Source organism: Sciurus carolinensis, chromosome 16, assembly GCF_902686445.1.
Source record: "Sciurus carolinensis chromosome 16, mSciCar1.2, whole genome shotgun sequence".
Lineage (NCBI taxonomy): Eukaryota > Metazoa > Chordata > Mammalia > Rodentia > Sciuridae > Sciurus > Sciurus carolinensis.
The window spans coordinates 65,119,891-65,252,602 of NC_062228.1; the positions used below are offsets into that span (position 1 = coordinate 65,119,891).

The 132,712-nt window shown below is 55.6% G+C and overlaps 9 protein-coding genes, 1 long non-coding RNA gene and 1 pseudogene across 22 annotated transcripts; 4 read left to right on the forward strand and 7 right to left on the reverse strand.

Moving 5' to 3' along the window:
- Positions 1-5,234: 5,234 nt before the first annotated feature.
- Ube2s (ubiquitin conjugating enzyme E2 S) lies at positions 5,235-10,359 on the reverse strand. The gene is made up of 4 exons (XM_047528846.1): positions 9,869-10,359; positions 9,111-9,258; positions 7,662-7,852; positions 5,235-5,696 (listed from the first exon to the last, which is right to left on the reverse strand). The coding sequence occupies exons 1-4, from the start codon at positions 9,869-9,871 to the stop codon at positions 5,376-5,378; spliced, it is 663 nt and encodes a 220-aa protein (XP_047384802.1). The 5' UTR covers positions 9,872-10,359; the 3' UTR covers positions 5,235-5,375.
- A 404-nt stretch (positions 10,360-10,763) lies between these two features.
- On the forward strand, positions 10,764-28,892 carry LOC124966948 (uncharacterized). The gene is made up of 3 exons (XR_007105439.1): positions 10,764-11,478; positions 11,608-11,766; positions 25,444-28,892. It is a non-coding gene; the product is annotated as an uncharacterized LOC124966948 (long non-coding RNA).
- On the reverse strand, positions 23,740-40,125 carry Shisa7 (shisa family member 7). Its single transcript, XM_047528779.1, has 5 exons — positions 40,011-40,125; positions 33,213-33,940; positions 31,448-31,602; positions 29,484-29,633; positions 23,740-28,257 (listed from the first exon to the last, which is right to left on the reverse strand). Exons 2-5 carry the CDS (start codon positions 33,890-33,892, stop codon positions 27,614-27,616), a joined length of 1,629 nt encoding a protein of 542 aa, XP_047384735.1. The 5' UTR covers positions 33,893-33,940; positions 40,011-40,125; the 3' UTR covers positions 23,740-27,613.
- Positions 40,126-40,447: 322 nt separating this feature from the next.
- On the reverse strand, positions 40,448-47,820 carry Isoc2 (isochorismatase domain containing 2). 5 transcript variants are annotated; one of them, XM_047528836.1, is made up of 6 exons: positions 47,682-47,820; positions 43,709-43,848; positions 42,784-42,993; positions 42,527-42,597; positions 42,288-42,405; positions 40,448-40,747 (listed from the first exon to the last, which is right to left on the reverse strand). In XM_047528836.1, the coding sequence occupies exons 2-6, from the start codon at positions 43,844-43,846 to the stop codon at positions 40,667-40,669; spliced, it is 618 nt and encodes a 205-aa protein (XP_047384792.1). In that variant the 5' UTR covers positions 43,847-43,848; positions 47,682-47,820; the 3' UTR covers positions 40,448-40,666. The 5 variants fall into 5 exon arrangements, with proteins under 5 accessions (XP_047384792.1, XP_047384794.1, XP_047384793.1 ...); XM_047528838.1 differs by lacking the exon at positions 47,682-47,820 and adding an exon at positions 46,943-47,098 and having other exon boundaries at positions 42,796-42,993; XM_047528837.1 differs by lacking the exon at positions 47,682-47,820 and adding an exon at positions 46,803-46,936.
- Positions 47,821-47,941: 121 nt separating this feature from the next.
- On the reverse strand, positions 47,942-53,962 carry C16H19orf85 (chromosome 16 C19orf85 homolog). Its single transcript, XM_047528829.1, has 2 exons — positions 53,790-53,962; positions 47,942-48,541 (listed from the first exon to the last, which is right to left on the reverse strand). Exons 1-2 carry the CDS (start codon positions 53,960-53,962, stop codon positions 48,031-48,033), a joined length of 684 nt encoding a protein of 227 aa, XP_047384785.1. The 3' UTR covers positions 47,942-48,030.
- Positions 53,963-58,527: 4,565 nt separating this feature from the next.
- LOC124966041 (40S ribosomal protein S25-like) lies at positions 58,528-59,008 on the reverse strand (annotated as a pseudogene).
- Positions 59,009-62,029: 3,021 nt separating this feature from the next.
- Znf628 (zinc finger protein 628) lies at positions 62,030-69,225 on the forward strand. The gene is made up of 2 exons (XM_047529655.1): positions 62,030-62,161; positions 65,955-69,225. Exon 2 carries the CDS (start codon positions 65,960-65,962, stop codon positions 69,101-69,103), a length of 3,144 nt encoding a protein of 1,047 aa, XP_047385611.1. The 5' UTR covers positions 62,030-62,161; positions 65,955-65,959; the 3' UTR covers positions 69,104-69,225.
- Positions 62,038-72,133, forward strand: Nat14 (N-acetyltransferase 14 (putative)). 6 transcript variants are annotated; one of them, XM_047529660.1, is made up of 3 exons: positions 62,038-62,161; positions 70,474-70,595; positions 71,145-72,133. In XM_047529660.1, the coding sequence occupies exons 2-3, from the start codon at positions 70,524-70,526 to the stop codon at positions 71,691-71,693; spliced, it is 621 nt and encodes a 206-aa protein (XP_047385616.1). In that variant the 5' UTR covers positions 62,038-62,161; positions 70,474-70,523; the 3' UTR covers positions 71,694-72,133. The 6 variants fall into 6 exon arrangements, with proteins under 6 accessions (XP_047385616.1, XP_047385613.1, XP_047385615.1 ...); XM_047529657.1 differs by lacking the exon at positions 62,038-62,161 and adding an exon at positions 69,640-69,755; XM_047529659.1 differs by lacking the exon at positions 62,038-62,161 and adding an exon at positions 69,651-69,755 and having other exon boundaries at positions 70,477-70,595.
- Positions 72,134-72,315: 182 nt separating this feature from the next.
- On the forward strand, positions 72,316-94,952 carry Ssc5d (scavenger receptor cysteine rich family member with 5 domains). 3 transcript variants are annotated; one of them, XM_047529885.1, is made up of 14 exons: positions 72,317-73,037; positions 73,501-73,527; positions 73,805-74,113; positions 74,385-74,498; positions 74,699-74,809; positions 75,188-75,496; positions 76,077-76,394; positions 76,965-77,141; positions 80,413-80,730; positions 82,271-82,867; positions 82,945-83,259; positions 83,462-83,629; positions 90,428-90,592; positions 93,413-94,949. In XM_047529885.1, exons 1-14 carry the CDS (start codon positions 72,761-72,763, stop codon positions 94,801-94,803), a joined length of 4,596 nt encoding a protein of 1,531 aa, XP_047385841.1. In that variant the 5' UTR covers positions 72,317-72,760; the 3' UTR covers positions 94,804-94,949. The 3 variants fall into 3 exon arrangements, with proteins under 3 accessions (XP_047385844.1, XP_047385841.1, XP_047385842.1); XM_047529888.1 differs by lacking the exon at positions 82,945-83,259 and having other exon boundaries at positions 72,316-73,037; positions 93,413-94,952; XM_047529886.1 differs by lacking the exon at positions 73,805-74,113 and having other exon boundaries at positions 72,318-73,037; positions 93,413-94,947.
- Positions 94,953-102,440: 7,488 nt separating this feature from the next.
- Sbk2 (SH3 domain binding kinase family member 2) lies at positions 102,441-110,751 on the reverse strand. Of its 2 annotated transcripts, none has more exons than XM_047529487.1 (4): positions 110,641-110,751; positions 108,884-109,138; positions 106,490-106,692; positions 102,441-103,601 (listed from the first exon to the last, which is right to left on the reverse strand). In XM_047529487.1, the coding sequence occupies exons 2-4, from the start codon at positions 109,134-109,136 to the stop codon at positions 103,014-103,016; spliced, it is 1,044 nt and encodes a 347-aa protein (XP_047385443.1). In that variant the 5' UTR covers positions 109,137-109,138; positions 110,641-110,751; the 3' UTR covers positions 102,441-103,013. The 2 variants fall into 2 exon arrangements, with proteins under 2 accessions (XP_047385443.1, XP_047385444.1); XM_047529488.1 differs by having other exon boundaries at positions 110,636-110,694.
- Positions 110,752-112,355: 1,604 nt separating this feature from the next.
- Positions 112,356-117,054, reverse strand: Sbk3 (SH3 domain binding kinase family member 3). Its single transcript, XM_047529795.1, has 4 exons — positions 116,807-117,054; positions 116,185-116,335; positions 115,531-115,733; positions 112,356-114,159 (listed from the first exon to the last, which is right to left on the reverse strand). The coding sequence occupies exons 1-4, from the start codon at positions 116,849-116,851 to the stop codon at positions 113,470-113,472; spliced, it is 1,089 nt and encodes a 362-aa protein (XP_047385751.1). The 5' UTR covers positions 116,852-117,054; the 3' UTR covers positions 112,356-113,469.
- Positions 117,055-132,712: the final 15,658 nt, after the last annotated feature.

The following is a 132,712-nucleotide window of genomic DNA, read 5'->3' on the forward strand; positions in this document are numbered from 1 at the left end:
TCTTAGTGACTATATTTAGCCTAGCAGTTAGAGATTCAGCTACAGATCCCAGCCACTCAGGAGGCTGAGGCAGGAGGATAGCAAGTTCAAGGCCAGCCTTGGCAACTTAGTGAGATTGTGTCTCAAAACGAAAAATAAAAAGGACTGGTAGAACGCCCCTGGGTTCAATCTCCAGTACTGGGGGCGGGGAGGAATGTGCAGTGTAAGCTATGCATGCCTTCAGCTGCATATCGGTTTCCAACAAGGCTTTACCATCTCACTGTTCCAGTTGGAGCACAGGGGATTTTCTTTTGCTCCACCACTTTGTCAACATCAGGTATTGTCAGACTTTATAATTGTTGCTAATTTCATGGGGGTATAATGTTATCAATTTTGGTTAACATTTGCATTTTTCCAAGTACTAATGATGTTGAATACCTTTTTTTGTGTTTAGTAGCCATCTGCATTTCCTCTCTGTGAAGTGTTTGCTCAAGTCTTTTTGCCAACTTTTGCATTGTATTGTCCTTTCCTTATTGATTTGTAGAAACTATTTTGGATGAGTCTTGAGCTTTATGTTTCCAGATGTCTTTTATCACTCTGACTTGTTTTTCTGGTTTTTCTCTTGTTTTTAAGTACTGGGAATTGAATCCAATGGCTCTTTAACACTGAGCTACATTCTCAGCCCTTTTTATTTTTTGAGACAGGGTCTCCCTAAGTTGCTGAGGCTGATTGCAAACTTGCAATCCTCCTGCTTTAGCATCCCCGAGTCTACAGGAGTGCACCATCATGCCTGGGCTAGAAGTTTTTAATTTCTAAAAGAAAATTTCTCTAAGAGAAAACTCATTGAGGACTACTTTACACAAAGTAAAATATGCTATTTTAAAAATATAGAGAGCTGGGCATTGTGGTACACACCTATAATTCTGGCTATTCAGGAGGCTAAGACAGGAGGATCCCAAGTTGGAGGTCAGAATCTGCAACTTGTGAGACCTTGTCTCAAAATAAAAAATAAAAAGACTGGGGATATAGCTCAGTGGTAAAGTACCCCTGGGTTCAATCCCTAGTACCAAAATAAATAAATAAATAGGGCAGAGGACATAACTCCATGTAAGAGCATCCCTGGGTTCAATCCCCAGTAATGCAAAAAACAAAAAAACCCCTTAAATATGTAGTTTGATGAGGTCTGACACATTTATGCACTCACATGATCACCACAGTCAACTAAATTATGCCTGTCACCCCATTCTCATGTACCTGTACATTTGATCCATCTGATTCTAAAAAACTAATGTCCTGCTTTCAGTCATTAATTTCCCCTCTTATAGAATCTCATTTAAATGGAATCAAGTATTCTCACACTGTTGTATATGCCTTAGCTCAGCTTATATATTTTTTTGACATTCATGTTTTTTTTTTTTGGTATCAATATTTTACTCGAAGTCCATGAATTCACCAGTCTTTTTGTTCATTCATGTGTTGATGAAACATTTGGGTTGTTTCCAGTTTTGCTGTTACAAATAAGGCTTCTAGAAAATTCATGTTTAAGTCATTATGTAAACATGGCATGTTTTTCTATGTCTTGTGCAAATATCCAGGAACAGAACTGCTGGGGCACGAGAAGTGAATCTTTTTCTTTTTAGTGGTGCTGGGGATTGAAACCAGAGCCTCTTTTACCACTGAAGCTGAATCCCCAGCCCCCAAACTTTTTTTTTCTTTTCTGTAATGTCAGTTTTTATAACTTTATTTTATTCATTTTTATGTGGTGTTGAGGATCAAACTCAGCACCTCACATGTGCTAGGCAAGCGCTGTACTACGGAGCCACAGCAGCCTGCACAAACTGCTTTTCAAAGTGACTGTGCCATTTAGGGTTCCATGGATGATATATGAGTATACCAGTTGTTGTGCATCCTTGTCAAGACTTTGTAATATCACTTTTTAATTTTAGCAAATTTCATGGATGTGAAGCCATGTGGGCCTAAAGTTTCATTATGAGAAGCTTTTAAATAAATCACGAATCCAATTTTTTATCATCATAGGACCACTCAGCTCTTCTAATTCTGTATTTAGATAATTCTTGTTTTTTGAGGGATTTGTCCCTTTCATATAAATTGACATTTTACTGCCATCATGCTATTGACTCTTTAATGTCTGTAGGATTTGATCTGGTAGTTACGCTTACTTGTTTCTTTTTTTGTCTGTTACTGTGGTATTGAACTCAGGGGCACTGAGCCACATCCTGAGCCCTATTTTGTATTTTCCTGAGACAGGGTCTCATTGAATTGCTTAGCATTTCGCTTTTGCTGAGGTTGGCTTTGAACCTGCAATCCTCCTGCCTCAGCCTTCCAGATTGCTGGGATTACATTTGAGCATCACCCTGCTGAGCTTATACTTCTTGTTCTTTGTGTACTGCTATGGCTCACTTCTGCTGACCCATTGCTAATTCTCTCCTCCTCTAACTGCTGCCAGTACTGTCCAGGTTTTTTGTTGTTATTGTTTAAATCTTGATTAGAATTTTTTTGAAAAAGTTTTTTTTTTCCTACAGGTTTTGTTCCTTTTCACGGTGTACTGCTGGGGATCTGTCCCAGGCCTTGCACTGCTAGGCAAGCACTCTACCAGTGAGCTACACCTTCAACCCCTTCATATCCATTATCATATTACTCTTTGTTTCCTATTCCCTGAAGATATTTTCAAGTTTACCTTTCTGTTTTTAAACAGGAAAAACGGCACTTGTGTGGTTGCCTTGTGACTACCCTAGATCTGTTGTCTTTAGGGGTCAGTTTCCAGTTCATACTCACCTGTGACGCCCTTTCACCACACGCAGCTCAAGTTTTCCTCACAGTACTGACAGCCAGTATGTAGAGTTCCCCTCCACTCAAAACCCAACTGATTCTCCAACCACCACCTGTGTCCTACAGTTCAGTTCACTTCTGACACCAACTACTTGGGGTCAACACAGACCTCAAGAGGGGAGAGTCCCACAGGACTGCCCCACTGATACCAGTCTTGATTCCAGGTTTAGCGCCTCACAGATCTTGGGAAGGCAATGAACAGGATGCAGTTGAGACGCAAGAGATGAACAAAGCATGCCACCCTCCTGGCACCCCTGAAAGCACCAAACCAGAGCTCTCAACCCCCATCTTTCAGGGATTTCCTAAGGTCTTATCACCCGAGCATGATTAAATCATTCATCACTGGTGGTTGGACTCACCTCCCGTCCCTCTCCTCCCAGGCTGGTGGGCTGAACTTCCATCCCCCTAGTCATGCCTTCATCTTTCAATGTCCAGTCTCCACCCTAAGGCCATCTAGGTGACTTCATTAGAATAAAGCATGCTCCTACCACCCAGGAAACCCCAAGTGATCTAGGAACTCTGTCAACCAGGCACTAAGACCAAACATATATTTACCATGTAATAGCAGGTTTGTCCCTGTAGCCACTCTCCCCTCCCCAGGGCTGGAGACTGAACCCAGGACCTCATGCATGCTAGCTGCACCAGCTACACTCCCAGTCCTTACATGTATTTTGATACAGGGTTGATCTGGCTAAATTGCCCAGGGTGGATTGGAGTTTGTAATCCTCCTGCCTTGGAGTCCAGAGGATCTGAAGATTACAAGGGACTAGAAGGGTATAATCCCACACCTAGCTGCCCCCGTAAATTACTGTAGGTTCTCCAAGGCCTAGAATGAAGATTGCTTCTCAAACTAAACACTATTATGGGGCTTGAGATTTCTTGGACCACCAGCCAATTTGGCTTGAAAATAGAGTGGGTTTTCTTTTTGCTTCTTATTCATTCCCTGCCTTAATGTTTTGCTCAGTGCAAGGCACATTCTCCCTGTACCCCCAGAGGCAGGGAGGAGGGATATGGCCTTCTCTCTGGCTCAGTCTGTCCCTGAGGGTTATGGCTAAGGTGGGGTCGAGTTTGACTGCTCCTTTCCACCATTAATCCCCAGATTTGACTGCTTTCCTCCTCATACATCACAGCCAAGGGCTCAGCAGCTACTCAGAGGCTGAGGCAGGATGGCAAGTTCAAGGGCAGCCTGGGCAACTTAAGGAGACCCTTTCAAAATAAAATATATAAAGGGCTGGGGATGTAGCTCAGTGATAGAACACCCTTGGGTTCCATCACCAGCACCAAAAACCACACACACACACACACACACACAAACCCAAATTAACCAGATCCACCAGGCAAAAGTAACTGAGTTAGCCACCCACCTATGGTGGGTTTGTCCTGGTAATCTTTTGCTATCTTGTCCATGATTTAGTGCTTTCAACTTTTTTTTTTTTTTTGCTGTGCTGGGGATTGAACACAGGGTTCCTGTGCCAAACTGAGCTATATCCCCAGCCTGCTTTCAATTCTTTTTAATTTCAAATAACACAAGATTATGCACAGAACAGCAACACATATACTACCTCCTGGTGTACACAGCTGGGATAATTCCCATCCTTCAAGTCAGATCAGACCCTGACACTAGAATGGGATATAACCCAGTGATTGGGTCTTTAGCCCTTGATTTGGAATTATTAACCCAAGTATTTGGGAAGTCTTAACCTAACTGGAATATTCTGAGAGGGATGGACCTTTAAGTGATTCCTGATGGGACTTGTGGAGGGGCAGCATATGGGAAACAAGAGTCCTCGGCACCACCCCCACCTAGGGCACTGAAATAAACCAACATAAGAGCTTTGTAGAGGACTAAGAAAGGAATGTGGCTGAATAGCGTCAATGTTGACCTGTAAAATCCTGAGCAAGCAGCTCAGCAGTGCTGACTTCTAGCAGAAACCCTGAGATGGGTTTTGCTTGAAGTCTCAGGTTCTGCAATGTTATGAAAGATATGTGCAAGATAGATTTTGTTACCCACAAAGGAGGACAAAGTTAAGGCTAGGGCTGGAATTAGACAGTGCAGAGGATAGCCCCTTGCCCAGCCCAGGACCAGAGAGACAAGGCTTATCGGACCTGTCACCTGGCCTGTGAGGGAAGGTCACTGCAATACCGCTGCCCATCCTGAGGCAAAACAAGGGTAGGGTCACCTGGACTGCTGGAAGCAGGCTCCAGAGCCCCACCCATTTTAGACCGGAAATCCCATTCCCCTAATAGAGATGGTCCCAAACCCACAAGGGAAGTCCAGTGAACTAGCTGGCTCTAGTACGCAGCCTAGAGCCTCTATGAGGACTAGCGGCAGAGCAGGGACACCTGGTGCTCTAAGCACAGGTCGCAGGGCACACACTAAACACAGAAACTGCTTTTCCAACTTTATTTAGAAAAACAAATCCAGGTCCCAGTGTCCCCCACACCCTCCCCCACCCCAGCCATAATTTAAATAATTTAGAGACAGAGTGGGAGGGAAGGGTCAGGAGGGGAGTTGAGCCAGGGGTGGGAAGAGGAAGAAAAGCCCACTACAGCCGCCGAAGCGCCCGCTTCTTGTCTGTCTTTTTCTTGGCTGCCAACTTCTTATCGCGCTCACCAGCATGCTTCTTGGCCATGGGACCATCAGCCCCTCCAGGGACCACAGGGTCAGTGGAGGAGGCTGCAGTGCCACTGGCCAGGGCCCGGCTGGCCTCAGCCCGCCCACTGCTGGGCCCACCTGCACCACCGTGGATCTCCGTGAGCAGGCGGGCCCGGGCAGCATACTCCTCGTAGTTCTCCAAGAGCAGGCGGCCTGCCTCTTCGTTGAGTGCAGACTCGGGGTTAGGGTGGATCAGCAGGCACTTGATGGTCTGTGGGGACAGGGCCAGCAGCCTTCAGGGATCAGCAACTGTCTAGCCTCTTGGCCTTCACACTGGCTCTTCCCTCTCCCCTCAACTCAGTTCCTGAAGGCCAGATCTGCCAGTTCCAGCTGCATCCTCATCTTTCCTTCGTGGCAGGCTGCTTTCCTGATACCCACAGTAAATGCTCCCAAAAAACCAATACCACAAGGTCAGTCTGGACTGGTAGCTTCCTCCTAGTCCCTTGAGGCCTTTCTCTCAGAGCCCACTGGATCAACAACAGAGGCCTAAATAGGAGGAGGAAGGGACTCAAGGGCACCAAGGACTGGAGGAACCCATGTCCAGTCTGCTGGGATCTAAAGCTCCCTGTCTTTCCACAGCATGGAATGCAGAAATCCAGAGCTATAACAGGTACCCCAATATCAGAGCTATAGGATTATGGTAGGGCTCAACAACAACCAAGAGGGAAAGGCATGAGGATGTAAACATTAGGGGACTAGGGGACAGACCAGGAAGGGGGTGAGTCCTTTCAATACCCTTCGTCAGCCCAGGTCCCAGGTGTGATCAGCAACCAGGCCTCCAGCAGCCCCTGGTGGATCCTCTGAAGTGAGTCGGGGCAGACTAGCTACAGCTGCTAAGTATTGAGGGCATTTCCCCAGTCACCCACTTCCTTCTAAAAGTGAGCCCAGAGGGCCCCAAGAACAAAACCATCAGTTTGGCCTTAAGTTAATAGTAACAGATGCTCCCAGGGGCTGCTGTGACACACACAGAGCACACAGCTCAGCAGACACTATTGATGATGACCAGAGAGGCAGGGAACCTACAATTCTTAACATGGCACCCCAAACTGGGGGCCCGGATGCCTTGCTTCAGGGGCAGAATGAAGCTCAGCCTATACCCCAGGGCAAGGAAGGTGAAAAAAGAGGGAGGAAAAGGTATGCAGCATTTTTACCCTTAAGCTTAATGCTTTCTCAGTGACCGAAAGAAATCCCAATTCCCCATCTTCCCGACCATCTGCCCCAGGGGCTTATTAGAAATTGAACTGGGGTGTGTGTGTGTGTGTGTGTGGATTAAAGCTTGGGGGAGGGGCGGGGAAAGCATCAGATGACCCAAATGGTTTAAGTGGTCTTTGAAGACCGTGGCCCAGTGGGCCAGAGCAAGGTGTCACTATTTCAGTCAATACTGGGATCCTATGGGCAGTCCTGAGCTGTATCCCTGGCCTCCACCCTCAAAGTGGTAGCAGCACCCTTCTCTAGCAGTGACAACCAAAAAAGTCTCTTGACAATGCAAAATGTCCCCAAGGGGCAAAATTACCCTGGCTGAGAGAAACAGTGTAGGAAAACAATCTAGGATAGGGACAGTGGTGACAGTTGCATAAACATTGTCACTGTAAAAAAATCACTGAACAGATTAAAAGAAAAAAGAAGCCAGGCTTTTCTCAGGAGGCTGAGGCAGGAGGATTGCAGCAACTTAGCAAGACCCTGTTCCAAAATTTAAAAATTTAAAATAAAATTTCAAAGTTTTCTAAAGAGAGAGGGTTGGGAAAAAAAAGAGCCTTTAACCAGACACTAATGTCCACCTGCCAGGAAACTGTCCTAATCAACAAGCCCACCACTTGCTGCACTACATAACAACAGTCTTTGGTGCCCTGGACCCAATCATACAATTTTCCAGAAACCTGAAAAGTTTTTTTTTTTTTTTTTATTAGGGATTGAATTCAGGCACAAGACCACTGAGCCACATCCCCAGTCCTAATATGTATTTAATTTAGAGACAGGGTCTCATTGAGAGTTGCTTAGCACCTCACTTTTGCTAAGGCTGGCTTTGAACTCTCGATACTCCTGCCTCAGCCTCCCAAGCTGCTGGGGGGAACCTGAATTTTTATATGGAAATCCCCCATACTTCAGAGTTGATTTTTAAAAAGAAAACTAAGCACTGTGGATGACACATTATTGGGAAGCCCAGGCCAGAACTCACCAGCAGCACATGTCGGATGCCCAGCTCAGCTGTCCAGTCCCTCTTGAGCACGTTGACACAGATCTCACCATTGGCACCCACATTCGGGTGGAATATCTTGGTCAGGAAGTAGCCCTTGGGTGGGGAGGCAGGGAAATCCTTCCCCAGCAGGAGTTTCATGCGGAAGAGACCTCCAGCATAAGGGGTACCCTCTGGAGTAGGAGGAGGGAGATTGGGTCAGGAGGTTGAGGACTCCCAGCATCCTAAGCCCAGTTTCCAGGGTCTGTCTGTGAGGCAAGTGCCTGCCATCTCTTCTAGGTTGGAAGACTTTTTGAGGGCAGCAATGGGCCAGTGTACAAGGGGCCACAAGCAACATTCCCCACTTGCCACCACCCACTGGATGCCCATTCTCTCTCCCAGGGAGCAGGGTTCTGAATGCCCACTTGTCTTCCTGGTTAATGACATGACAGTTTTCAACTCCCAGCCCAGTAAACAATTTCTTCATTTACCTACTTGCTGGAGTAGAAAAATGTGAGAACCATGACTGTCTCACATACTACACAGCTCCCAAATTCAGCACATCAACAATCTGGGCAGCTGCCTTACAGACTCTCCTATCTTGACCCCACCTTCAAGTATGGCTTCTCAACTAGCCTCCAACTTCTTCCTTGCAGGTCAAAAAACAAGCCTTAGTGTCTCTAAAAGATCTGTTCTCTAACCACTTCTTCCTATTCCCACTTAACACCCATATCTGGACCTTTCTGGAAGCCTTGCATTCCCATCTTCTGGACCCTCCACCTTTCAATCACCCCACATAGCAAGGTATGAATTCCTGCAGTTTTCAATACTTCAGGAAAGTCTCCCTTGATCATGTCACCGCTCCAGATTAGACCTTTCCTTTATAAGCTCTTATAACATCTTGGCTGACATTTTAAATATTCAGGTGATAACAATTTGCAAAAAGTTCTAAATCACTCTGCAAAATAAAACAATCGTGTACAATCACTTATCTCCCCCCAGTGCTGCATCTTGCTTATGCCCAGTTAAGCAAGTGTTCCTGACACTGAAAGATGGACTTTCAGATGTCTGGACCACCCTCCTGACTTTTGCAGATTCTTGTCCCACCACTGGGAACTCTTCCCACTCCTACTTAATCCTACTCATTCTCAGGTCCAAGGGAAGCCACGCCTGAGAGCTTCACCCCGACAAATCTAGGTTAAGATCCCCATTATATACTCTCAGCAAACAAACTTCTCAATGCTTATGGGAAAAGGATGCATAATTATTCATTTGTGGTATCCTGGTAAGCAGGACGAGGGGAACAAGAGTGATGCCTCTCCTGCCCCCGACTATGCCCTCCGCACCTAACAGGGCCAGGCCTGTGAGGGTTGCTTTCAAGCCTTGTTCGTTCTACAGAGATGACAGAAGAATCTATTAAGCGGCACCTCCCTCTTTCATATCCACACTCACCAGGGCCCTCGATGGTAACCTGCAGGTCAGTGAGGTCCTCCTCATTGGGGAAGACCTTGATGCCATCAGGTGGGTCCGTGGTCAATGTCGTCACTTCCTTGTACACCAGGCGGATGATGTGGGGGGGCAAGTTCTCTACATTGGAGTTCTGGGCACAGCGGTAGAGTGGTCAGCAAAGCTGGGCCTAAGGACGCTGTGGCCTCCCTAGTCTTGACCCTACAGGTCCCAGGCTGTCAATCGCACCTGGGCCCCCAGACCCTCACCCAGAATGCTTTAGGTTGCGGTCCCGGGCAGATGTCCCAACAAAAATAGGGAGGCGCATCTCCGAGGAGGCCCTCTAACGGCTCCACCCAACTCCGAAGTCATCGAGGCCCGTTCCTAACACTACATGGGACCCCAACGGTAGGCCCGAGGCCTAGCCTGTTCCCATGTCCCACATCTAGGCTTGGAAAACCCACCCTTGAAATCTCGGCTCAGGCCTGGAAATGGCGGCGGGCGTCTCGCTCCGCGTAACACCCGCAGGCGGGTCGCAAAGCACCCAGACCCGTCCCCGAGCATCCGCGGGTCTTCCTACCAGGGCACCGGCGGGCTGCCCAGGCCCCTGCCCGCCTGCAGAAGGGCCCTTGGGTCGCTCCCCACCCCAGAAATCCCAGTGGGTCCTCGCACTCCTTAGGCCGCCCTGAGAAGCTCCTGGGACTCCGCCTCCTCCTCTAAAGAGCCTCCTACCACCCCTCTCGGGCCCGGTCGCCGGCGCTCACCATGACTGCGGCCGGCCGGGGGCGGGTCCCCCCGGCCCCCTTCCCGCACTCTTCGGGCCGCCAGCCGGGGCGGGGGGGCCCAACTGCGGCCACTACGGCCCTGGCGGCCCCGCTCCGCGGCCCGCTGCCTCCGACGCCCGCCGCACACCGCGCCTGCCGCGCCGCCCACCCCACTGCCCGGCCGCACTGAGCCGGCCGCGCGCGCACCTCGGCGCTTTTATAACCGCCCGCAGGCCCCGCCCCGAGGTGCGACTCGACCTGAGACGTCAGCGCGCACGTTCCTCTGGGCTCGACGCACTCGACCCCTTCCCAGCAGACCGCAGGCAAAGGCAAGAGGAGTTCGGGAGGGGACTGCGCGGCGGGCTGGCCAATGAGGGCGCGCGGGGTTCGGGAAGGGAATCCGGAAAACGGAGGGCCTGAGAACCGGGGTGGAAGAGGAAGGAGACCAGGGAGGTGGTGCGGCCGCTGATTGGGCCGTTTGAATGAGACGCCGCCACGGCCCGCTTACGCGCGCGCGTCCTGACGCCGAGGAACTTGCGCACGCGACTAACGGTCGTTCTGTGCCTGGGTCCAGACGAGGAGGAAGCGGGACTTGGGGTTTTTAAAAGAGTGATTGAAGGCGTTCGGGCCAATAGGAACGGATGACCGTGATCTGGAGGTCACAAGACTCGCACAGGCCAATCCCTGATGAGGAAGGCGGGGTCGGGGGGCGGGCAGGAACGGAGGCCAACCAGTGGGGGTCCAGTTTACCGCAGAGGAACCTCTCCTGGCCAATGAAGTTCCTTGGTTTTTTGTGTATGCAAATAAATATGCGTTGCCTGCCGGCGCTCCCGCCCCTCCGCCACGGCCGGGCTGGGCCCTCGAGATCGCCTACATTTTTCTGTGAGGCGCCATTTTGTGCTGGTAGTGACCTGACTCTTCTGTGATGAGGAGGCCCAAAGACTAGGCTCGGGCCGCTTGGCCCCCCCAGTGTGTGACCTGCTAAGCCTGAGTTTCCTTATGCGGCCAGTGGGATCTGGGGTCCCCAGGGATGGCAGGGGAAGGGCCGGAGAGCATCGCTGTGTCTGCCGCTGACCTAGCCTCCAGCCAGCGGGCCTTCGCTGGAACTCCGTTTGCCTGCCGGAACAGTTGCAGGGAAGGGGCCCGGCGGCAGCTTCCGGGTCGGACGTCCGCGCGCCCGTCCCGCGTTGCCTGGCGGCCCGCGCTCCAGGGCTGGCCTCTAGGTTGTCGAGTGAGAGGGAGGACCAGAAGCCGCCCTGGCCTCCTCTGCCTCGGTGTGGGGCTGCTGCCCACCTCGGGCACCTCCCAGCACCTGGGGCGCCCACAGCAGTCTAGTGTGCTGGCCTTCCCGGGCATGCACGGGAGCGGCAATACCTGGGCCCGACCTGGCCACCAGCTTTCCCTCACGGGGCAGGCTTCCTGGGAAAGGAAGAAGGGACGTTGAAAAGAGACCTGCAGCGATCATATTAACCAGTTGTGGAGAACTGGCCACACGTGGGCATTTTACACGCCTGATCTCCAGTTTTAGCCAGCTGGGTGCAGATGATTCCAGCCCATTTAACAGGCAAGGAGACTGAGGGAGCTGGCGGTCACCCCCCACCTGGGACCAGGTAGAGCAGTAGTTATCCTGAACACTATGGAGACATAACGATGGTGACCCTGATAGTTGTTATGTGGGCCCTGTGTGCTAGGCACTGTTCTGATTTCTTTACGTTCTTGTTCTCACTCACTCCTTGCAGGTGAATTTCATAATTATCTCGACACCTGCATTCATTCACCTGCCATGTGACTACAAGATGCTCAGGGGATCCAGCAGAGAATAAAAGGGACAAGACCTGGGCTTTCATGGAGATTACATCCTGGTGGGGAGGACAGACAGTAAGACAGTAGGTCTACAGGTATCATGTCAGTGAATGATAAAGACAGTAGGTCAGGGTCCAGGGCTGGGGTATTAGGGGAGGGGGCAGCTGCTATCTTTCCTTGGCTGTGAGGGGAAGGGCTTTCTGAGGAATGACCCTTAGGGCTGTGGGGAGGTTTATGGGAAAGGCATTTTGAACAAAGGGACCTACCTGCAGGTGCAAAGGCCCGGTGAGGGGGATCTTGCTTAGTGCTTATGGAACCAGGAGGAGGCCATCAAGGCTGGGCAGGAGTGAGCATGGGCTCATGTCATGAGGTAAGGGGAAGGTGGTGGTTTGTCCTGCAGGGCTGTCCTGGGCCATGGTGAGGAATGCCTTCTATTCTTGGAGTGTTGGGGGCCACTGGGGAGCACTGTGTGACTCCATCTCATCTGTGGACAGAAACAGGGAGGTCAGTAAGGCATGTGTGATGGTCCAGGTGGAGATGGCGGCTGCAGTAGGACTGGTGGCAGTGGATGGGAAAACGAATGGGACTCAACAGGTGACACCAGCAGGAACTGGTGTCACATAACTGTAGGATGAGGGAGAGGGAAGGGGGCACCTGCACCCTGAATCAGCATCATAAATATGGACTGCTGACCCTTTCCTATAAAGGTTCTTGGACCTTGTGATGCTTTGGGCTTTGTGCCAGTCTACTCACCCCTACCACTGTGGCTCTAAAGACGGTGGGTGTGACTGTGTGCCTATAAAACTGTTCCCGAAAACAAATCATATGCATAGGTGGCCCTCAGGTTGTAGTTTCCCGACTCCAGCTTTAAACCACAAAGCTGAGGTGCCTGACTCCTGCTAAAAACCCTTCAGGGGCCCTCCTCTCTACTACATGTTGTTGGATGGCCCCCAAACTCCTGCAAAGCCTGTGAGTCCTTTTGCCATTTCTCTGAGTTCCCCTCAGCACATAAGCCAAGCTCGTTCCCAGCCGCATATTCTGGGAGGCACAGTTCCCTGTGCCTAGTGTGCTTTTCACTGTCCTTCATCCTTTGCACACCCTAGGCTCTTTGTAAACCATCACTTGTCACCTCTGCGCCCATGCTTTGTTCCCTTCACAGTCATTGAGCTTCATGGTCTATCTGAATTGCAGTTATTTGCTTGCTTATGTTTGTTTCCCCCAAATAGAAGATGTGTGCCAGGAAAGCAGGGATCTTGGCCTCAGCCACTAGCAGAATGCTGGACAGATTGAAGGTGTTTACCCATTCAGTAAATATTTATTTATTTAATTTTTGCGGTGCTGGGAATCGAACCCAGGGCCTTGTGCTTGCAAGGCAAACTGAACTACCAACTGAACTATCTCCCCAGCCCCTTCAGTAAATATTTATTGAGCATCTGCTGTGTGTCAGGCAGCGATTGGGGTGCTTGGGACAGAGAGATCTCATGAGGATGCTCGTAGGGTTCATTGGAGTGAGGGAAGACATGCAAAAGCAAAAGAAGCAAGTGAAAGCATAGTCACTTGCCACGTAGTGCCATTTTGGTCAGTAATGGACTATGTACATGATGATGGTGGTTCCTCAAGATTTGATTGGAACTGAAGAAACCTATTGCCTAGTGTTTTCACTGTAAGTTTCATATGTTTAGATATGTTTAAACACACAGACACCATGGTTACAGTTGCCTGCAGTGTTCAGTGTAGTCACGTGCTGTGTGGTTTGCAGCCTCGGAACTATAGGATCCACCACATAACCCTGGTGTGCAGTGGGCCTGGCCATCCTACATCCTACGTCATTGTACAAGTAAATGCAGAGTTTTTGCTTAACATTGCCCAATGACAGATCTCAGAACGTTTCCCTCTTGTCAAGTAACATGCAACTGAATGTGGCATGAGAAGGTAGTAAGTGCCATGGAAAAGACAAGTAGAGTAGGGGAAGAGGGCTGGGGTGCCAGTCTGTGTGGTGTTGAATTGAAAGTGGGATGGTCAGGGCAGCCGTCCATGAACAGGTGTCAACAGGGACCCGAGCGTGAAGGAGGTAAGCTATACCAGTATCAGAGGAAGGACATTCCCACCAGTGGAAGCAAAGGTCTTTCAGGAGCTTTACAGAGGCAGGCGTGGCTGGGAAAGAGTGAGCGAGGTGGGTGGGGAAAAGGAGGTCAGAGGAGTGTGGTAGTGGTGGTGGGTATCAAGTAGCATTTCCCAGGCATTAGGTAAGGACTCTAACCTCTTTTCTGAGGGAATAGGGAGCCACTGCAGGATCTTGAGCAGAGTAGTACAGTGATCTGGCTCAGGTCGTCTCAGCTCACTCCCACAGCAAGGTGGAGGTAGAAGGGCCAGGGAGGAGGCTGTTGGAATAACCCTGAGGAGGGATGGCATAGGAGGAAGTGGAGAGCAGGAGTTGAGAGAGAAGCAGATAGAAAAAGAGGGTCCAGGACAGCCGGGAGATGCAGTGGCATGAACAGGCCTGGCAGGTGGTGGTCTGGTGCTTCCCAGATAGCAAGGGCTGAGTGCAGGGAGCGAGGGGGATTAGAACGTGGCTCTGTCTCTCTGTGAGCACCACAGGACTCTGTAGGAATCAGGTACCCAAGGGACAAGGGACAGGTGGTAGGGGGATAACAGCTGTTATGGAGGTGTTGTTATGGAACTGTGGCCTCGGGGAAACTGAGGCAGTGTGATGACCCCCTCCAAACCCTGATTCTTGGGATCAAATCATAGAGATTTCAGGCATGTTGCTCAGAGTAATAGGCATTAATTAACTGAAGGAATAGGAAAGGAGATATTCTCAAGGGAGAGAGTAGATCCTCTCAGAAAGGGGAGGAACAGTGTACCCCTCCTGCCTTCCAGTTTTATGGGTGATCCTAGAGAAGTTACTAGAGAGTCCCACCCAGGTCCACCTCTTGACTTGACTGCCTTCACAACTCTAGGTCACTTTGGCCCATGTTGACCAGTTCTAGTTGGGTTTTTAACCATAAATTCTTACAGATTTTATGGTTAGGAGGAATTGTCCTTATTTCCTTGAGCTTCAGGATCCGGTCTATGAAAGGGTACACAAGATCTCCCCTTCGGGGTAACTTGGGTTCCTCTTACCAACATTATTTCAAGCCTGCATTCCTCCTCTAGATAACAGGTAGTTTGCTGGGAATGTCTTGTATCCTGTCCATTTAAGCCAGGCAGGGCTGCAGTGAATTGCTTCTCAGTAAATAAAGCATGTGGGGGTCTGCACTGTGGGTCCAGTTTATAGAATTATTCCCACATGTTCCCACCACTCGAACTTGTCTGTCCCATCAGTGTGGCTTGTATCAGGGGCCATGTAGAAAGAGCCTTACCTTCAGGGGACTCAGTTTATTGCAGTAGCAGGAGGCTTCTAATGACCACGTGAAAACATGCTTTCCCTGGTGACAAGTGCCAGCTGGTTTGTTTTGTTTGAAACTGTTTCATTGTGTTACCCAGGCTGACCTTGAACTCCTGGACTTAAGCCATTGCCCTGCCTCAGCCTGCTGAGTAGCTGGGACTGCAGGCACACATCATCATGCCAGCCTTGAGACCATCTCAGCACTTACAACAGGGAGCATGACCTGGACCTGGTAGCCTCCAGGAAGAGATGATGCCTGGGCTGAGGGCCGGAGGGAGAGGGAACCTCAACAGGATGGTGGAGTGGGGTGAGGAAAGGATGTGCCAGGCAGGGCAATAGCCTGTGCCAAGGCCTGGTACATGAGGGAAAGCAGTTTCTGTCCTTTAAAAAGCAAAGAAGAGCTATGAGCAGTGAAGCACACCTGTGATCCCTGCGACTTGAGAAGCTGAGGCAGGAGGATTGCAAGTGCAAGGCCAACCCCAGCAATAGTGAGATCCTAAACAACTTAGTGAGACCCTGTCTCAAAATAAAAAATAAAGAGGACTGGTGATGTGGCTCAGTGGTAGAGCACCTATAAGTTCAATCCACAGTACCAAAAAGAGAGGAACTGTAAAAGAGGAAATATTAGTGACTCACTCATAGGAGTGTAGTTGCTCTGAGATGTCATTTTGGGTCATTGTGTATTGGATTGGCAGCTCTTAGGAAAAACTGAAGGGGGCTGAAGGTGTAGCTCAGTGGTGGGGCACTTGAGTAGCAGGTATAAGGCCATGGGTTCCATCCCAGCACCACCAAAACCAAAGCCAAAACCCCCCTCCCCACAAAATAAACCATGGATGTAACTTTTCATGACCTTGCCTGCATTAGGCAATGGTTTCTTAGACACAGACTTCAAAAGCACAAACAACAAAAGAAAAATAGGAAAATTTGACTTTAACATCAAAATTAAAAGCATTCATGCTTCAAGTGAAAAGATGGACTGGGAGTGTAACTAGGTCAGTGGTAGTGTGCTTGAATAGTGAAAAATAAAAAAGACAGGGCGGAGGGGATAGCTCAGTGTGCACCGGGCCTGGACTTTATCCCAGCACCACACGTCCACATGTGTGCATGTGTACACCCAAAGCGAAAAGACATCCTGCAGGATGGAAAAAGACTTCTGCAGATCCCGAGTCTGCTGAGGAGCTCACATCTGGAGCCTATGAAGAACACTTATAACTCAAGAACACATAACCCTGTTTAAAATGGGCAAAGGACCTGGGCAGGCATCCTCCAAAGGAGATATACAGATGACCAGTAGTCACAGGCAAAGATGTTTCACAGCACCAACCATTGGGCACAGAAATCAAAACCACAGGAGAGGCACCTCATTCCAGCAAGATGACTGTCATCAAGAAGACGGCAACAGGGCTGGAGTTGTGGCTCTGGTAGATCACTTGCCTAGCATGTGTGAGGCACTGGGTTCAATTCTCAGCACCACATATAAGTAAAAGGTCCATCAACAACTGAAAAAAAATTAAAAACAACAACAACAACAAAAAAAAACCAAGCCAGGTACCACAACACGTGCCTTTCAATCCCAGCAGCTCAGGAGACTGAGTCGGGAGGATTGCAGGTTCAAAGTCAGTCTCAGCAACTTAGCAATACCCTGTCTTGAAAAATAAAAAAGGACTGGGATGTGACTCATTACCAACACAGAAGATGGTAGCAAGCCGAGCAGGGTCTGTGCATCTGTGACCAGTGACTCGCCGAGCAGGAGGATGCAAGTTCAAGGGCAGCCTGAGGAACTGAAGAAGACCCTGTCTCGAGATGAAGAGGGCTGATGGGCAATTCAGTGGTATAGCACGGGCCTAGCATGTGCAAGGCCCTGGATTCTATCCCAGCACCAAACACACACACACAATAACAAGTTTAAGCACAGAATGCAGTGCAGTTGCAACCTTCACACACTGCTGGTGGGGGTGTAATGTGATGCAGCTGCCATGGGAAATAGATTGGTAGTTGCTCCAATGGCTCAGGAGTTCAGCCTGACCCAGCAACTTCACTCCTAGGTACTCACCCAGGGGAAATGAAACTATCCACACAGAACGTCATAGAGATGTTCACAGAAGCATGTTCACAACAGCCAAAAGATGGACAGAACCCAGATGTCCCTCAGCTGTGTGTGGGTGGATATGCAATAGAATGCTTATTCAGCCATGGAAAGGGCTAGCACAGTGATGCTAAGTGGAAGATGCCAGTCACAGAGACCACAGTACGTGATTCCATTTATACAAAATGTCTAGAACAGTCAAATCCACACAGAGAGCAAGTGGGTTAGTGGTTGCCAGGGGCCAGGAGCACGAGCATGGGAAGTGATGGCTGATGGGCATGGGCTCTCACTGGGGCATGGTGAGTGTTCTGCAGTCATGATATATGAAGAAAACCACCGACATGGGCACTACAAGTGGGTAGATTTGAAGGAACATGAATCATGTCTCAATAAAGCTATTATTTTGGTGGTGATGGAGGCCAAACCTGGGTCCTCATGCGTTCTAGGCAAACACTCCACCACTGAGCTACACCCACAGCCAAGTCATTGATATTTAAAGAGAACTTTAAAAGAAATTATTGTGATGGGAGGAACTGAAAGAAGATAGAGGGGTGGGGTGAAGAGATAGACAAATCTGAGGTTAGGTGTTCAAGATAGGTGAGGGTCCACAGGCCACCAAGGGCCTTGGGAAGGCATGGTGGCACCAAAGGGAGCCTCTGAGGAGTCTCCCTGGATCTGTGACAGACTTGGTTCTCATTTGGAGAGGACTCTGGGCTTCATCTCGAGACGGGGTGGAGGGGCCCAGGGCGGAGGTAAAACCCAGCACCCTGTTGTGACCTGGGCCAGGGTGGTGGCCATGGGGTGAGAAGGGCAGACTTGAGAAGTAATTGGGAAGTGGCCTAGCAATGGGCAGGAATTGTCAGAGAATGGGTGGGAACAGATACCCTGCCTTCATAAATTTTGGTTATTCAGAAATTTACTTTTGCTCAATGAAACCTAAATTGCTCCTTGGCTTGAATTTTTGCTCCGGAATCAACCTTTTCCTGTTCATCTACGTTAAATTACAAAAGAAATCCATGCTTGGAGGGAATTCCAAGGTCACCCGAGTCCAGGGAGGGTGATGGGAGGTGAGCCCTAGCCCCTCTTCCCTCCACACTCTCACCCACAGGCAGCCATGTTTTCTTCCCATGTGTCCTGGACATTTGTACAGAGGCCCGTCCATCCTCCTGGCCAGTGGCTGCCTTCAACTCACCAACTGCACCTGGGAGTGTCCTGTATCTCATGGCACCCGGGGAAGGGTCCGCTTGTGTCCAGGTGCCACATCCCATTCCTTAGTCTGTGGCATAGCTGTGAGCCTCTCTGTCAGAGAAACTTGGAGGAACTCCTGGAAACCCACAGGCTCAGTGTTGTGTGCTTGCCATTCTGCTACGTGGTCCTTGGCAAGGTTCTCCTTTTTTGGGTTCTTACCATGAGGACGTGACTTGCTTCGGCAACACATTTAGTACCAGCAGCATGCCAAGCACTGATCTGGGTGCCTGGACACATCAAAGAACAAGAAAGGAAACAAAATCCCTGTCCTCCTGGGGCTTCCATGCCAGTGGGAGACAGATAATCAACAGGAGAGTGGGTGGTGACCATTCGGGCTTGCCCGAGGCCAGGGGCAGCGCAGGGTATTCAGTGCTCACATTGTGAAGGTCTTGGGCTCCGTCTGTAACCTTAAGAGGTATTAGTAACTATGAAAATCAGCAGGCTGAAAAGGTTCGGGAATGCTGGGGTGGTCTAAACGGGCAGTTGCAGTGAGAAGGTGACAATTGAATGAAGACTTAACCCAGGGAAACTTCCTGGCAGAGAAACAGCCAGCGTCAAGACCTGATGCAGGAGTGAGCCTGAGTACTAGCAGTCTTCAGAACATGTGGCAGTCCTGGATTGTAAAGCGTTTCTTTCTTCCCAGTGGGCTTCTCAGTCTGCCATCTGTGGTTCTCTGCCCCTTCCTGACCTGAGTCCTTATAAGCAGTCCCCTTCAGCCCAAAGTGTCTGCACACACTGGTGTGGGGACCTGGTGGGAACCACTTTCCTTTGTGCCTCCAGAGCAGAAGTCTGATTTCTTGGGGAGAACATCCCTGCTAATTTGTAAATATACTTTTAAGTGGACCACGTGCTCCCTCTAGTGACAGACACAAACCCTAGACCACCAGGCTAAGCTTTGCCTTCAGGGCTTCCTTAACTGCCTGAGAAAGCAAGGCCAAGAATAAGCAGGGAGTGCCAGTGTGGGTGAGGGTGGCGGCAGACAGACGTTCTCACACACATGGACTCAGCTCAGGCTTTCTGTGCTGCAGTTGGTATTGTCTGGCAAAAGTCCTCAGAAGCAGCCAGCCCTTGACCCAACCGTCTGCCTCCAGGAGCGCCTCCTGAGGGCCTGACCTATGCACAGAGTGGTATGCAGGAAGATGCTCCTCAGTGTTGTTTACAGGAGAGGAGACTGGGGATCCCCAGCCCGGTGGGGCAGGGCTGCATCATTCAACAACAGGCAAGAGCCAACCGAAATCATGGTGGATTTGCTGTTTGAATAATAAGTGCCTGCAGGAATCTGATGGAAAGGCTAGACCCTTTTCCCTGAAAAACAAGCCGTGAGCCTGTGGCAGAGTGCGTGACTAATTCCAGCAACTCAGAGACTGAGGCAGGAGGATCGAAAGTTGAAAGCCTCAAGTGGCCATCTGAAAATGAAAAATACAAAGCACTGGAGCTGTGACTGTGGTAGAGCACCCCTGGGTTCCACCTCTAGTACTACAACAAACAACAAAACATAATAAAATGGGGAAAAAAATCAGCAAATACTAACATAAATGTTGAAGGAATAATGAAGTTAGTATAGTATCATCTGAACATTGCTATTCAATCTTTTGAAGAATGATATTCAAATTGTGTGTGTGTGTGCGCGCGTGCGTGTAGTACTGGCGATTGAACCCACTGAGATATAGCCTAGCCCATTTACTTTTATTTTGAGACAGGGTCTTGCTGTTGCTGAGGCTGGCTTCAAACTTACCATCCTCCTGCTTCAGCCTGCCAACCTGTTGGGATTACAGGTGTGTACCACAGTGCCTGGCTGATATTCAGATATTTTGAAGATGGCTATATTCAAACATCATGGTAATAATTGATTCAGGCAAGAGAGTCACCTGTGGAGGTGGAACAGGATGCCTAGAGCTTCAGAGTGTGTTCCAGGCAAAGACGCTTCCTAACTGCAGAGGGAAAAATAGTACTTTTCCGTGCCCTGGCCAAGGGGTTTATTGGTCAGCCTGTGCTGCTCTCACAAAATACCACAGATTGGCTTAAATAACAGAAATGTATTTTCACACAGTTCTGGAGACTGGAAGTTCAAGATCAAAGTGTGGCAGTTTCGGTTTCCAATGAGGACTTCTTTGTGGCTGCAGACAACCCAGTTTTACTGTGCTCCCCTATGGGAGCATAGAGCCCTCTGGTATCTCCTCCTATAAGGACATTAATCCTATCAGATCAGACCCCTCTATGACCTCTTTTAACATTAATTACCTGCTTACTGGCTCCTCCTCATGTTGGGGGTTTGGTTTTGAGTCCACAACAAGGAGTCTGTGTGCATATCACCAGCAGTGGCACCTGGTGGCACAACATGGGCTTCTGGGACTGAGGGGCTGAGATTCACATTGCTTCCGAGCTGGAGCTCATCCCCAGGAAAGCTCAGGGCCCAAACACAGGGCCTATCTACAAAATAGCCCCCTGCACTCCTCAGAGTACCCATCACGAAGGCATAGACTAGGGAACTGTTGGAGGTGAAGGTCCTTAAAAGACAATGCTGGCCAGAGGTAGCCCTAGTCCTGGAGCATCAGGGACTGGAAAGAAAACTGTTCTCTAGGACAGTCTCGGGGCAGCTGGGTCACTGGAACGTGGACTGTCAATGTTGAACTCCTGATGTTGGCCATTATACTGTGGAACCATAGGAAAATGTCCTTGCTCTTCAGAAATGTCCTCCAGCCACAGAGCATGATGTTGCAAGCCACGCTCGACTGCCTCCTAGAAGCACCATGGATATTTGTGTGGGAAGAAAACCACAAAGCCCCACCATGAAATGTCAACACAGGTGAACTGGTGAAGCGATGCAGGAGTCTTATTTATTCTTGTAACTGTTCTGTAAGTTACAAAATATAAAGTTTGAAATATAAAGCTAAAAAGAAGCAAAATAGGAAGCAGACACACACACCTGGTGTAGACTTTAGAAGTTTGCAGCCCACCCATCAAGCATGGGCGAAGACCAGCAGCCCAGAGGCTGTGCTTACTGACACTATTGTTGGAAACAGAGCATGTGTTAGGTCACAGGGCCAAAAATGTGAGGCAGAATGCTAATGTCAAGCCTCGTCCTTGTCTTGCCCATCCAGAGCTCAGTGTTCACAGAGTGCTTTTCTTGTGAACATAAGTGAGGTTGTTAGCTGTGTGTAAAAGCCATGTCCTGTGTCTCCTGCCACATGTGCATTGTGGGGTGGTTGAGGCCCCTCTGTGGCATCATCCTGGGATCCAGTTTGATGGAGCTGCCAATTTCTCAGATATCACCAGTGATGACAGCAGAGGGACAAAAACACAAGGACCCTCAGAAACTCCGTCTGGAATGTACTTCCACTCATGTTCCACTGGCCAGTGCAAGTCACATCGACAGGGAAGTGGAATCCTACCATGGGCACTGGAGGAGAATGGGAGTCCTTGGTGCAGCAAATTTATATTTGGAATTTATTCTTTTCTTTCACACCAATGAGCTTACACACTTCTGTATCCTGCTTTCTTACTTAAAAAATTGTGATTTTTCCATAGCAAGCAACATGGGGAGACAAAAAGGGCACCCACATTCTCTCATGCAGTTCCTCACTCTGTTGAACTCCTGTTTCTCTCCCTGCAGCAAGTACATATAGTGGGTGCGTGTATTATGTGCACATGTGACTTGACACCTTGTGTTAATAGGTGAAGAAGGCAGGTTACAGAGTGGCCGATGTATAGGAATATTGTTTTGTGAAAAAATTATTTGCATAAGGGGAATTCTGGAAGAAAACATAAAAATGGAGCATTGACTCTGAGCTGTTCATTTGGCCTTTTCCTTGCTTCTTTGGATCCTCTGACAATCACTGTCATTGTCTGGGTGCATTTGACTGCCAGGAACAGGAGCCCTGTCGAGAGGGGCTCAGGGGGGAGCTCAGCCACTTCTGTGGGTTCTTTACTCCTCAAGAACAGGAACTTGTTTGTTCTGTTCACTCTATTCTGTTGGGTAAATTAGTGAACTGGCATAACAAAGAGTAGAACCAGGCTTCTTGGAATCCCCAACTAAGGCTTGGTAGCTACTGTCTCTCTGCTATGCAGTTCCCTTCTCCCCCAGCATTTTTTTTTTAACCTTCCTCTTTTATCTGTGCAAATGATTTTGATGCAGAGGCAAACACTTAGTTGCCCTGGGGGAAATTGTTCCTACAGTTTGTAAAACCAGTACATGGAGACACATCCTCTCCCTGCTGTGGTCTGGTCAAACTCTAAGACCAGAAGGCAACTCCGGCCATCACTCTGCAAATGTTATAAACCCTGGATGGGAGGGGGCAGTGGGCAGGGGGAGTGTGTTCTAGTTATCATAAAACTGACACTTCAATGAGCTGCACCATGCAGTACCTCCTCTTAAGGATATCCCTCAAAAGAAATGCTGGGCCAGGCCTAGTGGCACACACCTGTAATCCCAGTGGCTCGGGAGGAGGATGGCAAGTTCAAAGCCAGCTTCAGCAACTTAGTGAGGCCCTAAGCAACTTAGTGAGACCCTGTCTCAAAATAAAATATAAAAAGGGTTGGGGTTGTGGCATTAAGTGCCCCTGGGTACTGGAAAAAAAAAAAAAAAGGAATACTGAAAGCCAGGCCCAGTGATGTCCACCTTTAGTCCCAGCCACTCAGAGGGCTGAGGCAGGAGGAAGATGTTGGAGCCTGACCTCTCTAGAGGTCATGAGGGAGGCCCTAACCCAACGTGACAGTAACAGTCTTAAAAAACAAAAAGGTGGGGGAGAATTGCGAGCACTGAAACAGGTGCAGAGGGAAGATGACAGTAGACACAGGGAGAAGAGCGCAATCTGCAAGGCAAGGGTGCCAAGGATCAGCAGCCAACACCAGGAACTGGGGACAGGGTCTTGCACTGGGCCCCAGAAGGAACCAGCCCTGCTCACATCTTAGCCTCAGACTTCCAGCCTCCAGAACCATGCGACACTAGGTTTTTGTTACGAAAGCCACCCAGTTTGCAGTTCTGGAAAACTAACATCTCCTGCCCTCCCTTTTCATGATATTTAGTCAAAGACTTCAAATATAAGGAGGCGACTTCTAGAATTTGCAAACACATGCTTACATGCTCAGAGTGGAGAAGTTTCTTAGGAAAAGATCCAGAACTTAAAAGCAAATTACAACCTTCCCCCACCCTGACCCCACTGGCACCTCTAGCTTGGTGGTCAAGGCAGGGGGTGTCCTTGAGCCACCTAGAAACAGAAATCTAGAAGAGTGCCCCTGGGCAAATACCAGCCTGCCATTAGCTGTGCTGCACTCAGCCACACATGCGGGTATCCCCAGGGATCCATCCTTTCCCCCAGAAAACCTTGAGACCACACATCAGGAAATGTCAGTTTATTCCAAAAAATACCAAGTCTCAACTCCTCCAGCTGTCCTTACCAGGAAATTGAGGGCAGGGTCCAGTGCTGGAGGGAGGCATGAGGAGTGCAAGGATGGGCAGAAATGTGGAGGGTCTCCTGGTCTGGAACTGTTTATCACTTTCAGTGACGCCCCTTGGCAGCCCCCAACCAGAGGGAGGTGCTTGTGCGTGGGTGTGCACGTGTGCACACATTTGTGTGCATTTATTGGCAGGGGGGAAGACAGATGGTGAGGTCCCAGCTCCATAAGCATCAAGGGGGACAGGCAGAACATGCCTGCTGGCCCACCCTCTAGACCTCTCCCCACTATGGCTTATTTGAGTTAAGAGGTCAGGGCCCCAGGGTTAGGCAGCCTGTGCCAAGTGAATGGAGGGTAGAGGATGGGGGCCAGATTCCTAGAATCCAGGCTGGGGCAGAGCAAGTGGAGGGGGGCATACAACAGCTGAAAGACCCCCAGCCTCCCAACTCTGGGACTAGAGAAAGCTGAGTGTTCAAGGGGGTGTCAAGCAGGGGCCAGCACAGCTATGGGCAGCGCTCCCACTGGCTCCTCTGGGGAGGCCTTAGAAGGGGTGGGGAGTCGTGGGAGCAGTCATAGCAATGAGATTGAAAAGCCGGCACCAGGGCCTAGGGGGACTTGGGGTAACTCCCAGCTTCCTCAGTATGGTCAGAGCATAGGACCAATTATGTGCCCCAGGCTCCTGACAAGAAGGGAGGAGCTGAGGGCCAGTATTTGGGGGGATACGTAAAAGGGAGGGGGCGGCCCAGAGGAGGAGAAGAGGCGCCCCCCCTCGCCCTGGGGGCTGGGAGGGGGCGTGTAGCCCTTTATAAATGGGGAATGGCCGCCCCCTGCAACATGGCTATGTACAAAGAGAATTGGGGCAGATTGTGCATTGGGTGCTGGGGACTCCCTGAAGTCCCTGGACACTCCTGATAGTTGGGGAGGGGGTAAAGGAGCACCCTTGGCCCCTGCAGATGGTTCCAGCAGGGACTGCCGCTCCCAGGATCAGGCCAGCAGAGGCAGTGCTGACAGCCACAGGTGGGTCAGCTCCTGTTGGCCCTACCACAGGGCCAGGGGCCTCTGAGGAGAGTGTGGCCCAAGCCAGTAAGTTCTGATCCTGTCAGGGTCCAGGTAACAGGATTCAGGCAAGGACCAGTGACACCATCCAAGGGCTGGGATGCCCCACCTCTGGTGCTGATGGGAGGTTGCTGGGTTGACCCTGTCACCAATCAGATGGCTGGGCAAGGGGCAGTGATGCTATCTGGAGAGGCCTGGGTGCCCTTTCCAGGGAGTAAAGGGATGCTGGCCAAGGCCAAGTCTGTGATGAGACTGATCTGAGCATCCACCCTGGTCAGGAGTGAGGCAGTGACATAATCAAGAAGGGGCACAGTGGGGGTGATGTCATCAGAGGGGTCAGCTGGCTCCACCCTAGTTCATTTGAGGGAATGGGGAAATGGCATGTTGTGCTGGTTCCTTGTGACCTTGGAGGGCAATTGAAATGCAGCCTGTCATGGTGCTTGACCCCTAAGTTGGGGGCTTCTGGGAGGCAATGGCACAAGGTTGCTGTGGATCCTGGTACATGGTGATACATTGGGTGTCATGGATCACGGGAGGGGATGACACCATGGTTATGATGGATATCAGTAGATGATAAATCTTCGTTCTTATGGATTACAGGAGATGATGACAACATTGTTGAAGTGGATTCTGGGAGGTGATGATAGTGCTGACTCTCAGAGATCCTGGGACATGGTGACACCATGGTTGAATTGAATCCTGGGAGGTGATGGCACATGGTTGAAGTGGATCTTTGGAGGTGGTGACACCATAACTCTCACAGATCTTTGAAGGTGATGATGACATTATCAGGTACCATGGGTCCTGGGAGGTAATGAAATCATTGGCTCTCATGGATCATGGGACATGAAGACACTGTGGTTGATGAGACACCATTGGCTCTTATGGCTCCTGGGAGATGAGCATACCATAGTTTTAGGATGGATCCTAGAATATGAAGAACATTGTGACTGTGGTGGATCTTGGGAAGTGAAAACACCAAAGCTATGGTGGATCCTGGAACGTGAAGACATGGTTAAAGCAGATCCTGGGAGGTAATAATACCACAAGTATGGAGAATTCTGAGAAACAGTGGCATCATCAGTCCTAATGGGTCCTGATAGAAAATGTCACCATTAGGCATAATGGATTCAGAAGGTAATGACATCATTGGTTATGGTGGATTCTAGGATATGATGACACCATGCTTATGGTAGAATACTGAGAGATGGTGACACCATTGGTTGTAGCGAATCTTGGGAGATGATGACAGTGTCAATCACAGCAAACCCTGGAAGAAGATGATAGTTGAGGTGGGTCATAGGGAATCCTGGGAAATGACATGGTTAACATTTGACCCCCAGTGCTTTGTCATCATGAGTGGTGGACATTGTATGGCACTGAGGATGTCATTGCCAAGATCAACAGCAGGCACACCCCAACCCTCCCCCTCCAGTAGGAGGCTAGGACTTTGCTGACAGAATTGGTGACGTCTCTAGACAGAAAGAAGTGACACAAGCCCTCAGGCTACTGACAGACTCCAGAAGCCTGGTGAGTCAGAGCGGCCTCACTGGAGTAGAAGCCCATTCAGGGGCGCCATCACCTAGGAGTCACTGCACAGGGGCCCAGCCTCCCTTCAGAGGGTCTGGCAGACATCGCGGTGGTCAAATCCCTGGGGTGAGGGAAGGAGCCACCAAGCCAAGTCATGGTGGGATGAGGCAGAAGCTTGGTGACACCGTCACTGGTGACAGGCGTTCAGAGCAGATACTGCCTCTGAGGAGGAAGCTCTTGGTGATTACATCGAAGCCTGGAGCTCACTGCCAACGGCTCGTGGATAGATGATTGTCTAGTGGAGCCTGGTCCCAGAGGGTGGCCTTCTGAGTGAGGACACCTTAGGCAACAGAACAGGCGCTTTCTCTAGCATTCTCACCAGGGGGCTCCTGGACTCAGCATGGCTGGCCTTCTCACCACATGGCAGCAGCTCTCGGAGGTGTCCCCTGGCGTCATGACCATCCAAGTGGGTGGTGTCTGGTGGTAACAACCCAGAAGGGCCTTGCTCTGGAGAGGTCACAGGAGCCGGCTGTCATCTCTGGTGATGGCATCCCAGGAGGAGCCACGCCCCTCTGATGGCATCATAGGGAAGGCAGCTTCTCTGGTGATGCCATCACGGGAAGGAGGCCGTTTTGTGACAGTGTTGTGGAGAGAAGGCCTCACCTTTAGTGAGTACACCACAGGCAGGGTTTCTCTGCAGTGTGTCCCGAGAGATGGCTTTGTCTGTAGCGACGACATCATAGGACACAGGCGTCTCGTCCACAGCAAAGACAAGAAAGAAAATATCTTCCCCACACAATACGCCAAAAGAGACCTTGGAGCTAAAGATGGCATCGGAAGGGCGAGACTTGCCTCCGATAGCACAGAAAGTCTGTGGTGATGTCACAGAAGATAGTTGCAGCCTATATAGTGAATGACCTCACAGGCAGGCCTCTTCCTCTGTGAGGACCTCATGGGAAGGGGTTCTGTCCCTGTAGTGACATCACAGGACACAGACATTTCTGCTAGTGACTTCATGTGCAGGCCTCTTCCTCTGTGATGACATCATGGGAAGGAGGCTTTGACTCAAACAGTGACATAATAGGAGGAGGATCTCGTCTCTGTTTGACATCCTGGTAGGAGGCTTTGTCTCAGTTCCAAGGGCCCCTCTGGGTCTCTGGATCCTGGGGTGTGTGAGCCTGTGTCGGGGGATCCCGACCCGGAGCAGGGGGCCTGCAAGGCGGGGCCCCCAGCCCCGGCCTCAGACAGTCACCTCGTTCTTGCTGGCGGTGCGCAAGTGCTGAGGCAGGTGGTGGCCAGGGATGAACTGCAGCTGCTCCAGGGTGCCCTGGCGTTGGAAGGGCGGCCTTCGGGCCAGCGTGCCCCCGCCCCCACCGGCATCCGACACCCAGGCGGGCTGAGGCGAGCCGTGTAGGGCGTGGTGGTGGTGGGCGTGCAGGCCGGAGGGGGGCAGCCCGTGCAGCGGCGTCGGGGGGCCCCCCGGCCCCAGCAGCAGGTTGGAGTGTGAGGCTGCCAGGCTGGCCCGGGTGGCCGGCTCCGGGGGCAGCGCAGGGCTGCGCGGAGGCGACAGGAGGTGCTCGCGGCTCTGCCGCAAGGCCTCGGGCGAGGAGAGGAGCAAGTGCTCCTGGGACACCAGGCGCGCCCGCGGCAGCGTGAACTCGTAGCGCGAGGCCCGGCCTCCATCGCCCAGCAGGTGTTCCTGGGACATGACCCGCCGCGGGTTGGGCGCCGGCGCCAGGCCCAGCTCCTCCGGGCCACCCCAGCCATCCATCCGGTAGCCGCCACCCGTGCCGGGTCGCCGCAGCGTGTGCAGGGGCAGCGTCCCGCGGGGCATCTCCGCCAGGTGCCGGCGCTTCAGGTAGGCCTCGTCCAGATCCTTCTCGGCTGGGCAAGAGGGGAAGGCACAGAGCCCTTTCTTAGCCCAGAGCCGCCTCCTCCCGTCTTCTGGAACTCCCGCAGGCCTCCCCGGAAGGGCCAGGTGCACATTCCCGGGCCCACTCTAATGCTGGGGCCAGGACAGCAACCCCTGGCCCTGAGCACCCCGTCTTTCCAGAGATGAGCCCACGCTAGCTTGCGGGAACTGCCTTCACCTCCCTTTCGTTGTCACACTGGTGGTCTGAGTCAGTGGTGGGTTGTGAAGTCAGTGTTGTGGGGAGGGACCAGCAGTTTGAAAAATGAAATAGAATAGGAAAGAAGACTACCAGAGCTCCACAGGATAAGGGGATAAAGGTCTCAGATACACGTGAGGTTGAAATGGTAAGGGATCAAATGACATAAGGCCCGGGATTAGTTTAAAAGAATTCACCAAAAGACAGGCACAGAGAGGACGTGGCAACAAAATGCTGCTTGTTGCTAGAACTCATGATGGGAACATGGGGATTCACTTAAAAATGTTCTTTACTTTTACACTTAAACGTAAAATGTCCATAATAACTAGTTTCAAAGCTTTTCTGCAATTAAAAATATGCATATGTCTGTGCCTCACAGACCATGATATAAAAAGCATTTCTTAGTGTGGTTTTCAGTTCAAAATGTTTGAAGGCTACTCCACTGCCAGGGAAAAACCATGGGCTGGAAATGCCCAACCAGAGTGACAACAATTGGTTCAGAGAGGTGCATGTGTCCCCGTGGTTTCCAGGCCTGGGTCTTTGCTGGGATCACTGAAAAGGGATTCTTTTCTGCTGGGGATACTTAAACTGACATGGTAGTATGACAGTGGGAAAATTTGCGGGGCAATCTTTGCGTTTATGGGGAGAGAACCTGTCTGGAAATGAGGCCAGCCCCTTGTTTAGAAAAACTGAGAATACAGAATCCTGAAGAGAGCTTTTGAGCAGCTGGACCCAGCCACATCTGAAGGTGGTGACACGTGCACTTTCCATGATCAAGCCAACAGTAACTTGTTTCCTTTGCTTAGGTTATATTACTGAGAAATGCAACAGGTCTTCAGAGGGTCAACCATGAATTTTCATTTAAAAAAGATACCCAAAGTAATTCTAATATAAAATTACCTTGGGCAATTCTGGAACAAATTTGGATCTAAATCTTTAGAGGACTACAGGCTCACTGTCCATGGTCCTGAACCCAACCCCGGTCCCCTTCCCCAGACTCACCCAGCCTCTTGAGGGAGGAGTAGCGGCTCAGCTCCGACTTCACAGCGGCCTCGTAGGACGGGGGCAGATGCGAGAGGTTGTGGAAGGAGCGAGAGCAGGACAGCGTGGAGTAGTGCAGGGAGGGGCTGGGTGGTGGCAGAGCCCTCCAGTCTGGGTGAGGAGGCAGGGCGGGGTCGTCCCCTGGAGTCCAGGCCCAGCCCTCCGCTCAGACCCCCTTAGTCCATCAGGCCCCTTCCCTGGGGGAGGGAGCCATCTGGGATCCCAGCCCCTCAGAGCAACTCAGTCACCTCTGCCCACCCGCACCGCACACAGGTCTGTTGCCGGGGAGGGAGACACACCCCAAGCTGGCGTTCGTCAGCACTTCTGTGTCCTGGCCCTGGGGTTGGGGTGTACTCTGTGTGTGTCCCCTCCGACAGGGGCAGAGGGAGACAGGTTCCCCCCTGGTGTCTGGCTCAGGCACCTCTCGGCAGGGCAGGAAAGGGCCCTCTGTGTACCCAGGGTGGCGGCACGGTGCGTGGGGCTGTGGACGCTGAGGTGCAGATTCTCTGAGGGGACGGAGAAGGGAGCGATGTCGCTGTCCCCGCTGCCCCCAGCTGGCAGTGCTACCCTGATCAAAAGACCCTGGCCCTGAACTCAGCCTCACATCTGGGGCCTTGACAGGGCTCACAGGTCAGACCAGCCATTGGCCACATAGGGGAACAGCCAGGAGGACTTGCCGGGAGCAGTGTGTGGGCACGGGCTCGTGGCCAGTGAGCGGGCATTTCGTCTCCACACCTACCCCAAAGCCTAGGCCAGAGCGCGGGCCTTCCCGCTGCCTCCCTCCATCTCCCCACTCACGTCTGCTTGGTCCTTCCCTGCCTCCAGGTCTCCACCCTGACCACTCAGCCAGTGCATCTCAGACACACTGCTGCTGATGCCCTGCCGTCCTCTGGCTCTGGGACCCCTTCCCATGTCTTGCCCTCATGTGGAACAATGTGGAACTTGGGAATGGTGTCTGAGGTCGTGGTAACTTGGCTCTACTGGCAGCCACAACCTCATCTTCCCTCTAGCTGCTCCTCTTTCTGAGGCCTGCATGAGCCCAGCTCAGTTCTGCCCAGGGCCTTTGCACATGTTGTTATTCTGTTTTGGCTGCCTTGAAGCACCCCCCCTACCCCGCTCACTCCTGGTTCTGGGGGATTGAACCCAGAGCCCCACACATGCAAGTTAAGTGCTCTACCACTGAGCTACATCCCCAGTCCTTTTATTTTGAGACAGGGTCTAAGTTGCCCAGGTTGGCCTCAAACATGCCATCCTCCTGCCTCAGCCTCCAGAGTAGCTGGGATCACAGGCATGAACCACCATACCCTCCTCCTCTTTTTGCCTGGAGAACTATTCATCACTCAGCATCCATCTTGAATGTTCCTTCCTTATAACTATTCAAACCCCTCTTCCCTCCACCCCTGACTCCAGTTCAGTCTTCCTCACACCTCCTCGCACCCCCTGGACCAACATCCCAGCCTCCTCCAAGTCCCTTTCCCTTCCTCTCTCCCTTTTACATGGCTCCAGAGACAGTTCTTCCACTCACTTCTGACTGTTTTCTCCTGTGGCTCCCATTACACCCAGAACCAAGGCAGTTTCTCCTTCCACCTGTGCTGGAGGCCCTGCTTCTGTCCCCCCCTCCCCCGGCCTCAGGTCTGGCCCAGCCGCTCAGGGCTTCCTGGGCTGCAGTAACTCCCCTTGTCCTGCAGCTCTTCTGCTCAAACATGAGTCCTCCCCTCAAGCCGGAGGAGACCCTTTTCTCCTACCTTACAGCTACTGGGACTTCTCCTCGGGTGCACTCAGAATAAGTCCGGCCTAGTCCAACAGGTGTGGGGAGGAGGACTAGTTCAGGGCCTGCAGAGGCGGGGCAGGGTCTGGGCACGGGAGGTGGGGCTTGGGGCGAGGGGCGTGTCAGAGACCCAGCGCCCGCGGCGACGCCCACTCACCGATGTTGGAGGGCTTCACTGTGTTGTAGAGGTTCTTGGGCGTCCTGGGGGGCATGCTGTCGGGACCCCCAATCCCTGGGGTTAGGGAGCTGCTTCGGGCCCGGTCCGGACGGGTTCCAGGCCCCGCCTGGTGCCTCAGAATGTCCACCAGAGCCCTAAAGGTGGCAGAGGAATGATCAGTGGCCTCAGAGCTGTTTTGCTCCTTTGGAGAATTCCCTGGCACCCTCTCTAGGCCACATTTCCTGCTTGCAGGGGTCCTTTCCAGTTCGTTAGACCCACCCCTTACATGGTCCCTGCACTTCCTCTTCAGCGGCCCTGCCCCATCCTGAACTGGAACCCCCTTCCTGTTCCTGGAAGCCCTCCTCATGGCGGTCCAGTTATGCAGACCTCAATCACCATGACTCCTCATTTTAATTTTTCCATTGCGCCCCTCAGCAGCCCTGCAAATTCAACCTCCAGGTGTCCCCGGTGGGCACTGCTCAACACCTCTGAGCTGTCAGCTCCCATCCCCCCTGATATTGCAGTGACCTCCTGCCTAGTCTCCCGCTTCAGTTTAGTCTCACCCACAGCCTGGGATCACCTCACCCAAGGTCAAGACCCTCCAGGGTCTCCCACCACATTTAGAGAAACTCAGCCCCTGACTGCTCTTCCTTGCCTCTTTGCCCACACTACTTCAGCTGCGCCAGTCCCTTTCCTGTCCTGCCATCAGGGCACCTCAGGACCTTTGTACATGCTGATTCTCTGCCTGGAATGCCGTTCCCAAGATATCTGCTTTGTTCATTCCTCACTCTCTTCATGTTTCTGCTCAGACAGGGCTTTCCTAACCATTTCATCTAAACCAGTACTTCCCCACACTCTTAACCCTTTACAGCAGTTGCTGGTATCTAAAATCATATTACATATATACTTGCTTGCATACATACAGCACGTATGTATGGCTGTGGAGGTGCTGGGATTGAACCCAGGTGCTCCCTACCACTGACTTTCCTCTCCACCCCATATTTATTTTACACTTTTGGTCAGAGTCTGAGTTGATGAGGCTGCCCTGGGACTTGTGATCCTCCCAGCTCAGCATCCCAGTCACTGGTATTACAGGCACGCACCACAGTGCCTGGCAAGCCCTCCTGTCTAATGAGCACTTACCATGTGCCAGGACTCTACCTGACTCAATTCAGTTAATCTTCATTACAGTCTGATAGGTCAGCCCAATCTGATAGGTTAATCCCATCGTACTGGCGAGGAAACTGAGACAAAGAGGTTAAGCAACTTGCCCAGGGTCACACAGCCCAAAGGCAGCAGGATGGGTTTATCCAGAAGACTGGGACCTTGTTTTGTTCACTGCAATATCCTTAGTTCCTGACCCACAGAAGGTAATCAAGACATTTGTTGAGGCCCAGCACGGTGGCTTATTTCTGTAATCTTAGCCACCTGGGAGGCTGAGGCAGGATAGCAAGGTTGAGGCCAACCTTAGCAACCCAATGAGGCCCTAACTACTTTTTTTTTTTTTAACCAAAAAAGAAAAGAAAGAAAAAAATGGTTGTTGAATGAATGAAGGTCAAAGCTCCGCATTCAGTCACTCAATAGCCAAGTGGGTGCTGTCTTTTCCAGTCTCAGGCCCTGCCCATCTCCCTGGGCTTTCGCTCCCGCTCTGGGCGTCTTTGGCGCAACTCATCCCTGTGGCCCCGCCCTCACCAAAAGGCTCCACTCCCCAGTGCTCCGGTCCCGCCCCCAGGTTCCTCACGCTGACGCCCATATGCACACGAACCTGGGCACGTTGATCTCTCGGTGCGCCCTGGGCGCGCGGGACGCCTTGCTGAAGGCCACTTTGGCTCCGACGCCCACTGCCAGGGCGAAGCTGATAACCCCGCACACCACATACGCGGTGCTACCTCCAGGGCCCTCGCCCCCTCGTCCCCCGGAAGCCCCAGGCCGGCCCCCTTCCAGCCACCCGGCCTGGCCTGGCCCCGGTCCCCCGCCTGCGCCCCCGGCGCCTCCCGCGCCCCCGGCCAGCGGTGGCGGCGTCGTGGCCCATCGAGGCGTGTCGTAGTTGGAGCAGGAGGCCTGCGCCAGGCGCATGTGGCGGTGCTCGCAGCAGAAGCGATAGTGGCAGGTTCCGCAGCAGAAGCGGTAGGAGCCCGTGCTGCAGTTGAAGGTGGCGTCGTACTGGCCCATGACATCGTAGTAGCCATGGCAGAGCTCGGCAGGGGGCGGCGCCCGAGCCGCTGCGCCGGTGCCACCCGCGGGGCTGGTCCTGGTGCTGTTCGTGCCCGGGCCCGCAGCGCCCCCGCCGCCCGTCAGCGCCCCAGTTAGGCGCCGCAGGTGCGCTAACAGGGCGGGCAGTGGGCCCGGGGGTTCGGCGCCTGTTGCGTTGGACGGGCGGGCCCCGGCGTGGTCGGCGGTGGAGGCCAGGAGCACAAGGGTCCCGAGAAGGAGGAGGGCCGGCATGAGAGCAGGAGGTCGGCCGCCAGGCTTCTGGGGAACCGAAAGCGGAGACTGGGGTGGTGGGCAGGGGAGAGATGGCCAGAGGTGGAGAAATGTGCAGACAGGTAGCGGGGCAGGATGGGGAAGAAGGACCAGAAAGGCAGAGGGAAGTAGGCAAGGGGCCCAAAGTTGAGCACCGCACACGGAGTCGGGTGGGCACCGCAGTGCGGCGGATGAGAATGGAAAGGGCAGGGTCACGCAGAGAAACGACCAAAGTGAGTTGTGCACAAGGGAGAAAGATTGGGAGTCCACGGGGATGTCAGAGGGGTGCGTAGAAATTAGAGAGGCAAAAAGAGAAGAAAGGTGGGATGGAAGAAGCAGCCGAGGAGGGTAGAGAGCAAAGGAGCAAGAGAGAGGAAGGGGCGGGAGGGACGCAGGCCAGGCGGTGGGTGGGAGGCAGGACGCGGGAAGGAGGGAGAGAGAAGAGGGAGGGGGAGAGAGAGGTTGAGACGAAGCTGGGAGCTGAAGCTGACAGCCCAGGCAGGCCCCAGAGGCAGTGCCAGGTTCTCACTCTGGGCCCACTGGCATCTGGGAGGAGTCCTGCTTTGCTGTGAATGCAGGGTGTTTAGCAGCATCCACTAGAGGCCAGGAGCATCCACAGTCCCCCAACTTGTGACAGTCTAAGATCCCTCCAGGCATTGCCCAGGTTCCTGTCGTGGAGATGAGGGCACAGGTTGAGAACCACTGTTCACACCTCCATGCTCCTCCGTCCCCAGATGCCCATTTTCTCGTCCCAGTGTCTGTCACACACACCACACACCACACTCTCACAGTGTCACGTCTCTGTCCAGTTGGAGAGGCAGGGTAGCAGGGTGGGTCATCTGCCACTCCATGGCGTGCCAGCTACCTGACACCTGCCGGCTCTTACCTGACCTGTGGCCCCATGCCTCATTTCCTCATGGTAAAACGAGGGTAAGGAGTAAGGCTGGCCATCATGGGGTCATCAGGAGGGCCAGCCCACGCATGTAGAGCTTGGGAAGGTGCCTGGCACACTGCAGGTGACACGCAGGATTTCATGTCTGTGAAAGGCCCCTGCTGCTCATTTCAGAAGGGAGACGGGATGGGGAGGGGATGAGAAGTGGGACGTCTGAGCCTGGGGCCAGAGAACACAGGTTTTCCAGCTGTTTCTATGGCAACAGTCCAGCCGGGTCCAGGACAAGCCACCCAGTGGACACAGCACAGGGGATGGGGAGGATGCTGGGCTTCCTTTAGGGAGTAGAGGACGGCTGCAGTCCAACGCCAAGCAGAACAACAGAGTGGCTCAGAGCCCTTCTTCAAGAGATGACAGCCACTCTGGGGGGGCCCAGAGGCTCCCCAGTGTAGTGCAGGGGCCCCGGCACCGTGCGCGGGATGCTGACTGGTTCTGCACACGTCCATGCAGGCAGTGCCTCTGAGTATCCTGGGGGCTTGGGGATGCAGTGGCCAGCCAGCCTGTAGGGTTCCTTCAGCCTCTGACCTCCCAGTGAGCGGGGAGCGTTATGGCCACAGATAAATGTGGTACATGTTGAAAACATAGCACTAGGAAGAAATGGAAACTCAGATGGAAATCTTAAAGAAAAGTGGCATTAAGGGGAAGGAGAAGTGGGTGGGATTAAGTTAATAGTACCATTAATATCTGTCCCCTTCCAGTGCACGCGTGTGTGTGTCTAGGGACACAGTGTTGACAAAGTGACTGGCGGTGGGATAGAGAGAAGGTAATGGAGGTGCTGGTGCTTCCCCACCCCCACATGGGGCCTCAGCTTTCACTTTGAACTCCAGCCTGGAATGCCCACTGCCTGTGACACTTCTGCTTGGGTGTTCGGTTGTGTCTAGAGTGACTTGACCTGCACTGTGGAACAGTTTGACAGCTTCTCAAAAAGTTAGACACAGAGTTACCCCAGGACTCAGCGTTATACTCCCATGCTCCTCCTCCACAGACCTGAAAACACAAGTTTACACAAAAACATACGCATGACCCTTCACAGCAGCACCAAGCGTGAAACAGAATGGACCACTCAAGGTCCATCAGGACGAACAGACACAAACAAAACGTGGCACTCTGTATAGAGGAGTACCAGTCAGCCCTGAAAAGGGGCCAAGTGCTAACATGCCCGGAGGAGGCTTGAGGCATTATGCTCCGGAAGCAGCCAGACACACACAGTCACACAGTGCCTGATTCTGTTAGTGTGCATTCCAGTGTTGAATCATTGATAGTTGCCTGGAGCTGAGGGGAGGGGCAGAAGTGGCTGTTTAATGGGTATGGGGCCTCCTTTTGTGGTGATGAAAATGTTCTAGAGCTGAACAGCATGATGGGCACACATACTGAATGTGCTAAACACCCCCGAACTGTACATTCTAAAATGGTAAACACTATGCACATGTACCATGATTAAGAAAAAAACAACAGGCGCTTAGTTCTGACATCACCAGCCATTCCCCTGCTGAGACCTTCCCACTTCCTGTCTCACTTAGGTAATCCCCAGCTCTTCCAGAGCCTCTGCTGCTTTCCTTCCTTCTCTCCTTCGTCCTTCCTGCTTGTTCAGGATCATACCCAAGAAGTCCCCACTTTTCTGCCTTTTCTGTTTCATTTTGTCTTGGTACAGGCGATTGAACCCAGGGGTGCTTAACCACTGAGCCATCTCCCAGCCCTTTTTATTTTTTATTTTGAGACAGGGTCTTGCTCAGTTGCAGAGGACCTTGAACTTGCAGTCCTCCTGCCTCAGCCTCCTGAGCTGCTGGGATGACAGGTGTTTGCCACTGCACCTGGTACTTTTCTGCCTTTTGCACTTGCTGTCCCTTCTAAGACCCCCTTCCTTCCTTTGGTGTTGCTCATTTCAGCAGGCCTCCTGTCCAGCCTCCAGCAGCAGCTTGGGCTCGCTCCAGTGTCCTCCCCACATGATATCCATTAACTCCTGTCTCCATCCGCCATGCTGTGTGTGTTACCCCATTGCCCGTCTTCCCCTGCTGCACTAGAAATCCACGAAGACAGGGATTTCTGTCAGCGTTTTCACTGCGTCTGTGGCATCCAGAACCAGTGCCTGATACATTGCAGGTGTTCAACTAATGTTCATTGAACAGATAAAACAAGTATGAGAGGTGGTTTCTCTGTCTTGCACACGTTTCAGATGAAGACATCCAGGTTTCAAGAGGTCTCATCATTTGCTGGAGCTGTGACTGGCCTTGAACTTGGGTCTTCAGGCTCTGAGACCTGCTCTACCCCACACCCTGTGACAGGGGCTGACATGCACAGACACACCGCTCCTGGCAGTGGCACATGCACATAGCTGTGTGGAGTCCGTCACCACTGGGGCTGCCATTGAAAACCAGGCAGGTAGGACACTCACAGAGGGGTCCAGCTGAAGGGCTCAAATCTAGCAGGACTCTGCTCCCTGCAGTGGGGCTGCGTCCATCTGGGAGAAGGAATGCTCTTTTGAGACCCTCACAAGGGTGCCATCTGCCTGGTAGAGACTCAGGAGCTGATGGGGCAGGAGGGGTAGGCCTTGGGCTCATCTGCACACGGCTGTTCTGTGGGGGGCAGTTCTGCTCATTCCCCACCCTGACCCTCACCCTGAGGGTGAGCTCTGGTGTCCACTCCACCTGCATCCATGTGAACACAGCCAGGGAGACACTGCCAGTCATGGCAACCGGGAGGCGGGCAGCAGAGCAGCATACCCCCATCAAGCCCAGTCTCCCTGCCAACTCACACTGCCTTTCTGTGTCTCCCCACTTGGGGCAGTACCTACAGGTGGGCAGAGGGCACACCGGCAGGCCCAGCCCGTCCAGAAGCAAGAAACAGCAGGGGGTGAGTTCTTCCCTTACCTCATGAGAGACTCTGCTCAGACTCACAGCAGAACTTATCTGCACACAGTGACAGAGCACAGGACACCTAGACAGCCCCGAATGCAACACGCAAGGACACCCAGTGTCCTCCTGGAGGCACACCTGTAGCTTTCTCCCTGTACATGCGCAGCTCCACACATACACGGACACGGACTTGGACTTCTGCACACTTGACTCAGACAGCATGACGTGCTGGGGACACAGTCAGCTCCAGAACCAGCCAGGGACCTGCCAACCTCACTGCAGACGGGCATACATCTATGCAGACCTGTCACCGCTCAGTCATGGAGCCTCGTGGGTGCACACACCCTCGCCAAGGTGGAGAGTCGGGGAGCAAGCATGTGACACCCCGCCCTGCCCCAGAAGGCCCTCAACTCTTGCTCTCCCAAGCACACTGCAGCACACCCCCACTGTCCTCCTCCACAGCTCCTCAGTTCCTCCTGCACCGCACCTTGCCTGCCCTCTCCAGCCCCAACCAGGACCTGAGAGAGACGAGGGACCGATCAGGGGAGCCAGGCTGGGAGGGGGGCCTGCTTTGGGTCCATGATCCTTTGGAGCTCCTGCCACCCAGTACCACTCTCTTGCTGTCCCCTCCCACCCTTGTCAGCTGGGGGATGGGTGGGTCAGGGTGAGTTGCTTCCTGAGAAGTCCCACAGAGAACAGCCGGAGGTGGGAGGTGAGGGTGCCCAGAGGCCCAGAGAAAGGGGCAGAACACTGAAGAGGGAAGTAGAGATCCCGGGAGAGGGGGATGTGGATCCAGAGATCCAGAGAGCCAGGACCAGGGAGGAGTGCCAGAGAGAGGAAAGGGAGGAGATGGAATCCCACAGGAAAGGCGGGTAGTGGTGGGAGGTAAAGGTGGAGAGGGATAGAGACCCAGAAAGAGGGGAACAGAGCGGGGGCGGAGGAAGACCTACACCCAGAGGAGGGGCACTGACCTAGGGCGAGGGAGAGAGAGAGGGGGGCATGAGACCAGAAGGGATCAGAGCCTCTAGAATGGTGGCAGTGGGGTCAATAGGGCAGTGGAGGTGGAGTGGGGTGCGATGGAGAGGGCAGGAGGGGTCTCTAGGAACATCGGGTTCATGGAGTGGTTTGGGGTGGGAATGCCAGAAGCAGGTAAGAAGCAGGACCCACAGGAGGAGGAAGCGGAGGGAGAAGGGAAGGATGGGTCTGAGTGCCGGGCAGAGGTTGAGCAGAGATCGCAGGACTGGAAAGCAAGGCGCACTCTGTGACCCTCCCGGTCTACGCAGCTGCGGAGGACCAGACACCGTCCCTGTGTGGTTCTGCCTCCGGGGTCCCCAGCCCCAGGCGTCCCCGTTAGTCCATCTTCCCCGACCCCTGCCTTCACCGCCCCCTCCTCAGCCCACCCACTGCCGGTCTCTGTGGATGCCGGGATCTGCCCTTGGGCTATGGCCTCTCTATAGGTCTGTAGCATCTGTCCCAGCATCTCGGTCTCACTCCGCCCCTTCTTTTAGTCTCCATCCCCTGCCTCCCCCGCTCGGCTCTGCGTCTTCCCAGTTTCCTCCAAATTCCGTCCCCTTGCTTCTGGTTCCCAGTCTCTGTGTGCCTCTGTCCCTCTGAATGCCAGTGTCCCCTCCCCGCAGGACCCCCGCCCCTCCGGCCCCACTCTCAGGAGGGGTGGGTGGGGGGCGCTGCGGCGGGAGCTGTGTGTTCCCAGCACAAAATAGACTCCTGTTGCCATGGCGACGAGAGCGCGGCTCCAGACGCAGGCTTCAGGCTGGGGGTGCGGAGGGGACACCTGGATCCGGAAGGCGGGGGCCGGGGGTGCCGACTCCCATCCCGGGGGCTCCAGAGGAGGGGTGGCTAGGACTCCTAGCTCCTTGGGAACAGGGTGCTGGGCTCTGTGATGCCGGGCCTTCTGGGAGGGGTCTGGGCTGTCAGCGTCGGTAGTAAGGGGCTGGCTAGCTGAGTGCTCTGACCTCTGCATCCCTGGGGGACGCGGAGGATGCCCTCTTAGGTCCCCAAGTCTGGGGAGGGGGCAAGGACTGTCAGTCTCGGGGGGTTGGTGTGTCTGTAGAGTTCTAATTCCCAGATTTTCAAGGGGGCTGCAGAATCTTGGAGCTCTCATGTGGGCCCCTGGACTCCGGAGGCTTCGGGGCACAGGGACCACTCAAAGCAGCGGTCTCTTCTTCCATCCACTCATCCACTCATCCACCCATCCACCCATCCACCCATCCACATGCCTGCTCCTTCCTCCCTGTCCCGTGCCTCAGTCTCCCCCTCCGCACCGGGTGCGGTCGCTCACCTCACTTTCCGGATGCGGGACCCTCGGGGAGTCGGGGGTGGTGGCGTGGGGGCCGGCTGGGGGAAGCACTGCGAGCGCGTGTCTGCGAGCCAGCCGGGCTGGGCGTGCGCGCGCCGCACCGATGGGGGCGCAGCGTGGCAGCGACCCCGGCCAGCGGTGCTTTTTCCTGTGCAGATGCGCCGGCTTCCGTGCAGATGTGGCAGCGGCCAGTCCTCGCCAGTGTCTCGCACAGGCTGAGAAAAGGCACCTCCCCCTCCCCACTTGCCAAGGACCCCTCTTTTTCCCACCCGCGGACCCCAGTCGCCCCCAGGAAAACCCCCAAACCCAATAATGGTTCGGTCTACAGCCACATCAATGTTTATTCTGTGAGTCCGGGTCCCAGTCTGTGATACTCTTTCCCCCTCCCCGTTCAGGCCTGTGAAGTGGCCCGGGGCCCAGCCCCCCCCCACCTCGCTCTCAGCCAATTCCCGCCCAGCTCCCAGGCGTTTAATTTGCATTTCCGGGAGGGATTGCCCAATGGGAAGGCATAACCACGCCTCCCCTCCCAAGGGGGCGGTACTCCTGATGGACTGAACCACTCTTGGGATACAGGGATGGGGGAAACACTTCCATGGGGTAACAGGAGGGTGGTATCCCCTCAAGTCAGGGCTGGAGATTCAGCAGAAAAGGGGGTTCTGGCCTTGGAAGAGGCCCAACAGCCCGCTGTCCGGGGCGGGCTCCTTAATGATCTTCTGGATCTGTAGAGGATGGGAGGGGTCAGGAAGACTTCAAGGGTCCCCATCTCCATGACAAAATCAGAGGGACACATCTCCATCTTTATCTTCCCTGACACTCTGGGCAGCACCTAACCAAGTCAACAACTCTCTCTTCTCAGAAGCTTTCCTGAGGCCTCCCTTTCATCACATCTGCCTAGTTTAAGTTGTAAACTGTGGACCATCTCAGTCAGATTTGCTGGCTTGGACCACTAAACATGGATGGCTTTGCCCAGGGCTTCTTGTCTACCCTTCCTCTTCTTCAGTTGATTTCCTTTTTCCTGTCACTCTTCTGGCCTTTAACTTCCAAAATCCAGCCCAGGCTGTGCCCCCTGAACTCCAACCTCTTTATCCCAATCATCTCTTAGTTGAATATGAACAATCAACCACATTTCATCCATCAAAAAGTTCCACCAAGTTTATCTCCAGAAAACTGAACAACAAAAACCAAAGGCTGCATCCCCACTGCTTCCACTCTAGTGAACCCCCTATCACCACTTCCCTGGATGCCTGAAATTGCCTCCTTGCTGGGTCTCCCTCTCCCACTTACCCCACCCATCCTTTTAGCACCACAGAGACCTTTATAATTTGCTGATCTGACCATGGCCAGCTCCACTGTGTAAAACCCTATTGCTAAAATCCCAAATCGTGGCCAAGATGTGACTCTAGCTCCTGGCTTCCTCCCTCTTCCCATAACTGCCCAGCACTGACTATGTCCTCCAACATACAGTTCCTTGAATAAGGCAAGCTCAGTCCCACCCTCCGGACTTTGTTCCAGCTGTTCCCTCCACCAGGAGAGGAACTGACTGCTCCTCCCGCTCCAGGTTTTGGATTCAAAACCTATGATCACCCTCTGCACATTCCCTTCCCAGCTCCAGATCACAACCTGTAACTGAACATGGATTGACTTTTTATCTCTACACTGTGATCCTGCCACTGTCCTGGCCAGACAACAGTGGCTGGCACAGAGTAGGTGCTCAATAGACGCTCAATAGCACTTAAGGAAGAGGAGGGGCAAGAACTAGGACTTTCTAGTTCTAGTCTTTTCCCATCATATTGAGGACTAAGGGTTTGAAGTGGGTGGTGGAGGGCACCCTAGTACTTGGTCAGACACCAGTACTAGAAAGGCCACAGCAGAGGTGAGTGAAGAGGGGCAGCAGCACCCAATGGGGCAAAAGCCAAGGGCATGAAGAGTGGGCAGTGGTTGTCGGGGGTGTCAAGGGGTTTCTGCCCAAAGGGTCTCTGCTGGACTGTCCATCCCATGTCTGCCTGGCTCCTCATTTCACTCTAGGAGTGAAGCCTCCTGCGCCACCTCTGCAACCAACCCCCTTCTCTGCACTCCAGGTCATCCCTGTTGTCCTCTGTAATCTTTGTGACCATCTGATGTTTCCTTTCACTTATTTATGATGGTGGCAAGCAGTCCCCCAACGCATTTAGTTCCTTCTGCAAGTTTCAGCCTGCTCCATGCCCACATGCTTTCTCCTGTGCAGGGTGGCCCAGTGTGGGGAGCACAGGGGTCCTTTACCTCCTTGAACTGGGGGTGGGCAGCGTCCCTCACAAGCTGCATAATGAGCCCTTCACTGGTGGAGAGGAAGGCACCACTCTGCCTCATGCGGGCCAGTGCCATCAGCCGGTCCACCTGGCTGTAAGTTTGAGGAAGGAAAGGCAGGTGTCCACGCTGTGACAAAGATACCTGCCCTCTGGCACGTGTGGCCGATGGCCCCAGTTGATCCCCACATCCACTCCTGGGAGGGTCCCCCTCACCTGCGAGAGGAGCAGGCGTCCACCACAACGTGGACTTGCAGCCCCCGCTCCAGGAGGTCCAGAGTTGTGTGCTGGGGGTAGAGAAAGGTCAGGACCAAAACCAGACCTGAACAAGGGGCCCGGGTGAGGGGCTGGGTCAGAACCGGGGACCCAGAATGGGGATGAGGGAGGCTCACATCAGAGCAGGAGCCCCCAGGTCAGGAGGGGAGCCCTGTAGGAAGGATGTGGGACCCTAGGAGATCAGAGGGGAATCTCACCAAGATGCAAACCTGTGCCTCAATGCCACAGAGCAGCACTGACTGAAGCTGGGGCCGGCTGGCCAGCTCCTGCTGCAGGGCGGGCACCATGCTGAAGCAGGTCTTGCTCAGTGGCTGGAGGCCCTCAGCCCCCAGCTCCGGAACTGTGGGGCCTAGGCCTTGCGGGTACTGCTCTGTCAGCAAGGCTGGGACTTGAAGGAGTCGGGCCACCTGTGCCAGAGAAAGGAAACAAAGGCCTTATTCTGAGGGGAAGGCTGGGCCTGGACCCCTAGGTCTGAGGAGGAGGTTGGGCCTGGACCCCTGGGCCTGAGGAGGAGGGCTGGGCCTGGACCCCTGGGCCTGAGGAGGAGGCTGGGCCTGGACCCCTAGGTCTGAGGAGGAGGGCTGGGCCTGGACCCCTAGGTCTGAGGAGGAGGTTGGGCCTGGATCCCTGGGCCTGAGGAGGAGGCTGGGCCTGGACCCCTAGGTCTGAGGAGGAGGTTGGGCCTGGACCCCTAGGCCTGAGGAGGAGGGCTGGGCCTGGACCCCTGGGCCTGAGGAGGAGGCTGGACCTGGACCTCTGGGCCTGGACCTCTGGGCCTGAGGAGGAGGCTGGGGCCTGGACCCCTGGGCCTGAGGAGGAGGCTGGGCCTGGACCTCTGGGCCTGAGGAGGAGGCTGGGGCCTGGACCCCTAGGTCTGAGGAGGAGGGCTGGGCCTGGACCCCTAGGTCTGAGGAGGAGGTTGGGCCTGGACCCCTGGGCCTGAGGAGGAGGCTGGGCCTGGACCCCTAGGCCTGAGGAGGAGGGCTGGGCCTGGACCCCTGGGCCTGAGGAGGAGGCTGGGGCCTGGGCCCCTATGTCTGAGGAGGAGGCTGGGCCTGGACCCCTGGGCCTGAGGAGGAGGCTGGGCCTGGACTTCTGGTCCAAGTGAGGGCTGGTGCATACCCTGAGCATTCGAGCAGCCACAGAGACAATCTGCGGGAAGTGGACAATACTGTGACGGAACCGCTCCTGCATGTCACAGAGGAACAGGATGGAGGATCCTGGGAGGACTCGGCCCAGGCTGGTCCTGCTGGCTGCCATTCCTTCAGGGTAGGAAGACAGTGGTGGGGCAGGGTCAGCAGGAAGGAAGTCTGGCATATTCTGCAGCTTCCATCCAGGTTCGCACATTTGCAGCCTCTGGTCCTTGCCCCCTGCGCACACTCCTGCCTCCAGGCCTCTGCATCTGCTGACCTCCTGCCTCTTCCCATTTTCTTCTGCTGGAAGGATGCTTCTCTGGGAAGCTTTTGTGGCCCGGACCATCATGGTCCCCAGCATCACCCTCCCAGCACTCTGGTCTTCTCCATCCTGGAGACTGTACAACACCAGCAAGTATTTCTGTGATCTCAGTTTCCACCTGCCCCTAACAGGGGCTCTGGCTTCCTGCTCTGCCATGTGCCTAGCACCCTCCCATAAGGCTCCTAAGTGAAGGGTGTGATTCTCTCCCATACCACAGCCCCAGGGAAAACCAAGGCCCAAGCAGTGAAGTGGTGAAGTGACCAGGATGCAGTAAAAGTCAAGCCTCCATCACACTGTTGCCCAGAGATCCAGTGTCTGGGTCCTTGTGTCTGCCAGAGCCAGTAGATAACAGATTTTGACCTAAATGAAAGTATTCCATATACTCTATTTTCCTTTTTTAACTTTTTTTGATTGTTTGTTTTTTATAGTACTGCAGATTGAACCCAGAGGGGCTCTACCACAGGTACATCTCAGCCCTTTTTATTTGGGACAGATTCTCACTAAGTTGCTGAGGCTAGCCTAGCACTTGTGATCCTTCTGCCTCAGCCTCTTGAGAGCTGGGAGTCCAGGCAGGCACCACTGCACTGGACTTTTCTTTTCAATTCTCTTGAACAGTTTTCCTTATTGTTAAATAGCTTCCTTATAATTGTTCCGGGCTGCACAGAATCCTGTAGTATGCATGTACCATGATGCAGCAACCAGTGCCCCGATTGTGAACATTTAGATTTATTTCTGCTCCTTTGCCCTGCCAGAGTCCTGTGATGAGTAATCTTGTGTCATTTCACAGGGCTGTCTGCCAGATAAATACTGAGGAGCAGATTTCTGGGTCACAGGGTTTGTGTATCTGTCATTTTGAGAAATGTGAACTAGTGCTTCTCACTCGGAGTTACTGTCCACACTCCCGCGAGCCTCAGTGGGAGCTCCTTGGTGCACTGACAGTGGGCGAGCTTTCCAACATTCTGCACCCCACCCCATCCCGACAGACTCCCACTCCCCTCAGCAGAGACTCCGGGGCCTGTGTGACCCACCAGGCAGCTCTCCAGCAGAGGCCCTGAGATGGTACTTGGCTGGGTGGGGGCTGGAGGGGTCCCCAGAGCCTTGTTAGAAGGGGTTGTGTGTCAGTCCTGAAGATAGGGAGAAGTCATGGGGTCCAGGTTGCAGGGATTGCCACAGGGAGTAAAAGCTTTGTGTCTTCCAAAAGATCATTTTTCTCTCTTCACTTCCTTGGGAAGAGGTTTGCAGACCGCCAGGATAAATCAGGTCCTAAGCAATCACAGCACTTATCACAGTTGTAATGATGTGATTAAATAGTTCACTGTGGTTTCATTTTAGGGGGAGCTTCCATTACATTTTACTGCATCCTGTTTTTTTTGAATTTTGGACAAAGTATAACAGGTTGTCCAGTAGAGGAAAAATATAGAAGCCAGGCGTGGCAGCCCACACCTGTAATCCCAGAGACATGGGAGACTGAGGCAAGGGGATCACCAGTTCAAGGTCAGACTGGGCAACTTAACAAGATCCTGTCTCAAAATAAAAGACCTGGGATGTAGCTCAGTGGTAGAGTACTTGCCTAGCATGTGAGGCCCTGGGTTCCAGTCCCAGTCCCACAAAAAAAAAAAAAAAAAAAAGAAAAAGAAAAAAAAAAAAGCACAAAGAAAGAAACAGTTCTTTGCTGGGCATACTGGGAACGCTGGTGATTCTGGTAAGCCCAGCAACTTGGGAGGCTGAGACAGGAGGATCCCAAGTTCAAGGCCAGCCTCAGCAACTTGGAGAGACCCTATCTCAAAAAAGAAAAAAAAAATCCTCAGTGTTAAAAATAATAAAACACCCCTGGGTTCAATCTCAAAAAAAAAAAAAAAAAAAAAAAAAAGGCGGGTGTTGTTTGTTTTTACATAAAGTCAAAACCTGAAACCAATTTGTGGTGAAAAATGTCAAGATGGTCAAGCACCCCTAGGGTTTCTGGGGGATGTTCCACCATTGTTTACACCAGGGTGTTCACTTTGTGAAGATTTATTTGAGCAGTGTATTTTTGATTTGTACTATTTTCTGTATATGTGGTATACTGCCCATTAAAAGTTTTCAAGATAAATACAACGAAAAGGCCTCGATGGTCTTGGTGGAGCTGGATTGGAGGAGGAGCCTAGCCAGGAGAGTGGGGCTGGGGTCTACTAGGGTTGGGGCAGATGGAGAAGAGGGGGCAGGACGTGGTGACGCAAACTGTAATCCCGGTGGCTCAGAAGGCTGAGGAAGAAGGATGCTAAGTTCGAAGGCAGTCTCAGAAATTTAGAGGCCCTAAGCAATTTAGCAAGACCTTGTCTCAAAATAAAAAAATAAAATGGGCTGGGGATGGGGCGGTTAAGCGCCCCGGGGTTCAATCCCTGGTACCAAAAAAAGGGAGGACAGGATACAGAAACTCAGCGGGCCGGTGGGCTGGGGGTAGCCAGAAACCCCAGGTTTCTGGTCCAGCGTGGTTCGGGACCTGAACACTAACTAGGGTCCTGAGGGGAGCGGGGCTGGTTTGGGGAAGAAAACATCTAGGCCAGTGTAGGGCACAGTGTGAGGAGGGGTCTGTGCTGGAGGCCACCAGGGGGTGTCTGGGGAGAGGTGCGGAGTACTCTGGGACAAAGTGGGCGGTCCACCTCCTCGCGTGGCCTCGGGGACCCGCCCTGAGATGGACGTCCTGCCTGTGGGACCACAGTGCGTTCCACTCTGTCGGAACTTCGGTTTCCTTCTCGAAGAGGTTGGGGTCAAACTCACCCACCCTCCGGGAGGACGCAGAACGCGGCCCGGGACGCGGGGGCAGTGGGAGCGCCCAGGAGGGCTCAGGTCTGCCCGGCTGAAGTTCGCGGGCCTCGCCGGGCTCCGCCGCCTCCTCCCTTCCTGCGCGGCGGGCAGACTTACCCGAGGCGCCGGGGTTGGGCCCGGAGGGACCTTCACCCGAGGGGCCGGACGCGCGCCTCTGCCCTGCGCTCGTTGGGTCACCCGGCGCTCGGAATGCACAGCCCGCCGCGGCCAATGGCCACCCGCCCCGCGCGGGCCAATCGGCAGGCGCCTCGGCAGCGCCCTCGGAGGCGCCGAGCGGGTGGGGCTGTCTTCCTGAGAACCTGATTGGCCCGGGGAGGGGAGGGGCGGGGAGGGGAGGCCGCGCGTCCGGCCAATGGGGAGCCGCGGGGGGCGTGAAGGGCGAGCAGGGCGGGGCGTCGCGCGGGCCCGGGCTGGCACCCAGCTCGCGGCTGGGAAACTGCCTTACAGACTCCCAAGGACCTTGAAGCGGAAACTAAGCGTGAGACCGAGGAGCAGGACCCTGTTGGCCACCTGGTGGTTCCCCTCTGCACGGCACCCGCCCCCTCGAGTGGACTCGGCGCTTGGCAACCAGGGCGGTGAGAGAGACGGAATTTCCAGATGTCTCGGAACAAGCCTGCACTCCTCCCGGCCAATGGTGGGCCCTTCCCACCTTCCGGCCCGCCGCACCGCGGGTGTCCGTCTCCTTGCAACCACGCACGGCTCTAATGCCAATCAGAAATTGGGAGTTCACCTTGCTTTTTGAAAACCTGTCTGTGTACTCGTTTATTGTTGCCCCCCCCCCCCACAAACACACAAACACACAAATGGAAGCGCCGAGGGGGAGGGTATCCTCTACCTGGCTTTCTGCGGCCCTTCAACACCTACGTCTGGACCTGGTCCACCGCAGGCGCCCGGTAGATCTTGGGAATAATTTCGAGGAGACTAGACGATAGGCAGAGATGAGCCAGGGTAAGAGGGAGCAACAGATGTCGAGATGGGTTCGGGAAGAAAGAAGGGAGAAGGCGGGGGAGCTGGCTCCCCTGCCAAGGGGAAGAGGTGGGGCCTGAGACGGTGGCCTGAGGTGGGAGTCTGGGCTTGGTTTGTTTTCTAAGGGTCTGTCAGCAAAGGAGCAGATGGTAGGTCAGAGGGCTTTCCGGTGAGGCCTCTGCTTTGTCCTGGACCCTGGACTGCATTGCATTTGGGCATCATGGGGTCCCCCAGTCCTGGCAGATCCCCTGAGAATGCCAGGTACAAGGCACTTCCCACCTGTCCACCCAACCCCAGTCCAGATGTCCAGGCTCAGACCCTCCCCATTGGGCATTCTGGGTAAGAGGCAGAGGATCTGAGGAATGTGGCAGCATCAAATCCTGCTGCCTCAGCTCTCCCTGGCCCAGAGCCTGACAGGACAAATCCCATGCAAGCTGGGGAATATCAGCAATCAGGGGCTGTGAGGAGAGCTCACATGGCACTGAGGGAGAGTCTGGGGTGAGTGCAATGTCATCGAACAAGTCAAGAGTGGAGGCTTCTAGGGCAGCAAGGCTCAAGTTGGGGCTGGTGTGGGGTGCCTCCATGGGGGCCACAGCACAGGCCACTCCCAGGAAGGGGGACGGAGGCGGCAAGGGTGGCCTTCTGGCTGGCTGTCTCTGGGGAGTTGCCTCCTGGGACAGAATGGATAGGGCCAGGCGCTGGGTGGCAGCCTCAATCTTGGCGAACTGCCTGCAAGAGACATGAGTATTAGCTGTGTGTCTGCAAAGGACACCTCTGCTGTTGTCCCCTCTTTCCGTCCCCATTTTTCTTCTCCATGCTAATCTCTGTACCCTGGCTTTGTTTTCTTGAGTATGGTAAGGGAAACTCTAAACAGCTGTGAGGGTCCAATCCAACTCTAGGCACATTTTTGACATTACAGATTTATTATGACCCTATTTCCATATATAAAAGTGTAAACATGTCTCAAGGGAGTGCTTTCAAAGAAAGGTGCAGGGCAAGGCACCTGCAAGCCGAGGAGAGAGGTCAGCGCAGTCCCTGAATGGGACGTCCAGTCTCCTAAGCCAGAAGAGAATGAATGTCGGGTAAGCTGCTGGGTCTGTAAGCTGCTGTGACTGTTTGTTGCACACAGCGCGTGAGTGAAAGCAGTGAGACACACCAGTTGTGCTGTGTGACCCTTTCCTATACAGTCCCCAGACGGGTCGAACTGATTGACACCTGGGAGAGAAGGCAGGATGGTGGCCTAGGGGAAGGAGAAGCTACAAGATCCCTGGGGCGAGAAACCCCTTGGTTCCTGGATCTGAGTGTCACTCACACTAGTGGGTTCCCTTTGGGGAAATTCATGGCGCTCTTTACTAATGGTGTCTGTGTGGTATGGCGTGTACGTTAAACTTCCATAAAAGGTTTATTTTAAATATATATATCTGATGTCTGCAATGCCATGTTTATGAAATATCCAGAATAGGCAAATCCCAAGAAAGGAAAAACAGATTAGGCCTGGGGGAGGGGGCCTGGGGGTAGCTGGTTAATAGGAGTGATGAAAACCTACTGGAACTGGACAGTGATGGTTGAAACATGGTGAATGTATCAAACGCCACTCAACTGTACACTTTAAAATGGTGGATTGCAGGTTATGTGTATTTTGCAATGATTAGACATATTTCTGGGACTAGGGATGTGGCTCAGTGGTAGAGCACTTGCCTAGCATGTGTGAGGCCCTGGGTTCCATCCCCAACAGTGCAATATATATCTCCATCCAGGTATGGTGGCACATGCCTATAATCCCAGTGACTCAGGAGGCTGAGGCAGGAGGATCACAAGTCTGAGGATAGCCTCAGCAACCTCGTGAGTCCCTGTCTTTAAAAAATACATATATATTTTTTGGGTACCAGGGATTGAATTCAGGGGCACTCAACCACCAAGCCACATCCCCAGCCCTGTTTTGTATTTTATTTAGAGACAGGGTTTCACTGAGTTGCTTAGCTCCTCCCATAGCTGAGACTGGCTTTGAACTCAAGTCCTCCTGCCTCAGCCTCCCGAGCTGCTGGGATTACAGGTGTGTGCCGCCATGCTGGCCTGTCTTAAAAATAAATAAATGAATAAATAAGTAGGGCTGGGGATGTAGCTTAGTAATAAGGTGCCCCTGGTTCAGTCCCAAATATCAAATGTGTGTGTGTGTGTGTGTGTGTGTGTGCGCGCGTGTATCTTAAATAAGTGATACCTACCACTCTGAAACTGTCTTTGAGGCTGAGGAAGGTATTTCTGCTCTTAGCCCCAGGAAAACTTTCAGAAAGAAGAGGGCACGTTAAATGACAGGGAGAGAAGGACTGGAAGAGACAGAGACAGGCAGGAAGGCTTAAGTTTCACAACAACCAAATGCAATTTACGAGCTGGGCACCGTGGTGCACACCTGTGATCCCAGTGGCTTGGGAGGCTGAGGCAGGAGGATTAAAAGTTCAAAGCCAGTCTCAGAAATTTAGCAAGGCCCTCAGCAACTTAGCAAGATCCTGTCTCAAAATAAAACATAAAAAGGACTGAAGATGTGGCTCGGTGATACAGCACCCCTGGGTTCAATCCCCAGTATCAAAAACAAAACCAACAATAAAAAAAAGTGCAGTGTATAAGCCTTGATTGAGGCCGATGCAGAAGGATCACAAGTTCAAGGCCAGCCTCAGCAACTGAGACCCTGTCTCAAAATTAAAAATAAAAAGGTATGGCGTGGTGGCACGTGCCTGTAATCCTGGCTACTTGGGAGGCTGAGGCAGGGGGATCACAAGTTAGAGGCCAGCCTTAGCAACTTAACGAGACCCTCAGCAACTCAGTGAAACCCTGTCTCAAAATAGAAAGCGAAAAGGGCTGGTGGGTGCGACTCAGTGGTAGAGCATTTGCCTAGCACGAGTGAGGTGCCCTGGGTTCATCTGCAGTGCTGAAAAAAAAGGAGGAGGAGGAGGAGGAGAGGAGGACGAGGAGGAGGAAGGAAAAATATATAGGAAGGAAATATGCTCAATGCTGTGAGCAGTGAAACCCAAGTGTGATGGTCAGATCAGAGGTCCTCAGACCTGAGCACATCAGAATCACCCACAGGCGGTTGGAGAAGGAAGGTCCTGGCTGGAACCCTGTTCTGGTTCCGCCATTTGTGGGTGGGGTCTGGGAACCTGCCTTTCTGACGGTTCCAGGTGATGCTGGCATGCTCTGCTGGAGGTCTGGGGGTGACTCTTGAGAGCCACCACACCAGACAACTGCTTGGACTTTTCTGTAGGTTTGAAAATGTTCAGGAAGGGAAAAGCCCACGTGCAGAGGTGGGAGGCTTGCCAAGGGAGCAGGGCCTGAGGGTCCTGGGGGAAGCAGGGAGCAGGAGGTGCTGAGGACAGCCCTCCGCCAACTAGACTTTCTCAGGTTGAGCCCAGGTTCCCAGGGGAATGTGCTTCAGGCCGCCCAGCCCTCAAGGCATGGTGGGCAGCCTGGTCTCTGGAGAGCGTGGGGCAGAGCCTGGCATGGGGGCAGGGGTCATGCCTGGGATCTAACTGGTCAGGGGAAGTGTGGGGAATCTGGCAGTGACGGTAAGCACCAGCCCAGAAGCCAGACGGGGCGCTGGGGGTGGGCAGGGAACCTTGGGGTGGGGGCCCTGAAGCAACCGCACCTCTCTCAGCCTCCTCTTCCGTGACACAGGGACAGAGAGAACCTCCCATGGAGATTTTCAGGAGCATTCAGTGACATACTGTATGCCAATGTCCCAGCAGGTGACCTGACCCATAGCACGGTACTTGTTACTGTCCCATTTTGAGGGGCGAGCACAGGTAGGAGGGTCTGGGAGGGAGGTGGACTGGAAGAGAAGCTGCAGCATGTCGAGCTCCCCAGGCTGGCAGAGACAGGGGAGGGCAGTGCCAGGCAAAGGGAACACGGCTGCGAAGACTGGCAGCTGAATGGTGGGGGCTGGGTGGGGAGGAGGCTGGCCAGGGAGCCCAGGCTGAGGGGAGTGCACTTTGGACCCGAGGGCGATGGGAGTCTTTGGAAATGCCTGAGCAGGGGGAGACGGGGTGTGGGGTGTGGTCAGGAAGTTCTGCCTGGGAGCAGCAGTGCCAGCCCTGACTCCCACGGTGAACGCCTCTAGGCGCAGTTTCTGCAGTGGCTGCAGCAGGAGGATCACAAGTTCAAGGCCCATCTCAGCAACTTAGCGAGGCCCTAAGCAACTCGGTGAGACCCTGTCTCAAAATGTAAAAACAAGAAAGGCTGGGGATGTGGCTCTAGGTAAAGCACCCGGGGTTCAGTCCCCAGTGCCACAAAAAATAACATAAAATAAAAAATAAAAATGAAAACTAACTAAATGAAACGCGCCAGAGTGGAGCCCCACTCCCACCCATCACCCCACCTGCTGGCATCTACTGTCCTTCCCCAGGACCACTGCCTGTCTCACTGCCCACCGCACCCTAGGATCTGTTCAGAGCGCAGGGAGCCACCCCCGCCACGGTGTGCTCAGAGCTGGGCCTCTCCAGGAGCCGGTTTCTTCTGGTCCCTCCGTCCCTTTTTGTTCTTCTTGGTTCCCGGCTCCGGAGGACCCTGAGGGGGCCGCTTGTTCCCGCCTCAGGGCCTTTACATCGCAGCACCTGCCTGGGTGCTCTTCCCTCTGCAGTCCAGGGCTCCTCCCCGCACCCCCGGCACCCTCGTCAGGTCTTTGCTCAAAGCTCACCTTCCCAGTAAGGCTTTCCTAGGACACCTCCCTCGACACACCAGCTCCACAGCCTGCAGCCCCTTCTAACATGATCCATCATTTTTAAACACGGAGGCAAAATGTACACAGACCCACCATTTGAAAGTGTGCAGGTAATTCAGCGGCAGTTAGTTCACTCACAGTGTGTGCAGCTACCACCTCTGATTAGGTCCCAGCTTTCCATCACCCCCAAAGCAAAGCCCTAACCTATTAGCACCCCCAGTGGCCCTGAAGCCTGCATTTGGCTCTGTCTCTATGGATTTGCCTGGTCTGGACATTTTCACAAACGTGGAATCCTGTGCAATGCTGCCCTTTGTGGCCCACGACCTTCCCTTAGCACCATGTTTCAAGGTCATCCATGCCCTATACCACTGGGATATTTACTTGAGTCCTTCCTTCCCGTCTGCCACCCTCACAAGGACACATACTCTATGAAGGTAGGGGACTTCAGCTACTTTGCTCAGAGATGGGTCTCCAGGACATGCATGCCACAGGCCTAGCATACAGGTGTGATGGGCTGACAGATGTGGTTCCATGAGAATGTCATAGGCCAGACTCTAAGGGAAATGACTAAACAGACTCCATGTTGCTCTGAGACTCCATGTTATGTAGGAAATAAGCTTCTACCATGGGAACACTCCACCTCTGTCCCCATCATCAGTTACTTAGTGTGACATGTTTAGCAATACAAAATGACATTTCTTATGTAATGAAAAATTGCTCTCTTTTGATTCCTATTGCTCCTAAACAATGTGCCATGTGAACGGTGATTGTGTGGATGATAGTAACCATTCTTTAGTTTGTACCTAGGTAAGGGTCGTTTTGACCCACTTCCCCCTCTGTCCATGATCTCATGATGTTAGTTTGTAATTTCGAATCATAGCAACAGACACTTATGATTAATGTAATTTTTGGTATAAGAACCCCTACAACCCTGTGGTCGGGGCTGTTCTCCCAATAGCCATTTTTTGGGGCATCATGTGAGACAGTCAGCCGGCCAGCTTAATAAAGACTCTCAAATTTGAACTTCTCAGTGGTGATCAGTCTGTGCTTAGGTTGTGCCCCATAACACAGGGGGGCACTCAATAAATGCATAGTGAATGGCTCTGGAATCTAGCTCTTAGGTCTACTCCTGTCCTGTTGAGGTCTCTGGTCCCCACCCCCGCCCCTCCTCCCATTGCCCCCCACCCCACCCCTCCTCCCACCGCCCCCCACCTGGCCCCTCCTCCCACTGTCCTCCCCACCTGGCCTGTCCTCCCACCGCCCCCTCACCTGCAGATCTGGTTATGCAGGAACCTCCTGTGGTTGGGCCTCCTCTTGGGTGGCCGGGTGCGCCTGGGCTGCAGGGTCCGGAGCATGTGGGCTGCTGCCCCACTCACAAAAGCACACAGCTCTCGGGGGCTGGGCTCGGAGACCCGCAGTGCTGCAGGGACCCCAGGGTGCATGGCCAGGATACCCTGAAGTAACGTCCCAGGATGCTGCTGACAGAAAGCACTCCCCAAAATCTGTGAAGGGGGTGGTGGACGCAAGGGCACTGCCTGGGTTGGGGGTCAACCCTGGGAGGTAGGGTAAGGTCCCACTCGGATCCCTAACATGGTCCCTCAGAGCTGGACTCCGAGGCTTGAGGGACGTAGGTAAAGGGCTGATGCAGGGAGGCAAATGGCGGGGGGCGGGGGCAGGGGGGAGCTTTCTGTGTGCCTCCCAGGGGGCCAATTAGCACATAGTTGGACCTGGGATGTAGGACAGGGACACATAGGTGGGGGGACAGAGAAAAGCGCTTGGAGATAACCAATTAAGGGACAAAGGCCTTGTTAAGGAGGCCAGGCCAGGAGCAAGTCAATCTCCACGATTAGTGTTGAGGACCCTTAATTGGAGTCGGGGCGGGGGCAGGTGGAGAGCTGGCAGAGGAGGGGAGCCGGCCCTCGGGTGTGCGGCGAACGTCACAGCAGCCACATCGGCCACCCACCACCAGGTCCCAGCCAGCAGGAAGGCGGCTTCTGGGTGCTGACCACCAAATCCTGAGGTCACATGAGGTGTGAACAGGGAAGGGGAGAAGGTAAGGCAGGGAGCTCGGGGAGCGAGGAGAAAACACAGGTCGGGTCCCCACAGGCACTGCACTGGGACCTGTGCGGGAGAAGGGTCCTCTGTGACAGGTCTCCGGTTGGGGGCCTCCAGGGCCTTCCCTGTCTCAGGTTCTCCAGAGGCTCTGCCCTCTGGGTGCCCTGGCAGTGCTGCCCTGCTGGGCCCCTCCCTCCCTGCCTCTCGACACTGCTCCCCTCTCTGTCTCTGGAGTCTCAGTCTCTTTCAGTGTCTGTCTCTGATCTTTGTTCCTCTCAGGCCGAGAGGGGAGGCCCCAGGGCTGAGGGGAGTGGACTCCCATGTCTCTGGAGGATTGGAGGGCAGGAAGGGGCTGCTCCTGCTCTGGCTGAGGCATGGCCTTTGCTAGCCCAGTTCCAGGAGTTGACTTGCATTCCCCAGCCCCAGGAGACAAGAGCAACAGCTACAGGTAGCTCTGTCCCCACAGCCTAGGAACACGCAGGGCTGCCATCCCAGGCTCTGCCTTGGGGATCCTCCACCAGGCGGCGCCAACGTCTTGGCGGTGCTGGGAGATGAGGCTCAAGGTTCTGGGCTCAGAATTTGGCCCCTTCTGTGCCCTGCCACTGGTGAGGCTCACACCACCGACAGCCGACTTCATCCATGTTTGTCCAGGACCTGTGCTTCCATGTGCCGGTCAAGGATTTGCCAGGTTCTTTTCCCTATGCCAGCCGTCGTAATGGTGTCTGTGGTGACGGATTTCATCATTCAACAAGTCTGCCTCTCCTACGTTCAGAGATTGAGGATGCAACTGTCTGCCGCTGCAGGACGTAGGATGGAAGGACCCACAAACAAGCAATGAGAAAACGTCAGCTGGTGTGCGCTGTGGGTGTGCCAAGGCTAGAGCGCGAGATGGAGCACTGGCTGGGGGCACTCGGTCGGGGCAGCCCGCACTGAAGAGGTGACGCTTGTCCTGTAGCCTGCATGCGGAATGTGTCGGTTGGGGTTAGAATCTCACCTGAGGTCAGGGTCTTCTTCCAAGCTCACATGGCAGAGTTGATTTCCACGCATCTGTGGATTCCATGGAGGCTCACGTCCTTGAGGTCAGCAGGACAATCTCTGATGCCTCCCATCTCTGGCTTGTGGACACAGTCTTCAACAGCCCTGATTCCATCTGGTCCACCCAGGGCAGTCCAGAGCTAGGATCAATTGAAGTTCTTAGAGAAGTAGAATCTACTGTTTATCAACCTATCGATCAGTTCATCTAAATAGAAATGGATATATGCCAATGTAGACATATATCCAGAAAGAGATTTATTGTAAGATATTGGTTCATGTAGTTGTGGAGGCTGAGAAGTCTCCTGATATGCTTTCTTTTTTTTATTTTTAGTTGTGGATGGACACAATATTTTTACTTATTTATTTTCATGTGGTGCTGAGAATTGAACCCAGTGCCTCACATGTGCTAGGCAAGTGCTCTACCACAGAGCTACAATCCCAGTCCCTCTTTCTTTTCTTTTAATGAAAAGTAGGAAAGATTTATTTTGAGCTCATAGTTTCAGAGGTTCAGTTCATGATTAGCCATCTCCATAGTTCTGGGCCCAAGATGAAGCAGAACATCATGGTGGAAGGTCATGGCAGGGGAAAGCAGCTTGGGACATACTAGCCAGGAAGCGGGTGAAGAGAAGCCCTCCTGATCTGTCTTCTGCAAGCTGGAGACCCAGGAAAGTTGGTGGTATTCAGTATGTTTCATTTTCCACAATCTCAGTTATATGCAAACTTTGGTCTGAAAATCTTACATGGAAAATTCCAGAAACAAACCATTTGTGTGTCATTCTGAGTAGTGTGATGAAATCTCATACCTTCTCCCTCCTGTCAGTGTACCCATCCACTGTATGTGCTACCATTGGTTAATTGCTCAGTAGCCATCTCTGTTCTCAGATGAACTACTGAAGTGTCATCAAAGTGCTTGAATTTCAGCAGCCCTTGTTTCACCTAGTAATGGATCCAAAGCACAGGAGTAGTGATGCTGGTCATTCAGATACACCAAGGAGAAGCTGTAGTGCCTCCTTAAAGTGAAAAGGTGAACATTCTCAACTTAATAAAGGAAAAAAATTATGTAGTTTTGTTGTGTTTTAGTCAGTTTTTTTATAATTGTAACCAAAAGATCTGACAAGAACAACTAGAGAAGAAAAAGTTTATTTTGGCTCATGGTTTCAGAGGTCTTAGTTCACAGATGACTGATTCCTTAGCTCTGGACCCAAGGCAAGGCAGATCATCATGGCAGCAGAGCATGGTGGATGAAAGCACCTCAGACATGGCACCAGGAAGCAGAGAGAAAGTAAGTTCCATTCACCAGGGACAAATCATAAACCCCAAAGGCACACAGCCAGTGACCTTCCTCTAGCTACTCCTACATGGATTCCACGGCAGTTGCCTACAACTGCCATCCAGTTAGTCCATATCCATGGATTAACTAATGGATCAGGTCATACCTCTCATGAGCTAATCGTTTCACCTCTGAAAATTCTTACATTGTCTCACACATGAGTTTTTTGGGGATACCTCATATCAGAACCATAACATTCTGCCCCTAGCCCCTGAAAGCTCATGCCCATCTCACAATGCAAAATACATTTAGACCGTTTCCGAGAACCCTCATAGTCTCAACAGTTTCAGCACTGCCTAAAAGTACAAGTCCAAAGCCTCATCTGAGACTCAAGGCAAGTTAGATGAAAAGATCAAAAGGAATTTACATTTATCCAATATATAATGACACAGAGTAAACATTTCCATTCCACAAGGGAGTACCAGGGGCACAGAAAGAAGGGACAGGACCAAAGCAAGACTGAAATCCAGTTGGACAAGCCAGTCCTGTAGCTCCACGTCCAGCTTCTGGGTCACATGGCATGGTGATCTTCTCTCTAAAGGGCTGGTGTAGCTTCTATGGCTTTGCTGGTTGCAGCCCACCTGGATTCTCTCTTGGCTTGTCTCTGCTGGATTCCTGCAGCTTTCCTCTCCAGACATTCCACATTACTAGCATCTCTGAATCTCAGGGGTCTCCGCTACAGCTTTGGCTTTCTTTTTACATCTTCACACATTGTCCTCTCAGAGGTTGCCTGCAGAAATTCCAACGCTGCTACACTTTGCCTGACCTCCTAGGCCTTCCTTTGAAATCTTGGTGGAAACTTCAGTGACACCCTAAGTTCAGTATTCTGCAAACACGGTTGACGCCAAGGTTTCTCATCATCCTGAGCAGTAGCCAAGCCTCCTGGGACCACAGCTGCTGCAGTCTCTCAGTGCCTGGGCAGCTGAGCACAGTAGAACAACTTCCTTGGCCCCCCTGAGCAAGCAGGGCACCTCAATGGCCTCTTCTCAAAGGAATGTTTACTTCTATACCCTTAAGCCTAAGGTGGGTGTGGTCTTGCTAACTTTTAAGATGCCCTCAAATGTCTTTCCTACTGTTTCTGGGTAAAGCAGTTAGCACCTCTTTAGTGGCTGAAATCTCTTTTAAAAACACACTTTCCTGAGAACTAGTTTAGTCACACTTTTCTAACCAAACTGCAAGCTTTTCTGCTCTTCTTTCTGCTCCCGATTATTGTAGTAAACTTGGTCAAAAGCTGCCAGCAATATCCAGGTCACTGCCTGAATGCTGTGCTGCCTTAAAATTTCCTCCACCAGATTAATTAGTCCATTATCTTTAAATTCAGCCCCATAAAAAAAAATCTCAGGACATGGACAAAATGTAGATAACTTCTTTGCCAGAATGCAACACAAATGGCTTCTAGTCCAATTTCCAACAGAGCCCTCCTTCTCTTCTGAAACCTCATGAACCCAGTCTTTACTGTCCACAGGCCTTGTTGGCTCTTGAGCTCCCACCAGAATTGCCCATTTATCTCTGCTTACCACGTTCTAAGGATTTTCCAGCTTGCATCTCTAAATTTTTCAAAATTCCTCCTCTCAAAAACCAGCTCCAAAGGCTTCTGAAACACATGGTCAGTTTAGTCACAGCAACCATCCCACTTCTTTTTTTTTTTTTAATTTAATTAAGTTTTATTTTTCCAAACAGTTGATTGAACCTGTTCATGTGTCTTCACCAGCAGCTGGGGCATCTCCGCCCTTGGTATTCTGGTGTAACTTACTTGAGCTCTGTGCTTTGAACCCAGTTTGATGAGTCCTTTACTGAAGAGCTCCTGAAGGGCGGCCCTGGCCAGGGAACCTTGACTCTTCAGTCTCTCAGAGACCAGCTGGGGTGATAAGCTTATAGCTGGGAACTTCCTTACAGAGTTTGTCATAAATAGCTTTGTCAAATAAGACTAGATTGTCAAGCTTGTCCCGAACTTTGACTTTGGACCACTTCTTCTTTTTAGTTTGCCCTCAGATTTGTTCACTGGGTCCTTTTCTTTCTTGGCTGACTTTCTGCCATCTTATTTCTTCTCATCATCCTTGGGCAGCATTGTGAAGCCTGGAGAGCAGCAGCAGCTCCCCACTTTTTTTGGGGAGGTTGCTGAGGATTGAACCCAGGGTCATTCAACCACTAAGTCACATCCCCAGCCCTTTTTAAAATATTTTATTTAGAGACAGGGTCTCTCTAAGTTGCTTAGAGCCTCACTAAGATGCTGAGGCTGGCTTTGAACTCATGATTCTCCTGCCTCAGCCTCCTGAGCCACTGGGATTATGAGCATGTGCACCTGGGTCCCCCACTTATTGATAGCAATTTCTATCTTAGTCAGCTTTGCATTGCTGTGACCAAAAGATCTGAGGAGAACAACTTAGAGGAAGAAAAGTTTATTTTGGCTCACAGTTTCAGAGGTCTCAGTCCCCAGACAGCCAACTCCATAGCTCTGGGCCCAAGGTGAGGCAGAACATCATGGCAGAAGCATGTGGAGGAGAAAGTAGCTCCAGACATGGAAATCAGAAACTGGGCAGGGATAGGGAGTACATGCTGCACTCACCAGGGGCAAATATAAACCCCAAAGACACACACCCAGACCCACCTTCTCCAGCCTCTTTCCACCTACTGTTACCAGTTAATCCATATCATTGGATTAATCCACAGATTAGGTCATACCTCTCTCATAATCTAAAAATTTTACCCCTGAAAATTACTGCATTGGTTCATACATGAGCTTTTGAGGGACACCACATATCTCAATCATAAGGGGTTACAAAGATTGCCAGGTACAGTGGCACACACCTGTAATCCCAGCAGCTGGGGAGGCTGAGGTAGGAGGATCATGAGTTCATAGCCAGCCTCACGAAAAGTGAGGTGCTAAGCAACTCAGCGAGATCCTTTCTCTAAATAAAATACAAAATAGGGTTGGGGATGTGGCTCAGTGGCCGATTGCCCCTGAGTTCAATCCCTGGTACCCCTGCAAAAAAGAGGTTACAAAGATCTATTGTAAGAACAATTTTTTTACCTACGAAAATGTGAAGAAAGGCAAAGAAATTTGTGCAAGTTTTGCTGTCACACCTCAAATTGCCAAAGTTATGGCATGATGTGAGGTACGTGCTTATTTAAGATGGAAAAGGCATTAAATGTCAGGCATGGTGGTGCAAGCCTGTAATCCCAACAACTCGGGAGGCTGGGGCAGGAGCATCATAAATTTGAGGCTAGCCTGGGCAATGTAGCAAGAACCTGTCTCAAATAAAAGGGGCCAGGGATGTAGCTCAGTTGTAGAGCGCCCATAGGTTCAATCCCTAGTATCCTCCACCCAACACAAAAGGTATTAAGTTTGTGTATGTATAGGGAAAAAAGCATATGAAAGGTTTGGTATTATTCTGTTTCCACTGGAGGATTCTTGGAACATGTTTCTTATACTTGGAAGGCCTAAGAACCAGGAGCAGATCAATGATCCAGCTCAACCCTTTGGCAAAGATAAATTCCACCTCCTCTGCAGGTTGTCTGAGGTCTGCCCATTGTGGAAAAGGCTGTTGGCCTTACTTGGCATGCCAATCAATGTCTCTGGAAACACCCACAATGATTAACCAGTTGTCCTTTGGCCCAGTCAAAAAGACACATGAAATTGGCCATCGCATTTCCCTTTGATTAACTTGAAGTCAACTGATTAGGAGCCTTAATTACATCTGCCTGGATCCCTCTGCCTTTGCCACAGCAGATGACATCATATCATAGGCATAACTACTTGAATCCAAGGGCATGGGTCTCTGGGGATCATCACAGGAGTGGTGACCACTGTTACAGAGGAAATTCTGCATATACCTTAGTCCACTTTTTCATAGTATTTAAAACAGAGGAGAGTGCTTTCCCTGTGCAAGACCTGTGAAAACCTGATACGGATTGGTCTGGGGTCTGGGCACCTCAGGACTGGAATGGGTAGTGATGATTTTGGGTTATCTTATCTATGTCAGTTTTCTTGTAGGCACACGGGATTCAATGATGCCTTCGCAGGGCTAACAGAGGGGTCTACATACAAGGGTTCAAAAGCAAGTCAAGCACAGAACTGATGTGGGATGAGGTGATAATGTCCCAAGACTACTTTTTGGCTTGGAGAATGCTGGATCCGGGGCTCACATGAGCTTCCTCCCATCCTTGGTTCCAAGAGGTTGTACCATGGTTTTTAAGACAAACTTATTTAATGTGCATTACAGTCAGTTGCTCAAGGCCTCTTCTAGACCTTTGCTTACCTTCCACTCCAAAGCAGAGAATGCTGAGGGCAAAGCCTGTCCCAGCTCCCTTGTTAACAACTCTGGGTAGGGGGGTTAAAGGGGCTGAGTTGAAGGCTCTTTTCACCACGGCAGGAATCCTCCGGTGGCAGGGCCTACCCTCCACATCCACTTCCCCAACCCAGCCCTCAGCCTCCATAATTTTTTGATGGGTGTCTCAAAAGCTAAAGTAAAAGGAATGTTTGGGTTGAGCTGGATGTCAAGGATTTTACAAGCAGGAATGCCCTGCAGACATAGCCCAGACCCTGCAGGGCAAGCGTGGGTCTAAATCGGCTCAGAGTTCCAGGCCTGGCAACCTTTGGAGGTACCCGGCTGTCATAAGGAATGTGAATGTATTTGGTGCCACTCGATCTAGCAGGTAGAGGTTCGGACTTCTGCTGACCACCCAACGCACAGGACCGCCCACAGTAAGAACGACCGAAGCCACTGTCACTAGTGCCCTGGTTGAAACACCCTGCTGTTGGACGAGTGGCGCTGGGGCAGAACGAGCTTCCCCAAGGTCAGGAGGGTAAGAGACTCGGCCTCGGTTTCCCCGCCGGAGCGCCCACGCCAGCGGCGAGTGGGCCGGCTTCCTAAGAGCGCTGCCCGAACCGTTTCGGGGCACCGCAGGACGCAGCTCGCTGCTCTTGCCGCGCTTCGCAGCCAGCCCTTTTCCACCCGCTCCCGCAGCGCCAAGGCTGTGGCCGGGGGGGCGGGGCCCGGCGCGGCGCGTGCGTCATGACGCACGACGCGAGTCGGGGTTTGTGTGCGCAGGAGGCCGCTGATAAAGGTTGGGTGCCTCGCGCCGGGGGCCGTCGGGAGGGAGCGCGCCCCCGCCCCTCCCCGGCCCCCGCTGCTGCGGCGCCGTGCCGGGCCCCCCTTCCCGTCGGCCCCCGCGGGGAGCTTCTGGGCCTCCCGCCTCGTCCTCCGGACCGGGGCCGCAGGTGAGAGACCGGAGGGCGGGGTGGGGGAGGGGCCGGAGGGCGGAGTCGTTTGGGAAACGGCGAGCGTGAAACCGGAAGGGGCGCCTTAAAGGGAAGGTCCCTATTTCGCCTCCGACTTTTGTTCGTTGGGCCGGCCCAGCCCTCTTAAAGGTTAAGGGGATGCTCATAGAGGGTGGGGTAGGATTTACATTTTCTAAAGTTTCCCGCCTCCCCCCCCCCAACTCTGTTAAAAGGAAATTGTCTAATTAAAGTCCAGTGACAGTTTCTCAGACATTCAAGGTAAAACTCCATAATCCTGGTGGCTTCAAATTAATCCGTAGTTTACTGAACAAAGGTGGAGGTGGGCTTGCTGCAAAAGCAGATTCTTAAAGGGGAAGTCTAGACTATTGGAGGGGAGTGGTCTAGTCTTTTAAAAGGCACGCTCTCTGATAGCTAAGGTGGATCCCTGTTCCTCCAGAGCGTGGGCATTTCGCGTTTAAGAGGCGTTGTCTGGCTTCTCAAATGCATACACAGCTTCCTCAGTCCCTTAACAGGACCTGCTTACAGTTTAAGTTGCAGTTTAAGACCTCCGCCTTTTTTTTTTTTTTTAAATTGAATCCAGGGGTGCTCTGTCACTGAGCCGCATCCCCAGACCTTTTCTGCTTTTTATTTTTTGAAACAGTTTTGTAAGTTGCCCAAGGTTAGCCTCAAATTCGGCATCCTCCTGCCTTAGCCTCCTGAGTCGCTGGGATTACAGGCCATCGCCATGCCCAGTTGACATTCATCTTTTTAAAAGTAGATCCATATAACCTGTCCAAAGGAACACATAACCTTCGTTCACATAACATATGGTGACTGAGCACACACTGCCAGATAGACGTTAAGGCAGAAAGTGGAATACAACAGTGAACAAGACAAAAGACCCCTATTTTCATGGCTTGGCATTCTGGCATGGGTAGGCAGAATAAAACAGGAAGCCCCAAGCACTCTATAGCCATGGTTGTCAGCTGGGAGGCAGGGTGATACTGCTCCCCTGGGTGACACTGCAGCAAAGACCGAGGTGCAGGAGTGAGCTTTGTAAACAGTGTAGGGGAGGGCTTAATAGATAAGGGTCCGCTAGGCTGTTACAGCTGCAGGGGTGTGGTTGCTACTGGCATCCAGTGGGGTGAAATCAGGAACCAGGCTGAGCACAGGATGCATAGGACTGTGCTCTTTGGCAAATGGTGCAACCCCGACTCTACTGCTGAGGTTGAGAAACGCCTGCCTCTCTAGTACTGAGGTGGTGGTAAATGCTCTAGAGGGAAAATGGGGTAGGGGGATAAAATGGGGAGAATTGAAAGGATTGCAGATTTAAATAGGGCAACTGGAGAAGGCCTTGTGGAGGGGATTTCAGTGAGGACTTGGAAGCGAGAGAATGAACTGAGGATGTTGGAGGGAGTGGTTCTAGGCAGGGGCTAGGAGATGGGAGCAGCCTGCTTCTCCTGGTTGACAAGCTGGAGGGACAGGAATGGAGGTCTGAAGCAAGTCGGAGGACCCCAGGTTGTGGGAAGTCTGCAGGCTCTTGTAAGGGATTTGTTTTCTGCTCTGATGCGGGGATCTGCAGGTGGTGTTTGAGCAGAGGAATGAAATGCCCAGTCTTCTCTGTTGATAGGCTCCTTTAGCTGTGGTGTTGGGAATGAACTGGGTAGGATGGCAAGAGTGCAGATGTGGTGGTCTGCCCAGGAGAGAGACGGTGGTGCGTGCACAAAGGTGGGGCTTGTGAGAAGTGGCCATGTTCTGACTCGTTTTTCACTGGAGCACAGGAATCTGCTGACGGGTTGATTATGCAGAATGAGATGGCAGGGGGAGAGGGAGAGGTGAGGAGGACCCAAGGCCTGAAGAACAGCGCTCCCGTTTTCAGAGAAGACTATGGGTTGAGTAGGATATTTAGTTTCTAATTTGGGGGTGGCACAGGAGGAAAAAACTGGATTAGGTTTTGGTTATGTTAACTTTGAGGTGTCTATTAGACGTCCAAATTGTACAGTCGAGCTGGGTGAGGTGTTTGCACCTGTAATCCCAGCTACTTGGGAGGCTGATGCAGGAGGATCAGCCTGGGGAACTTAGTGAGACTCTGTCTCAGTAAAATTTAAAAGGGCCTGGGAACGTAGCCCAGTGTAGAGCACTTGCCTACCGTGTGCGACGCCCTGGGTTCCATCCACAGCACCACAGCTAGTACAGTCCAGCAGGGATGTGGAGCAGTGGAGTTTCAGGCAAAGTACATGTTTGGAGTCATGTGTTCTAGGGTGTGAAGTCACTAGGAAGTGAGCGCTCCTAGGGAGAGGGCAGATAGGGAGCAGCAGGGCTAGACTGAGCCCCAGTCTCCCACACATAGAAGTCAGGGGGACAAGCAGGAACCAGACTAGAGACTGAGACAGTGACAGGTAAAGGAGGAGAGCCAGTCTCCTGGTTGAAGGAAGGAGGGGAACCATTGAGGACTGAGCACCAAGATTTAGCATCAGGGAGCATGGCTGGAGGGGACAGGGCAAGTAGGTGACAAAAGTGGGTTGAGGTGGAGAGCACAGGCCCTGCTGATGGGGAGAGCTCGCTGCTGCAGAGGGCTGGAGAGAAGAAAGGCTGGGGCTGTGAGTGGGAAGTGGGGCGAAGAACTTTTTGTTTCTTTAAAAAGATGGGAGGCATGGTTTGTGTCATGCTGACAGGCCTGGTCCTGGAGAGAGGAAAGCTCCAGAATGCAGTGAAGTTCAGAGCCCATTAGCAGAGGACGGGGCTGATGGGACCCACAGTGCAGTTTCTCAGCCTGACATTTGGACTGGATTCATTTTGGACCGAACCCATCTTTGTTGTGAGCATTGCCCTGTGCATTTTAGGGTGTTGAGAAGCATCTAGACCTCCCAACCCACTGAATGCCAGTAGCACTTGCCCCTCTGGTTGACTGACAGGCAACAGTGTCTCCACGCATCACTAGATGTCTGGTGGTGGGAGGACATTTGCCCCAGTTGAGAGCCTCTGGTGTGGTGGCTGGAAGGTGAAGACATTCTCTTGGTGACTAGTATGATTGATGGCAAGGGAAAGGAGGTGCTGGAGACTTCAGGAGAAAGGGAACGTGCCAGGGAGTCATCTGGGGTAGTGCATGAACCAGAGTAATGTGGTGTGAGTTGGAGAGGGGTTTTCAGTCGTGGGCAGGAGTGCACAGTGGGACAGCCCCTGAGCTTTGGGTGTGCAAGTGACTGCAGTGGTCTTCAGTGACACACCCTTGGGTAAGGGCAGAAGTGTGGAAGAGGATGGATGGAGGATCCAGAGCCTGCAGGATCAAGATATCTTAGATCTGTGGGGCTGGAGACTTGGGGAACCAAGAGGGCATGAACTTGAAGTCTGGGTGGTGGTAGGGTGGGAGGTTCGGGCTCAGATCTCTGAGGGGCTTGAGAGTGAATGGTTCGGGTATGGCAGGAAGAGCCAGTTGAAGTGGAGTGGACAAGGGGAGAGGCCAGGCTGCCCCCAAGGGCACTGCCGAGTTAGAGGGTGCCAGAGTAGGCCGAAGGCACTGCTCAGCCTTCCCAGACCTCTCTGGCCTCCTGGAGGAGTTGGCCAGCATCCTAGGAGGTGGCCGATTTATTCCAGTTTGCTGGGAAGTTTTAGAACCGTAAGTCTCGCACCCCAGGGACCCCCTTACTCCTCTTTCAGTCTCAGGTAAAACGTGGGCCATTTGTAAACCCTAATCCTAAGGAAGGCCCTCTGCAGTGTAGGTGACCCAGGGAGGCAACCCCTGCCCCTTAAAAGTTCAGTACCTACCCACTCTGATCCGGAATCCCTCCGCCAGGTGTGATGGTTGGCTCCCACGCGGACATGGCGCCTGCCTCTACCGCAGACGGGGCCGGGGAGAAGCCCGGCCCCGCGGCACCTGCCCCCGCGGCCCAGTATGAGTGTGGGGAGTGTGGCAAGTCATTCCGGTGGTCGTCTCGGCTCCTGCACCATCAGCGCACGCACACAGGCGAGCGGCCCTACAAGTGCCCAGATTGCCCCAAGGCCTTCAAAGGCTCCTCAGCCCTGCTGTACCACCAGCGGGGCCACACGGGCGAGCGGCCCTACCAGTGCCCCGACTGCCCCAAGGCCTTCAAGCGCTCCTCACTGCTGCAGATCCACCGCAGCGTGCACACGGGCCTGCGGGCCTTCACCTGTGGCCAGTGCGGCCTGGCCTTCAAGTGGTCGTCCCACTACCAGTACCACCTGCGACAGCACACGGGTGAGCGGCCCTACCCGTGCCCCGACTGCCCCAAGGCCTTCAAGAACTCATCTAGCCTGCGGCGCCACCGGCACGTGCACACTGGCGAGCGACCTTACACCTGCGGCGTGTGCGGCAAGAGCTTCACGCAGAGCACCAACCTGCGGCAGCACCAGCGCGTGCACACGGGCGAGCGGCCCTTCCGCTGCCCTCTCTGCCCCAAGACCTTCACCCACTCCTCCAACCTGCTGCTGCACCAGCGCACCCACGGCCCCGCCCCCGCCCCGGGCGCCGCCGCCGCCGCCCCGCCCCCCACGCCTAGTGAACCCTGCGGGGGCAGCAAGGTTTTGGTCTCCGACGCTTACCTGCAGCGCCACCTGCCGTCCGGCAGCCCGCCCGCGCCCCCCGCCCCGCCGCCCCAGCCTCCGCCGGTGGTGCCGGAGTTGTTTCTGGCGGCGGCCGAGACCACGGTGGAGCTGGTGTACCGCTGCGATGGCTGCGAGCAGGGCTTTGGCAGCGAGGAGCTGCTCCTGGAGCACCAGCCGTGCCCAGGGCCTGCCGCCCAGCCCCAGGACGCTCCCGCCGAGACGCCCCCGGATGCGCCCCCCGCGTCGTTGTCTCTGCCGTCCCCTCTGCCGCAGCCTCCTCCTGCCGCCGCCCCCGGCTTTGCTTGCCTCCCCTGCGGAAAGTCCTTCCGCACGGTGGCAGGCCTCTCCCGCCACCAGCACAGCCATGGGGCAGCTGTGGGGCAGGCGTTCCGCTGCGGCAGCTGCGACGGTGCCTTCCCGCAGCTGGCCAGCCTCTTGGCGCATCAGCAGTGCCACGTGGAAGAGGCAGCGGCTGGGCGCCCACCCCCCCAGGCTGAGGTTGCCGAGGTCACCTGTCCCCAGGAGCCTATGGCCTCTGCCGCTCCTGCCCCGCCACCTCCCCCGCCTGCTCCGGCTTCTGTAGAGCGGCCATATAAATGTGCAGAGTGCGGCAAGGCCTTCAAGGGCTCCTCAGGGCTGCGGTACCACCTGCGGGACCACACCGGGGAGCGACCCTACCAGTGCGGCGAGTGCGGCAAGGCCTTCAAGCGCTCCTCGCTGCTGGCCATCCACCAGCGCGTGCACACGGGCCTGCGGGCCTTCACCTGTGGCCAGTGTGGCCTCACCTTCAAGTGGTCCTCTCACTACCAGTACCACCTGCGGCTACACTCAGGCGAGCGGCCCTATGCCTGCAGCGAGTGTGGAAAGGCCTTCCGTAACACTTCGTGCCTGCGGCGCCACCGGCACGTGCACACTGGCGAGCGGCCCCACGCCTGCAGCGTGTGTGGCAAGAGCTTCGCCCAGACCTCCAACCTGCGGCAGCACCAGCGCGTGCACACGGGCGAGCGGCCTTTCCGCTGCCCTCTCTGCCCCAAGACCTTCACCCACTCCTCCAACCTGCTGCTGCACCAGCGCACCCACTCAGCCGAGCGACCCTTTGCCTGCCCCATTTGCGGTCGCGGCTTCGTCATGGCCGCCTATCTGCAGCGACATCTGAGGACGCACGCCCCAGCCAACACCGCCTCGGCTTCGGGCACCACAGCCTCCGCAGCTGCAGGCTCCCAGCCCCCAGCCCCGCTGGCCGCAGCTCCGGCCTCACTGGCCACCCAAGATGTTCATGTTCTCCCTCACCTCCAAGCCACGCTTTCCCTCGAGGTGGGTGGGGGCACAGCCCAGGCACCGCCCCCGGGCCCAGCGGCCCCCAACTCCCAGACGTTTCTCCTGGTGCAGACTGCTCAGGGTCTGCAGCTGATCCCTAGCAGCGTCCAGCCCCCTACCCCTCCGCCCCCACCTGCACCCGCTAAACTCATCCTGCTGCCTTCCTCCAGTTCTGGGAGTGGGGGCAGCCGGGCAAGGCAGTGTCCTCGGGCAGCAGGGAAAGGTGGTCCTGGGGCAGGGGTAGTCTGGCTGCCGGGCCCTGGGAGTCTAGGGGTACAGGGAGGGAGTGGAGCGGGGACCAGCGGGGGAGGGCAGAGCCTCATTGTCCTGCAGAATGTAGGGGGTGGGGAAGCAGGACCCCAGGAAGTGAGTGGGGTCCAGCTTCAGCCAGCACAGGAAGTGACCACGGTCCAGCTCCAGCCGGCACAGGAAGTGACTACAGTCCAGCTTCAGCCAGCACAGGAAGTGACCACGGTCCAGCTCCAACCCCTGGCAGGCCAGCTCTCGAATTCCAGTGGGGCAACTGTGGCTGGTGAGGCCTCCAACCTGCTGGTGGTTCAGAGTGGGGCAGCTGAGGAATTGCTCACCGGGCCAGGTCCTGGGGAGGCAGGGGATAGTGAGGCCAGCACTGGTGTGGTCCAGGATGTCCTCTTTGAGACGCTGCAGACCGATGAGGGGTTGCAGAGCGTGTTGGTGCTCAGCGGAGCAGATGGGGAGCAGACCCGGCTCTGTGTGCAGGAGCTCGAAACCCTTCCCCCCGGACTGACAGAGCCACCTGCGCCTGGCCCGCCAGGGCAGAAACTCCTTATCATCCGCAGCGCCCCGGCCACGGAGCTGCTGGAGAACAGCGGTGTTGCGGGAGGCACTGCCACACTGCAACTTCTGGCCCCACCACCACCTGGCCCAGTCTCTACCCCCACGGGGATACCTGCGGTTCCCCCCTCCCAGATGGTACAAGTGGTTCCCACAGGAGCTGGACCTGGGGTCATGACCTCCCAGGGCCTGCCCTCTATCCAGATTGTGCAGACTCTACCAGCAGTCCAACTGGTGCACACGTTCTGAGGAGACTCACCGACCCTTCTGTCCACCCCATCCAAAGACTCTTACTAATTGTCCTTGACTGAGCTGGGGTTAGCCCCAGGAGAAGGGGTCTGTAGGCTGGGCTTGCTAATAAAAGACCCAGAGTCTCCTCTTTGTTTTGTTTTCTTGGGGCGGGGTCAAGAGAAAGGGAGCAGACAAGGCTATAGCCTCCATCTGGGATCTTGGCGTGTGCTCGTGCTTCCTAACTTTCAGGATCACTTGCTTTGCGTCGTGGGACCAGCCACTGTTCTTTGTGCAGCTCTTCCCCTGTTCATTAAAAGGGGGCTTGACGGCGATGCGACAGTCGGTCTCTAGCAGAGAGGCATTGGAATCAGAATCCTGGTTCTGCCTCTTGTTTGCTGGATGTCACTCTACCCCTCTCCTCTGAAAAATGGATGGGGGTGGATTCTGAAGGGCACTGTCAGGGTGCGGTGGGGGGAGGCGTTGAGGTGGGGGTCCCTAGGGATCCCTAGGGATGGGATGCTGAGTGCGGCTCTGACCCCACCCGCAAAGGCTCCTGCGCCAATGGGAATCGATGGCACTCGCGTCGCGGTCGCGGTCTCCTCCCGCGCTCTTGTCGCTTAGCAACGAGGGACGGTGTTGTGAAGGGAACTGTGCTAACGCTCCGGGGTCAGTAAGTACCTCTCCCAGACCCTCGCCTCGGTACTCCTGCCCCCTCTCTGCCGGCCTCTACTCCCGTTCGCCCCCAGGTTCCCTGTTGTTCTTTCTCTAGGGTCGGAGAGGTCGCCCGCACCCACCTCCAGCCGGGTCCCGGCTCCCTGCCCGGGTCCCACCCTAGCGCACACGGTTCCCCCGCCGCCCTCCCCCTCAACGCCGGGGACGCTTGGCAACAGTTGCTAAGGCCGGGAGCGGGCGCCGCCCCGCCCCCGCCGAGCGCGGGTGTGGACGTCACTTCCGCCGACGACCCCCTCCTGACCCTGCTCCCCCAGCACCTTGTCTAGGGATCCGAGCGACCGGTGGAGGTGCTCGCAGGGCCTTGCTGGCGCTGCGCGGGGCGAGGGGCGCGGGGCGGGGCGGGGGAAGCGCGGCCCCTTCTCCAGTGAGTTGGGAGGGTGTTCGTGGGCCCCCGGGGCAGTACTGGCGCCCGGGAGGGACCTGAACTGCCAGGTGTTGGCGTCCACAGCATGTGTAGGGGCAGATCGATGACCACGGGGAGGGGGTCCAGGGAGACTAGGAAGGTCACTGGGTACGGAGGACCTGTCCTGCCACAGCCTTCGCTCAGGGAACCCAGGGGTCCTCGGTACCCTATTTGGAAATTGCCGCTACTGCTCGCCGCTCTGGAGGCTTTGGGGACAGGCGCCCACCTGGTACTGACCTACTTGTGTTTCCAGCAGGTGCACTACGCCAGCTCCCTTCTGGGGGCGGCGGCCTGGGGGCTGCCATGGCCCCCAGCCACCTGTCTGTGCGGGAGATGAGGGAGGATGAGAAACCCCTGGTGCTGGAGATGCTGAAGGTGAGAGGTGTGAGGGGCCGGGGAAGCGGGCTCCGCCACCGCCACCCGCCACCCCCTGAGCCGGCCGTGGCCCTGGGGAGATCCTTCCCCTAAGCTGCTTGTGCCCTTTCCTCCAGTGCCTTCTCCTTGTCTGGCCTCTGCTGCCCTGGCTTTAGCAGATGGAGGGTCGTGGGCTGGGTGCCCTGGGGGCACCACAGCACCAACTCTCAGTCTCCGCTGCCCCTGCCTCCCACCCCAGACTCTCCTGAGCAGAGCCCATGCCTGTTTCCCCACTCTGTTCTGGCCTCCTTGTCCTTCAAGAGTACCTCCCTGAAGCCTCACTCTGGAGCCTCCACTGGATCGGGTGCCCCACACCTCCGCGTTCAGTCGCCATCATCCGTCCATCCTCCCGCCCCTCATCCATTCATTCACACCCGGTGTGCCCACCCCATCAGCTGCCTGCCTGCCCCATCGGGGAGCCCCCACTCTGGCCCTGGACAGGTCCGCCTCCATTCCTAGTCCTGGGGGCTCTACCGTTTTGGATGGCTGAGCCCCACCCCCTGCCCACAGGCTGGCGTAAAGGACACAGAAAACCGCGTGGCCCTCCATGCTTTGACAAGGCCACCGGCCCTTCTCCTCCTGGCGGCGGCCAGCAGCGGCCTGCGCTTCGTCCTGGCCTCCTTCGCCCTGGCCCTCCTGCTGCCGGTGTTCCTGGCTGTGGCCGCAGTGAAGCTAGGCCTGCGAGCCTGGTGGGGCTCTCTGCCTCCGCCGGGCGGCCTAGGGGGGCCCTGGGTGGCTGTGAGGGGCTCTGGCGATGTGTGCGGGGTCCTGGCCCTCGCCCCCGGCACCAATGCAGGCGATGGAGCCCGGGTCACCCGCCTCTCTGTCTCACGCTGGCACCGCCGCAGGGGAGTGGGTAGGCGACTCCTGGCCTTTGCTGAGTCTCGGGCTCGAGCCTGGGCAGGGGGCATGGGGGAGCCCCGGGCTCGGCTCGTGGTCCCAGTGGCTGTGGCCGCCTGGGGGGTGGCAGGGTTGCTGGAGGGCTGTGGCTACCAGGCCGAGGGGGGCTGGGGCTGCATGGGCTACACGCTGGTGAGGGAGTTCAGCAAAGACCTGTGACCTGTGGGAGGGGCAGGGGCGGGGGGCGGGGAAGAGCCCCTAACAAGCTCCTACTGGGCGGGCACCAGCACAGCCACGCCCCAGTGACCCCTAGCAGAGACCTGCCGAGGACCCCAGGCCCAGACACCCACCCCTCCACCTGCCCACCGGTGCTCAGTGTGGAACAAATCCCTCTCCCCTTGTGGCTAGAGGTGCCGTCAGAGGTCAACCTCAGTCCCCTGCCTCAGATTCTGTCTGCACTGAGAAACCTCCCTGGTCTGTCTGCAGAGCCCGAGCTGTCTGTGCTGCTGGCCCGGGAGAGAGCTGCCCTGAGTTAGGATTCAGGCAGGGTGCCCCGGAGGAGACCTCCCTGGGAACGGCGGCCGGTGGGCACAGGGCCTCCAGTCCGTCTGGTTTTTACGGTTTGTTAATAAAGACTGAAACTGCTGTGTGCTGCCTCATCCCTGATGCCTTTTCCAGTCGGCCTCGGACCCGCTCGCCCCTGTCTGGCTCCTCCTCTCCCCACGCCGTTAATTGTTGGTGGAGTGGTGGGGTGCTGGGCTGGGGGAAGGGGGCAGTGAGCTCAGGCAGCGGCCCTGCCAGGCTTCTGAGTCACGCTCCCCATTACCACATTTTTCCCCTTGCAGCTGCCTGGTGGGGAGTGTGTGTGTGTGTGTGTGTGTGTGTGCCTGCGTGTGTGAGAAACTCCCTCCCCCTCCTCAAGCCTTGGCTTGGGTCTTCCCATCCCCACCCGTTCTTTCTGGGGGCTCTGAAGTTCAGCCTTTCCTTCCTCAGATGGGGCCTGAGGGCTTCATATCAGGTCCACCAGTAGGGGCTGTCAAAGGAAGAGAGGGCTTTCTCAGTTTCTTTTCCTAATCCAGAAAGTCCCTTCTGGTGTCTGGCTGCAAGCCCTCTTGCTGCTGCAGGAGCGCCCCAGATCTGCCCACTCACAGCCACACTTCCCTGACTGGACAAGAGAGGAGGCAGCAGGGTGTGCCCGCTCCCTTGCTGTCTCCCTTCCCTGAGCCTGCCATCCCCTCAGCATCTCTGAGCACAGGGGCAGCTGGCGAGCCTGCCTGGCCTCCTCTATGTGGGTGTTTGCAGTTGGACGCTTCCCTCCCGCCGCCTCCCCCTTCTCCCCACGCCTCAGCTGGGCCAGCCCCCTCCCCCTCCTGTCCCCTGCCGCCTCCCTGCAGCCTCTCTCCTGGCAAAGCCTCCAGCCTGGCCTACTCCTCTGCGGGTCCAGGGAGCCTCGCAGGCGCGTCCCTTCCTCCCACGCCTGCCCTCCTCCCCCCTGCCCTCTTCCCCTTCACCCGTCCCCTGCCCTGGACTCTGCCAACATGAAGGTCTTGGCCTGTCTCCTTGGTGAGTGACCTATTCTCCTGGGGGACTCGAGGGCCTGGGCCCCCACCTCTGACCCCTTAGTTCATCCAGTTTAGGGACTCAGACTTCCAGAGCCCAGACCCTGGTGTTCTGGGTCATCCTGACATCTGCCTGCCTAATCCCTCAGGGAACCAGCCTTCCATGCCCTGTCCACCCTCTCAGCAACCCAAGGGACCTGCCCCTGCGTGCCCCTGGCCCTGACCTGGTGGGGGATCACCCCACCCTTCAACCTGGTCCCAGCCCTGACTTCAGGAACCAGGCATCTGGGCCCCCCCACCGCAGGGACCTCTTGTCCTGTCCCAGCCTCTGCCCGGGTCCACTTCCCAGCAGCAGGGTTTCTGGTCCTGAGGTAGGAGAAGTCTGTGTGTGTGTCTCGGTGTGTCTAAGCTGGGGAAAGACCCCCGGGGCCTGTCCCTCACTCTGCCCTGTCCAACCTCCCTTGCAGCAGCACTGGTGGGGATCCAGGCTGTTGGTAAGTGTCCCAACTCTCCTCCCGTCTGGCCTCTGGCCTCACCCGGCAAGAAGCCTCCCTGTCTGCCTCACTCTCCTACTGGGTCCCTGGCCACCCCCACAGCACTCTGACGGACCATGCCACAGGGATCAGCACCTCAGATGTCCCTGAGTACCCAGGAACCCAGGTGCAGAGTCCACCAGCCACTTGGCTGGTCTGCTGGTGGACCCTGTGAGACAGTCCCGCCTCGGCGGCGTCCCCGACAGGAGTCACAGCCAGCCTTCCCTCTGCCCCTCAGAGCGGCTGCGCCTGGCTGATGGTCCCCACGGCTGTGCCGGCCGCCTGGAGGTCTGGCATGGCGGGCGCTGGGGCACCGTGTGTGACGATGGATGGGACCTTCGGGATGCTGCTGTGGCCTGCCGGGAGCTGGGCTGCGGGGGGGCGCTGGCCGCCCCCGGGGGCGCCTTCTTTGGGGAGGGCGCAGGGCCTGTGTGGCTCAGCGAGCTGGCCTGCCGGGGCAGTGAGGGGCAGCTGGGCCTCTGCCCCCACCGGGGCTGGAAGGCCCACATCTGTTCTCATGAGGAGGACGCCGGCGTCGTCTGTGCAGGTGAGGGGACCCGCTCCCCTCCTTCTGGGGCAGCTTTTTTGGAGGTGGCCCAGGGGCCCCGAGTCCTGCGTTCCCACAGGTCTGAGCTGTCCAGCAGCCCTGCAGACACCCAACCCCTGCCTCCCTGAAGTCAGGTGTCCCGTCCCTCTGGAACCCCAGCTGATAGTCACTCCTGAGCCCCAGGACCCCAGGCATACCAGACCCTGCCCTGTCCCATGGGGCAATGACCCTCTGCTTCCTCACCCCTCATAGCTTCTGTCTTCTCCTCTAGGCCAGCGAGTGGCGACCTCCAGGGACGACTCAGCATCACCCCCAGATGGGGGTCCATGGCTGGGGCTGTCTGGGGACCTGAGCCCTGGCTCTGAGGACCCCCCTGTGACTCAGGGTGAGCCCCGAGGCTGAGAGGGGCTGTGCACACCTGCCCCAGCTCCTGCCCCACATCAGCCACGGGAGGGAAGTGTTGCTAGTGTCCCCGGCACAACCCAAGAGCATGCCGTCACTTGAGGCCCTCAGGAAGGGAGCTCTGGCCTCCAGGGGGCAAGAAGGAGGGGGTCTCAGCTCCTGTCCTCCTGTGTCCTCTCCTAGTCCCCCGCCCAGCTGGGACCCTCCAGAGTGGCCCCCGGAAGAAAAGCCTCCGGCCACCCAAGCCGGCCAAGTCCACCCGGGCTCCTCTGCTGACTGGAGCCCCACGTCCAGGTGAGCTCCCTGCAGACGTCCCACCCCACACCTGGATGCTGAGACGGGGCTAGGCTGAGGACCTCCGACCTCGGCTCATGGCCCTGCAAGGATCCCAGCTTTCCCTGCACCCCCTCTTGCGTTCAGTCAGGTCTGCTCTCCCCTTTTCTTCCCGACCCCTCCCCTGTTGGGAGACCGGGGTCCCGGCCGGCAGCCTGTGAGCCTGTGCCGTGGTTCTGTCCTGCACGGGCTTGCTGGCAGGCAGGTCTCAGGCCTCCGCCTTTTCTGGGCTGCAGTTTCCCAGGTGAAGAGAGGCGGAGGGGGTTGGATCTGCTTCCTCAGGATGCAGTCAGACAAACCCCTCACTGTCCCCCTCCCTCCTGGTCTGTCCCTACCCAGAGCGACTGCGCCTGGTCTCAGGCCCCCACGGCTGTGCCGGCCGCCTGGAGGTCTGGCACGGCGGGCGCTGGGGCACCGTGTGTGACGATGGATGGGACCTTCGGGATGCTGCTGTGGCCTGCCGGGAGCTGGGCTGTGGGGGGGCGCTGGCTGCTCCTGGGGGTTCCAGATTTGGGCCTGGTGCGGGGCCTGTGTGGATGGACGATGTGGGGTGTGGAGGAGGAGAGCAGGCCCTCCGGGACTGTCCCCGAAGCCCCTGGGGTCGGAGCAACTGTGACCACAGTGAGGACGCCGGACTGGTCTGCACTGGTACGCGGGGGCTGGGGCTGTCCCCTATCCCCACCTTCCTCAGACCCCAGCTCCCTCTGCCTGCTTCCAGGAAGCTGCCGAAAGCCTGGCCCCAGGTCTGTCCCTCCACCACCCCATCCTCTGCACTTGCGGTCATTCTCCCGGGGAAATGGGAGGGTGGCTAAGGGGCAGGTCCTGGCTCGGAATGCCTGTCTCACCACCCAGCAGGGCCCTGGAGTGCAAGGAGCCTCCTGCCCGCTGCCATGGTGGGCTCCTTGTCTCTGGGCAACCAGGAGGCTGAGGCGGGCAGGTGGGAGGGAGGACGGTGACCGGGCCTGGAGAGACAAAGGCAGGGCGGGTAGCAGCAGGTGAGCCCTACCTCCCGCCTTACCCCCACCCAACATGGCGTCCAGCTGTGTTCTAGAGGTCACTCCCCTTTGGGACCTGTGATGGAACTGGGGCGAGGCCCACGGGGCTGCCCTCCTGCCCTCCCTTCTGCCTTCCTCTTGCCCTCCCCTCCCCCCTCGTTTCCCATCAGAGCTCCGTGCCCCCTCGTCCACCCTAGCTTCCTGTCTCCCTGACCTCCCTTCCTGCTACCCAGGACCTGCCCCCCGGCTGCGCCTGGCTGACGGCCCCCATGGCTGTGCTGGCCGCCTGGAGGTCTGGCATGGTGGGCGATGGGGGTCGGTGTGTGATGACGCCTGGGACCTTCGAGATGCTGCCGTGGCCTGCAGGGAGCTGGGCTGTGGTGGGGCGCTGGCTGCCCCAGGGGGTGCCTTCTTTGGAGAGGGGGCTGGCCCCATCATCTTGGATGATCTTCGATGTCGGGGAAACGAGACGGCCTTACGATTCTGCCCAGCGAGACCCTGGGGCCAGCATGACTGTCACCATCGGGAGGATGCTGGGGCTGTGTGTGATGGTGAGGGGGGATGGGTGGGACCATGGGGCGGGCAGGGCACTGGGCGTGGTGGATCTGGGATGCGTGGGCAGGAAGTGGGGGTGCAGCTGTCCTCCCTTCAGTTGCTCTGCCCAAATCTCCCACTTCCCCCTAATCCTCTTAACCTCATTCCACAGCAAGGCTTTCCACTGGGGGTCATTTTGCTCCCCTAGGCGGCACTGGGCCGTGTCTGGAGACATTTTTGATAGTCACAACTGGAAGCGGTGCTACTGGTGCCTAGCGGACAGAGGCTCAGGACACTGCTCAACATGCTATAATGCAACACACTCCAGCCCCAAATGTCAGCAGTGCGGAGGCTGAGCCTCACCCCAGCAGTCGTCAGTGGGCCTCCTTGCCTCTGGCAGAAGCATCTCCCCTCTCCTGGGGCACCTTCCCTCATCACCCCTAAGCCATCTCCACTTCCTGCCCTCCTGTTCCCTTATTCTCACCCACACCTCTCCCCAGGCAGGGATGTTGAAGGCTTGGCTGGGGATGTCTGTGGAGGCTCAGTGGAAGCCGGGCAGTAGTGGTAATGGCTTCCTTCTGCCTCAGGCATGCCCCTTGGCTTCGTCTCCCCCACGGCCCCTGCTGTGGACAGCAACAGCTCAGCACCCAGGGAGGCAGCGACCAGCCCACTTTCCACCATAATGGGCCAGACCCTAGGGACAGCAGGCGGTTCACCCCCTCCAGCCTCTCCTACTGCTCCTTGGGAGCCTGGGCCAGAAGCTGGTGAGTCCCTTCCTGCCCAAAAAGTCCCATGGGGGCCTCTTGCAAAAAGGTGGAACAGAGCTGGGCCTGCCTGCTCAGAAGGACCAGGGTTTGGTTTAATGCTGACACCATCCTAAAATCCATAATCATGTTTGAACAAGGGCTCTGCCTGCTGTAACTGTCCCTAGGTAGAGAGGATGGTGGCCTGAGAGCTCAGTATATCAAGCTCCTGACTTCTCATGCCACATGGTGTGGCTGTGGGACTGTCACAAGCCCCTTTGGCTAGCTCTAAGTAACAGTCCTGCTCAGGAATTTCCTTGGTTTTCTTGCCAGGGAGCGCCTCTGGTTCTTAGAAAATAGGGTAAATGGTTTTGTCTGTGTCCTGGGTCCCGTAGGTCCTGAAAGGACTAGACCAATGATGGCTGTTGTTTTAAAATGTAGGCTCTACTATACTAAGGTATGTGAGGTCCACAGATCAGGAGACGGTGGCCACAAGAATTTGTTACTGAGTTTCCAAGGGTAGCAGGCACTCCGGGTCATGCAGGGCCACAGGGCAGGCACCAGGACCTGTTAGGGGCAAGCAGGAATGTGGGCAGCAGACTGTGCTGTGGATTCTGTGGGAAGAAACAGGTGATTCAGTGACTGGACCCCAACAAATCAAATCTAGCCATTCACCCTAAAAAATCAAGCAGAAAAAGTAATGGTGGAAAGCAGGCAAGGAGGTTTAATCACTATAGTTATACTGGGAAGACAAGGGGACCAGTGTCTTTAGCCCTGTCCTTGGGGGGTGCTGACCTGGGGTTCCAAATTTTATTAACTACATGGGTCACAAGTATGCAATCAAGCAGCCTCTGAGGCTGATCACGGACCTGTGATAAGGGTAATCACAGTCTCAGGACAGGTGGGACTTGTCAGAAGGGTAAGAAAGTGACTATTGAGAGGTAGTTTTGATTCATCAAAAGATGTTTTTTGATCAGACCTGTTATTCCTGGAATCCAAGGTGACTCAGAGAAAACGAGACAGGTACAAAGTGCAGGGAGAGACTCCAAGGGTTTTTCATCCCTTTAGTTCACTATTGGGCATTTGCAGGCTCAAGTGAAGTTAGTGTCCTTTAGTAAAAGCAGCCTCTAAGTTCGTGTTACACAAGCTTCAAATACAGAAAATAAAAAGGCACAACTGATAGGGCTGTCTCAAGGCTGGAAAAGGCCTACCTCGGGGGTGACTGGCTGTCACTGTAGGCAGAATCACCAGAGGCCTTGTCCCTTCTTCTGAGAAATAAAAGCCAACTGGCTCACACTCATGGAGGCTACTGTGAGCTCCCTGTGTCTCGATCCAGTCAGTGCTGCAGCCGCTCACGGGACACTTCCAGCTGGCGTAGCCCACATTACCAAAAGGCAGCACAGCGGAAAAGTGGAAGAGCCAAGGCCCTCAGAGCCCATGTTCTTTTTTTGACTTCTGGTAATATACAGTCACATATCACACAATGACATTTTGGTCAACAGCAGACCCCAACATACAGCAGTGGTCCCGTAAGATCGTATCATTTAGTGAAGTTGTAGCCATTTCAGTTTGTGTAAGGACACTGCACAGTGGTGAGACTGCCTGATGATACGCCTCTCAGAAGTACCCCACTGGTAAGTGATGCATCACTGTCCACCTAACAAGACCAAGCCCCTGACCATTCCGAAGAGTATAGCTGCTGGCATCAGCTGTTCATGTTGTTATCGACTATCACCACCATCCATCTCTGCACTTCCTCATCCCGAACGAAGGCCCCTTCCCCACTACCCAATCACTGGCAGCCACCTTTCAACTTTCCATCTCCATGAATTCTGCTTCTCAAGGGACCTCGCATAAGTAGAATCACATAGCATTTGATTGTCTGTGGCTGGTTTATTTCATATATACAGTGTCAAGGTTTATCCACATTGTCAAAAATGAGAGTATTTCTTTCTTTTTAAAGGCTGAATGGTATTGTTTTAGTGACGTGCCACATTTTATTTTTCCATTCATCAGTTGATAGGCACTTAGGATATTTCCATAGCTCATTTATTGTGAACAGTGCTGTATTGAACATAAGATTGCTAATATCTCTTTGAGATACTTATTTCAATTTTGGGGAATATACATTCAGAAGTACGATTGCTAGATCATATGGTAGTTCTATTTTTATTTATTTTCCATATTTTTATTGGTGCATTGTAGTTGTACATGACAGTGACATTCACTGTTACATATCCATACATGGAGGCAACATAACAATATAATTTGGCCAATATAGTTCTATTTTTAATTTTTCAGGAACCTTCATACTGTTTTCCATAGTAGTTGCACTACTATGTTGCTGCATTCCCACCAAAGTGTACAAGGGTTCCAATTTGTTTTTGTGGGGTGCTTTACTACTAAGGTGTATCCCCAACCTTTTATTTTTTTCAATCTCACTGAGTTCAGAGTCTGGCCTTGAACTTGAGAACCTCTTCTCAGTCTTCCAAGTTGTGTGTGCCGCCTGGCTAGTTCCAGTTTCCCTACATCCTCACCAACATTTGCTGCCCTTTGTTTTTTGGTAATAACCATCCTAACAGGTATAAGGTAATGACTCATTTCACTTTCAATTTTCATTTCCTTTATGGCTAGTGATAAACTCTTTTTCATATTTATTGTCTTTGGAGAAATGTCTATTCAAGTCCTTAGCCTCTTTTACGTAAGGTTACTGGATTTTTTTTCCTTGACTTGTTAGAGGTCCTCACATTTTGGAGACTAACCCGTGAGACAGACGGTTTGCCAATGTTTCCTCCCCTCCTATAGGCTGCCTTTGCACTCTGTTGATTATTTCCTTTGTTGTACAGAAACTTTTTAGTTTGATGAAGTCTCACTTATTTTTGTTTCTATTGTCTGTGCTTTGGGGCTGTATCCATGAAATGACTGCCAAGACCAATACCCCTTTTTGTTTACCCATTCACACACTGAAGGACCTTTAGGTCATTCCCACCCTTGGGCTACTGTGAACAGTGCTGCCATGAACATTTGCACACATTTCAACACCTGCATTCAGTTGATCTGGGGTACCTCCCTAGTAGAGGAATTTCTGGATCACATGGTAATTCTACATTTAGTTTTCTGAGAGGCCACCCAACTGTGCCTGACTGTCGGTGGCCAATGCAGAAGAGCGTTGCCTCCATGACTACCACCTGTTTGGAAGGAAGGACGGGTAAACGAGGGGATACTCACGTGGAGTCAAAGGTGGATGAAGTCGGAGGACTGGCTCTAATTCTTTGCATTTCTTCTACCCCAGGGTCCCCTGGGCTGCGCCTGGTGGCTGGGCCCAGCAGGTGCTCAGGCCGACTGGAGGTGTGGCATGATGGGCGCTGGGGGACAGTGTGTGATGACAGCTGGGACACACGGGACTCAGCTGTGGTCTGCCGAGAGCTGGGCTGCGGGGGGCCTCGGCAGCCAGACCCTGCTGCGGGACGCTTTGGCTGGGGCGCAGGCCCCATCTGGCTGGACGACGTCAGCTGTGTGGGGACAGAGGCTTCACTGTCTGACTGCCCTGCTGCTCCCTGGGGGAAGCACAACTGCGCTCACAATGAGGATGTCGGGGTCACCTGCACAGGTAAGGACGCCACAGCCACCCACACTCGAGGAGGCTTCCAGGAGGGGAATGGAAACTCACCTTGGCACTGACACTGACCCAGCGCTTCCCCGGCCCAGCCCCGCACTGAGTCTTTTCATACACATGGCCACGTTCCAACTGCACGAGTTTAGGCCAGGGGATGTTGTGCCCATTTTACTGAGGAAGAAGCTGAGCATGGAGAGGTTAAGTAATTTGCTGGAAGTCATAGCAAACCAAGTGGTTGGGACTCCCAACCATGGAGTGTCTTCCTCTTCCTCATTCCAGAAATCAGAGAAACCCCCCCACAATGAAAGGAGCTTTATCCTCAGGTGAAAGGAAGTGGGCATGGAAGCACGGAGGGGTGGACAGAAGCCAAAGTGAGGGCAGCTTCAAATCATCCCAGGCAGAGCAGTTGTGCTCATTCGCCCACATTCACTGAAGTTTCAACTCAAGTGCTAGATGCTGAGCTAGGTGCTGGGTCCCCAGAATGGAACGAACACAGTCCTGGTCTTTGAGAAGCTCGCAGCTCATATAGGGCAAGAGATGCACCAACAAATCACTGCAAGCCCATGTGACACATACTTTGGGAGGTCCCCAAGGTCACCCTTAGCTCCAGTACTTCAGTAGGAATTGCGGAAATCAGAGGCTTGTACTCAGGGTGACGGCTCATCACAGTGAAAGGACACAGATTTAAATCAGCCAAGAGAAGAGGTGCACAGGGTGGGCCTTGGAGACAGGCTGAACTCTGTGCCGTGATATGTGGCAACACACAGGAAAGACCACCAACCAAAGATACTGCTCTGAGCTCTGGTATCCTGGTTTTGTAGGGCTTGGTCGTGCTCACATGGCTGGCCACAATCACTTTGTTAGCACACTCTCTAGCATGGCCCAAGTCCCCCATCACACCAAGAAACTCTTATCAGGAAGATAATTCAAGGGTTTAGAAGTCATCCCCAGTAGCCAGGAGCAAAAGGGCAAGCCTTTCTTCACGCAGTTAACTCCTGACTGTATACATGTGCTATCAAGAGAGATGTAAGCTGAGTAGTAATGTCCAAAAAATGGAGACCACTCCACTGACACTCAGCCCTTCCCTCTACTCTTCCTGAGTGCCATGGAGCCACAGAACTTGAAGCCATGAGTGGTCTGTCAGACCTGATGCCACTCTGGTGGTTGGTAAGAGTTGCCAGGGAGGTAGAGAAAACCATCTGAAGGTCCAGGAAGTTATGCCCTGATTCAAAACAGAGGCTGAGGAGGTGGAGAGGTGGGGACAGGAATGAGGGGGGCAGAGAGGTTCCTCACATCCAGACTGTAAATGCCAAGAAAGCAGGAGCTGGTGTTGGGTTTGGCTCACCACAGTATCCCCAGGGTCTGACAGTATGTGGCTTTTAGGAGGTGCTCAGTACACACTGTGGGATGGATGAACAAAGGAATGAACAAATGAATAAACGAAGGGGAACTTGGTGACCAGCTAGAGGAGGGGCCTGAACAAATACGGCTGTCATGGTCTCTATCTTCTTCTTCCTTCCCACCTGCCTTCCAGGGACCCCTGGCCTGGACACCATCTCAGACCCTTTCAGTTGGAGCTGGCTCCCTGGGATGGGGAGAGATCAGGATGCCTGGCTCCCAGGAGAGCTGGTTACCAAACCCCCTGTAAGTTTGACCTCCAGTGTGCTCGAGAAAACCACGAAGGCCTCAGGGAAAATGCCCAAGAGTACTAAGAAGTGGGTGACCAAAACTACAAAGAGACCAACCACTCAACCTCCTGGGATGTCAACCACTAAACCCTCCAGGGGCCTGAGCACCCCAAACCTCTCAGAACCAACCTCCAAGACCACAATCCTGACTACTGAGGCCTCCCCAAAAGGAACCTCTGAGCCAAAAAGGCTGATCTCTGAGGCTCCCCACAGACTGACTTCACACACCACTACTGAGCTGACTCCTCAGGCACCCTGGGAATGGACCTCAAAGACTGTGGCAATGCTGTCCACACAAAGCCCCAGAGAAATTACCTCTGAGGCCACTGTCAAGCAAAGCCCTCAGGTCTCCCTGGAGACATCTGCTGAGATCCCAGAAGGATCTCCAGAGCCATCCAAAGACTCAGTCCCCTCCCCCACTGCTAGCAGCCTTGGGGAATCAGGTGAGTGGTGGAAGAAAGGAGTGGGGAGCACAGGTGGGCTGCCCCTGCCTTCTAACCTTAGGGCCTTCTACCCACAGGCCCCTTTCGGGTTCGTTTGGCTGATGGGCCCAACAGGTGTGCTGGCCGGCTAGAAGTATGGCATGCTGGACGCTGGGGGACAGTCTGTGATGACAACTGGGATCTGAGGGATGCCACTGTGGCCTGCTGGGAACTGGGTTGTGGAAAGGTCCGGCCCCGAGTAGGCAAAACTCACTATGGCCCTGGGACGGGGCCCATCTGGTTGGATGACATGGGCTGTAAAGGGACAGAGAGTTCACTAAGTGACTGCCCCTCACGGCCATGGGGGAATCACAACTGTGACCATGAAGAAGATGTGGGGCTTACATGCACTGGTAGGTACAGTCTCCCAAGGGGAGGCAGAGGAGGGAATGGGGTGCAGGGTGACTGCACCAGGGTGCAATAAAAAGAACTGGATCAGAGGGGTCAGAGTTGGGGCACCAAACAGTTGCTCCAGGAAATTCCAAAAGAGGAGGAAGCAGTGCAAGGACCTCTGAGATAGGGAACTGCATCAACCACTACCCAATTTCTCCCAAGGCTATACAGACGATGATGATTATCCTCCCTGGACCTGGGACCCCACTTCAGGAGAGGAGCTGGCCAAAGGGACTACTACCGCAGCAGGGTCTGAACACATGCTTTCCTGGGGCACCACCAGGCGCCCAGGGGTCCCCCTTCCAGCAACACAGCGACTTCCAGACACAGGTGAGAGGTTTGGCAGGGTGGCCAAGGGGCCTCTGGAAATCTCTGTTCCCTTCCCTAAGGAGTTCCAGAAAGATCTAAGTGAGCTGACCTAGGCCTCTGGGGCTCTGGACAGGCTCTTCTTGATCCAGAGCCCGTAAATGCACTTCCTCCTTGCACTCAATGGTAGCCCTCCTCCAGAGCCGACCAGAGGAGACACCATGAGGCTCTGAGATCACAGCTGCACAGCAAGTCCTGAGCCCACGGTCCTCATAGTCTCACCAGGGCCTCGGGGAAGTGGTCCCTTAATCCAGAGCCTCTGGGGGAATCCCCAGGCCCCTCGGCCCGGGGCACCCGTCGCCCATCCTCGTCCCCAAGAAGCAGAACCTTACCTGTTCTCGCACCCCACTCTGCGGGCTGCGGCCCGGGCGGGCGGCCTGGAGTGGGGCGCCGTCGCCGGCCCGCCACAGGCCCGAGTGCCCCTGCCAGCTGGCTCCCCCCCCCCCCCCCCCCGTGTCCTCACCGACTGAGTCCGCGGCCGCAAACTGCGCGCGGCGGCTCCCTGCAGCGCCCTTCGTGTCACCTGCTCAGTTCCTCCCCTCGTCCCATTTGGCACCCATGTCCCTCCACCTCGCGGTTCCCCCTCGGTGCCTCGCGTCGCCCAGGTGTCTTTCTCCTCCTCTCACTTCGCGCTCTCGCCTGGCGTCAGCCCCCAGGGCACCGCGTCGTGTCTCCCTCCGCCACCTCTGCGCCTCTCACCGCCGAGGCTGGGCGCGGCCTCCAGCCGTCCCTCGTTTCTCCAAGCACGCCTTCTCGCTCTGCTGCCTCCCTCGGGCCTCCTCCGCCCACTCCCCGGCGCGCTGTAACGTCCAGCCCCGCCGGGTTCCCGCCCAGGTGACCCAGGTTACTCCTCCGGGCATCAGGCCGCTGGCGTTCTTTCCCGCCTTTCCCCGGCGCTCAGCACGCATGCGCACGCGGGGCCGGTGGGCAGGCGTTCCAGGAGCCTCGTGACGTCATGGGGCGCTGCCCGTCCTGATTGGCTGGGTGGCCCATTGCCACGGCGATGGAGGTGGGTTGAAGCGCCGGAGGTGTGTGGAGCCCTCTAGCCACCCACAGAGAGAGGGAGAAGGGGAGGGACCCGGCCCTGGGGGCTCCGTGACTCGGTGGGGGAGTCAAAGCGGGAGTAGGGCTCCCCGTCCCGCTTCCCGAGCCGGGATCTGGAGCTCCCAGGTGTGCTGCTGCTCTTTCGGATGTGGCCAGGGTTCCGTCGCCCTTGTCCCCTGCAACCCGGCGCGGCCTCCCTGTCTTGCAGCGCCCCCTCGTGGCGGAGATGACCGCCTGCTGGGCACCTACCCTGCGGAGGCGGTCTCCCGCAGCACAAGTAAACGCAGAATTACCAAGTGCGCGAGGGAAATCTAGTCTCGTGTGCAAATCTAATAAGAAACTTGAGAGCGAGCGCGAGGTGGGGTTGGGCGTGGGAGAAATGGGAGGCCTGGGTTCGTATCTTCAGTAGCAATGCAAAAATGACCTCTCTTTGGGGCCCCCGTTTCGTCCTCTGGCGGTAGGAACTGGGCACGATTCCGGCAACCAGGTGGCATAAGGCCTGTTGCTACCCCCATGTTTCAGATGGGGATAAGAAAGCCTCAGAAATGTAATCTGTAACTCAGAAGCCATGATGGGAATCGGTTTTAAACAACTTGACACATTTTTGCTCATTGGATTGGATTGGGGTCTATGTTGCTTAGTTAAAAGCTGGAGTTCTGGAGTCCGTCTCCCCCACCAGCTTCCAATCTAGGCTCCATGGGGACCAGAACTAGATGGGAGACGACAGGTCCCAATCCAAAGAGCAAAATGTGTGAAATTGCTTCAAACCATAAAGCGGCGGTTGTTAGAGTTATTTACTGAAAATGAACAGCAGCTGTAGTAGCCCAGGGATGGAGTGGTTGTTTTTAGTAGAAAAATCAAGGAAGACCTCACAGAGGTGATGGCATTATTTCTCCAGCAGAAGAGAGCAGGAAGGGAATCATCAGAGGGGCAAAGACTAGAGGGGAGAAATTTGCATTGCTAGATATTTGCATGGATGCTGCCAATCTCAGCTAGATTTTAAACTCTATAAAGGATCTGTAGCCATCTCTATTGCTGCCAACTTAAAACAACAGGAACGTATTTTCTTGCAGTTTTGTAGATCAGCAGTCAGGCATAGGTCTCACTGGGCTAAGATCAGAATGTCTGCAGGGCTACTCCCTCCTGGAAACACCAAAGGAAACATTCTTCTCTGCTGTTTCCAACTTCTGGAAGCCTCCTGCACTCCTTGGCTCCTGACCCTTCCTCCATCTTCAAAGTCAGTAGTGTTGCTCTCTCTGAGCCTTTCTCTGTCTTCACGTCTTTTGTCACTATACTTCAAAGGTTCCCTGATTTTTAAATATTTTTTAGATGTTGATAGACCTTTATTTTATTCATTTATTTATATGCAGTGCTGAGAATCAAATCCAGTGCCTCCCACATGCTAGGCAAGCACTCTACCACTGAGCCACAACCCCAGCCCCAGTTCCCTGATTTTAAGGATTTGTATGATTAGTTTGGGTCCAGTATAATCTCCCATCTTGAGGTCTGGATCTTTAATCATACTAGCAAAATCCCTTCTGCCATATTCACAGATCTTGTAGATGAGGGGATGATATTTTTGGAGGTGGGGGACATTATTTTGTCTACCATGGTTCTGTCTAGGATGGTGCTTGGAACTCAGGAGAGACGTTTTACTTCGTTCTTGAATTAATGATTGAACGGGTCTGCATGTAAGCCTGGGAGAGTGTACGGCAGGTGGCACTGGAGGCTTAGGGGGGTTGGAGTTCCACTTTCCAGTTCCTCACAGCAACGTTTCCTGAAGCTTCCTGGCTGATGGCCTTTGGAGGCACAGTCATTAGTTCATGTCAGAGGCCAGCTGTGTGCCAGGCATGTGGACCAACCCCTGGGAACACTGCAGTGAGAAACAGCAGAGGTGGGAGGGGTGCTGAGGGTGTGCTTTGAAACAGGGCAGTCAGGAGACACCAACGAAGGTGCCATTTGCACAGAGACTTTGAGGAGGAGAGGGAGAAAGCTGTGCGGATCTCCAGCTGAAGAGGCCCTGAGGTGGCAGCACTCTGAGCTGACTTGAGGAACCTCGACCGGGCCGGTGGTGCTGGCGTGTTGGCAGAGGGGCATGACGTCAGCGACGAGCCGAGGAAGGGACTGTGGGGGCAAGGAAGGATGCGGGGAGCCTGGGAGGTCCAGGCAGGGGGTGGCGGTGATCCCGGCAGCGTCAGGGAAGGAGATGTGGATGTCTTCAAGCTGATGGGGCGGGGGCAGGAGACGGAGCTGGGGCCGGGGTCCACCTGGACCGTCGGGAAGCCCTGGGGGGCAGGGGCGGGGGCAGGAGACGGAGGTGGGGCCGGGGTCCACCTGGACCGTCGGGAAGCCCTGGGGGGCAGGGGCGGGGGCAGGAGACGGAGGTGGGGCCGGGGTCCACCTGTACCGTCGGGAGACCCTGGGGGCAGGGGCGGGGTGTCAGGGACATCAGTGTTGAGGTCCTGCAGCTCCGGGGAGCATCTGGGCTGCGGGCGGAATTTAGATTAGGGAACGGAAGGGCCAGGCGATGGGTAGCTGTGTGAGGTAGCGCCTGCCACGCCCGCTGAGAAGGCGGGATGAGGTTTGAGGTTTTGCGGGGGCTGTTGCCATAGGGGTCATGCAGAGAGAAGAGGATCCAAGATGAGACCCAAGGTTAAGTTTAGGTGTTAGATCATCATGACAAGAACAGCTGCGCTGGGTGTATCACGCAGTCCCAGGAGTATCTCCTGGTTCGATTCCTTTCCCCTGTGCAACCTTAGGAGAGAAGTACTGTCCGCGGCCCTATTTTACAGATAAGGAAATTGAGGTACAGAGGTCAGAACAGCAGAAGGCAGAGCTTAGGTAAAACTCAGGAGTTTACTCCACACGGTGGAGACTGAGAAGGACAGACTTGGTCCTGAAGAATCCAGGGGGCTTGGAGTGGGGGGCGACCTTGTCCAGGGAGGAGGTGGAGAGGTCTTTGAGCTAAATCCTAGACACCCCAGGAGTGGGTTGAGACCTGGGGGGTCTGTACCTGGAGGGAAGAGGCTCCGTTTAGAATGGGGGAGACACCTGGGTCTGAAGCCTGATGCTGTGTTACTCTGGTAATATTTCTCAAATTCTCTGAGCTTCAACTGGGTCGTCTGTGGCAAATCAGAAGCTTCCCAGACACCCACTCCCCACAAAAGCAGCAAAAATTAAACTCTCTGACAGTACCAATATGGGGTGAAGGTGGGAGTGAGGATCTGCACCCACCTTGGACACACACCTGCTGCCACAAGTGACTCCGTGTCAGTGCCAAGCCCAAGGCAAGGCAGGATCACACGGCCACGTGTGCAATTCCTCTTAGCAGGAGTCCTGCAGGCAGCCCTGCCCTGCAGACAGATCACTGTTGTACGTTCAGCGTGGAATACTACACAGGTTTAGAAAGAAAGAGCCTGAGTCGCGTTACTTTAATATGAAGAATAGCGTATCATGTGCCCAGCCCTGTGACCCCTTAAAGTGGACGCCCTGAGGATACCCATTTTACAGATGAGGACACTGGGTCACAGAGAAGTTACTTGCTTACGAAGCTAGGCAGGGACAGAGTGGGCAGTCATAGTCAACATAAGGTTGAAGGAAAACAGTGCTCTAGAAAGCTGTGCACAGTACTTCTGCACATCCACGCAAATCACACGTCGCAGGAAGCAGAGGCCCGCAGAAGCAGCACGCTCAGGGGGGCTCACGGACGAGGAGGCAGTTGTGCATACGTGCCTGAGAGTGAGCGCCACGTTTCATTGTGGCCCCCTCTGGAGAAGGGAGGGATGTGGCTGGGGCTCACCTGGGCTGTAACTATACTCTGTTCCTTCTTTTAAAAAAAATTAAAGAAGCATATTTTAATGAAGAAATTCAACCACACACACATGGACTGTGAGCATGTGGCAACATCTCAGTGTGTGCTGGGTACACCGGGTATGTCTGCAATTGGTGGAGATATTCTAGCAGGAAGTCAGCTTCGATTTTGTTCCTAGTCGAGTCTTCCGAAAGTCTAGGCTCTTGGAAAATCTTCAGTAGTTCACTGAGAATGGACCGTTTTCCTTCTTTCTCTTTCATCATTTCTTAAATCAGTAGCACTGCTAGTGGGTTTTAAAGTTTCCTAGTGAGTGTGCCTTCCTGTGGGATTTCAGAGTTATCCCCTTAAGGTATTTAATAAGGATGAGAAATGTATTTAATTAAGCATGGAGCCAGATGTAGTGGCTGTAATCCCAGTGACTCAGGAGGCTGAGGCAGGAGGATCACAAGTTTGAGGCCAGCCTGGGCAACTTAGCCAGAATGTGTCTCAAAATAAAATTTATAAAGGGAATTGTAACGAGTGGTAGCGTGCTTACCTAGCATGCATGAGGCCCCGGGTTCTATCCCAGTGCCAGAAAGGAAAACAAACAAAAAAAAATGGTTGATCATCTGAAGACACTGCTGGGCAACCATGATGCTGGCACCAGGGTGGAAGTGGCCCTGCTCTTTAGGCACATGGTGCATGAGTGGTAGTAGAACAGGGGCTTCTGCGGGTGGGCAGCTCGCCTCAGAGATCCCAGGGACCATGGCTGACTTGTCGGGGGTCTCAGACACTGCCCTTCTGCCTGGTTCTGAGTGTGGAGGGGAGAGGGTCTTAGCAGGTTCCCTCTCATAGAAAGTGGGGGCAACAGCTTGGGCAAAGACTCGGAGGCGTGAAAAGTCCAGGTGCAGAGACCTGCAGGTTAGGGATCCAGTGAGCAGAGCACTGGGAGGAGTGCTGGAGACGGGCGGGCAGTGTCTGTGAAGACGAGGCCTGCGGCCTTCCTGCAGCAGGAGTGGGACTCACGGAAAAGTGGAAGCCCGGAGGGACCTGGCAGGTCTCTGTGGTGTGAGGAGGGCTCCAAGGTCAGAGCTGGGGACAAGGTCTCAGGAAAGTTAGTCTGGGATATGGTTAGAGTAATGGGCAGGGACTTCTTTGTTGGGGTGATGAAAATCCTGCTCCTTTCTGGTGCTGGGGATGAAAAACTGTTCTTAATTTTTATTGTGATGGTAGTTATACAACCTCATGAAGCTACTAAGAACCACCGGATTGTACCACCTTCAGTCAGCAAACTGCAGGGAATTCTATCTCAAGAAAGAGGATGTTGAGGGAGCTGGGGTCGTCGCTCAGTGGTAGAGCGCTTGCCTAGCGTGTGTGAGGCACTGGGCTCAATTCTCAGCACCACATATAAATAATAAAGGTCCATCAGCATCTGAAAAATATATATAAAAAAGAAAGAGGATATTAAAACAAGCTTTTTGGTCAACAAAGCTAGAAGACTGAATTATCTTTCTGTTCTCCCCTAAATAAAGCTTTATGTTGATAATATATTTATATAAATTTGTTATACAAAGTTGTTCTACAGGCTATCCAAGTGTATTCAGCCAAAAAATCTAGGAAACATAGTGTAGAAAGGTTTCCAGGCAGCTCATGAATGAAGATACTGGGTTTTCCCCAAGGAAAAGAAGAGTAGGCAAGGTCAGGAACCGCGGGGATTTGAAATGACAAGGGCCCTTGTTCCATGAGCAGTCTTTGTCACAGGTTCTGTTTTTGGTAGCCAAGAGTGTGCCAGCTGGTTGCCAAGATGGCTGTGGGACTGGGGAGCAGCCTGAGTGATGGGTCCATCTGGGGCCTGATGCTGGCTCCATTGGGCTGGCCAGTTGGGGCACAAAGCAAGGTCAGACTCAACCTTCCTCCTGTCTCTCCAGGTGACCAGGATGGTGACAAGCCTTCCCGTGCACAGGATGTGTCTTCCAGAAGGGGCCCGGTCAAGGGGACCCCCGCTTCAGCCACACCTGGACCCACTCTAACCACTGGCACCACCAAGAGCCCAGGACAGCCCTCTCCAGCTCCAGGGTCCTCTGGGGACAGAGGTGAGGCATGTGGCTGGGGGAGAGCCTGGGCAGTGTGGGCTGGAGGGTAGAGACAGGCTCCAGACTCCCTGCTGGGAACCCAGCTCTTGCCCCAGGAAGACCCAACAGAAGTACATCCTGATGCCAAGGCCACTATCCAGACAAGTGGCGCCCCTGGAGCCATCCCACGAGGTGCATTTGGTAATGTGTCAAGATATTCTGGAGCAGGGAGTCAACAGGCTGGCCCTCATGGGTGGAGGCTATGGTGGTGTTAAGCACACAACTTTCCCCCAACCAGAACCATCGTGCAAACATCAACAGAGAAACATCAACAGAGCTGAGGCGAGAGTCCTAGCCTGCGCTCTGCAAGTCACTGTGGCAAACAGGAGAGGGACAGGAAATCCCAAAAGAACTAGCAAAGAGACAAGCACGTGACTCACAGAGAGGGAAGCCCAGTGGCTGAGCTCAGGTAGAAATGCTCACACGTGCAAGGGATCAGTGCAGATTCAAACAGTGACAAGCTCAGAAAAAATAGAATGTGGATGAAGCCAAGTGCGGGTGAGGATGTGAGAGACGCCACCCCCTGGGAACAGCCACGTGACAGAAACAGTCTTGATGTGTTGAGCAGAATTAAGTGGTTATGGATTGTGACCCAGCAGTCCTGCTCCCAGATACCTATCGCGGAGGAATTCTTGTCAGGCTTACAGGGGGACATATAAGAGGATGTTCCTTGGAAGTCACTGATTATCAGGGCGTTGGAGGAGAGGGCAGATGGGTAAGAGAGACCGTGGGGCCCACAGCGGAATGCCATGCCACAGCTATGACAGTGAGTAGGTGCATGCTGGGCTGAGCAGATGTGCATTCTCGCGCAACACCAAAGCGAAAGTCAGAAAGAGAACATTGCAGCTGAATGGTTTTTTGCAGAAGTTAAAAGCACAAAAACAAAAATACACATACACTTAGGAAACACTCTATAAAAGGGCACATGCGTGTTAAGGTCATATGTCAAATGCATTAGTGGAAGTGCCTAAGGGAGAGGGTGAGGGGGATAGAGATTGGAGGCAAAGAGGGTTCCAATTAAAATCAAACAGGCAGGCATTTCAGTCTCTGTTGATGGCTTTCTGCTGAGGAGCGAGATTAGCTTAGCACTCTGCACCTGGGCTTCGGGAAGCTAAAACCCACCACTGCTCTTGGGATCTGAGACTGCAATATCTATCTACATCCATATACTTGAAATAATGACTAAAAACATTTAGCATTATGGAGCAGTGCATGTTGGGAGCACCTCATGTGGATCATTCCGTCAGGCCTCCTATCGCCCACATGTGCCCTACGGAATTGGAGGCAGGCATCCATGACACAGCTTCCCTGCTGGGCACTGTGTTGTGCCTCCTGCAACCACGGTCCCCCTGGTTCCCCGTGACTGCTCAGCTGGGATTTGATCACCTCTGGTTTATGGGTGGGGAACAAACTAAGATTAAAACAGTTAAGGAACTTGCCCACCGTCACCCAGCAGGGAGGAGACAGCCTGGCAGAGGCCAAGCCCTTTGCGTCTCTGCTTCTCGAGGCTGCCACAGAGGACACGGGAGGGTGTGCACCTTGGACCCCAGGACCTGGAGCGGGTCTCCAGAGCTGTGCTGTTCCATACCGCAGTTCAGCACAGGCAGCTGTTTGAATTTAAGCGAGGTAGTGTTTTGAACACCCGGTCCTCATTCACACTGGTGGTGTTTCAAGTGCTCAGCAGCCATGAGTGGCCAGTGACCACCGAATTCTGACACTCAGCTGGAGGAACAGCCTCCTCACCAAGAAGGCGAGATCTAAAACCTAGACTTGGGGTGCAAACAGCCTGGGTTCCAGTCTTGCCCTGCAACCTGCCCATTGTGTTAGTGGCCTGGGCAAGTTCCCTGTGCTCTGCCCACTCTGCTCCCATCCGCGAAAAGGAGATAACATCTCACTGAGGGGAAGCCAGGCCAGGGAGCAGCCCAGCTCCTCACTCCATGGGCACAAAATGTAAGGGGTGTGAAAACCACAGTAATCGAGATAATACCATCCTATTACAATATTTTTAAAAATCAAAATTAATGCAAAAAAAATGATGAAGTAAATGCCAGAATTTTAACTAAAGACTGGATGCTACCCACCTCACTCCACTCCCCTTAACCCAGCCCTACTAGATCCTGTCCTTACTTAAAATTTTGTTATTTAGCCCATTGTGGATTTTCTACATTCTGTTTAAAATATTGCCTTAAAGTACTCATCTTGATTGCTAAGACTACCTCTTTCGCAGCCGCTTACTTCTAGCCTGCTTCCCTGCGCCACACAACCCTACACCCCAGGTACTTCTGTATCCCAACGCACCCACGCCCCTCGGCCCTGCCTCTATGCCTAAGCCCAGCGCCCTCCCGCAGCCTCAGCGCCCTCCCGCAGCCCAGCGCCCTCCCGCAGCCCCAGCGCCCTCCGCAGCCCAGTGCCCTCCGCAGCCCCAGCGCCCTCCGCAGCCCCAGCGCCCTCCCGCAGCCCCAGCGCCCTCCCGCAGCCCAGCGCCCTCCCGCAGCCCAGTGCCCTCCGCAGCCCCAGCGCCCTCCGCAGCCCCAGCGCCTTCCTCATTCCCGACTCTGTCCAGCGCATCCGCGGACCTTCCTGCCTCAGACAGAGGACAGGGGACGCCAGGTGGCGTCTGGAGCCGCGGAGGAGGAGAAGGAGGGGCACTAGGGCCGGGCGAAGTCTGCCGGCGACCCCTGACGTCACGCGCTCCAGGCCCTCCTGTTGGTCAGAGCGGTGCCAGGGCGGGCGGGCAGACTGACCTCAGGCGGACCTCTGTCCCCCTCCCTCGCCCTCCAGGTGCCCCGAGGAAGCCGTGGCCCGAGCGCCGACCTTCGCGACCCACGGCAGCCAGGACGGCGGCCTCCACCTCCTCCGCCTCGCCCTCCCTCGCGCCAGGGTCATCGGGCCCGCCGCCCACCCCCGACTCGGCCTCGACGAGGGAAGCGACCACCGACCCCGCATACACTTCTCCACCCACCCAGGCCGGGCCCGCCTGGACCGCGCCCGACCTCGCTCTGTCCACTGCCGACTCCAGTTCGGGTCCGGCTGGGGTCCCGGCGCTCTCCTCCACTCAGTCGTCCACCTCACCCAGAGAGCTGACCTCTGACCCCACTGCGCCCTCAGAGCTGACCCCAGTGTCTGACACCACCCCAGACCTGGAGACAGCTTCTTACCCCCAAACAGCCCCAGAGCCTTCTGGGTCCCCAGACCCCTCCACAAGCCCTTGCCCCACTGCCCCCACACACCCCATCATGACCCCTGGCGCCACCGGGACCTCTCACCCCAACAGGACCCCTCGCACCACCACTGACTCCATCACCTCCCTTCACCCCACCACAGTGCCTCACCCTACTATGACCCCTGAACTCACCGTGACCCCTGACCCTGCCACAGCCCCTCACCCTGCCACAGCTCAGCCTACTGCCACCATCCTCCCCAGTGGGACTCCAGACCCCACCTCAACTCCAGGCATCACTGCCAAGACCCTTGCAACCTCCCTGGGGACGGAACTTCCCTCTCCCACTCTAGCACCAAAGGTCAAACCCAGCTTGCACCCCCAGTTGACTGTAGTAGGGACCCCCCAAACCCCCACATTCCAGGTACTGAACCTAGACCCCTCCCCAGCCTCAGGGTCCAGCCCCTCAAGGACCTCTCCAGTGCCAAACGTGGGCCCACTGTCCACTGAGGACTTCCAGCCACCCACAGGCCAGACCCCCAGACTAACGCCTCCACCTGCCCACACCCCACACTCAGCCTCCGACCCCACTGTGACTCCTGACCTCCACCTGCCTTCGGTGGCTCACCCCTTGGATCAACCTCCCCCTGACCACCTCCCCCCGGGGCCAGCCCCTAGCCAGATCCCAGGTTCCCTCGACCAGTGTGTATCCCCAGTGCCTCCTGTAAGGGTCATGGCTTGTGAGCCTCCTGCCTTGGTGGAGCTGGTGGATGCTGTGAGGGATGTGGCTGGCCAGCTGCAACGACTGACCCAGGTCCTGGAACAAGACCGTCAGGAGCACCAAGTCCTGGGGCTGGGATTAGCCCGACTGGTAGAGGCTGCTCAGGGACTGGGGCAGTTGGGTGAGGCTGTAAAGAATCTGGCAGAGGTGGCCCGGCCCCCCAGCACGCCTGTGCCCACCACCCCCACCACCCCAGAGGAGGAGGAGAGACCTCTGAGGGGAGATGTGTAACCCTCTCCAAGATTTGGGGAGCTAGATACTTTCAAACAAAAGAAAACCAAAGTCTCTAATTAAAAACAAGGTGTGACACAAGGCCGTGGGTTCGATCCCCCGCACCAAAAACAAAAAACAAAAAACAAAAAACAAGATGTGACCAATGTTCTGGGGGACTACAGGAACTCTGGAGAGACAGACTCTCACGATAGATCTTGATCTGTGGGTACCAGAGGCATCGTGCAACGTGGGGATTATGGAGCCGATGGTGATGCTAGTAAGATGGCAGCAGTGGTGATGGAGGTGCTGGTGCCTCTGATGGTGAAATGAAGGTGATAGCGATGGTGACTGACGAGCACGAGGGCAATAATGGTGATGGTGATGGTGACGACAGTGATGGTAGTTATGATGATGGGATGTGGTGGTGGTGGTCATGGTGTTGATGGATGGTGCTGCTGATGGTGGTGGTGGTGAGGATGGGGGTGGTGGTGATGGTGAGGATGATGGTAGTGATGTGATGGAGGTGGTGGCGATGGAGGTGGCTGTGGTGATGTGGTGGTGATGGATCAGGTGGTGGTGATGTGGTGGTGGTGGAGGTGGCTGTGGTGAGGTGGTGGTGAGGTGGTGGTGAAGTGGTGGTGATGTGGTGGTGATGGAGGTGGCTGTGGTGATGTGGTGATGGATCAGGTGGTGGTGATGTGGTGGTGGTGGAGGTGGCTGTGGTGATGTGGTGATGGATCAGGTGGTGGTGATGTGGTGGTGGTGGAGGTGGCTGTGGTGAGGTGGTGATGGAGGTGGTGGTGATGTGGTGATGATGGAGGTGGTGATGGAGGTGGCTGTGGTGATGTGGTGGTGATGGATCAGGTGGTGGTGATGTGGTGGTGGTGGAGGTGGCTGTGGTGAGGTGGTGGTGATGTGGTGATGTGGTGGTGGTGGAGGTGGCTGTGGTGAGGTGGTGGTGATTTGGTGGATCAGGTGGTGATGGAGGTGGTGGTGATGTGGTAGTGATGTGGTGGTGATGGAGGTGATGATGGAGGTGGCTGTGGTCAGGTGGTGGTGATGGATCAGGTGGTGGTGATGTGGTGGTGGAGGTGGCTGTGGTGGTGATGTGGTGGATCAGGTGGTGGTGATGTGGTGGTGATGGAGGTGGTGGTGAGGTGGTGGTGATGGATCAGGTGGTGGTGATGGAGGTGGTGATGGAGGTGGCTGTGGTGAGGTGGTGGTGATGGATCAGGTGGTGGTGATGTGGTCATGGAGGTGATGATGGAGGTGGCTGTGGTGAGGTGGTGGTGATGGATCAGGTGGTGGTGATGTGGTGGTGGAGGTGGCTGTGGTGAGGTGGTGGTGATGTGGTGGATCAGGTGGTGGTGATGTGGTGGTGATGGAGGTGGTGGTGAGGTGGTGGTGATGGATCAGGTGGTGGTGATGGAGGTGGTGATGGAGGTGGCTGTGGTGAGGTGGTGGTGATGGATCAGGTGGTGGTGATGTGGTGGTGGTGGAGGTGGCTGTGGTGAGGTGGTGGTGATGTGGTGATGGAGGTGGTGATGGAGGTGGCTGTGGTGATATGATTGCTACAATATGTAAAATATGTATAAAGTATGATATGAAATATAATGGTGACGATGGTCATGTGAGGGTGGTCACGTGGTGTGAGGTGGTGGTGACACCTTCCTTGGAGACAGGAGACGCTGTCCTGCTCACAGTGCGCCCAGCTGGAGAACAGGGCCTGGTGCCCCTCTTGAAGGTGCTGATTCACCATCGGGGACGAGTGCTTGGCAGCACCCACGTGAGTCTTCTTGAAGGCTCGCCTGTGTGGTGCCACTTCACGGTGGTGGGCAGTGCTGAGGAAGGGAGGAGGGGGAGCTGCAGGGCCTGCCCCGGGTTCCACACCGGGAGCGTGGCGGGCACATATGCCCCTGGGTTGGGTAGGGACTGGACTGTGAGGAGCGTTTCTGGGAGGAGCTGGCCCTAGGGCTCACACAGGGGAGCGGTCATCCTCGCCCGGACTTACAGACCCGAGTGCTGGGCACAGACAGGTTAGGTGGTTCTCGTGGCTGGAGCTATGACCGGCACCCAGCCTTGTCTCCTGGGCCCGCTTGTGAGACTGTGTTGTGGGCCAGCCTGGGTGCCAGTCCCAGCCTCACCGCACCCCACCTGTGGAACTCTAGTTTTCTTCCCTTACCCAAGCCTCAGTTTTCTCCTCTGTAAAATGGGGATAGTAATAGTGCCTGCCTCACCTGCTCTGTAGATGAGGTGAGTTAGTATGTGTAGAATAGCACTTGGCACATAGTACGTGCACACTTAAGTAGAGATCCCAATCGTGCCTCATGGTGCTTCTCTGCCTGACACCATGTGGACTCAGTATAATACAGTTGTCAACATAATCCTGCAAGGGAAGAATGTTGATCCCCATTTCAGAAAGGACTCTGAGGATCAGAGAGGGCAGGCCTCTTGGTTAAGGAAGCACAGCAGATCCAGGACTCAACCCCAGAATAGTGTGATGGGGCTCCCCTGCCTTGATCTTGTCCCGTAGTGCCATAGAGGGCTTCCATGACTGCCCCCCCTGAGTGACCTTTCCACCTCTGTGCTTCAGCTTGCTACTCTAAATTGGGGGCCAGCTTGGAAGACCCACGCCACACATGCTCACTGTGGCTCCTGCACGCTTCAGCAGGAAACCATTTCCTCCTCCTGCTCCTCTTCTTCCCAGACCAGAGCCTGGCTCGGAGGTCACAGAAGGTGACAGAGGCTGGCGCCCCCACAGTCCTGCAAAGGCCAGCAGGGTCCAGTTACTTGCTGGGGGGGGGTTAATGCCTGGGGGTCCTGATAGATGGACTGTCTGCTTCTGCCAACAGGCCAGGGAGCATTCAGGGAACTCTGGTCCCCAGATCTCATGGAGCCCAAGACTTACATAACTGCTGACCAGTGCCCTAGGGAGGGCCAGGGAGGGGGCGCCCACTGCCTGCCCCTCCTGCCCAGGGCATCTGGGGCTCACGGAGCAGTACCCTGATCTGCAGGAAAAAGCCTCCTTTTCCATTTCCAGGTGGGAGCAGGTTAGACCCTGGCAGTGGGTCATCCCTGCAGAATACCAGAGCGCCCGGCCTGGGGTTCAGGCTCCGGCCCTCTGTAAGCTTGGCCCAAGGTCCCTCCACCCCTGCCACCTTCTGCCAGCCCTGAACAAGCGGGTGCTTAATTACCCAGTCACCCTATCCCTGCTTGGCTGGGCAGCTAAGCCCAAACATCTGGCTCTGGGGCTTGCAGCCAGCATGGGTGACCAGCCTCCACCCACTGCTGGCCCTGACTCTGGACACCTCCCACAGGACAGCTGAGCTCAGTCCTCTGCTGGCCAGCGTCCAGCAGGCCCAGGCGGTAGCTGCATAGGCCTAGCAAGCCCGACGGGTGCAGGGCATCCCTGTACTATAATAGCGCCCCCCACAGGCCCAGAGGAGGTCCTCCGTCAGGTAGACACAAAGGAAGACTGTCCCACCTGCCACATGACTGCTGACAGATCGGAATGGACAAGTAGCATTGGGGCTTATTGGGAGTGCTGGATCACACTGAAATCACACCCAAAGTGTGGCACCCCAAAGTGTGGCCCAGGGACCAAGGACCCACCGCACCTGGGAGCTGGTGAGGAGCACGGACTCCCAGGCCCTGCCAGCCCCACCACGCAGGACCTGCACAGCAGCAAGCAGGCAGGTGCTCGTGGGCCCATCCCATGGGGCTGGGGCCATCTGCGCTTCCGTGTGCCAGTCCTGGCCTCCTCCTGGATCCTAGGTGAACGCTTCCGGAGCAGCCAGCCCCGCAGCCCTGGCTGGGGCAGCTGCAGGGTTTCCTACTCTGCAGGGGTCATCTCGACCCTTGTAGGAATTTTTGATTTTGTGTTTTGTTCACGAAGTCTGGTGGGGCAGTGGAACGTGAGTGGGGGAGCTGGAAGCTTTGGCTCCTGCAAAGCTCTGCTTCCCTAGATGGGTTCTGGTGGGAGTGGGGGGCTGTGGGGGGACGAGGAGGGGGAGAGGGAGGGCTGGGAGGAGGGAGGAAATTTTTCTCCAGTGTTTTTGGAATAAGAGCCCCAGATTTGCATCTTGTATGTCACCCATGAATTTTATGGCTGGTCCTGCTTGCAATCTTAGGGTTCCTCACTTGGGAGGAACCCAGGACTTCTTTGGTGACCACGCCTCACATACACTTTAGGCCATCAGGGAACTCAGACTCACTCCGCGGTGGTGGGTCAGAGTGGGTCTGAATCCAGTCCAGGCCCTTGGCTTTCTGGCTCTGCCTGGAGGTCCCAGCAGCACTCGGCCCTGACCCTGAACAGGGAGAGGAGTCTCTCCGCACCCGCAGGCTTCACTGTGCGTGATGGAAGGCACTGGAGGGTGCCAGGAGGGAGCGGATATGGCCTCCTGTGCTCAGGGAGCCCAGAGGTTCGCAGACGGAAGGGGACTCTGGAGCCCAGGCGGGAGGTAGGGATGCCGCACGGCCACCCGTCCCACAGGCTTGCTCTTATTTTTATTTTTAACAATCTTGCTAAGATGCAGTTGACACGCCATAAATTCTGCTGTTTTAAATGTGCCAGGCAGCCGTTTTGAGCATGGGGAATCAGCAGCGATCCCCAGGATCTAGCTGAGGAGCGCTTCCACGTGGGCCCCGACCGGCACCCTGCATGTGGCTTCAGGCCGCTGCCCCTGCAGGACCCTGCACGCGTGTGCCCTGGGTGCCGCCTCCCCTGACTCGGCGCAGCCCAAGGACACAGGAGCTGCCTACTCCCTGGGGCCCGCAGCGCGTGCGTGGTGGCGCCTTGCTGTCGGGTGGCGGTGCTGTGCGTGCCAGGCTGCGGTTCTGTGGGCGGACCAGCGTGGAGCTGCGGCCTCGGGTCCCAGGGCTGGGTGTTGCCAGGCCTTCACCGTGAGCGATGTCCTGCCTGCACAAGCTGCCCCCGAGGCGGCCACCTGGCAGGTTGGAGGTGGCGTGCGGTCGCACACACTGTCACACACGCAGCCTGGGCCCAGGTGGGCCACCCTGCGCTGCCCAGTGGACCAGGACAGTTGACGGCACAGAGCCCAGGGGCCGCATGAGCTCGGACAGTTGCCTGGCTGCTCCAGGCACCAAGGGCCCACCTATGAGGCAGGGCACATCCAAGACCCCTTTGGCTTGGTCAGGGGACAGGTCTCCGAGCAGCCCGTCCCCCTGCCCAGATGGTGTTGAGCATTCTGTCACACTAGGCGTGACCCATTGGCGTGGCCCCTGAAGAGCCCTTCCTGGGAGTCTGTCCTCCCCTGCTGCGCAGGTCTGTGCGGGTCATTATCACCCTCCAGTTGATCCTCAGCTGCCACCTCTAATTAACACGGGCGCGGCCCCTCTGCCCCCTGCCCCTCCACTCATCTGTCACCCAGCCACCTCCAGCTTTATGGGACACATTCTTGGCCCGATGGCTTGGGCTATTTCAGACCCACAGATGGGGTGGCAGGAGGTCTCCACTCGACATGTTCTCTCCATGCCTTCTCTCCAATGACCCTCTGCGTCGGGAAGCTCCCCATCGGCCAGGCCAGGGGCTCCTTCCCTGTTTCTCTGGCTTGAACCTAGATTCGGAGGGTCTTGGAACCATTTCACGTGGGCAAGCACACACTGCCTCCCTCTCCAGGCAGCACCTCGAGGCCACGGCAGGCGCACTGGGGTGTGCGGGGCCGGAGCTGGTGACATGCGATCGGCCCTGAGTGTAGCCTTCCTCTGGGCCTGTGGCCAAGCAGGGCACGGAGAGGAAGAGACAGTGTTTGCAAACAAGGCAGCTGCCAGGAAGGGGACGGGGTGGTGGGCGGGCGCCAGGAGAGAGGGCCCAGGTGGCAGCTGGCCGCGGCGCCTGCCTGACCTTTCCTACCCAGCTATGCACACGAGCACGCGGCACGGTCCAAGGTCTCAGGCAGCTCCAGTGTCCACACGCAGAGCTGCAAACCCACATTCCCCCTCCCTTCGACTCACAGTCACACCGCACTCGCGCCACGGCCGCTCCCACCTGTGCGAGGCGCACTCACACTGCCACGCCCTCACACCACCCTGCATGTGTAGACCTTCAGGACGGGATCTTTGAGGACCGCGTTTTTCATTTCAGTGCTATCACACGAACTTTGATTTGCACAGGAAAAAGCGTTCTCAGAAATAAGCAGCTCATGGAAAAAGGGGTAGCCATACTTTGCTGGTGGGACTGAAAATCAGTACAGCAACTCTGGAAAGCAGTCTGGGGGTTCCTCAAAATGCCAGGACTGGACTGGGCTGGGGCTGGGCTGGGACTGGGCTGGGACTGGGCTGGGACTGGGCTGGGCTGGGACTGGGCTGGGCTGGGGCTGGGGCTGGGCTGGGGCTGGGCTGGGCTGAGACTGGGCTGGGCTGGGGCTGGGGCTGGGCTGGGGCTGGGGCTGGGGCTGGGGCTGGGCTGGGGCTGGGCTGGGGCTGGAGCTGGGCTGGGGCTGGGCTGGGGCTGGGCTGGGGCTGGGGCGGGGCTGGGGCTGGGCTGGGGCTGGGGCTGGGGCTGGGGCTGGGGCTGGGGCTGGGCTGGGGCTGGGGCTGGGGCTGGGGCTGGGGCTGGGGCGGGGCTGGGGCTGGGCTGGGGCTGGGCTGGGGCTGGGGCTGGGCTGGGGCTGGGGCTGGGCTGGGGCTGGGGCTGGGGCTGGGGCTGGGGCTGGGGCTGGGGCTGGGCTGGGGCTGGGGCTGGGGCTGGGGCTGGGCTGGGGCTGGGGCGGGGCTGGAGCTGGGCTGGGGCTGGGCTGGGGCTGGGCTGGGGCTGGGACTGGGCTGGGGCTGGGACTGGGCTGGGGCTGGGACTGGGCTGGGGCTGGGCTGGGGCTGGGCTGGGGCTGGGCTGGGCTGGGGCTGGGGCTGGGTTGGGCTGGGGCTGGGCTGGGCTGGGGCACTTACCCAGCATGTGTGAGGCACTGGGTTCAACAACCAATAAAAATATTTTAAAAATTTGTAAAAATATCAAAAAACAAAAACGCTAGGACTGGAACTACCTTATGACCCAGCCACCCCACTCCTCTGTGTTTTTCCAAGGGATCTAAAATCAGCACACCATAGGATACAGTCACATTAGTGCTAGCAGTGCGAGTCACAGTAGTCAAGTCATGGAACCAGCCCAGGTGCCCGTCAACAGATGAATGGATCAGGAAAAGGTGGTCTGTCCACACAGAGGAGTTTTAGTCCGTCATAAAGAATGAGATTACGCATTTGCTGGTCAATGGGTGGAGCTGGAGAACATCTTGCTAAGTGAAATAAGCCAGACTCCAAAAGGTTGCCGACAGTTTCCTCTCAAGTGTGGAAGCTAGAGTTAAGCAAGGGGAAAGGGCGGAGGTTTCCACTAAAATAGAAGGGAGATCAGGGGAAGGGGAAGGAGGGCTGACGGGAGGCGGGGGGATGGGAGAGGGCGCAGCAGCGGACTGAGGTGGACCAAATTATGCCGTGTGCATGCGCGAACGCACCTTTGCACATGCCTGTTGAGCAGCTCACCCTGGTGCCCGGAGCCCTGCCATCTGAACTCACTGCAGAAGCAGCTCGGCTGGGGCCCCACCACCCACAGGCAGATCCACAGCGCCCGCCAGGGCACGCGCACGCACCCTCCTGAGCTGACAGACCCACCACATCATGGTACCTGAGTGCCAGGTGGACTTTATTTGCAGAGAGCAGATGGGACAAGAGGAGGCCAAACACATCAAGAGGGTGACACCCCAGCCTCGTGCAGGAAAGGGGCAGAGGGACGGTAGGAGGGAAGCCCAGCAGGAGAGGGCAGGAGGACAGGGACAGCGCGAGGCCAGGGGTCACTTACTCCACAGGTCAGGCGTTGCTCTGAGCACGTGCCCTTCAGGAGCAAGATGGCAAGCCGCTCCCTCTGGGAGCTCATATGGTCGCCACAGTGAGTAAAATATCCAGACTAAAGAGGACATGGTGGCAGAGAAAATAAAGTGACCCACAGTGGAAGAGGGGGCTGGGGCTGCAGAGGAGGGCGGTGGCCGTGTGAGGTGAGGAAGGGCTGCCAGGAGAGGGGGCGGGCGAGACGTGCAGGAGGCAAGGCCGAGAGCACCCAGGGAACTTGCAGAGGACACGCAGAGACGGGGAGGGACTGCACAGAGGAGCAGGGCGGACACCTGAGACAGACCAAGCCGGCAGGCCGAAGCCACGAGGGCAGCCGAGCAGCCTCAGGAAGTGGACGCTCCACTCGGGCCCCTTGGGCCCCTCGGGTCTGCTCACGGCCCATCCTCTGCCCCCTTTCCCAGCTCCTCGGCCTCCCCCTCCCGCTGCTTCCAGGGTCGCCCCAGGTAGCCCCTGATGGAGCCCACTGGGCTCCTCCTCCGGGGGTGAGGGTCCAGCAGCCCCCACAGGAGAGTGTCTGCTGCGGGCGCCAGGCCAAACCAGGGCTGCGGCCGGTCCTGAGGCTGGCCTGAGGCCTGCCAGATGACAAAGTCCTCGTAGAAGGGGTCGGCCTCCACCAGGGGCTGGTCCCAGGGGAAGTAGCCAGTGAGGAGGCAGAAGACCAGGACCCCCAGAGCCCAAGCGTCCAGGGCAGGCTGGATGGGCAGGCCTTCAGGGAGGGGCGGAGGAGCGCAGAGCTCGGGGGCTGTGTAGGGGATGGGGGGCCCGGCCAGGCGGAGCAGGGTCCCACGGGGCCGCGTGTGGCCAAAGTCGGTCAGCTTGACCCGTCGGCAGGCTGGGTCGCACACCAGCACGTTCTCGGGCTTGAGGTCCCGGTACACCAGGCCATGGGAGTGGATGTGCTCCAGGGCTGAGGCCAGCTGGGCCGCACAGCGCTGGGCTGCAGGCTGAGGGAGGCCCACCTGCAGGAAGAGATGATGGGGCCCACTGCCCTCCCAAGATGCTCAGGGATGGAGACTGGAGGCTTCTCTGTAGCCCAGGGGCAGGACCAGGCAGGACTAAGGAGCCAGCGAAGACTGCAGATGGATGGCCAGGTGAGCCCTGTGAGCCTGAGGCTGGTGTGAGCTGGTGAGGCCCAGTGTGAGCTGGTGAGGCCCAGTGTGAGCTGGTGAGGCCTAGTGTGAGCTGGTGAGGTCCAGTGTGAGCTGGTGAGTCCTAGTGTGACCTGGTGAGTCCTAGTGTGAGCTGGTGAGTCCTAGTGTGACCTGGTGAGTCCTAGTGTGAGCTGGTGAGGCCCAGTGTGAGCTGGTGAGTCTTAGTGTGACCTGGTGAGGCCTAGTGTGAGCTGGTGAGACCCAGTGTGAGCTGGTGAGGCCCAGTGTGAGCTGGTGAGGCCCAGTGTGAGCTGGTGAGACCCAGTGTGAGCCGGTGAGGCCTAGTGTGAGCTGGTGAGACCCAGTGTGAGCTGGTGAGGCCCAGTGTGAGCTGGTGAGACCCAGTGTGAGCCGGTGAGGCCTAGTGTGACCTGGTGAGTCCTAGTGTGAGCTGGTGAGGCCTAGTGTGACCTGGTGAGTCCTAGTGTGACCTAGTGAGGCGTTGTGTGACCTTGTGAGTCCTAGTGTGAGCTGTTGATTCCTAGTGTGAGCTGGTGAGTCCTAGTGTGACCTGGTGAGTCCTAGTGTGAGCTGGTGAGGCCTAGTGTGACCTGGTGAGTCCTAATGTGAACTGGTGAGGCCTAGTGTGAGCTGGTGAGGCCTAGTGTGACCTGGTGAGTCCTAGTGTGACCTAGTGAGGCCTAGTGTGAGCTGATGAGTCCTAGTGGGAGCTGGTGAGTCCTAGTGTGAACTGGTGAGTCCTAGTGGGAGCTGGTGAGTCCTAGTGTGACCTGGTGAGTCCTAGTGTGAGCTGGTGAGTCCTAGTGTGAGCTGGTGATTCCTAGAGTAACTTGGTGAGTCCTAGTGTGACCTGGTGAGTCCTAGTGTGAGCTGGTGAGTCCTAGTGTGACCTGGTGAGTCCTAGTGGGAGCTGGTGAGACCTAGTGTGAGCTGGTGAGTCCTAGTGTGAGCTGGTAAGACCTAGTGTGAGCTGGTGAGGCATAGTGTGACCTGGTGAGTCCTAGTGGGAGCTGGTGAGTCCTAGTGTGACCTGGTGATTCCTAGTGTGACCTGGTGAGTCCTAGTGTGAGCTGGTGATTCCTAGTGTGACCTGGTGAGTCCTAGTGTGAGCTGGTGAGTCCTAGTGTGACCTGGTGAGTCCTAGTGTGAGCTGGTGAGTCCTAGTGTGACCTGGTGAGTCCTAGTGGGAGCTGGTGAGACCTAGTGTGAGCTGGTGAGACCCAGTGTGAGCTGGTGAGGCCCAGTGTGAGCTGTTGATTCCTAGTGTGAGCTGGTGAGTCCTAGTGTGACCTGGTGAGGCCTAGTGTGAGCTGGTGAGGCCTAATGTGAGCTGGTGAGACCTAGTGTGAGCTGGTGAGTCCTAGTGTGACCTGATGAGTCCTAGTGTGACCTGATGAGACCCAGTGTGAACTGGTGAGTCCTAGTGTGAACTGGTGAGGCCTAGTGTGAGCTGGTGAGGACTAGTGTGAGCTGGTGAGTCCTAATGTGAGCTGGTGAGTCCTAGTGTGAGCTGGTGAGGCCTAGTGTGACCTGATGAGACCCAGTGTGAACTGTTGAGTCCTAGTGTGAGCTGGTGAGGCCTAGTGTGAGCTGGTGAGGCCTAATGTGAGCTGATGAGACCCAGTGTGACCTGGTGAGTCTTAGTGTGACCTGGTTGAGACACAGTGTGATCTGGTGAGACACAGTGTGACCTGGTGAGTCTGTGTGACCTGGTGAGTCCTAGTGGGAGTTGGTGAGACCTAGTGTGAGCTTGAGGCCTAGTGTGAGCTGGTGAGGACTAGTGTGACCTGATGAGACCCAGTGTGAACTGGTGAGGCCTAGTGTGAGCTGGTGAGGCCTAATGTGAGCTGGTGAGACCTAGTGTGAGCTGGTGAGTCCTAGTGTGACCTGATGAGTCCTAGTGTGACCTGATGAGACCCAGTGTGAACTGGTGAGTCCTAGTGTGAACTGGTGAGGCCTAGTGCGAGCTGGTGAGGCCTAGTGTGACCTGGTGAGGCATAGTGTGACCTGATGAGGCCTAGTGTGACCTGATGAGACCCAGTGTGAACTGGTGAGGCCTAGTGTGAGCTGGTGAGGCCTAATGTGAGCTGGTGAGTCCTAGTGTGAGCTGGTGAGTCCTAGTGTGACCTGGTGAGTCCTAGTGTGAGCTGGTGAGGCCTAGTGTGACCTGGTGAGACTCAGTGTGAGCTGGTGAGACCCAGGGTGACCTGGCGAGACTCAGTGTGAGCTGGTGAGTCCTAGTGTGAGGTGGTGAGTCCTAGTGTGAGCTGGTGAGGCCTAGTGTGACCTGGTGAGTCCTAGTGTGAGCTGGTGAGGCCTAGTGTGAGCTGGTAAGACCTAGTGTGAGCTGGTGAGCCCTAGTATGACCTGGTGAGACCTAGTGTGAGCTGGTGAGTCCTGTGTGACCTGATGAGACACATGTAAACTGGTGAGTCCTAGTGTGAGCTGGTGAGGCCTAGTGTGAACTGCTGAGGTCTAGTGTATCCTGGTGAAGCCTAATGTCAGTCACAGGGGAGCCAAGTGTGATCTCATGGGGACGGTAGTGTTGATTCTATGAAGACAAAGAGGCCTAACAATCCATAAATCCTGTTGCATACTGAGGACCTCCAGGGGGCTGGCTAAGGTCCAGTGAGGCCCGGTGCAGGGAATGTGATTTCTGGGGTCCAGGCTATTTGGGCATTCCTGTGAGGTTCGACAGGACTTTTGAAGGCATGCTTGGGGTCCAACCTACCCACCTTGGGCTGGATGAAGGTGATGAGGTCTCCGTGCAGAACAGGCTCTGTCAGGAAGCTGTAGGAGTGGATGGACTCGATGCCGATGCCATAGGCAGCCACAATGGCGGGGTGGGCACCCAGGGAGAGGCCCACACAGAACTCATACAGGAAGCCACGGAGGGACGTGGAGGGCTTCGGGAGTTGCTTCAGTGCCAAGGGTGTGCCTGGAGACAACAGGGATGGGTATGGCGGCCGGACAGGAGTCTGGGGTCACTCAGGCAAGCCATCGGGCCCTGTGGTCGTCGTCACTGGCCTCGGCCTAGACTCTTTCCCATATGTTGTTGCCCTCATTCCTTTCTCCTTCTCAAGCACCCCCTAACGACATAGCTACTCATGCCACCAGGAATGACAGTGCTCACCGAGTGTCCCTTCTCCCTTCCCTGTCTAAATCAGATGGACTCAACCTGGAGTCTCCATGGTCGCGCTGGCTCCTCATGGGACCAGACGTGTGTGGGGCTAACAGGCCAGCACGGGCAGCAATGGGGAAACGATAGCCAGTGCTGGCGGAGAGCCAGTCAAGGAAACATGGGTCCTGTCCTGTGTGGAAATTTCCACACCATGAGCTCCCCAAGGGCAGGAGCTTCTGGCCTCTTGGCTGTTCTAACCCCAGCCGCCAGTCCCCAACCTTCTGGTCACCTCCTGGGATAAGCACCGCCACTCCCTGGGCACCCCTGGCTGGTCCAGTGGATTCTGGCCAGTGGAACCCCCCGCCATGTGGATGGCCTCTGGCTACCTGAGCTCCGCCCTGTACCATGAGCTTCTACAGGGTCACCCAGCTCAGATGGGCATCCAGAGGCCTCAACCTGCATTCAGTGAAGCCAGCGGACGAGGCCCTGGGCACAGTGTCTGTTCCCTGGTAGTTGTTCACGCTTCCAAAAGGACCAGGTCTGACTGCCTTTCTGTTTTCCTGTCCCCATTTTGGGCTGAAATGAGTCCCCCGCCCCGTTCAAACGTTGGAGTCTCATGCCAGCACTGCACAATGTGCCTATATTTGGAGAGAGGTTTTCAAAGAGGTAAAACTGGTCATTGGGTGAGTCCAGATCCAACACGACCGGTGTCTTATAAGAGGCAGAGACTGAAGACAGACACGCACAGAGGTATGATCCTGCGAGGACGCGAAGCCCATGGACAAGCCAAAGACAGAAACCAGTGCCGGTGCCTCCTTGATCTCAGGCTTTCCAGCCTTTAAAGGCTAAGGAAATAAATCTCCATGGCTAAAGTGCTTTGCAATGGTGTCCAGCTCTCTGCCGTGCGTGCGCCATCTGCACACGCACACCCACCCTGCTGCACATGCGGGGAGCTCCCTGAAGCAGGGACAGGCTCGGGAGCCCCATTGGGCCCCAGGTGGGCTCCAGAGGTATGCCCCAAACTGAGATGGACTCCAAAGTTCAGCCCAGGTCCCCTGTTTTGTGGGGAGAGCTGAGGCTCTGTCCACTGGCAGGAAAGCACAGGCAGGGGACACGGAGCCTGCACCCCACTGTGGGGTGGTTCCGCTCAGTGCTGGGCAGACAGCATCGCTCTGCATCATCCCAGTGTCCTCTGAGCCAGCCCGTGTGTGACTCATGATGGTGGGGACTGTCCTAGTCCCCAGCATCCCCAGGGACAAGAGTTGTTCATGGTCCCCCAACTGCAGTTTCATTTCCACAGGTTCAACTGACTGTGTTCGATTTTATTCTAAAAATATCAAGAGAATACTCCAGAAATCAGCAATTCAAGGGCCTGGGGTGCAGCTCAGCGGTGCATGTACCAGGCCCGGGGCTCCATCCCAGGACCACAACCAGCAAACAGAACCCCGCGGGTTTCAGTTCTGAGTCCCGGACACCAGCCGTCAGCACGAGCGCCCCAGGCACTACCCCCACCCCCCACCCGCACGGGGTGGTCATCTCGGGGCATCAGATGGACGAGCATGGCCACACCTGTGTTCAAGGGACACTATTCCACTTAACAGCCCCAGGGGATGAGAGCGTGGTGTGGACAGTTGGAGAATGCTGGTGTGACCGTTCTGTTTCACTGCCAGTTAACACTGGTCGTCTCTGACCACGCTGGCGTCACACAGCACCCGGCGCCGCAGCCTGCGTGTACAGAAACCAGCACCCGGCACAGGGCTCAGTGCCGTTCAGGGTTCTGGCCACGCACAGGGTTCCGGGAGCGTGGCTGGGCAGGTGAGGGTATTACTCGTGGTCAGAGGTCAGCACACATTCCTCTTCCCAGGGGCGGACATCGAAGCTCAGCAAGGCTGAGGAGCTGGCCGAATGCGCACGTTGGAAAGGGAGACAGGACTCTGTCACCAGACTCCAGAGCCTGGGTCGCTTCCTGGCCCACGATCCCGTCCCATGACCCTGTTCGTCCCCATACCTTTCTGACGATGGGTGACCAGTAGGACACGGCCAAAACGGCCCTGGCCCAGGGGACGCACCTCCTGGTAGAGCTGGTCAACCTCTGCATGGACCAGGGTCTGGGCACTCAGTGCCATCATGTCCTCCAGGGCCAGGGCGGCCTCCTGGCCCTGCTGGAGTTCCTCTGGGGTGAGGCCTCCCAGCCCTTCGTCGGTGCCATCTTCGGCAGCCCCAGCCTCTGCCGGCCCATCTACAGGCTGTTTCCCTGGCATTTCTGCAAGAGTAGACACAGAGAGACCCAGCCTCAGCCTCCCCCAGGCCCAAGGGAGGAGGCTGGGCTGGAGCCTGGGTCTGAGGGAGGAGGCTGGGCCTGGAGCCCTGGGCCTGAGGGAGGAGGCTGGGCCTGGAGCCCTGGGCCTGAGGGAGGAGGCTGGGCCTGGACCCCTGGGCCTGAGGGAGGAGGCTGGACCTGGAGCCCTGGGCCTGAGGGAGGAGGCTGGGCCTGGGTCCCTGGGCCTGAGGGAGGAGGCTGGGCCTGGGTCCCTGGGCCTGAGGGAGGAGGCTGGGCCTGGACCCCTGGGCCTGAGGGAGGAGGCTGGGCCTGGACCCCTGGGTCTGAGGGAGGAGGCTGGGCCTGGGTTCCTGGGCCTGAGGGAGGAGGCTGGGCCTGGGTCCCTGGGTCTGAGGGAGGAGGGTGAGCCTGGGTCCCTGGGTCTGAGGGAGGAGGGCTGGGCTGGATTCCAGGGTCTGAGGGAGGAGGCTGGGCCTGGACCCCTGGGTCTGAGGGAGGAGGCTGGGCCTGGACCCCTGGGTCTGAGGGAGGAGGGCTGGGCTGGACCCCAGGGTCTGAGGGAGGAGGCTGGGCCTGGAATCCCAGGGGCCTGGACTGGGAATGGGTCACTTCCCATTGTGAATCAGTGTCATTCCTGATGAAAGAAGTAGAGTGCCCAGTTGCTGGTGTGAGGTGAGGTCAAGTAAGAGGTCACAAATGTCCCCTGCCCCCACATCCCTGCTGCCACCCTATGGCCTGAGGGTGAAAGATGAACCAGATAACTTGAGATGCCCCCACCTAGTTTCCAAAGCAAACAGTCTTGGGCCTTGTGGGTGGATGAGCAGCCTCTGCCTCCTAAGAGCAAACAGGTGTTCTCATCCCCCAGAGGCGAATGGGCGGGGCCACGCAAGAGGGCCTGGAAGCCCTGCAGGCAGTGGGCACTGTGGATGGGTCCCCGCACCCTTAACTGTTGTGAAGCAACTCACAGCTCACCTCCTCCCTCAGACCCGGGGCTCCAGGCCCAGCCTCCTCCCTCAGACCTGGGGCTCCAGGCCCAGCCTCCTCCCTCAGACCTGGGGCTCCAGGCCCAGCCTCCTCCCTCAGACCCAGGGATCCAGCCCAGCCACCTCCCTCAGACCCAGGACCCAGGTCCCAGCCTCCTCCCTCAGACCCAGGGGTCTAGGCCCAGCCTCCTCCCTCAGACCTGGGGCTCCAGGCCCAGCCTCCTCCCTCAGACCCAGGGATCCAGCCCAGCCTCCTCCCTCAGACCCAGGGCCCAGGCCCCAGCCTCCTCCTCTTCTGGAACCTTATACAGGTCACACATATTGTGACCCTCAAATCTAGCCTCCAGCTCTCCACCACTCCACAGCCTCCAGGTGTAGCCTGTGCTCCACTGAAGGGCACAGGCCTCTGGCCACTGACTATCTTCCTGTTCATGTGCTGCCCACCTAGGCTACTTAACCTTGCCTCCTCCTGACCCAGGCTCAGAACCACACAGACCTCACCTTCTCCAAGATTCACCGGACCCTTCTGCAGCCTGCAGTGGTCAGTGCCCAGCTCTTAGAGCCCATGCCAGCAGCAGCCTGCCCAGGGAGCAGGATCCGCCCCCACCTTGGGGGTCGCAAGGCCCCACCTCCAGCCCCGCCCCTTCTGCACCCACTGAGGGCAGAGCGACATCTTGCGTTGAATCCCAGAACTGGCTCTGGTCAGACAAATGTCACAGGCTCATGGGGCTCACCCAGGTTCCCAGGCACCAGCCTCCTCCCTCAGACCCAGGGGTCCAGGCCCAGCCTCCTCCCTCAGACCCAGGGGTCCAGGCCCAGCCTCCTCCCTCAGACCCAGGTTCCCAGGCACCAGCCTCCTCCCTCAGACCCAGGGCTCCAGCCCAGTCCTCCTCCCTCAGACCCAGGGGTCCAGGCCCAGCCTCCTCCCTCAGACCCAGGTTCCCAGGCACCAGCCTCCTTCCTCAGACCCAGGGGTCCAGGCCCAGCCTCCTCCCTCAGACCCAGGTTCCCAGGCCCAGCCTCCTCCCTCAGACCCAGGTTCCCAGGCCCAGCCTCCTCCCTCAGACCCAGGTTCCCAGGCCCAGCCTCCTCCCTCAGACCCAGGGACCCAGGCCCAGCCTCCTCCCTCAGACCCAGGTTCCCAGGCACCAGCCACCTCCCTCAGACCCAGGGGTCCAGGCCCAGCCTCCTCCCTCAGACCCCGGTTCCCAGGCACCAGCCTCCTTCCTCAGACCCAGGGGTCCAGGCCCAGCCTCCTCCCTCAGACCCCGGTTCCCAGGCACCAGCCACCTCCCTCAGACCCAGGGGTCCAGGCCCAACCTCCTCCCTCAGACCCAGGGCCCAGGCCCAACCTCCTCCCTCAGACCCAGGGGTCCAGGCCCAGCCTCCTCCCTCAGACCCAGGGGTCCAGGCCCAGCCTCCTCCCTCAGACCCAGGGACCCAGGCCCAGCCTCCTCCCTCAGACCCAGGGACCCAGGCCCAGCCTCCTCCCTCAGACCCAGGTTCCCAGGCACCAGCCTCCTCCCTCAGACCCAGGTTCCCAGGCACCAGCCACCTCCCTCAGACCCAGGGGTCCAGGACCAGCCTCCTCCCTCAGACCCAGGGACCCAGGCCCAGCCTCCTCCCTCAGACCCAGGTTCCCAGGCACCAGCCTCCTCCCTCAGACCCAGGGACCCAGGGACCCAGGCCCAGCCTCCTCCCTTCTCCCTTAGGTCCAGCGGTCTGGGCCCAGCTTCCATCTGACCAGGAGTTGGGAGCCTAGCCCTCCTCCCTCATACTCTGGAGTGCTGATCCCACCCCAAGTTTCTGAGACCAGGGACCCAGGTATTCTTCGAGGATGAACTCTTTTTCATCTGACCCTCCCTGACCCACCACCCCCAGCTGTGACCTTCAATCCTATATTGACAGGAAAGACACAAGTGTTCTGAAGGGGTGTCCTGGGGTCGGGGTCCCGTCTGGGGAAAGGATGAGACAATAGAATTCCAGAACGATGCAGTGAGAGATGATCTCAGACCCGGGTGGAAGCAGGTGGTGGAGCAACTGTGGAGGGCAGGTCCCTCCTGCCTCTGGGACAGCTGCTCCCTTGTCTTAGGGTCATCGCATCAGGATGATGGAAATTCACTTTATTTTTTTAAATCGACATTTTATTTTGCTATAATTTTAGATTTATGAAACAGTGACAAAAATATGCAGTGCCTGTGTGCCCCTCACCCAGGTCTCCCGATGTCCCATCAAGAAGTTAAAGCTCCACACAGGTCCTTTCACCAGGGCCACCACCAGGGTCCCACCAGGGATGCCACCAGGGTCCTTTTCCTGTCCCGGGAGCCAGTCCAGGAATCAGTACTGCCTTTAGTGGACTCGCTCTTAAATCTAGAGAGGGCAAATTCCTGTGCAGGGGCATGTCCAGCCCCTGACCGTCTGTCGGGTGCCGGGACATAGCACAGGACGGGCCTGCTGGTGCCACAGGCAGAGCTGAGCTGTGGGGAGCTGGGGCCTGTGCTCCGAGGGAGCAGCTGGGGGCGAGAAGAAGTGCCACTGACCAGCCTGGCCCTTAGGATGGACCGGTCTCCAGAAGGCAGTTGAACAACACAAGCCTTGGCGCTCAGTGCTCTATGGGAGCAGAATCCAGAAGGATCTGGAAATGAAAAGACCAAGCCCACCCTGGGCAGTGTGAGATGGGAGGCAAAGAAAGACAGACTCGGAGAGCTCTGACCCCAGGTCCCGAGACGGCCGGGCGTGTGCAGCCCTGCAGCAGGCCAGGGCAGGGCTCCGGAGGTGCAGGGTGGCAGACCCCTGCGGCAGAGAGAGGGAGGGGGAGTGCGTGCACGTGTGTAGATTCAGGTCCAGAGTGGACGAGTGACTTCCACCACCACACCCAGGGCCCGAGGAATGGGAGAGGTGCAAGTGAGACTGACGTCGTGTCGGATCCTCCAAGTTCAGATTTGGTGTCATGGCCACTGGGAGCCACCCAAAGTCTCAGAGGAGAGGAGTGGTCCCATCAAACTCCATGACAAACTTTCAACTTGTCCCCAGAGTACAGAAACATATCTATAGAGGAAACGGGGCCTTCCTTTGAGAAGGCACACTAGGGACAAAGGAAGGGTCCTTGAGGGAGGACAGAGCTAGGACTCCAGACCCCTGAGCCTGAGGGAGGAGGGCAGGGGCCGGGACACCTGGATCCTCAGTTGCGGGTGGGGATTTGGCACATCCAAGTCTGGCCTTCATTAGGGAAGGTGCAATGTATTCCTGTTCTGTCCTGGGAACTGCTGTCCTGCCTTCCAGGTGGCCAGGGGGATGGGGGCAGGCCTGTGGCCAGGCTGGGCCACCTGGTCAGGGAGCTCCCCCACCTGTCCCCATGCTCCTTCCGCCTCTGCCTCCCTCCCCCTCCTCATCTGTGCACTCCTCCAGGCTTGATCCTCCCTCCCCCGCTTCTGCCACATCTTCATAGGACAGCCCCCCCAAGTCCCTAGGTCCTTCTCCACCGCCCTCCAACCCCCAGTCATCCCCCAGGACGTCCAGAACAGCCAGAGGGGGGCTCCTGGTCTCAGGATCCAAGTCCAGAAGCCCCTGGAGCAAGGTCAGAGCTGGGGGTGCAAACTGGTCCCAAGGTGCCGGTGGCTGAGGGGGCCGGGGCCTGGTGGTCATCCAGCCGGCAAAGGCTTCAAACTCAGGGTCAGGAGCTAGTGCCACGTCCCAAGGGAAACAGGCAGTGGCGGCACAGAAGAGAAGCACCCCCAGGGCCCACGAGTCCATGGATGGCCGCAGGGGCAGGGTGTCAGGTGGCAGCAGGAGGCACAATTCAGGTGGCGCCGTGGGTAGAGGCGCTGGTGGGGCCGGGGTTGGACTGCCCTCTGGCCGGGTCAGACCCAGGTCGCCTAGGGCCACGCGGCTGCAGAGAGGGTCAAAGACCAGCACGTTGTCTGGCTTGACGTCTGCGTGCACCAGCCCCCGGCCATGGAGGAAGTCCAGGGCTCCGGCCAGCTGGGCTACCACCCGCTTCACCATCAGCTCCGGGAGGCCCTGTGGTCAGGCAGAGGCGGAAAGTCAGACTGTCCTGGTTCCTTTTTCCCCCACCTGAACATGGGTTCTGGACTGTTCTGAAGGGGTGGGGAGTCCAGAGCCAGGGACCAGTAGCTCCCTCCAGTGTCCCCACAGCAGCCCCCCAGGTCCTCCCTCAGGCCATCCTCCACCACAGCCTGCACCCTTATCTGGACTTAGCCTCCACCAGCTCCCTAGTGCTTTCCCCACGGCAACCCCAGTTCTAACCAGAAGCTCTTTCTTTTAGCTTCCTTTGAAAATCCTCCCAACTCTAACACTCACACCCACTCTGACGATTTCTTATGTCTCCTCTGACTACCCTCTTCATTACCAGGGGAAACCCAAAGGTCCTACTTAACCCTAATCGTGGTTCAATGCTAATCTCCACCCTAACTCTAACTTGGATGCTGTTCTAACATTCTCCAGTTTCCGTGACTGGTTAATCTATGCACCCAGCTAGGCAGAGGCAAGCCAAAAAAGCCATTCATCCATCCATGAAGCCATCCCTCCATCCAATACTGTTGAACAGTGTATCCATTCAACATCCAGTCACCGATCCAATAATTCAATTATTTAATATCCAACCAACCACCCATCCACTCATCCTTCCACTCATCCATCCAACCTTCCATCCACCCACCCTTCCACCCATTCATCCATCCATCCTTCCATCCATCCATCCATCCATCCATCCATCCATCCATCCTTCCATTCATCCGTCCATCCTCCATCCATCCATCCTCCATTCATCCATTCATCTACCCATCCTTCCCTCTTGTGTGTGTACATCTACCACGTATCCTCTCTCTCTTGTTCCCCCTACTTTCCTTCCATTTATCTCTCAAATCCAAGTCTTAAAAATATTCCTCTAGTCCTCAAACTTAGGAGGGCCTAGGAGCTCACGGATCCAGTCCCCACCTAATCTCATTCTAGAAGCCCCGTTACAACCCACAGCGACCTCCATCATGGACACATCTTCAGCGCCTCTGCCTGCCTTGGCAACCCTACCGTGTGCACGCTCCCTCCTCCCATGACCAGTCTGCAATCAGCCCTACCTCGACTGCCCTACCTCCACGCAATCCCAGCGCCAACTAGGATCCCAGTCTGTTTCCACCCCACCCCACTACAGCCCCAGTGCGTCCTCAGCCCCCACTCAGCTCTTGCCCTCCACAGAGCTCGGAGGACTAGAAGGATCAGCACTGGGTCGGACATGGACTCGCATGGAGAGTTGGCAATGGGGAGGGCTTTGACTCAGGGCGAACCTGGGCTGAGCACTGACTTGGGGTCAGGGCTGGAGACAGAGGAGGGGCTGGGGTGGGGCCTGGGGCAAACAGCCCCACTTGCCTGCCTCACCTTTTCCTGCAGCATCCCGCTGAGATCCCCGCAGGGAGCATACTCCTGGGCAAAGGCAAAGTGCCGAGGCGTCTGCAGGGGCCCCCCCAGGGTCTGCAACAGGCCTGGATGTGAGGAGACGCAGCGGCCCACGCAGAACTCTCTCAGGAAGGTGGTCCTTAGGACCGAGTCCCGGCGGAGGAGCTTGAGAGCCACCGCTGGACCTGCCATGGAGACAGGGTCAGAGAGGAGCGCAGGGCACTGGTCCTGGGGTAGGACCTGGGGCAAGACACTCAACCCCTCTGAGCCCCAGACTTCTCGTGGGTGAGTTTCTCCACCTGTGAAGTGTTGGTGGAAAGAGACCTTCTCTGAGGAACTTTCCTGCTCTGCCTCGAACTGCTGTGTGTGTGGGCTTGCGCTTCCTTACCCTCTCTGAGTCTCTGTTTTCTCTTGCATAAAGGGACATGGCAGTGGCTTGAATGCCAATCCAAGTTGCACTCCTGCCTTGCTGTGGGACCTTGAGTCAGCTGTTGCCCTCTCTGGGCGACCTCGTTCTTAGAAGACCACAGAGCTCTGAACTTTCTGAGACCGACATCAGTTCCACTCAAATGGGTGGCTTCCCAGAGCTCTAGTCCTGGGGAAATTCGGAGCCTGCCCTTGGGTGGTTGAACTCACCCCCGTGGCGAGGCTGGGCAAGCAGCACCCGGCCGTAGGAGCCGGAGCCCAGCTTTCGGACGAGGCGGTACTGGGCACGCAGGCTCCTCACTGGGGTCACCCTGGGAGCCGTCAGCTCCACCAGTCGCTGGAGGGTTGCAGCCGTGTCCTCCTGCAGGAGAGGGGCAGGGTGGGTGTGAGTCTGGGGTCCAAGGAGAGCAGCGGCAGGGAGCTGGAGGCCCAGCCCAGGACAGCACTTGGGGGCAGCGGACAGGGGTCACTGTCCCCAGAGAGGAGGGTGAGTCACAATGACTCACCCGGCCTCAGGCCACCTGTTTTTGTGTCCTGGCGGGTTAGGGGTCATTGTCTGAAAAGCCCTGCCTGCCCCCATCTGTGGGAGGCAGCCAGAATCCCCCAGCCCCACCTGGGACTGTGCCCTGGACCCCCAGGACCCCAGGTCCACCCCCTTACTGCCTGACTGCCTGTGTGGCCACACTGTCCTCGGACGTCTCTCTGGGGCTTTGGCCTGGGTCTCCTTGGGTCCCTGTTACTCTGCCCGCTCTGGGTTTCAGTCTCTGTTGTGTTTCTCTGTCTCTCTCCCTCTGCCACCTCCCTGCCCCTCTGCATCTCTCCCATCCCTCACCTCTGGGTCCCCATCCACCGGGGTCTCGGGAGCCCTGAGCTCCATCGCAGGGTGGCCTGGTGATGGCTGACCCTGGGCAGACAGACACCTCTTGTCTGGACTCCCCAGAGAGCCACCAGCGCCGGCCCCTGCCCCGGGTCCTCGCCCGGCCTGGCTCCTCTGGGAGCTGGTCTGCAGGGCTGGGCCCCCGTGTGCCTGGAGGGTCTCCTGGCCCCTCTTTGTGGCCCTCTGATGCTTCTGCCTCTTCCCTTTGCTCCCTCCCAGCCTCCTTCCCCTCAGTGCCCCTGGCAGCCCCTCCCTCCCGCCCCTCCCCGGGCTCTTGTCTCTCTCCCTCCCTGCTCCCCCGGCACTCCCTGGGGTCTCTGGGCCCACCTTCCTTCCTGCCTCTGCCCCAGCCCTCTGCCTTCCTCCCGCTCTCTCCCTGTGACCACGGAGTCTATCTGCAGGGCGCCCACTCCGCTCTCCGCCTCCCCTCCTCTGGGCTCTCTGGGCAGCTCTGCTCCCTCTTCCCTGGTCTCTGTGTCTCTCCTCCTCTCTTTGTTCAGATTCTCGGGAGCCTTTGTCCCTCCCTTTCTCTAGGCAGAGGTGTGTGTGACAGCACAGAGACAGAGACATCCTGTCCCCCACACCCTCCCTCACCCCCCTGACCCGCTGCCCCCTCCCTCCCCCTTCCAAACTTAGACCGGCTTGGACTCTGGGCGCTGGTCCCAGGACAGAGGGGACGAGACATATTGTGAACCCCCAAGGGCCGGGCCTGAGGGCAGGCGGAAAGGAGGGAGAGACCCATTCACAGCCTTGCTGGGGTGAGAGGCCCAGAACTCAGAACCTTCCGGTTTCCTCCAGGGACGGGAGTCCTGGTGGTCAGGTCTCAGGGGACCATAACCAAAGCTTTGCTCCTTAATACCTAGAGTCCAAACCCCAGCCCTCCTCCCTCAGACCCAGGGACCCAGGCCCAGCCTCCTCCCTCAGACCCAGGGGTCCAGGCCCAGCCTCCTCCCTCAGACCCAGGGCTCCAGGCCCAGCCTCCTCCCTCAGACCCAGGGACCCAGGCCCAGCCTCCTCCCTCAGACCCAGGGGTCCAGGCCCAGCCTCCTCCCTCAGACCCAGGGACCCAGGCCCAGCCTCCTCCCTCAGACCCAGGGGTCCAGGCCCAGCCTCCTCCCTCAGACCCAGGGGTCCAGGCCCAGCCTCCTCCCTCAGACCCAGGGCTCCAGGCCCAGCCTCCTCCCTCAGACCCAGGGACCCAGGCCCAGCCTCCTCCCTCAGACCCAGGGGTCCAGGCCCAGCCTCCTCCCTCAGACCCAGGGGTCCAGGCCCAGCCTCCTCCCTCAGACCCAGGAATCCAGGTCCAGCCTCCTCCCTCAGACCCAGGGTCCTCATCCAGCCTCCTCCCTCAGACCCAGGGGTCCAGGCCCAGCCTCCTCCCTCAGACCCAGGGCTCCAGGCCCAGCCTCCTCCCTCAGACCCAGGGCTCCAGGCCCAGCCTCCTCCCTGAGACCCAGGGGTCCAGGCCCAGCCTCCTCCCTCAGACCCAGGGGTCCAGGCCCAGCCTCCTCCCTCAGACCCGGGGCTCCAGACCCAGCCTCCTCCCTCAGACCCGGGGCTCCAGGTCCAGCCTCCTCCCTCAGACCCAGGGGTCCAGGCCCAGCCTCTCCCTGGCTGGAAGATGCACTGGGGAGAGAGGCTCTCTCAAGCCCTGGAGTTTTGCCTCCCGGTGGCCCTGTTTGGAAGCTGTGCCCTGGACCCCCCACCCTGCCCCTCAGCGTGTCAGGATCTATTCCCAGTTTATGGAGCAGGAAACTGAGTTTCCGAGTGGCAGACTGCCTTACACTAGGTCAGCTGGAGCCAGACCTGGTCCCGCCTGTGTGACTCACCTCCCTGACGGGCTCTGCTCAGGTTTCTGCTACTACTACATCCTGCTATTAATAAGACCAGCACCGTGGCTCATGGAGGCTCTGGAAGGAGCCCCAGGAACCTGGCTGTGGCTGTGGCCCCAGGGAGCCCAGTGGGCCTGGTGGCAGAGGGGGACCTTCCTTTGCCCTTTGACTTCTCTGGGGTCTGAGAGGGAACGATGCCCTTGGGAAGCAGCTGAATGCTGCCACCAAGAGCCCCAACTGCTGACCAGACCTCACATGGGCTGTGGCTCTGCCACAGTCACTTGGTCTTCTTTTCCTGGGGGACATGGATTACGTTAAAGCAAATGACATGTTGAAGTCTGGGTGAAAAGAACTCACTGCTTGATATCTGCTTTAACATACCACAGCAAGCACATGCCTGTCATCCCAGCAGCTGGGGAGGCTGAGGCAGGAGGATGGCAAGTTAGAGGCTAGAGTGAGCAACTGAGCGAGGCCCTAAGCAACCCAGCAAGACCTTGTCTCAAAATTAAAAAATTAAAAGGGCTGAGGATACAGTTCAGTGGTTAAATGCCCCTGGGTTCCATCCCTGGCACATACATACATATATACATACATAAATACTGCAGCAGAAGAAACTTTAAGCCCCCTAGTGGGGCAGGGTGGGAAAGGGGACAGGGCATGCTGCTTGAGGGGAGCTCATTTAACTCCTCTCTTTTCTATGTTTGCTTATACTTGAAGTTTTCCTTCATAAAAAGCTAAAAGTTATCAAATAAACTAAAAACCTTAGGAGAAATTGTGCCCAGACACCTGGGTGCACACCTCTATAAAACCTAGGAAATTTTCGGTGGTCACAACTCGCCACCTAACAAGTCTATAAAATTAGCCAGCCACCTGTCTAGATTCAGTTTCTCCCAGTTTGCCCCCAAAGACCTTTCTGACGGGTTAGTTGATTCCGAAGTCAGCGTCCCCGCTTCCAGGGGACTTTTTGCGTTATTAGTTTTTCTAGTGAGCATGTGTTGCTGTTCGAAAACGCAAAACCACAGGAAACTGGGGGACAGTGATTCGTTTACTTGGTGACAGACCTGGATACCCTGGCCCCCTTTTTCTTAATTTAGTCATCCAGGGCTTGGTGAGTCCTCCCAATAAGCCGGAACGGAGGCATGGACACGCAGAGTCACTGGCCACAGAGACGCAGCCAGCAAGAGGCAGAGCCAAGATCCAGGGGTCTGGAGACACCAGGCTGCGGTGTCCCTGCCGGGGCAGCATTGGAGGACAGACTCCAGGTCCCCCAAGCTGCTCCCCCACAGGGGTCTAGGCTGGCTCTGCTTGTGCCAGGGCTCCCGGGCTCCGGGAGCAGAGCCATTCCAAGCCCAAAGGTCAGGCTACAGAGCTGGCCACCTGGGCCCCAGGAGGAGTGGGAGAGGGACGCTCGAGCCTGCAGCCCCCCCCAGAGGCCCACTGATGATCCAGGGAGCTTTGCACCTCCCCATTTAGCAACGCACTCCGCCACTCCGAGGGGTCACCCCGAGTGACCTCAGCACGCAGGTGTGGCTGGGGGAGGTGCCAGGCCTGGCCCCAGGGCACACCCCTTTTTAAAGCAGGCGTCTGGGTGTCAGTCCTAGCCACAGCTCCCAAGGGCTCCCCTGTGATCCTCTCCTGACTTTGCCTCCTCTGGCCGAGTGAGCTCCCCTGCCGCCTCCTGGCCCGCGGCCATGTTGGCACCTACCGGAGCTGGACGGGAGAGAAAGACTGGATATCTGTGATGCACCAGATATCTTCCAATGATAGAACGTCTGACGTGACTGTGTTAGGGGCTATGTGTGCCCCACACATTATATGCCAAAGTAAGCACACCATGCATGCGGGCTGCGGCCGGGGCTCTGGCAGAGCGCGTGCCTCGCCCGCGTCAGGCCCAGGCTCCACCCTTGGCACCGCATGAAAATAAATAAATAAAGGTATATGTTCATCTATGACTAAAAAAGATTTAAATTAAAACATACATATACCCTGGTAAGTATTTTCTATATAATACAGATTATTTATGATATACTACTTTTTTTCAATTAAATTTAATGAATAAAACATATTGAAAGAGCCCACGAAAATTAATTTAGGACTGGGGGTGCAGCTACCACTGCAGAGCATGTGCTGAGCGTGCAAAGACCCCGGCTGCCATCCCAGCACCACCACCACAGTGATGGTGATGATGATGATGATGATGATGATGATGATAGTAATTTGCCTTCAAAGATCGCACCACTGACAAATTAACCTGCCCAATCCTCCTCCTGTCTCATCCTTGGGTCAAAAGAGAAAGAAAAGAAACTGTGACTGTAAATTGATTGATCTTGTCTGGGGCAGATGAGTTATGAACTAGCAAGGACCCTGGCCTCCCACCGTCACCCTGCTGCCCACCAAGGCTGTGCAAGGAGAGCTGGCCGCCCGAGAGACCATGGGGCTCTTTACTCTTCAGGGTGTCGCGATGCCCCTCTGATTGAAGGTAGGTGGATGAAAACGTGAGCCTCAGCACCAGTGTGAACCGAGCACCCAATGTGTTCTTATCACAGGACACTGCGTCCAGCCCCCGCTCCGGGGCCACCGATCTGGACCCGCCATCTGTGAGTTCAACCCCGTGATCCCCGTGATCTAGGACCTATTGTTTTCCGAAGCAGAGTCAGGCCACGCCCGCCATTCCGGACACCTCTGAGACGTTCACACCCAGCCCAAAACCTGCTACGGTTCCCTGTGCAGTGAAATGTCCTGGGCAAAACCACAATGAGAATACATCCCAGCACATCATGGGCCCACACCCACCGTCCTGGGTCCTGGTTAGGAAACACGACTTTCCAAATGTAACTGCAACCCCGCACACTCCCTCTCCAACTCTTTCCCTTCCCTCCCAGGTGTGACCACTAGGTCAAACAAGGTGTTTTCTATTACTTGATGTAAAAACCTGTGGGTTACATGGGTATTGGTCCACCACTGCGTAGCCTTGCTTGTTGTTAAGTGCCATAAAAATAGTGTCCTGCCTGGAACCGTCGGGCTGGCTTTGACTCCAGCAGCTCGCACGTTGGTAAGGTTCGCTTGCTTCCTTTGCAAAGCTGTGCTGGAGTCTAGAGCTGCACATGCTGTCCTGGGAGCATCGTTCTGCTGGTGATGGACACATGAGGTTCTCCAGCGGTGCGGCCAGTGCTCCTACATTCGAAAACACGGGGCACGGGGGCCGTGGGGGATCGCTGGTAAGATTGACTGTGGCTCCTGCTCTCCAAGCTGGCCTTGGCTTCTCATTGTTATTTATTTGTGTATTGTGCCTTCACTGATCCCTTGGAGAGTCTGAAGAAAGCTACAGATGCGGCATTATCTGACAGCTGCTAGCCACCTGTGGCTCTTCGGCACTTGAAACCTGGCTTCTCCGATTGGGGAAGGACTGAAGGCATCACAGAGACTCCAGGGTCGAGCAGGAGAGGGTGAGTGTCTCCTGCTGGCTCTTAGATGGCACATGCTGCCTCTCTCACTGTGGATTTCATGCCTGCAAATACACTCACTTCCTACAATCCATCCATAACCCCAAATCAACAACCTCAGGGCTACGATGAATAACAATGCATTATATACTCGAAAACGGCTAACAGAGTAGATCTTAAGTGTTCTTGCTGCAAATAAACATGTAAAGTCTTATGAAAATAGAAGTGAGACCAGCAGAGTCGAGGAAGGGGACCAGGAGGGGAGAGGAGGGAGGAGCTGGAGAGTGCCAGTGGCCAATTCACATTGCTATATTATGTGCAGGTGCAAACATGTAAACAATGAGTTTCGCTTTTAGGTAGGCTTGTGCAGCACCAGTAGAAAGTGCACCGGGGTCCCTGTTAATTAGCTTAGCCATTCCACAATGTATGCGTATTTCAAAACATCATGTTGCCCATGGTAAATATAAGCAATTTGTATTGGTCGATAATAAAAAGTGAAAAATAAAAAGGGGAAAAGGCACCCCAAAAACTCACGTCACCCTTTCAGGCTGGCAGAGCTACCTATGACATGAGCCCTCTGCGGGGTGATGCTCTCGGTGCCTCCTGAAAGCGAGGGTTCTCGGGGTCCAGTTGTGCTGATTTCCACATTGTTGGGCTTTTCGGTGTGACTGGGGTTGCGGGGGCGAATTCGGGGACTCCACCACATGGTTCAAAGGTGTCTTTAAACAGAAGTGCACGCGTCAGCAAGGTTGTGTGCTGATCATTGATGGGAACGTCGTGGCTAGAATCTTGCGGGAAGCTGACCCTCCCTCCCCGCTTGCCTCTCATTGCCAACTGGATGTTCTCAGCAAGTTCACAGACTCAGCTCCTGGAGCAAGGAGAATCCCCCACACCGAGTGGAAGTAAACGCCATGGAGATTATTTTCACCCAGTCTATTTGGGACCACAGGCCCCACTGCAGTTCACTACAGAATGCTCTAGAAGAGTTGGGCACCTACATCCCCAGGGCTGTTCCCCAGACCCTGCCAAGTGACCCCTTGCTGCAGCCTCTTCCCCACCTGCAGCTTCTCGCCTGGGTGCCCACCACCCTAAGGCAGCTTTCCAATGCTCAGCCAGACGCCAGCCCTCCCCTGTCAATAGCCCCCACGGCCACCCTCTGCCCTAGGGACGCAGTCCAACCTCCCCAGCCTGGCCCAGAGCCCTCTGGAGCTGGCACCTGCTCCTTATCTCCTGCCTCACCCATCTCGCCTGGCACCCCTGCCACACGGAAGGACTCAGAGTGCCTGGGGCAAGCTGGCTTCTTTCTCCCTGGTCTCAGGAAACGAGTTGGAGCGAGGAGAGAGGCGGGGGCCAAGCACAGTGGGTCGTAATGGCTTCGTAAATCCTGTGTGATTAGCCCTGATTCCAGCTTGTATTTACTGAACTCTGTGTCTTACCAGCCCCTGTGCTAAGCCTCGTGCCGGCCCTGGGGAGGTAGGCACTATTCTTAGCTGTGTTTGGTAGTTGAGGAAAGAGCGGCTCACAGAGATTAGGTCTCCTGCCGTGCCCTGCTGCAGGTCAAGTGGAGCGGTCTGCATTTCACTCCCACGGCCTCTGGCTCTCTGTCGTGTTTGTGAGCCGGGAGCTGGGGGCACTGGTAGGTCAAGGTTGTGGACTTCGGCTGTCCCGTTCAGCCTCCCCACACACTTCCTGGGGCCTTGCACTGGCTGAGCCCTGAGCAGGGGCTGGCAGCAGATCGTCTGTGGCCTCCAGGTGTGTGTGGGTGCTGCAGGCAGTTATGGAACAGGGTGCTCCTGTTCTAGCCGTACTGCAGAGGGGGCCCAGGAGTGCCTCCCGCCAGTCCCGGTGGGACCCAGGCTGGGGAGAGAGACCCAGACAGGGATAGCAGGAGAGGCCGCTCCAGTCTCATGGGGTTCCAGGTAGAGCAGGGACAGTAGTAAGTGACTACTGAGCGCCATGCCCACTGCCAGGCAGCAAGTAGGTGGCAGGTTCTGGAGCTCCAGCAGAGAGTAAAGCATCCCCTGCCCTCACAGGCCAGACCAGGCTGGGGAGGGCACGGGGCGGACAGGGTGCTGGGTCGAGCAAGGTGCCAGGGGCCCTCTAAGATCCACTGTGGTGAAGGCCGCGTGGGGACCATGCCCTCCCCCTGCAGACTTCCCAGGGCGGGTTGTATCACCTCACAACAAAGCCATGAACCTGGCCTGGGGGAGCCCCCACTCTGGGGAGAGACCCCAGAGAACATGAGCCGTGGACACCGGGTCATTCTGACTTTTAACACCCCTGCTGTCGAGAACCAGACTCGGGTCAGCCGTCGTCATCTGCATCTTCCTCTTGACGTGTGATTTTCTTTCCTCTTTAAAAAAATTAATGGACTTTATTGCTTAGAGCAGTTTTAGTTCACAGAAGAGGGGAGTGGATTGTACAGAGATCTCCCGAATCTTCCCTGCCACGCCGCAGCCTCCTTCATTACCAACCACCCCACCAGGGTGACCAGGTGACCAGGTCAAGGAATTGGGTGCCGAGTAATCTCCAGAGCCCAGCGTTCTCAGGGTTCAGGCTTGGCCACCTGCCTGTGGTGGCTTGGACAGACATGTGCCGGGCCCATCAGCCCTTACAAAGCAGGGTGGTTTCACACCCTCCAGGTTCTGTCCCCTCCCCCCAACCCTCGGCTGACCCGGCAGGATCCATGGTTCTTCCTTCTCCAGAGTTCAAGGAGGGGACCAGACAGGCTTCTCACTTGACCATATGCGTTTCAAATTCCCCCATGTCCCAGGTCCTAAGTTCAAGGCCGGCCTCAGCTACTTATCCAGTCCTTGTCTCAGAATAAAAAGGGCTGAGGATGTGACTCAGTGGTAAAACACCCTTGGGTTCAATCACCTGCACTGTAAATATAAATACATTAATAAACAAATGAGACAGAACTTTGTACACAAATACGAGCTCCGTGGTCGCATCGGAGGGGTAGCATGGAAGTCACTCAGGCTGTTCTCCACGTCTATCTGTCTGGACCATCTTACCCACAGGGACATGTACTACAGCAGTTGGAGACCCGAACAGCCAGCACTGGGAATTTGGGGGCTCCGGCCCGCAGCGAGCGTAGTCTCAAAATCAGCGTGTGAGGCGGAGTCTGAGCACTGGGGCCAACAGCAAAAACGAGGCTCTGAACCCGCTTCCCCAGCAGCTCGGTGCCGTTAAAGGATGAGTGATGGACGCGCAAGGACTGGGCCTGTGCGTCCACGTGCGCATCCGCGTCCCCAGAGCCATGCCCGCTGCCGGGCCCGCGAGGCGAGAACAGGACGCCCACTCAACAGACAGAAACGAGGAAGCAGTGGGGCCAGGACCGGGGCCACGTGGCTGCTGGAGGGAGTGCAGAACGCAAACACTGGCAAGCTTGGTCCCCTGGACGCCCTGTCGCAGAGGACGCCCCTCCGGGTTAGCGGCTCCAGGGGCTCCCCATGAGTCTCCATGGGCGAAAGGAGGACCCTTTCACCCAGTCCTTCCTGGGGGAGCAGGGGCAAGCTGTTGGCTGCCTTCCCTGTGTCTGTCTCCTCTCTGTTCTGGTAGCCTCTTACATGGGACTGCATCCTGCCCAGGGTCAGCGGGTGGGAGGCTTTGGCCGTGATGGAGAGGCAGGTGATGGACAGGCCGGAGCGGCAGAAGGTGGGCAGGGAGTCCAGCCACTCCCGGCCAGACTGCAGCTTGTGGGGGGCAAGGACCAAGGACTGCAGTAGCCAAGACTTCACCATAGGAGGTTAAGAAGACTACACCCAGGGCGGAGTGTTGTAGGACTAGTTAAGAGGACTAGTTAAGAGCCTTAACTAAGGCTGAGTCTTCAATATTGAACAAGTGACAGGCACAATGGCCTAGTGACTGCAATGTGAGCTCTGGAACTTCAAGTCCCAGCCAGGGTAGACACTCCTCTGTGCCTTAAGTTTCCCCATCTGTGAAACAGAGGTGTTCACACATGTATCACAGGTTGACAGGGAAATTCAACATGCTGACACATGCATATCTGTTTCTACCACTGTGTTCTTAGTGACTCAACACAACACACATACCAGGTTCCATAGTGCACACCTGTGATACCAGCTACTGAGGCAGGAGAGGCTCAAATTCAAGGCCAATCTGGGCAACTTGACTAGTCCTGACTTAAAAGTAAAAATAATAAAGGGCTCAGAGGCAGAACACTCCTAGGCTCAATCCCCATTCTCTCTCTCTCTCTCTCTCTCTCTCTCTCTCACACACACACACACACACACACACACACACACACACTTTCTCAGTTCCTCTGTTTCAAGGACTCACAAGCCTGCCATGGAAGAGTTGCTAGGGCTGAGGTCTCATCCGAAGACTGGGCAGGGGAGGATCTGCACCCAGCTCACCCTTGGGCTTGCGGTCAGACTCAGTGTCCCCTGGCTTGTTGGACTGTTGGCTAGGGCTGCCTGCAGCTCTGCCGCGTGGGCTTCCCCGGGGCAGCTCACTTCCCGGCTGCTGGCTCCATCGGAGAGGAAGCCAGGAGTGGAGAGCGGGATGGCCAGCTGGACAGAACCTGATCTTGAGAGTGCATCATTGCTCTCCCTGCTCTGTGTTTATCAGAGGCCTGAACCTGGGCTCACCTTCAGGGAAGGGGATTCACCAGGACGCAGGGGTGGTTGGGCCATGTTGGGAACTGCCCTCCACAGCATTCAAGGGCTAAGGACCATTCTGAGCACAAAGAAGTCACACACAGGTGTTAGCTCTGCCTGTGGTCACTCTTCCTATTGGGAAGGGCACCAATGGTAACAGGCAGGCAGTCCCAAGACCCTCTCTCGTGCTCCCTCCCTTTGTGAGCTTGGACAAGTCACCAGACCTTTCTGAGCCTCAGATTCCTCCTCTGTAACACCGGGTGGGATAGGAACCCCCTCCTCTCACTCACTGCTGTGTGCACTGAGCGTGGGGTGCTGCGTGAGCCACACTGGGGCTAGCATTCCCGTGGGAGCAGCAGTGGACAACCAAGGAATGGACTAAATGACAGATGAGACGAAAACAGCAAGAAAGTGCTGCAGATAGAGGAGGAAAGAGGCCAGAGGACTAATTCAGGCGATTCGGCAGCATTTTTCCTGAACACCCACTGTGCACCAGACACAGTTGCAGGCTCTGGGAACCCAGTGGGAGACCCTGCCGAGGTCTGCACCTGTAGACTGCACATGCAGCATGTCAGATTGTTTCTCTAAAAGACGCACCACACGGGAGTTCTAGTCCTCAGCACCTAAAAAAGCAAGTACCATCAGAGGGGCTCCCGATCCATGCGACAGGGCCCTCACAGGAAGACCCCACAGAGTAGCCACAGCAGGCCAGGCGCCAAGGGATGTCAAAGACTGGGGGGAGGCAGGGAGGGTCCTTGATCTCCGTCTACCCTCCAGAACCAGGAGATAGTTTATTCGTGTTGTTTTAAGCCACTGGCTATGGAACAACAGCCCCAGGAAACAAACACAGATGGAGAGAATTGAAGCAATTAAAACAAATCCCCTCCCAGTCCACATGTGGGCCCCCACTTAGTGACATATTTACAAAGCGCAGTTTGGAAAGAGAGACAGGCTACAATGGAGAAACCTCCCAGCGGGTCCAGGTTTGCACCCTGGAGGTTAAGTCATGTGGGTCACACCCAGGCCCGAGGGTGCGCTTGGTGTGTTGAGAGCCCCCCCAGCCCCCCAGGGTGCACTGGGTGTGTTGAGAGGCCCCCCAGCCCCCGAGGGTGTGCTGGGTGTGTTGAGAGCCCCCCCAGCCCCCGAGGGTGCGCTGGGTGTGTTGAGAGGCCCCCCAGCCCCCGAGGATGTGCTGGGTGTGTTGAGAGCCCCCCCAGCCCCCCAGGGTGCGCTGGGTGTGTTGAGAGGGTCCCAGCCCCCGAGGGTGTGCTGGGTGTGTTGAGAGCCCCCCCAGCCCCCGAGGGTGTGCTGGGTGTGTTGAGAGGCCCCCCAGCCCCCGAGGGTGTGCTGGATGTGTTGAGAGGGCCCCGTGCCAGGTCTTTTCAGAGAAAGGGGAAAGAGGGAGGCCGATTGAGACAGAGAGGTGCACTAACTGGCTTTGATTGCCAGGAAGGAAACACAAGGGGGCTTGCATTAATTTTCTGAGCTGCAGCCTCAAGTGGCACGTGGGGTGAGCCCGCAGTTTCTGTGGGCCAGGTGTCCAGGAGGCCATGGTGGGAGCTCTGCTCCAGGTCTCACAAGTCTGAAATCAGAGTGTGGACTGGGCTGGGTCCAGAGTCATCTGGGCTGTGACAGGACTCAGTTCCCCGTGGTTGGGGGACAGAGGTTTCAGGTTTCTGATTCCTCATTCCTTTTTTTTTTTTTTTTTTTTTTTGCGGTGCTGGGGATTGAACCCAGGGCCTTGTGCTCACAAGGCAAGCACTCTACCAACTGAGCTATATCCCCAACCTGATTCCTCAATCCTTGCTGGTGGGGCAGACCTGCCCTTGGTTTGCGGAAGCTGCCGATGTTCCTTGCCGTGTACCAGCTTCCACTTTGGAGGCCAGCAAGAAGAACCTCCCCTGTGTGGAACCCCGCAGCTTAGGAAGAGCCTGTTCCTTTTAAGGTTTCACCTGATTAGTCTGGGCCCACGGAGGAGCATCATCACCCTATCCTGAAGTCAGCTGATTAGGAACCGTAATGCCAGCTGCGACATTCCTCCACAGCTGCACCTAGGAAAGCATCAGACTGAATAACTGGAAGCAGGGATCCCCGGGGGGGTCACCTGAGATCCACGGAGGGAGGTGGGGTGTAGGAGAGGGGCCAGGAAAGCTTCCTGTGGGATGTTTCCAGGGAAAACAGAAAGGAAGGGTGTGAGTGGCCCCAGGCCAAGAGAGTTGCTTGGCAGAGGTGGACAGAGGAGAGGCCTGTGCCAGGAACCCACAGAGCCACGGAGAACACTCAAGGTAGAAACCAGTGTGAGCAGCTGGCACGCTAGTGGGCAGGGCTTTAGAGTGGCCGCCGACGACCCGATGACCCAGGCAGCCCGCTCCTCCGCCCTCTCCTCGCTGTCTCTCGTCTCTGACACGCTCTCCCTCCATCTCTCCCTGCCCACCCCTGCGTTGCTGTGGTCTTGGGCGGACCCCGCCCTCTCCCTGGCTTCAAGTCTACGACCACCACGCCCTCTTCTCTCCTGGGGAGCCCCTTTGCAAAGGCCCAGCGGACGGAGCGGGGGCGGCGGGGGCGGCGGGGGCTGGGGAAGCCAGGAGGCGGCTCTGACTGGCAGCAAATATTTATGCAGCGCGGGTCTGCCCGGCACAGCGCTGGGCGTGGCGAGATAGCAGCGGGGAGACTGGGCGGGGTCCTGGGGGGAGACTGGGGGACCGGGCGGGGGGACTGGGGGACTGCACTTCGGGTGCAGCCAGGTGAGTAACCCCGCGGGACTCCTGCCCGAAGGGGTCGAGCAGGCCGGGTGCTGGGGCGCCCCTGCATCCTGTGGAAAGTGGGGTGCCTGGTTCGCGCTCAACCCACTGGGACCAAGCCGCTTCCCTCTCAAGCTCAGGCGTCGCCCCAGCCGAGGTCACATCTCCCTTCTCTTCCTGCTTCCCGGCTCTAAGCTTTTGCTAGCACCTGGGTGAAGACAGGGGGGTTCACCAACAAGTAACGTGGAGTTGGACGTCAGCCAAAGCACAGAGCGATCGCCGGCCAGCCCACGCTGATGCGAACTGATCTAACACTCAGGGAAGAGAGGCCTAACCTCCCTCTAGAACCACAGGAACTAGCCAGGCATGCTGGTCACGCCTGCGACCCCTGAGACTGAGGCAGGAGGTTGGCAGGTTGGAGGCCAACCTCAGCAACCTTAGGGAGGTTCATTGGTAGAGCACCTCTGGGTTCAGTCCTGTACAAAAAACAAAACACAAAACAAAACAACGAAAAAGAAAAGAAGAATTTACGTAGATATTTCCACCTCCAGAAGGTGCCACTTAAGCCTTCCCCCCCGGCCTCCACTTCTCCTGTGGGCTGCTCTTAGAGACTTGTTTACATAGTCTGCAGCGATGGAGAGGCCGACTTTACAATGCAGAACGCCTCCAGTGTCCTGTTAAGCCTGAGATAAGTCATGTGGGTGACTCCTAGCCCCTGCCTGGATGTGGTAAAGGAGGTGAGAAGGACATTCCAGACGGGCTTCTCAGGACTCCTCAAAACTACCAAGGCCAGGCTGGGGTTAGCTCAGTGGTAGAGCGTGCTCTCAGCTCGGGGCCCTGGACTTGATGCCCAGCGCCAAAACCCAAAAGCGCCAATGTTAGGAAAAACCATTTGAGTCTGAGAGATAGTCACAGACCACAGAAGACGGAGGCGGCCAGTGGAGGAGAAGCCATGTGATACCCTGGGTGGAATCCTGGACCACTGAGAGACATTTGTGACACACACAGAGAGGGTCGGTTCCTTAATAGTAATGTGCCAACGTTGCTTTCTTGATTTTGACAGATATACCATGGTAGGTAATGGCAGATGATAACATTTGGTTGAGGGTTCGAAGGGAATCTGGAATCACTGCAAATTCTCCATAAATCTCCAAGTTTCTGAGATTTAAAAAAAAAAAAAAATGGTTATTAAAAAGGAAAACCAGGTAGGCTTGTGAGTACTTCTGTCCACCTCACAACCACTATTCAAACTGAAGCCAGAGAGATTCTGTTCAGTCAGGAATTTGTGCTAAAAATTGTACTCATCAAAATTCATTACATGTAAAAAGTGTCTATTTTTCTGTTTTTATTTTTGTGGTACTAGGGATTGAACCCAGGGGTGCTTTACCTCTGAGCTATACCCCCAGCACCTTTACTTTTTTTTAATTTCGAGATAGGGCCTCAATAAGTTGCCCAGGCTGGTCTTGACTTGCAGTCCTCCTGCCTCAGCCTCCTGAGTCTCTGGGATTTCAGGTGCACCACCATGGCTGGCTATATTTTAAATGTGCTAAGGACAAGAAACTTAAGTATTCCATATCTTGTTATGATATGCATGTAGAAATGTTTGGAGTGAAGTGAATGAACACTTGCAAACTGCTTTGAAATGAATTTTTTTAAGGGATGTATGGGGTGGCCGTGGCTGTGGCTCAGTAGTAGAGCGCTTGCCCAGCACGTGTGAGGCACTGGGTTTGATCCTCAGCACCACGTAAATAAATAAATAAACAAAATAAAGGAATTGTGCCCATCTACAACTAAAGAAAAAAAAATGTTTTAAAGGGATGCATGGGAATCCTGACATTTCTGTTTAGTTTTGCTGTGAACCTAACAACACTGCTCTAAAAAATAGTTTATGAAATGAAAAAGATGATGGATGGATGATGATGAGTGGAAAGATGATGGAGGGATGAATAGGTGGATGGAGGATGGATAGGTGAATGGATGTATAGGAAGATTCATTAAATAGAAAATAGAGCAAAATACTAATTGTAGATTCCAGTATATGATTTTCTTCTATTTTCTGTTTTTTAAATTTTCACAATGACTTGACAAAAAGAAAAGAGAAAGTCCAACCCTTCCAGCTTCTGCATGACCCTCTGGTGGTCCTCATCTCCCTGTGAGCGGAGAACAGTCCTCCGACTCGCTACCGCCTGCGCTGCCCCACGCCTCCTGGACCTCCTCTCCTCTCCCTCTCCTCGCCCCTCCCTCCTTGCTGGCCTCTGTGTCCCCGGCTCTTCCTCAGAGGTCCCCCAGCGCTGCGCTCCCTAGGGACACAGCCTCACCTACCCCGCTGCTCTGTCCTTCAGCTCCTCCCTCCATGGGCCTGTGGTTCCTGCCTTCCTGGCCTGAACCATCTTTCCCGTCGCTTTTATCCCCTGCTAAAATGCCGTGCATGCACTTGATTGCTGTTTACTTGCTTTCTTTTCTTCTTTATTTTACTTTTTCTTTTTTCTTGGTACTGGGACTGCACCTGGGGTTGCTCCATCACTGAGCCACATTTCCAGCCCTTTTTATTTTGAGACACAGTCTGGCTAAGAGGCTGAAACTGGCCTTGAACTCGTGATCCTCCTGCCTTGGCCTCCCAATTCGCGGGGATCACAGGGGTGGCCACGGCCCAGCATTTGCTGTTTCCTTGTCTCTCTCCTCCCTCCTAGAATGGAAGCCCCTAGGGAAGGTATTTGTGTTTCATTGACTGAAGGATGAGCAGCAGCTCGGATGGTGCCCAGCACAGAGCAGGGGCTCATGGATTTTAGAAGAGTGATGAGTGGGTAGGGTGAGGATGAGCCATTGTGTAAGGGTCTGGAGCAGGGCTCTGGAGCAGCAGTGCCCAGGGTCACATGGGCCATGCTGCTTCCTGCTGTGTGGCCTTGGCTGAGCCAGTTCATGCTTCTGTTCCTAGTTTCCCTCTTAGGAAATGGAGCCTGTAGGGAACACTCATGATCACTAAGGAGGCTGTAAATAGTGCAGTCACTTTGGAGAGCAATCTGGCACTTTTTCAAAAGGTAAGCTGTAGACTTCCCATACAGTCTCATGATTCTGCCCAAGAGAAACGAAAGCAAGTGTCCACACACAGGCGTGTAGGCAGCCAAGGGATGGAAACAGCCCGAACACCCCCTGGGCGAGAAGTGGATCAATAGTGAGGAATGGATGAACAGTGTTCAGTGTGTCCGCACACAGAACATCA

Bases quoted from the DNA above. Each gene is read 5' to 3' on its own strand.
- Ube2s (XM_047528846.1), bottom strand. The intron at 7,853-9,110 runs GTGAGTGTGGAT...CTCCTACTCCAG, and splicing joins GGTTACCATCGAGGGCCCTG to AGGGTACCCCTTATGCTGGA. The intron at 5,697-7,661 runs GTGAGTTCTGGC...CTGTCCCCACAG, and splicing joins GCATCCGACATGTGCTGCTG to ACCATCAAGTGCCTGCTGAT.
- Shisa7 (XM_047528779.1), bottom strand. From the start codon at position 33,892: ATGCCGGCCCTCCTCCTTCTCGGGACCCTTGTGCTCCTGGCCTCCACC. The intron at 29,634-31,447 runs GTGAGTGGGCGT...CTCCTCACCCAG, and splicing joins AGTGAAGCCCTCCAACATCG to ACTGGAGGGCTCTGCCACCA. The intron at 28,258-29,483 runs GTGAGTCTGGGG...CCTCTTGCCCAG, and splicing joins CTCCTCCCTCAAGAGGCTGG to CCGAGAAGGATCTGGACGAG.
- Isoc2 (XM_047528836.1), bottom strand. From the start codon at position 43,846: ATGGCAGCCAGCAGGACCAGCCTGGGCCGAGTCCTCCCAGGATCCTCC. The intron at 42,598-42,783 runs GTGAGATTCCCC...CTCTACCCCCAG, and splicing joins AGGCACAGGTTTGCATCTTG to CACACAACTCTGGACCTCCT. The intron at 42,406-42,526 runs GTGAGGGGGACC...TCAAACTTACAG, and splicing joins GACGCCTGCTCCTCTCGCAG to CCAGGTGGACCGGCTGATGG.
- C16H19orf85 (XM_047528829.1), bottom strand. From the start codon at position 53,962: ATGCACCCTGGGGTCCCTGCAGCACTGCGGGTCTCCGAGCCCAGCCCC. The intron at 48,542-53,789 runs GTGAGGGGGCGG...TGTCTCTTGCAG, and splicing joins CTGCATAACCAGATCTGCAG to GCAGTTCGCCAAGATTGAGG.
- Znf628 (XM_047529655.1), top strand. From the start codon at position 65,960: ATGGTTGGCTCCCACGCGGACATGGCGCCTGCCTCTACCGCAGACGGG.
- Nat14 (XM_047529660.1), top strand. From the start codon at position 70,524: ATGGCCCCCAGCCACCTGTCTGTGCGGGAGATGAGGGAGGATGAGAAA. The intron at 70,596-71,144 runs GTGAGAGGTGTG...CCCTGCCCACAG, and splicing joins TGGTGCTGGAGATGCTGAAG to GCTGGCGTAAAGGACACAGA.
- Ssc5d (XM_047529885.1), top strand. From the start codon at position 72,761: ATGTGGGTGTTTGCAGTTGGACGCTTCCCTCCCGCCGCCTCCCCCTTC. The intron at 73,528-73,804 runs GTAAGTGTCCCA...TCTGCCCCTCAG, and splicing joins GGTGGGGATCCAGGCTGTTG to AGCGGCTGCGCCTGGCTGAT. The intron at 83,260-83,461 runs GTAGGTACAGTC...ATTTCTCCCAAG, and splicing joins TGTGGGGCTTACATGCACTG to GCTATACAGACGATGATGAT.
- Sbk2 (XM_047529487.1), bottom strand. From the start codon at position 109,136: ATGCCAGGGAAACAGCCTGTAGATGGGCCGGCAGAGGCTGGGGCTGCC. The intron at 106,693-108,883 runs GTATGGGGACGA...TGTTGTCTCCAG, and splicing joins GGTCACCCATCGTCAGAAAG to GCACACCCTTGGCACTGAAG. The intron at 103,602-106,489 runs GTGGGTAGGTTG...CTCTTCCTGCAG, and splicing joins TCACCTTCATCCAGCCCAAG to GTGGGCCTCCCTCAGCCTGC.
- Sbk3 (XM_047529795.1), bottom strand. From the start codon at position 116,851: ATGGAGCTCAGGGCTCCCGAGACCCCGGTGGATGGGGACCCAGAG. The intron at 116,336-116,806 runs GTGAGGGATGGG...CCTCTCCTGCAG, and splicing joins CGGTGGATGGGGACCCAGAG to GAGGACACGGCTGCAACCCT. The intron at 114,160-115,530 runs GTGAGGCAGGCA...GCCTGACCACAG, and splicing joins GCGGGATGCTGCAGGAAAAG to GGCCTCCCGGAGCTGATGGT.